The sequence below is a fragment of the Dromiciops gliroides genome, chromosome 3 (assembly GCF_019393635.1).
Source record: "Dromiciops gliroides isolate mDroGli1 chromosome 3, mDroGli1.pri, whole genome shotgun sequence".
Classification (NCBI taxonomy): domain Eukaryota; kingdom Metazoa; phylum Chordata; class Mammalia; order Microbiotheria; family Microbiotheriidae; genus Dromiciops; species Dromiciops gliroides.
This window is the reverse complement of record NC_057863.1, coordinates 469,734,229-469,878,407: the sequence shown is the minus strand read 5'-3', so window position 1 is coordinate 469,878,407 and position 144,179 is coordinate 469,734,229.

Sequence of the window (144,179 nt, the reverse complement as noted above, 5' to 3'; positions counted from 1 at the left end):
TTTTCTATCATGAAATTCATTCTCTACTTTAGTAGCATCAGAAACTAGTAGCTGGCTAGATATGATGACCTGGTAAGTCTTTGAAATCACTTATTTCTGTAAATTATAAATGAGGTGTAATATGTGAAAGGGGTACCAATATGGTTAGGTTGTTACCAAGGAGGGAGGCTCAAAGGAGTGATACTAACAATGTCTTCTAAAGCCATTCTTTTTTGGCACCTATGTCCCTATGAATCCAGTGTGCCATCTGGCAAGTGGGCATGGTGCCACCTTAGCAGATGGGGCTGAGTGTAGGCAGCTATGAGACCATGTATGATTATCAACTGTGTTGCTGAGACAGGATTTCCAGCCAGGAATATTAAACCAAACTCTTCATCCTCAGTTCTTGGTTCTGTGGTTAAGGGTAGATGACATTTGTCCCTTTGAGTAAGGTCTCCATGGGACTGATCCCCCCAAACCAGCACAGTCAAACTTAGAATATTTATTCTGAGTAAGAAAATGGGCAAAGAACAGTGAGCTTCTCCCCCCACTCCCCTTCCTTGCCTTATCTTCAGGTTAAGAGAGTGACAGAAAAATGCTATCTGTTGGAGAATGAGCCTGTGCCAAATTCTGCAAGTGAGAAATTCAGCTAACTGAATTTCATTTTTTCTTTGTTAATCCTCTTCTGTAAAAGCAATCTACAACTTAATTTCCACCCACTGGGTTTTATTTTTTTTAACTATTGATGTAAACATATGTGGAAATTATTTGGCCTTGATTTGGAAATGAAGCATAGACAACCAGATTTTTCCTTTTGTGCTGCAGGCATTTCATGGAGTAGGAAAAAAAACACAAGAAGTGAGAACAATCAATCATCAATCAACAAGTATTTATTGAACAGTTACTGCTGCATGTGCAAGACACTGTGCTAACTGGGTGCTGAGCACACAAAGATGAAATACTACATAGTCTCTACATTCAGGGACCTTAAAGTGCAAAAATAAACCTGGCACAAAGGAGGATGAATTAGAAGCAAAGGAGGGACCCAGAAAAAGTACTCTAGGAAAATGTGAGGAGAAAGCATATGTTGTCAACTGAGGGATCAAGAAAAATTATTGATCATAGCGCCTGAGCTGAGCCTCAAAAGAAGAGAAAGATTTAAATGGGCATTATTGTTGTCATTGTTCAGCATTTTTTAGTTGTGGTTGACTCTTTCTGACCCTAATTGGAGGGTTCTTGGCAGAGATTCAGGAGTGATTTGCCATTTCTTCTCCAGCTCATTTTATAGATGAGGAAACTGAGGCAAATAGGGTTGAGTGACTTGCCTAGGGTCACACAGCTAGTAAGTGTCTAAGGTCAGATTTTAACTTAAGAAGATGAGTCTTCCTGACTCCAGGACTGGCACTCTATCTACATTACTACCTAGATGCCCCTTAAATAGGCATAGATGAGATAATATATTGTTAGTATCGCAGAGGCTAGAGAGTTGCAAGACCAGATCAAATAACATCTAGATGTCCAATTTGATTGGATCATTGTGCATATGAAAGGGAGAAATATTAAAAAAGACTTGTAAAGGGAGGTTAGAAACTGATTATAGAGGGCCTTAAATGTCAGGCTCAAGCATTTGTATTTCGTCCTGGAGGCAATGTAAGGGTAGTTATGTGGCACAGTAGGTAGAGTGCTAGCCCTGGAGTCAGGAACACATGAGTTAAAAATCCAGCTTCTGACACTTACTAGCTATGGGACCCTGGGAGAGTCATTTAACCTCTGTTTTCTTTACTTTCCTCATTTGTAAAATGGGAATAATAGGACCTACCTCCCAGAATTATTGTGAAGATCAAATGAGATAATAATTGTAAAATTCTTAGCACAGTGTCTGACACATAGTAAGCCCTACATAAATGTTAGCTATTATTAATAGGAAGTTACTCAGGTGACAGGGTCAATATGTGCATTAGAAACATCTCTTTGGCAGATGTTTTGTTTGTTTTTGGCAATCATGTAAAACATTTTCATATTAGTTATTTTGTACAAGACCAAAATAAAAAGAAGAATGAAAGAAAGTAAAAAATAACACTTCAGTCCATATTCAAACTAGATCAATTCTTTCTCTGGAGGTAGACAGTATGCTTCATCATTAGTCCTTTGGGATTTTTCTTGTATCACTATATTGCTGAGAATAGCTAAGTCATTCAGAGTTCTTCATTGAACAATATTGCTGTTACTGTGTATAAGATTTATCTGGTTCTAGTCACTTAACTTTGTATCAGTTCATGCAAGTCTTTCTAGGTTTTTCTGAAATCATCCTGTTTGTCATTTCTTATAGCACAATAATATTCCATTGCAATCATAGACCACAGCTTATTTAGCCATTCCCCCAACTGATTGGCATCCTCTTGACTTCCAATTCTTAGCTGCCACAAAAAGAGCTGCTATAAATATTTTTGTACATATAAGTCCTTTCCCCCTTTTTTGGGATATCTTTAGGCTATAGACCTAGTAGTGTCATTGTTGGATCAAAGGGTATGTACGGTTTTATAGCCCTTTGGACATAGTTGGACATATTATTGCTCCTGGAGAGCAATAATACAGTAACAGTGTATTAGTGTCCCAGTTTCCCCACATTCCCTCCAACATCCATCACTTTCCTTTTCTGTCATGTTAGCTAATTTGATAGGTGTGAGTAAGGTGTTCACTCAGAGTTATTTTAATTTGCATTTCTCTAATCAATAGTGATTTAGAACATTTTTATATGACTATAGGTAGCTTTTATTTGTCTGAAAACTGCTTATTTATATATTTTGACCACTTTTCAATTGAGGAATGACTTGTGTTTTTATAAATTAGACTCATCTCTATATAGATTTGGGAAATGAGGCCTTTATCACAGATACTTGTTGCATAAAATTCCTCCCAGTTTTGTTTTCCTTATAATTTTGGTTGCATTGGTTTTGTTTGTGAAAAAACTTTTAAATTTTATATAATAAAAAGTATCTAGTTTACATTTTGTAATGCTCTCTATCTCTTGTTTTGTCATAAATTCTTTCCTTCTCCATAGATCTGATAGATAAACTATCCCATGCTCCTCTAATTTGTTTATGGTATCACCCTTTATGTGTAAATCATGCATCCATTTTAACCACATCTTGGTATATGGTTTGAGATGCTGGTCTATACCTAATCTCTGTCATACTGTTTTGCAGTTTTCTAGCAGTTTTTGTTAAATAATGAGTTTTTGTTCCAAAAGCTTGGATCTTTGGGCTTATCATATACCAGATTACTATTGTAATTTACTATACTTTGTGCCTAATCTATTCCACTAATCTACCATTCTGTTTCTTAACCAATTCGTTTTGATAATTACCAGATTGTTTTGGCAATTATTGCTTTATAGTTTGAGATCTGGTATAGCTAGATCACCTTTCTTCATATTTTTCTTCATTTATTCCATAGATATTCTTCACATTTTGTTCTTCCAGATGAGTTTTATAATTATTTGTTTCTAGCTCTATAAAATAATTTTTGATAGTTTGGTATGGAACTGAATAGATGGATTAATTTAAGTAGAATTATAATTTGATTATATTGGTTCTGCCTACCCATGAGCAATTAATATTTTTCCAATTATTTAGATCTGCTTTTATTTGTGAGTAAAGTGTTTTCTAGTTTTGTTCATATAGTTCCTGGGTTTGTCTTGGCTGGCAGGTGTTTGAAAGAGATCCTGGAGAGGAATAAGAATTGGGGCTGGTAAAATGATTGGGGACCATTGTAATAATCCAAGTGAGAAGGGATTAGCATTTAAGGGTAGGAATACTCTAAATGGAAAGGAAGGGATGTGTTTGGGGAATATTACAGGTTTAGGATCAACAGGACTTGGCAACTGGATGTGGAAGGTGAGAAAGAATCAACAATGATCCTAAGATTTTGACTCCTGGAGGAATGGAAGGACAATTATATCATCAATAGAAAAAAAAGGACCTGGAAAATGGGGCAGCTTTAGAAGATGACAAGATGATGGGTTCCATTGTTGCCTGTGTTGAGTTGAGATGTGACCAGTAAACTTTTATGAATGCCTGAATGGAGCTCAGAGGAGAGATTGAGACTGGATATACAGATTTCAACAGCATTTGCACAGAGTGATAATTGATGCCAGGGGAGTAGATGAGATGAGTGAGAGAAAGAATTCAGAGAGGGAAAAGAAGGGGGATAGGGTAAGAGCTTTGGGGGACATTTATACTTAGGAGGTGGGGGGAGAAAAATCAACAAAAGAGACCTAGAAAGAATGGTTAGATGGGGGAATCACAAACAAGTGTTGTCATGGAAATTAAGGGGGGAAAAGGTATCAAGAAGGAGGAGATCATTAGCTGAAAGTACAAGAAGAAAAAGGAATAAGAAAATACCAGTGGATTTAGCATTTGAAGGGTCATTTGAAATCTTAGAGGAAACAGTTCCTGTAGAGTGTTAAGGGCAGAAGGCAGATTTCAAGGCACTGAGCAGTGTTCAAGAAGTGGAGACAAGTAAATACTAATTTTTCTGAAGGTATGTAAATAGCTACTTGCTTTCAGATAGTGCTTCCAGTTTTAGAAAGCATGTTCCTTACCATAATTCTTTGTGATGATGATGATGATTATCCTCATTTTATACCTATAGAAAGTGTGTCTCAGAGGGCTTGATGGTCATTCAGCTATTAAGTGTTAGAATCAGAATTCAAAGTATGTGACACAATGTAGTATATCTCGATACAATGCCATACAACATAATGCAATGTAATCTAATGTAATATTACATGACATGATATGTTATGGTATTATATGTATGATAAAACATAATTAAATTAAGATTGAGGTTTTTCCTTTCTATTTCCTCATTCAGGGACTAGTCCCTGTAGATCAGTCAGTCAGTCTCTGAAGGACATTGCTGATAGATGAGATTGCCCAAATCCTCTAGGTATATGGTCTATGATCTTGGCTGGAATGCCACCAAACTGAACACAAACAGAATCTAATCTAGGTGAATTTTTGCCTCTAGGAAGTAAGTCTGTGTCCTTGCAGCTCCTCTGTTAGAATCTAGAGGAAACCAGCTTATCAAGGAGAAAACCAGCCAGCCTGGCCTGGATAGAGATGGATTCCTTTGTCTAGATTGCTGGAGGTGGCTGAGTCCCATGATCAAACCATGTTCTCAGAAGAAGGAGCTGAAGACTTTTAGTCCACCTCCTCATTTGAAAGTCTACTACTTTATTAATTGTTCACCAGTAAGGGTTTTCACCTGTCAGGGGTACCTCCTTCTCCAAAGGTTTCAGGGATCTTCCTGGTTTTGTCTTTGGTTACCAAAAGAAACCACTGACCACCAATGTATTGATTATTTGCTAGCCTAATTAATAAATTGATTATTCATTACCCAGAAGCTGTCTCTCAGGCTTTTCATTCATCTCATGTGTTAGCATGTTGCTCACTTGAACACTTATGGAAGACAAATTAAAGCAATAATTTTGGCATTCAAAACCCAGCAGATCATTGATCTGGCTTTAGGTGGAGATCAAGGAGAAGTAGGAAGGCTTTTAAAAACATCCTCAAAAGTGTTGTGGTAGGATTTCTCTAAACACCCCACTATTTTTCTACTTTGAGAAGAACAGTTCCAACTTGGCTGACCACACACCTGAGTTAACACAGAGATCATAATGTAGAGGATTAAGTCCTTCTGGAAAACATGAACCATAGAAGTAGCAATTCTGGGACAAAATTCTACTGTAGATCAAAAGAGGACAAAGAGAAATAAGGCCTAGCCAAACTATAAAAGATCAGCTCATATATAAAAGGACAGGATCTATGCCAGAGTAGGAAGAATGGTAAATATAGAGTCAAAATATATGGGTTAAAAACCTGCTTACTGCTTGTGCACATGCATAAATAAGCCTGTTTGTGGCATCAGTTTCTTCAACAGCAAAAATGAAAGGGTTCTGCTACAAGGCTTTTGAGATCATGCCCTCTTTAACTCTACGATTCTATGATCTGGCTGAAGCCCCCATAATATTCAAACAGATGATACCTTGATTCTGTGGCTACAGGGAAAAAAAAGTAAGTAGAGACCTTGTGATTTATCAAATAGGCAGTTAAAAGAGAATTGTGAATGAGGGGCCTTATATCTGATGGAGAATGTTCCAAAGTCAGATGACTGGGAAGAATATTAAAAAACCATAAAAATATACTGCCATGGGGAACTTAGGGTTTCAATGATATCTATGAGCTCTGTCTCTGTCTCTTTCTCTCACTGAGATTTTAATATATTCCACAAGAAGAATCCAAGGTTAATTTTACTACTTTATCCAATCTTCTTGGAAACTTTGTTTTTCTTTTAAACATAAAAACAATAGCCTCCACTTGTCCGCAATTTCAATCTTTCTCTGTGTGTACCTCCTCCCCCTCAGAAACTTAGACCCCCCATCCATCTTCCTCTTCTGCCTGATTATGGTATATGAGTTCCTATGAAAAGTTATTAAAACTAAGTTTCTTATGCAAATTAGTTTTGATTGAGCTAATTCCCATTTTGATTAACAGTGATTTGCATTTTCATCTTTGAGCTAAAATTTCCTCCAAGTGATCAATGTATATGTTAATTTTGTATACTAAATAAATTTACATTATTATTATTATTATTATTATTATTATTATTGCAATGTACCACCTGTAAGAATATGAACTATTGGGTACACTTTGCTGGCACACACTATTTTCAAAGTTAAAAAGACTCTCAGCTCACAATTCTCTTGGAAGATTTACCCCAGAAACATTTCTCTTTCCCTTACCCTGACAGAAGCCTTTCCTAACAAAAATATAGTTATAGTTTGTCAAGCAAAACAGACCAACACATTGTCTGTGTCTAGGGTCAGCATTTCTTGTACTTCAGTTCTGATCCATCATCCTATGCCAAGAAGTGAGAGAGATAGATATTAAAAAAAAAGAGTGGGGCATTAAAAATACATGGAATAAAACAGATGGAGGAAAACAGTAATTTCATTACTTTTTGCTAGATTACATAGTGTACATAAATAGTACAAGAGGAAGATCTGGAAGCTCCAGAGAAGTGAGGTGTGAGCAAGAATGCTAAAGTGAGGACATGAAGAGCTCTGGTGTTCCACAGGGGTGAACTTGGAACACTACTAAAATGGAGAAGAGGGGCAGCTAGGTGGCACAGTAGATAGAGCACTGGCCCTGGATTCAAGAGGACCTGAGTTCAAATCTGGCCTCAGATACTTAACACTTACTAGCTGTGTGACCCTGGGAAAGTCACTTAACCCCAATTGCCTCACAAAAAAAAAAAGGAGAAGAGAAGAAGGGGCTGCCATTTGTCCCTACTATAGGCTCAAAACCCAAGGCTTCAAGGCAAAGGGAAACAAGGAGCAAAAGATATTGTAACATTGTGAGATCAAAGATGAAAGCAATCCAGACACAATAATCCAGGGCTATCATCCATTATATTGTTGAGAAAGAACCCAGGGAATTCCATATTCTCATCTTTTGCCTCTTCTCTCCACCTCCTCATTGTCTCTCTAGTGAGAGATGATCTGGTTCTATCAATTATTGTTCATTTAAAATCTATTTTCTTTTTTTTGTTGCTTTTAAGAAACTGGTTTTCTCTTAGACCAGTGGTATCAAACTCAAATAGAAACAGGGCTACCATAAATAAAGATGTCTGCAGCAACATATTGGATTAAAAAGCACACATTAGCAATATCTATATCCTGTTGTATTTTTATTTATTTTGTTAAAAATGTCATAATTACTTTTTAAATTGGTTCTGCCACACTCAGGGGTGTTGCAAGTTGTAATCTGAGACCACATTGTCAATATTACTTTAGTATATATATATGTGTGTGTGTGTGTGTGTGTGTGTGTGTGTGTATGTATCTTTGGGAAACAAATGTATGTTTAGGTACCCAGGGCCAAAGATAAATAAATTTTCATAATTCTTGGAAATATTCCTAGCATAAGGACTCAGTGCTAGAATTTAATAATTATTTTATTAATTCCTATTCTGTAGCTTCTCCAAAGCAAAAAGAACATATTAATATCTATACCACTAGGGCTGAGACATTCTTTGGGAAGAGAAGGGCTGTGAGCAGGCTGGAGTTCACTTTTCTCAACAGGTAACATCCCTCCCATCATTTCTTTGGGGGAAGTTTGAAAGAAAGCCATCTTAAGGGGAAGGCTGAGAGTGTTACCTAAAGAGAAAGTCATGCCTAAGGGAGGAACAGGGAAGGAGTGGCACTGCCCATATGAGAATGAGGTCTAGTACAAGAAGTAGCCAATTCTCCTCTTCAGCTCAATACTTTCTACTGCCAACAACTGTTAGACTGATAAGAATCATACAGGACTGGGAAGGCAAGTATGATTGGATCCAATTCAGTGTGGTACAGATAAACATATAGACACCAACTACTCCGTGGTACATCATTGTGGGGAAAAAAAGAAAGATGCTCCTTAGCAGTTTCCTTTTAAAATATAATAGAAAAATATACCTTTTTTTCCTTTTTTTTTTTAAAGTGGGACAATTGGGTTTAAGTGACTTGCCCAAGGTCATACAGCTAATAAGTGTTAAGTGTCTGAGGCCGGATTTGAACTCAGGTACTCCTGACTCTAGGGCCAGTGCTCTATCCACTGTGCCACCTAGCTGCCCCGAAAAATATACTTTTGCCTTAAGGAAAGAAGACATTTTCTGAGTTACTTGAAATTCTAAATAAAATGAAGAGTGCAGCGTCCATTGATAATGCAGAAGGCAAAGATCGAAAGATACATGAAAGTACAAGCAACTTTCCTTCAAGAAAAAAGAAATCAAGCAATAGGACAGCTAGAGAGGATAAATTGAACATATCTTGTACATGCACATCATAATTTTTCCTAGAGATGCCACCATTACTTAGGATAGTATATATTTGTAATTTCTTTTTGCAAAAAATAAAAAGTTAAATAGTTTTTTGAGAAGTAATTAATCTTCCTTATCATCATTTCTAATTTAACCCCAAATAGTGAATAATTTGAAAAAAATAGCATATAATTAAAAAAAACATCCTGATTTAATTGACTTTTATTTGCTGTATACATTTGTTTCCTCTTTGTAAGGGTACTATGGATGTGTCTTAGTCTAAATCTCATTCATAGAATCATAGAAGCAGAAGGCTAGCTAGTTCAAACCTTTCATTTCATAGATGGGGAAGTGAGGCCCTCAATAGTAAAGGAGAAGAGCAATTATATTCTCAAGGTCATTCAGCTATTAAGAGAAGCTTTCAGTCCATGTCTTCTAAATCCAAAGCCAGTGTTCTTTCCAATGTATCACAATGTTATTCCTCAGGATCCTCCTAGAAAAACTAACTGGGGAGGGGCAGCTGGGTGGCTCAGAGGATAAAGCACCAGCCCTGGATTCAGGAGTACCTGAGTTCAAATCTGGCCTCAGACCCTTGACACTTAATAGCTGTGTGACCCTGGGCAAGTCACTTAACCCCCATTGCCCTGCCCCCCTCCCAAATCCTGTCTCCTACCCCACCACCTCAAACTTATCTTTCCAGGATAATTTCTTACTAATATTCTCCAAGTATCCTAAATGAAACTACTTTCTATACTATCTGCAGTTTCTTGCCTCTGTGTCTTTGTTTGTTTGTTTTAATATTGTAGGGCAAAAAAAAAAAATATTGTAGGGCAATGAGGGTTAAGTGACTTGCCCGGGGTCACACAGTTTCAAGTGTCTGAGGCTGGATTTGAACTCAGTTCCTCCTGAATCCAGGGCCAGTGCTTTATTCACTGTATCACCTAGCTGCCCCCCCCCGCCCCGTGTTTTTCTTACTGACCACTATGCCTAGAATGCCATCTATTACTTTCTTTGTTTGTTGGTTTCCTCAGCATCCTTTACAAAAAACTCAAATGTTATCCTCCTTCATAAAGATTTCCATGAGGTCCTGAAATTTCTCTTCTTTGACATTACAAAATATTTTTAGTAAAAGAGTAATGTACTTCATCTATTTTTGTAATTGCATCAGCATGTGTAGCTCCCAAGATTAGAAACCTCCTCCCTTTCTCTCCCTTACCCCACCCCAAACTGCCTACCCATCCCCTCCCCACTCCTCTCAAACTTTAAATTTTAGAGAGTTGTGTGGAGGCAATGGGAAGTTAAATGACTTGCCCAGAGTCACATAACCAGTATGTTCCAGGGTCAAGACATGGTCACGAATCTTCCTAACAAAGTCAGCTTTCCATCTACTTCCCATACAGCCCTTAATCTGTGTTTGATTCTAAATTCCATGAAATGAGGGACTGAACATTTTCTAATTTTTTTGTGTCTAACTAAGCATTTAGCCCAGAGTAATTTGTACATAGTGGGCTACTTAATAAATGTTTAACTTAAATTGAAAGAAAAGTGTTGAAGGAATTGATGAAAGATCTATCCCTTCTTGTGGTTCAGCGTCAGATGTCTTGGTTAGCTCGGTTAGTTCTGGAATGGTGTGATCCTGTGGCTGAAAAGCTCACGTATTGATTCTAAACACGGAATCCTTCATCACTTGATTACTAGTGACTACACGTGGGAGTAGGAACATCGGAAGCAAATCATAATAAGCAGTTATCATTTACCAAACCAATATGAATGCCACTCTGTTCTGTATTCCACTCCACAGTGATTCAAGAGGAGTGATATGATTATGAGGCACTGTCTCAATTAGAACATGAAAAATTGAAACAATGAAGTGTTGATTTGATAGCTCAGAAAGCTGTTCTCTCCAGATAACCTTTAATCTTTGCTACCCACCTGTCTCGGTGGCTTGTCGTTGTCTTCTTAGGATATTCTTTATAAATATTAGACCACATGCCAAGTAGCAAAATTTTCTCTGGAGAGCTTGAGGGTACAACAAGGTTACAGCTTACTTTCAAAGCAAAAGAACTTCTAAGGCAGATTGGAAGGATATGAAAAAATCCTTAGATCAGAGTTAAGAAATATGCCTTACAAACCCCATAAGAATTTTTTTTTAAATCAGAACATAGTATTTAACTTAGAAATAGTCATGGCAGAGTACGTTCATAAAGAGACTATTAAGATTTTATGCAACAGTGAATGTTGAGCCAAAGAAATAATAACTCTATCATCCAAATAAAATACTCACAGATGCTACCCTTGCACTGCCTTCAAAGTCATGTCCTGCAGTTTCATTAGGAAAATGGGAGCAGCTTCATCTGTATGATAGACTGAAGTTTCAGATCTAAAAAATGAGAGTTACCTCAATCATGTGATTGTAATGGACTATAAAATAAGTACTTAATGAGCTCAACAGGCTGCAAATACAAAGCACAAGCTCATCTTTCTTTTTCTGTTCATCCATAAAGAGGAAGAATCTGAAGACTGAGTCAGCTACACATTTCAGCAATTTAGGTTCTGAATGGTTTTAATCCAATATGTAAATTTTCAGAATCATCTTTTACTCTGCTTGCCTCCTGGGTCTCTGATTCTTCCAAAAGTACAAAGAGTTATAAAGGAAAGACTCAGAATTTCCGAGGACAATTTTTATCCAGGTCTAGTCTTTCTCCTGAGCATCAGTCTAGTCTGGTATCACCAACTGTATAGTCCAACTGCATGTCCAAATAAAGTTCAATCTTAACAAGTATCAAATAGAAGTTATTATCTTTCCCCACCAAGCCCACCTCTCTTCGGAAGTTCCCTGTTTCTTTCTAGGGCACCATCATCCTTCTAATCACACAGAATCTTAACCTTAGAATCAATCTCAACTCTTCTCTCTATTTACCAAGTTCCATTGATTCTAACCCTAATGCATCTCTTGGTTCTGTTCTGTTCTCTCCACTCACATGGCCACCACCCTAGCTCAGGTCTTTATCATCTCTCAAATGAACTTTTGCAATAGCCTTCTCATTGTTCTCCTTGCCTCAAGTTTCTTCTCTTTCCAATTCATTTTCCATATAGTGGACCAATTGATATTCCTAAAGCACATGTCACTTCCCTGTTCCAAAAGGTCAACTGGCTCCTTGTTTCCCCTAGGGAAAAAAATAACAAAAGCTTAGTTTTGTCATCTCATCCTTCATAATCTAGGTCCCACTTAATTATATTTCTGGTGAAACCAGCTTAGTTGCTATTGCTCTAGAGGGCATTCTATTTCTTCTCTCTTGCCTTTTCCCAGGAGTCTCTTCATTTCTTGAATGTACTACCATCAGTTTAAAACAATGCTCCCAAATTACTAGGTTATGCATACCCTTTGACTCAGCTACATCATAACCAGACCTCTACCCTAAAGAGATCAAAGAAAGAGGGAAGGGACCTATATGGAGAAACATATTTATAACAGCTCTATTCATAGTAGCCCTGAACTGGAAACAATTCTATTGGGAATGTCTAAACAAATTATATTTTATGAATTAATAGAATATGATTGTGCCATAATAAATGATTAAATAGGCAGTTTCAAAGGAAACCAGGAACATCTCTATGAAGTGTGAATACCTCTATTATAACTCATATGACAACAGTATTATAAAGAAAAACAACTTTGAAAAAGAAGAATTTTGATCAAAACAATAACAAACTATTAGTCTAGATGACTGATGATGAAACATGCCATCTACCTCCTGCCAGAGTGGTGATAGACTTAAAACGAAGAATTAAACATGAATATTTTGTATATTACTGGTGTAAGAATTTGTTTTGATGGACTATATTTATCTGTTATGAGGACTTTTTTCTTTTCTTTTTTCAATTGTGGGTGGTAGTAGGAAGAAGAGATAATGATGTTTATAAAAATAAATAAGTAATTGAATGATGAATTTAAAAAAAGGAAGGAAAGGTATGAAAAATAAGAGGAAGAAAAAGGGAAGGAAAAGGGAAGGGGTGGAAGAAAAAGGAGGGGAGGCTAGGGGAGGAAAGGCAAGGCAAGGTGAGGTGAGGTGAGGCATTTCTAGCTTCTTTGCAAACTCAACTTAAGTGTCACTTTGTATATAAGACCTTTCCTAAAGGCCCTAGATGCTAGGAACCCCAGAAAAATATGTATATGTATATGTATATGTATATGTATATGTATATGTATATGTATATGTATATGTATATGTATATGTATATGTATATGTATATGTATATGTATATGTATATGTATGTGTATGTGTATGTGTATGTGTATGTGTATGTGTATATGTATATGTATATGTATGTGTGTATATATACACATATATACCCATATATATGTATGTATATACACATATACTTCCTATTTTCTTATATTTCCATGTTTTTTCTTCTAAAGAAGTAAGCTCCTTGAAGGAAAGAAGATTTAAGTTTTTGTCGTTGTATCAGTAGTGCTTAGAACCTTTTTTTCCACCATAACATTTCGTTTCTGTCCTTCTTGCCTTTGCACTGGTCTTTAAGATGTAACTTAGGTATTATCTTCTACATGAAGTCTTTCTTGATCCTCCAAGGCTTTTATTACCATTGGCCCAAAATTAAATATCCTATATTTAACTACTTTGCATATATTTGTTTTTATTAATTTTTAATTTGTGCTTTATTTATTTTATATGTACTATTGGTCTCCCCCATTAGAATCTGAGTTTATTGGGAGTACCTGTTATATTCTTTGTACTCCTATTTCAAGTACCTTACACAGTGCCTGCCACAAAGTAGACACAATAAATAAAAAGCTTGTTGATTGATTCATTAATGTATGCGTAGACATATTTGTGATCTTATCAGTATACACACATATAGATATGTTTCAGGAGATATGTTTTGAGTTATGGTCTATCAAAATCAATTAAGTAGTATATTAGGAGTATTTGGGGGGGGAAAGATTTCTTATTGGTTAGATATTCCACATTATCCCAAATTCTTCTTACTAGATTGACTTTGGGATCCAAGCCAAGTTCCAATTAGTTATCCTTTGTTGATCCCTAATGATATGTCTTCTGATGAGAATTAATGGACATGGTTCTAAAATAGTGGACATATCCTCAGTTAGTCTCATTTTGGGAGTGGAAAAAGGGCCCATTTAGACTTTCCATTTAGAATCTCCAAGATTTGAGTCCATCATCTCAGCAGGGTATAAATAATAAACTCTGATAGAGTTTGTCATGTGACTTTATGCAAAAATAACTCCATTTGCATTTGAAAAGCAATTAGCTGTATAAATGTCCAAACGGCAGGATAACTGCTTATTTAAACCTCAAGTTACCACAGATATTTCAGTGATTGATTTGTACCAATGTGAATAGAAATACAGAATTAAAAAAAAAAACCTGGAATAGACTTTTAAAAGATATCTTCTTTATAGGGAGAAATAGTCAGCAAATAAACTAACATTCATTTTAACTTTATGGTCAATAAGAATAAATATTTTTTTGTGGGAGAAAAAGAATTACATTTTAAATTCTTTTTAGGGAAAATTATGAAGACAATTAAAATGTAAGGCAAATGAAATGGTCAAAGATATTGTTGTTTCTAATTAGAATATACTTGAGACAATTTGCCTAACTTTTAAGCAACAGTTTATAAATAAGTTACAACAGAATATGCCCTATAATCAACTCACCATGATCAATCTTTAATTGATGTGAAAGAAGTCATGTGACAAATTTAGATGTCTGTATATAGTTAGACCATTGACTAGGCAATAAGGTCAAAATTATTACCAAATACAAGAAAGATAAAGATAAGATACTTTATGAAATTAGAATACTTCCAGCTGTATCTATTTAAATTAGCTATTAAAGTGGGCTAAGAATAACAGTAAAGACTGTGATTCTGATTATCACCATTTCTTACATAAATTTAACTGTTGAAAAGCAATCATCACATTGAAGAGGCCAAAAGAGCCCAGAAACCACCTAAGGCAGAAAACACTTGCTCTCTTTTGCCAACTACAGAGATGGCAGCCAAAGACAACACTGGTTTAGAGTCCAAGCCAACTTGCAAATATCATGAAAGGAGTTGAGAACAGATGATGAGCAATATCACTTAACAAAATGGTGAAAAGTTACAGTAAGGAAAATGAGTATGAATAATGAAGCCCAACTAAAGTAAATCATTCCAAGGTCATTGAAAATGATGCCAAAATTAGGACAACAAATTGACAGAAAGTGGAATAGACTTCTCAGTGTTCCTATAACTATTTATTACTCTCATTGATCACATTTGGGTATGTTATATGAAGATGTAGAAATGGCATGAAAGAAGATGAAGTCAGGAAGAATAGCTGGACCACACCAGCACAGATGAAATGTACATTAGAAGAGAGACAATTTTGAAGGAAATTAGAGAGTGGTCTATGTATCTCTCCTTAGGAATTCTTGAGTAAAATATATTAAGGGATTAGGCAGTCCATAGGTGATTTCCATGCCATATCACATCTTCTAGACACTGAAATGTGTCTGTAAAGAGTAAATAGAATATAATTTTGTACTATGTTCATTTATTATAAAAACATCTTTTAATGAGTAGTACACAGTTTAATCTTAAAGGCTCCTCTACATCAAGGATTCCCTCATGCAAAAATTAAAATGATAAAGATTCCTTGATAAATGAAACTATATATATATTCATATATTAATCTTCTCATGATAAACACCAAATAAAGCATAAAATAGAGAGGAGATGTACATGCTAAATGCGTTTAACATCCTTACGGATGATATCCGTTGCAAAATCTAAATGTAAAGGAAGCTTTCAGAAAAACCTGGGATGACCTACATGAACTGGTACAAAGTGAAATGAGCAGAACCAGGATCAATTGTGAATGATTCTCAACAATTCAATGATCCAAACCTATTCCAAAGGGCTCATGATTAAAATGCTATCCACGTCTAAAGAAAGAAATAATGATGTCTGAACGCAGATTGAAGCAGACTTCCTTTACTTTATTATTTTTGAGTTATTTTTCGTTTGTGTTTTCTTTTGCAACATGGATAATATGGAAGTGTTTTGCATGATTACACATGTATAATATACATCAAATTAGTTGCCTTCTGAAAAATGGGGAAGGAGAGAGCGGGAGGGAGAGAATTTGGAACTCAAAATTTAAAAAAGAATGCTAAAAACTTTTGTTTACATGTAATTGAGGAAAAATCAAATGTTAAAAAGAAATCTAAATTGAAAAGGGGTTCCAAATAAATGGCCAAATTTTTCAGATACTCTTGACTGCAGATAATATGCTAGAGAATCTCCTCACCAAAGTCCATGGTCATTTAAAAGAGGTTAGCCTAGCAATCCACATAGGGATTTCAAAATACAAAAGGTTATGTCCAACAAGTAAATGAAGAATGCCTGTGTTTGGTGTTAAAATATGGAACAGAACATACAATGTAACAGTCCAATAGTAAATACACTGTTGTAAATAGTAAACATACTACCAGTGAACAATAAACTGCACAAATACTGCATTGACATCAACACAATGTAAAAAGATTAAGGAGAATGCCTCTTAGGTCACGGGAGAGCAAACATATTCTCTCCTCCCTCCAAGTTATTAAATTATTAAACTGGAATGAGGTCACCTCTCAATGGTCCAAGAAGCATTATTTTTCAGTATTGTAAAAAAAATCATTGTCTAATTTTCTCATATACCTGAAAAAATCTAAAAAGTATATTACTTTTTAAAATACAAAAAGGATTTTTGTCAGTTGTTTTTATTTGTCTTATACCATTATGAAAATTATGTACTAGAGTTATGAAAAGTAAGGATTTACTTTTTATCTTATAAAAATAAGTAAATTGAGTCTCATTTGGGTTTTAAATTATTATTTCCATCACATACATATAGGTTTAAAGAACATCCAAACTAAACCAGAAGATAATAAAGTTTGTTGTTGTTCAGTTATTTTCAACTTTGTGTGATACTTCATGACCCCATTTGGGGTTTTCTTGGCAAGAATAATGGAATGTTTTACCATTTCCTTCACCAACTCATTTTACAGATGAGGAAAATAAGGCAAAGAGGGTTGTGATTTACCTACAGTCACACAGCTAGTAAGTATCCTGAACTTAGGAAGATGAATCTTCCTGACTCTAAGCTCGGTGCTCTATTCACTGTTCCCCCTAGATTTTAAAATACTCCTTTGTTATCTGTGCTCTCATCAATTTGGTTATTTCCCTCCAATGATTGAGATCACAATAGATCCATGCTTGCCACCTTGGGCAGCACTTCGCCATATATGCCCTTAAATTCACCAAATGGGGATTTTCCCAGCATGTTGGGGACCTTCTTTCATTTCTTTTGTCATTGTAAGGATAGCAAAAGGTCACAATCCATGTATTCTTGTGCCACATTATAAGCTCATCTTCCCTTCTTATTATATATTTACCTGATGACATCCTATCCTTTGAAGCTCTGGATTGGTTCTATGGTGGTCCCTGCTTATACCTACTATATACTCTTCTCCATTTCCCTCTACGCTATATTTGTTTTCAATTTTTGGTGGGGTGGAGAAATATTGTGTTTCAAGTCTCACAACTATACAACAAAACCAATAGAATATCCTTATTAATTTATAGGCTGTTTCCAGGTTTCTTGTCATCTTAACAACTAGTTCATTCCTTTTTATGGATTTATCTGATCTTCCAAATATGATATATCATTTTTCATATTTGCAGAGTATACAAGAGTCAGCGTGGCCTGATGCATAGAGTGTTGGGTTTAGGGTCAGAAAAAACTGGAGTCAAAGCCTGCTTCAAATACTTACTACCTGTGCAACTTGTGGGTAAGTCATATCTTCCCTTGGTCTCAATTTTTGTCGTTTGTCCTTCATTTGGGAAGAGGACAATAACGTCAGGGTGATGTCAAGACTTGAAGTGAATTGAATTTAAGTGAAAGAGGGTTGTGCAAAGTCACCAACCTCACTCTCTCCTCCAGAGCCATCTGGGTTCAGTGGCAAGATATATTATCAGGACAACTGGAGATGGTCCTACATGTTTAAGGCAACGGGGGTTATGTGACTTGCTCAGTGTCACACAGCTAGTAAGTATCTGAGGTGAGATTTGAGCTCAGGTCCTCCCTACTTCAGGGCCAGTGCTCCATCCACTGTGCCACCTAGCTACCCCTTTTAGTGTTTTGCCTTTGAAAGGAAGGAGGGGGCAGCTAGATGGAACAGTGGATAAAGCATTGGCCCTGGATTCAGGAGGATCCAAGTTCAAATATGGCTTTAGACACGTGACACTTATTAGCTGTATGACCTTGGGCAAGTCACTTAACCCTCATTGCCCTGCAAAAAACAAAACAAAAAAACCCACCCAAACCTATAAAATGAAGGAGCTGGATTGCATGGTCTTTAAGATCCTTCCTGGCTCTAAATGTGTGCTTCTGTGATATTTGGCTTTAGAATCAGGGAGACCTTCAAGTCCTACCACATATTCACTGTGTGACCCTAGAAAGGTCAAGAGGTCATTATGAAATGGGTGGATCAGGGAAGACTATATGCATAGAAGGTGGTTTTTGAGTTTTGCTTCAAAGTACAATCATTCTACTAGCAAAAAGCGATGTGATAATTCAGGCAAAGGGAACAATGGAAGTAACTACCCAGACATAGACTTTTTTTTTTAAAACATTTATTTATTTTTTATTTTTTGTGAGGCAATTGGGGTTAAGTGACTTGCTCAGGGTCACACAGCTAGGAAGTGTTAAGTGTCTGAGGCCAGATTTGAACTCAGGTTCTCCTGACTCCAGGGCTGGTGCTCTATCCACTGCGTCACCTAGCTGCCCCCCCCTTTTTAAACATTTATTTATTTTTTATTTTTTCAGACATAGACTTTTAAAAGAGAAAAGGACTTGTTCTGAGGACAGAGAGTAATCTACTTTTGCTCATCTGTGTAGTACACACACATGGGAAGAATATGAGATAAAGCTGGGCAGATAGGCTGGCACCAGATTGGAGAAGGTGTTAAAGGTTGACTGAATGAGTTTGACCAGTAGGCTACAATCACTAGGAAAAATAATGTCATACTAACTGTAAAGTTCCTTCAATGACACTAAGCTTCCCATAAAGGCAAGGCCCATATTTTTAAATACCAAAATCCTCTCTCATTTAGCAGAAGTGAACTATAAAATAACATCAGTCTCCAAAGAATTAATGATGCTTATCACACAGGGGCCAATGGAGTGAAGCACATGGTGGGCGTGAGCAGGCTACAGCATATCAGGAATAAAAGATGGCAAATGGACAGCCATTCTGACTCACTGACATCCCAAGAAAGTGAATAGAAAATGAGGAAGGTCTCCAGCATGGTGGACACATGCTTTAGGTAAATTTATAGCAAAACATGGACAAGAATCCCACAGGATAGGTGGTCATGGATGGATTGAAGGTCACATCTTTAGAGGAAACTCCCACATCAACAAAGTTTCAAATCCATGTGAGTACTGAGTTTCTGTCTCTTAGGAAAATCTCTACATCATGTTGGCTCCCTTTTACCATCAGTGTGATCCTTCTGGGACCTCCATTTTGGGGACAGGCCCAAGCTAGTCATGTTTCATCCCTATCTCAGCTGTGTTTCTGACTATCTGGGCTCTGCCACCATGATTCTTCACCTGTAATATTAGGGAGTTGGATTAGACAGTCTCTAAGGTCTATTTCAACTCTGAATTTGTGCTTCCATGATAGCTATCCTTCCTATGCCATGTACTGACTATGTGACAGTAGACAAGTCAAGAGATTATTATGAATTGGTTGGGTCAGGGAAGACTACATATGGAAGATGCCTCGAATACTCCCTAAGTATGAAAAAATGCTGTCATATTTGGAAGATTAGAGGAATATTTAGAAAGGAATATCTTGGTTGTTAAAGTAACTAGAGATTTAGAAACCTTGAAATGGCCTCCAAATTAATAAAGATATCTATTGGTCTTATTTAGTTGTGAGACATGAAACACAATACCCCCTGCCCCCTAGCCTCCAACTAAAACTGAAAAAGTATAGATGGCAATGGAGAAGAGTATGATGGTTGTGAGTAGACCCTAAAATATAATCAGAGAAGATTTTCAAAGGGTAGGATGTCATGATGGAACTATATGATAAGAAGTAAAGATGAGTCTTTGACTGTAAAATGGGAACTTCCACCCTGCCTCCTCCCCTTTCTCCCACTGATGAGTTCCTCCTTGGGTCTCTATTTCAGACTGTCCCAGTTTGGCCATGCTTCATTCCCTTCCTTCCTGTGTTTCTGACTCTCTGGACTTTGCCACCATGCCCCCTTCTTGGGTATCTTCTCTCCCTCCACCACAATTTCAGTGTTCTTTCATGTGTTGTCTTTCTCCATTAGAGTAAACATTCTCTGAGGACAGGGGCTTTCTTTTGTGCTTGTATTTGTATCTCTAGTGCTTCACACAGTGTTTGGCACAGTGTAAAAATTTAACAAATCCTCATTGCCTGGCTGTCTGAAGGTTTCAGAGTCACAGCTTTAGATGTTCACTTGAGAAGAGTCTCTTTACACTTCTTTGCAATTAGGAAAAAGAATGTCATACTAACTTTAGAGTTCCTTCAATGACCCCAAGCTTCTCATAAAGACAAGGCCCATATTTTAAAATACCAATCCTCTCTCATTTAGTAGAAGCTAAATATAAAATAACATCAGTCTCCAAAGAATTAATGATGTATATCACTGGGGAAAAGAACATTTAATTACAGCCATTTAGTGGAGTAAAAGAGTAGACAGATTACTGATGTATGGAAAGAACTGGTTGGTGTGAAGTGAGGCTTGTATCAGAGGATGCTAGAGCATGATCCAAGACTCAGTAGGTGTGGTGGGTTGTGTATTTCAGTGTGAGATCAAATGTGGAGGGTGAGAGGGACTGGAGAATATGGCAGAAGCATGATCGTGGCAGTTTTGTGTATCTTCCCCTGTAGAGCCTTTTCAGTATGTGGGGGTGTTTGTCTCAATCAGGCTTTATATTTTGGTTACTGCAACTCTCCCTCCCCCACAGAATATATTAGTGTGGAATAAGCAATGATGAAAGCTGTAAAGTCAGATTCTGTCTCAGCCAGCTTATCCCAGTTATACCAAACAGCTGAGACTTTTACTGGGTTCAGTTCCCAATGGAGAATGCCTAGGGCAACACCAGGCAACCTAACAGTGATGTTTGAAGAATGTAGTTTTGCTGGATTAGAATTTGCAATTACTAACAGAACTGATGACTTGCAAATACAGTTATGAGGAGAAAGTCAAGGAGAAGTATTTCAGGTAGAGGGAAGGCCCTGGGCCTTATGAACAATCCCTGACAGTAATCAAGAATTGACTGTATTTTAATGGATGATTTGGTGCCGAGGGGCACAGAGCAGTCAAGCAAACAACCCTGCCTTCTTGAGAGATGACTGCATTCAGGACATAGAAGGCAAGAAGTTCTAAGGAAAATTCATAAAATTGTAGGTTGCAGAAGATCAAATCAGCACCTATGCCCCTTGGGTTCAGACTTGTAGACTCATGCCAGGGACATTTAAATGAGGAAAAAGTGGAGCTTAGCTAACTCCACAGAGAATCCTTGGGTCCAATAATTACAGACTCAGGAGGATAAAGGTCTTAAAAATAGCTTGACAAAAACCATTTATACTTTCCCACAGCAATATGGGGTGAGGAGGTAGTGTAGTATCTTAGGAAGAATGCTGAATGTGAAGTCTGCAAAATTGCATTTGAAAACCAGATCTATCCTTTGTTACCTGTGTGGCAGGGTGAGTCATTTCAACTTTGGGTGCTTTAATTTCCTTATTTCCTTAAGATAAGAAGGTTGGAGTAGATGACCTATCTCTAAGGTCCTTTCTAAGTCTAAAGCTATGATGCTATGGTCTCATCACTAACAATTTTAGTAAAATTGGTTAAATATTATTTTCATGAGGGCTATTCCCAGATTCCTTGTTTGTCTTTCTCTAGCATTCTCATGCCTGAAGGTGAAACCAGTGATGTGGAGTTAGAAATTGAACTATGGACCTGGAGCCAGTCTCTGACACTAACTATAAAACCTAGGCCAAGTCACTTAATCTCTCTGAGTCTCAGTTTCCTCATCTGTAAAATGAGGTAATCCATTTAATGATGCAATAGTATGTAGATATACTAGTAGACTATACATATAGTATAGTATAGTATATAGTATTCTATAATATACTATAGATATGCTATATAGATAGTATATAGATATAGATGTGATAGTAATATTAATAAATCAGCTAATAAATTAGCTTCTTTCCTAATAGTCTAAAGCCCCACAGACTTTTTGTGTTAATTTCATACTGCCAAATTGGTAGGGACAGGATGAATATGTTTTGTTATTGGGAGATGATGGGGAATTATTTCTAGATGATAGAATTAGACTAAAAATGGTTATAACAAATCATATACTATTAGAGCAGCAAGAGACATTGGAAGACATTGAATCTAACACCCTCATTTCATAGTTAAAGAAATTGAGCTTCAGAGAAAGGAAACAACTTGGACTAGGTCCACAAGAAGGTAATGACAGTGTTACAATTAGAGTTCAAGTCTCCTAACTTTGAGTTCAGCATTCTTTCCATCACTGGTTTAGGCGGTAGGCTAGGTGGTACAGTTGATAAAGTGCTGGGCATGGAATGTGGAAGACCTGAGTTCAAATCTGACCCTAGACGCTTATTGGTTATGTGACTCTAGGCAAGTCACTTAATTTCTGTCTACCTCAGTTTCCTTAACTGTGAATTGAGGAATACTAGCAGCTCTTACCTTGTAGGGTTGTTGTGAGGATCAAATGAGATAATATTTGTAAAAAGCACTTAGTATAATGCTTGGCACATGGTAGCTGCTACATAAATACTTATTCCCTTCCTTTCTCCTCCCCTTTCCAGATATGGCAAAAATATGCTGATCTCCTAACAGTATGACTTCATCCAGTGTCACATATTGCCCTTGAGAATCAGCAAAGACACAATCAATCTCCTGTGTAGTTGTTAGGTGAAGACTACTTTTGTTACCATGCCCATTAAGAGAGAACACACTGTCCTCTATCCCTGTCTGAGATGACAACACATGTTAGCCAACTTCAAAGGATAAGGGTGACTTCATAGTCTACAGATAGTGGGAAGGGGATGATTGGGTCAGAGTCTGGTGGTAGAAAGAACCACTCAACAATCCAGGTGCTTTAGTTAGTGAGGCATTTGCACTAATAAGTAGCAAAAATGATAAAGGAATTTAACCCAGAGGTATTATATTTTAATTCAACAAACTATAAAGAAATTGGTATCTTATATTTGTTACACCCTTTAGTCAATTTTGTGATTGTAAAGCTGTGGTCTGCTGAAGAATATCATTTGTGAAAGCCTCTCTACTCTCATACCTTCCTCAAGGATGTGTACAACTATTATATTAATGGAAAGATAGAAAAAGTTGACATACAGATCTATAATTACTAATATTTTCTCAGTTGACTTTTTTTTTTGGTCATCATAATTCCTGAGATTTATCCCAAGTTTTAGGGATCCTCCTTTCTTTCATATACTTGAGAACTGACTCTTCAGCTCTCATGATTGTGACACCAACAGAGTCGACCCTCTCTGTGCTGTTTGGACTAGTGTCTTTTCCTCTTTCTGCTTCCTTTAGTACCATTTCTTCTTCTTTGCACAAAACTCCAACTTGAGGCCTTATGCCAACAAGGTCCCTCACAGACACATGTCAAAATTATACAAGATTCGGGGCAGCTAGGTGGCGCAGTGGATAGAGCATCAGCCCTGGAGTCAGGAGTACCTGAGTTCAAATCCAGCCTCAGACACTTAACACTTACTAGCTGTGTGACCCTGGGCAAGTCACTTAAGCCCAATTGCCTCCCTAAAAAAAAAAAAAATTATACAAGATTCTTTGAGAGATAAAACAACAGAGATAACTTTGAGAATCCTTTAAGTATTAATATCAAATGATCTATAAAACACAAAGACAAATGCTTTCCAAAGGTGTTTATCAAAGTAGAGATTGACCACCACAGAATCCAAGTGGAAGAAGTATTTTCTATCAGTGATGAGGCCCTCAAAATGACCTTAATGGGTGACATTGTGTTGATCGTATCAAATCGTGGAATACTACAGTATCCTAAATAAGACACACAATCATTCAGTAGTCCAGCGTAGTTATACATAATGGAAAACCTAAGTGCCCATTTTCTTACTATGATGACCTGTTGGTTGGACAACCAATAGACTTGGTCAATCACTGTCTATATCTATGTTGATGTCTATGCTTATATTTATATTTTTATCTCAACTATCTAACCAGCTAGTTACCCACCTATCTCTCTTAGACTTGTTACATGGACATTAGGTTCGGCTCAGAATTGAACATGAGGATATAAACCCAATCTTTGCATTTAATAAATTGCTAAGTGTTTTAAATGACCCCAAGTTTCACTTCATATGAAATGTCATCTTTTTTTAACAGTTAAAAAAATAGCTCTGCTGATGATTTCATATAGCTGTGAGTCATGAAATGCTCCAGTCTCAGAAGAATTAAAGTTATCAGTTACCTAAAGGATAATGAAGATAGGTGCCACAAAGAAATAAGAAGTGATATCAAGGATGCAATCACAATAGCCTTTTAATTAATCTCCCTGTCTCGCATCTCCTCCCATTCCAAATGGCATTCCACTCAGCTGCCAAAGTGATTTTTCTAAAGTGTAGGTCTAATCCCCAAAAGAGGAAAAGACCTATTTTTACAAAAATATTTCTAATAGCTCTTTTTGTGGTGGCTAAGAATTGGAAATCAAAGGAATGCCCATCAACTGGGGCATGGCTAAACAAGCCATGGTATATGATTGTGATGGAATTTTATTGTGCTATAAGAAAGGACAAGCAAGATGCTTTCAGAAAGGCCTGGAAAGACTTTTATGAACTGATGTATAGTAAAGTGAGCAGAACCAGAAGAACATTGTGTACAGTGAGAGCAATATTGTTTAATGAAGAACTGTGAATGACAACTATTCTCAGCAATGCAATGATCCAAGACAATCCCAAAGGACTAATGATGAAGCATACCATCGACCTCAAAAGAGAGAACTGGTATTGATTGAACAAATATGAAAGAATGCTATTTTTCACTTTATTTCTTTCATTTTTTCTTTTATTTGAGTTTTCTTATATAAAATGACTAATAAGGCAATGTTTTACATAATTGCACATGTATAACCTCTATCTGATTGCTTACCACCTCAGGGAGGGGGAAGGAAAGGAAGGAAAGGAAGGAAAGGAGACATAGAATTTGGCACTCAAAACTTTAAATAAAAATGTTCATTAAAAAACAAACAAAAGAAAATAAAGTTTATGTCTAACCCCCTTCCCCCTCCCCCCAACCAATTCAGGAAACTCCAAGGGTTCCCTATTACCTCCAAGGTCAAATAAAACTTAGCCTTAACCTTACCATTGAATCTTTTTATACTTTTTCCCTTCCACATTCTCTATAAATCAGGCACACCAGTCTACTTGCTGTACCTCACACTGGGCCTCCAGTTCTTGTTTCCATGTTTTTGAATAGTCTGTCTGCTATGTTTGGAATGCTCTACTTCTTCATTTCCACTTAATTTCTCTGACTTCCCTCAAGAATTAGCCCAAATTCCATCTTCTGCAAAAGACCTTTCTTAGTTTCTCCCTTCACCCCTTTAGTGAGGTGGAGATCATAATTGGCAGGGTGAGTGGGGGACTTTGCAGCTTATTATTTAAAGTTACCTGGTGATTTTACCCCAATTTTCCTGCATAGTATTTTTCTCATGGTGAAATAGTGATTTGTACTGAATAATTTGGGGTTTCTTTTCCTCGGCTCTCAAACCAAATTATTTCTATCTCTTCTAATTGGAATCACTTTCTACCTACTTCATGGAGCTGTTGTGAGGAAAACTTTTTGAAAAATGTTGTTGAGTCATTTTTCTGTAATGTCTGATTCTTTGTGATGCCATTTGGGGTTTTCTTGACAAAGATACTGTAGTGGTTTGTCATTTCCTTATCTAACTCACTTTATAGATGAGGAAACTGAGGCAAACAGGGTTAAGTGACTTGCCCAGAGTCACAAAAGTAAGTGCCTGAAGCTAAATTTGAACATATGAAAATGAGTCTTCCTGACTTCAGGCTTGGCACTCTATCTTCAACATCACCAATTGCCCAGAAAAGTATACAAGGTGTAAATGAGTTGTCATTATTATTTTATAATTGTTATTTGTGTTCTTCTACTAGATTTTAAACTTCTGAAAGGCAGAATTTCTTTATTACTTATTTTCCTTTTTCCTCCAGAATCTAGCCTAATGTTTCATCCCTACTGGATAGTTTCTTATAGCTACTACTATACGTTTGTTGGAGTAAAAATAATCCCAATTACAATTGCCCCAATTGTTATTGTTTTATAAGAAAGCACTCATAAATATCCAGAGTAATGTCTCCAGAATAGACCATTGGCTGCAGGTGTATGTTACCTCTATTACCTTGGGTTTCTTCTATCTCAATTATTGTCAACGTGTGTATGTGTGTGTGTGTGTGTGTGTGTGTGTGTGTGTAATTTAAAAAAAAAATTAGATCTGTGATTCATCGTAGTAGGAAACCGGCAGTGAGGAAAGTTTAGCTATCAACATAGACCTGTTCCTGTTCTTCAAGTTCTAGTTTTAGAGAACTTCCTTCCTGGGGGCACTTAGATTAAGCCCATTGGCTTTGCCCAGCAGCCCACAACCAGTATGTGTCCAAGGTGGCACTTAAGCCCAGAACTTTATAACTCTGAGGTAAACTATCCATTCATTATAGTATGGCTGCCTCTCAATATATGGTCAACCCAATTATCGGGGTAGGGAGAAATGATTTAAAATGCCATTAATCAAGGAATCAGTTTTAGAGGATAGTTTTTGTTCCTTCTTCAAAACATGACTATCTTAGTCTCATGCTTTAAGCCCAAGAAGGATGTTAGATTATAAAGTCCAATAAGCCTTCCCACTACCTTCCTGATAGAGGTTTATCTGGGTTCCTAATCAATTCAGAACACTGACCAAACGCTGCTTGAGCTCTTCAAACCTGCACGTTCTTAGCTCTACCTAGAAGAGGATGGTGATTAACTAGAGGGCCCATAACTTTCCTCGGCCTAGGAGCAAAGTGTTTTGTTTTAAAAGTCTTTTTTGAATTTTTCCCTACTGTCCCTTCTGAGTTAAACTAAAATCTGATTTGTTATCAATAAAACACTTATTCGTAAATAACAAAAACTTTTCTTTGGACCTATGATTTATGTCATCAATGTAGAGAACTTCCACTGTACAAACTCCTCCCACTGATGCAAAGTAAGAACTCGACCTATAACACTATCTAAGAGAGTTTCTTAGGCTATTAAAGGGTTAAGTGAATTGCCCAGTTATGGACCTGAACTCCAGATTTAGAAAGCTGAGCTCTGAGCTTTCTGTCCTAACTCCAACCTGTGCTCTGACCATTAGGCCATGATACCTCTCCTCAAAAGAACAAGGTCTGTAGTGAATAGGACAACTATGGAGAGGAGGCAAAATGTAACCGATATATTAACCGGGCATCTGCCGCATTTGCTTACTTTTGCACAAAACTGTTCTTCCACAAAATTGGCGTTGTCAGTCTTTAGCTTGAAATGTTTTGGGCAAAAGGATTGATTTGGATTCTCTCCCACATACCAATAAATCTCTTGATCTCAAGAAAACATTTCCTGATATTCAGGAACTTTTCCATTGTTCCAAGCAACTTTCCCTGGGGGATACTTAAGGCTTTTCCTAGACCTCTTGACGCCCACATAACCTTCAAATACTTGCTAAGTGTTAGTAGGCCAGAAGCCAGTTTTATTTATTTTGTGGTTGGGTTGAACATTCACCATTATTTCAATGACCATTTTCTTTTTTAAAAATTTTAAGGGTGAACAGTCTGCTCAGCTTTTTCTCTGCATTGCATCAAGAAGTCATGCGAATTGAATCACATGCTATTGTCTCATGGCTAAGGGCATTTACCAAGCATAATCCAACATACAAGTGTCTTTGCCAGTTGGGCTAAGGATGGGTGGGAAAAGTTGACTAACTGCTACCGTAAGTTCTAAGTGTTCAGGAACATGCTGGGGCCTGAGAGGCTGTTCTGCTATGGGAATTCCCTTTCTCCCATTAACTCACATTATTGTTGTTGGCAGAGTAAGGCATTTCTGAAGCTTGATAACTATGGGAGATTATAGGTCAAAATATAAGGGTGAGAGGATGGAATATGAGGCATTTGATCTGGGGCCCAGCTTTAGGGCAACCTCAGTTTAAAAGACCAACCCTAGAGATGCTGAACTCCCAAACATCAGTACCAAGGTCAGTCTAGCATTATGCAGAGCACACCCCAGTTAGAACAACATCCCCAAACATGGCCCAGAACTGGCCAGGCATCTGGAAGTGAGGGTACAGGATATAATGGGAATGACCTTTTCCCTTGTTGCATAATAGCCCAAGTTTATCCACCCCAAGTAGATAGCCAAGAGATACCTTTGAATTTTGGCAAAGGTAGAGGGCATTCAATGACATGTAGAGTTTCTTTTTTAGGAATTAATGGAAGCTTTTAGGTAAGGGAGTATGTGGTTTTGTGTCCTAACTCTCCCTTTCCCCTACTGCATACATAGCCAATCAGTTTCAAATCTTGCCATTTCTACCTCTGCAACACCACCCACATCCAAAGATGTGCTGGAGTCAACTCAAATTGACAGAGCCAATTTTTGACTTTTCAGTGTGAACATTTATACCTCAGAAATTGGCAATTCAGGGCTTAATTTATTGTTTTGTCGATTGTCTAGGCTTAGCAAAATTGTTGGAGAATATTTTAATGATGTAGATTAAACTTTAAAGTGTCAAATATATTTTTCTTCATTTTGTATTTATTATGTATGTATGTATGCATATAGACACACACATAGAATTATAGAAAACAAATATATTTACATATACACATACACAAATATACACAGATATATACATATATACATACATATACACACTATATATACACATATATACATATACATACATATGTATATATATATAATTTCTAAGTATTTATGTGCTAAATCCACCCCATAATAGAAGCACCTAGAGGAGAGAAATATTTTCATTTGTGCTTTTGTATCCCTAGCTCATAGCACAAAGTCTGACAAGTGATAGATGCTTGGTAAATACTTGCTGATTGATTGGTATCTGATTAGGGCTGGACCTTTGGCCCAGTCCGTACAGCTAACTTGGTAGATTTGATTTTATATAAGAGAATGCCCATCCCTTGAGAAGGATCACATCTAGTTCCATTCAGGGTAAGGTCTCACCTTACTTAGACATGTGTGGTCACTCTCAGCCCCTACTAGGCCCATGTAAGTCCCATTCCAGGACTTCTTACTTTCCTTTTGTACCTGACCCTCACCAATCTGTAAATTGCCTCACTGCTTATCCCATCATAACTGGATAAAACTTAATGTGCTGCAGGTGCAAAAACATTTGTTATGGGCTGAACTTTCTATCAAATTTATCAAAAAAAGTTTTTACCAAAAGAGAGAAAAAGAAAGAAAGAAAAAAGGAAAAGAAAATAAACAAAGGAACACCCATCTAAAGCTTCTCAAAGAAGAATCCAGGAAAAGTGATGGCCCAAGTATGGGGATTTTAAATTTCCATAAGGACATTGATGACTCTTGTTTAAAAAATTATTATTATCTTTCAAATACCAAGAACAAATCACCAAGATTTAGAATGGGGTGGAACCTTAGAGATCAGCTAGTCTAACTCCATTTTACAGATGAGAAAAATGAGGCTATAGGGGTTAAAGGACTAGTCCAACATCATATGATTAGTCAATATCAGAGCCAGGATTTGAAACCAGATCTTCTGACACCAACTCTAGGTTGCTTTCCACTAGACTGCCTTGTTCAATTCAATAAGCAGTTATTGAGTGATTTCTATGAACGGGTACTACAAGGAATATAAACATGGAGAGGCTCAGGCCATAGCCAAGGAAGGAAGACGTGTATACAAGTAAAGATAACATAGAGAAGAAAGTGAAAAGAGTTATAAGAGAATGAAGTTCTGTGTGAGCATTAAGAAAATGATTTTATGAAGGTGTCACTGGAGTTTAGCTTTAAAAGATGAAAAAAAAACCACATTTATATAGGTAGAAATGAATTGAAGGGACATTCTAAATGGAAAGAATGCTATGACCAAAGATACAGAAGTAGAAAAGAAGGTTCACAACATACTCAAAAAATGACAACTAGAATGTTTAGCAGGAGTGTAAGATTCATAAAGACACGACTAGATAGGTAGACTGGACCTAGATCAGGCAGGACCTTTAATGTCAGACCAAGGAGTATTTATTTTCTTTTCTCAAAAATTTTGTTGGCAAAGTTAATGTTTGTTAATGTTCCAAAACTTAGGATGGGCTCTTTCCTTTATTCTTTCCTGCACAAGTATTTTGTCTCTTTAGTACTATTCCACAAGGACAAAGAATTTGAGGAGAAGCCTGCAGCCTCTGAGTAGCAGAAGTTTAGAAGATCTGGTCATTGGAGCTGTAGACTTCTGCCTTTATGGAGGTCACCATTCTTTGGGCCCAAGCTGAGTTTTTATCAGCACTGATGAAGCATGTAGATCCTAGGGGGAGAAACACTGCAGGCTACACACTCAACATTTGTTCTCATTCTGCCATATTCTGCATGCATCTTTGAAACATACTATCCTCATTTCTATCAGGCTCAAATCCCTGCAAGCATTAGGAATTAAGTCCTCAGCAGGAATTCTACAGATCGTTTTCACAATAAAACCCACAACTCACCCTCACTCAGTCTTTGAGGTTTGCTAGGTCTTTGGCTTACAAAGTAGGAAGGTAGTATGGTTGTCCCCATTTTAAAGATCATGGAATCATAGAAATGAGAAGCTGTGTACAAAGCACTTTGCAAACTTCAATGTGGGAGATAAATGCCACTTATTATGCCTTGGTTGTAGATCTAGAAGGAGTATGGATGTCAGAAATTATGTCGATAATCCAACATTCTCATTTTACAGTTGGAGAAACAGAGGTCCAATGAATATGTCACTTGTCCAAGATTACATAAATAATAAGAGTCAGAATTTGAACATAGGTCATTTGACTCCAAATTGAGGATTTTTTTGATTGTGGTAGAGGGATTAGATTTATTTATCTTGGCTCTAAAGGGCACAACTGGGAGCCATGACTGAATTTGGTGCAAGGAAAAACTTCCTAACAATTAATTATCTAAAAGGGGAATGGCCTACTTCAGGAATGCCTCCCCTCACTTGTAGTCTTTGAGGAAATGCTGAATGAGTTCAACCCCCTCACTTTACATATGAGGTAACTGAGGCCAAGGGAAGTAAAACAAATTGACTAAGGTCAGCTTTCCTTTTATGACTCATGGAAGCTTTCAGAAAAGGGAGTGTGTTGTCATGTTTCCCTCCCCTCTTAATCCCTGGCCCTCATATCTAATAAGTTTCCAGATCTTCCAGATCTCACCATTTATCTTCCACATCCAATCCCTTCTCTGTACTCACTTAGCCACCACCGTAGATGAAGTCCTCATGACCTCTTTCCTGTAGTATTGTAGGTGCCTTCTGATCAGTGCCCCTGCCTCATGTTTGGATATGGAGAAAGAGAGAGAGAGAGAGAGAGAGAGAGAGAGAGAGAGAGAGAGAGAGAGAGAGAGAGAGAGAGAGAGAGAGAGAGAGACACTCCTTTCTTTCCCCTTCCCAGTTCAAATCAAGGCACCCACACTGAGAGTGTGATCTTCAGTCTCTGGACACAACAGGAAAGAGCATACAGGAAAGAAAGAGAGTCTGTCCCCATCTAGGCAATTTTAATGATGTAGTATGTGTAGTAGGTGATCTGGATGTGCTCTGAGACCCTATCACACATAGCCTCCTGACTCCATGTCCAGTGTCCATTCCACAGAATACTTCCCATGGGGCAAGTTTTTTTAAAAAAAGGCATTTCCCTTGCTCCATGATCCATGCATTATAGGTAAATCTCCACAAGCCTTGGGTTAGGCTTCATATTTGAACTCTCTGATGTGAAATGTCTGCTTTCCATCAGAGGGTGGATGTGTTTTTTCTCTTTCTTGCCAGTATGAGTTTGCTCAGGCTAATGAATTACATTTGTCTAAAAGAAATCCCACATGTTCTGTGTGTTTTGTTTGGAGTTCTGGGTCCTTGGAGCTCTTTCCTCTCTAAAGGACACCACTCAATATGTATACCTTGTTTGGACCATGGGAAAAGGAACTCAGTGCAAAGAGAAGACTTGTCCAAGGCATCAAGTATAAATCAAGATTCCTTTCCACTAGCATTTCAAAACAACATTCATTCTGGGTGTCAAGGCAAATGAAAGATGTTACCACAGAGATAGAATTTAAATGTTTCATTTGCAAAATCAGAAGGATTTTAAAAGTAAGGCTAAACTCTGAAACTGGATTGTTGATGGATTGCATTCAAAAGCAATTCTTTTCAAGAAAAGAGGTTTCCTCCCATTTTCAAGGGTGTCTTCCTATCCCACCTCTATTTCCTGACTTTCCCTGAAAGGCCTCTTCCCCTAATTAACTTTTAAATACTAATCCTTTCAATATTGGAAGGAGAGGCAGTGTGGAGGAGTAGATAGATGGCCAGCCATAGAGTAGGGAAGATTGGGATTGGTCATGTACTTGGTGTGTGACCATGGGACCCTCTTAGCATCCTGAAGCAACTCTTTGTGATTATAAGGGGCCAATAAGTCACTGATCTGATTGGGTGGAGTAAGTTTTCACTTAAGGAGATTCCCACTCTGAAATCCTAGTTCTTTCCCTCTACCTGTCCCCACTTAAAAAAAAAAAGAAGTTAATAAACTCTTTATCTTTCTAATATATATTTAAATTATATAATAATATGACATAAATACTTATCATATAGCATATAGTTATATATGTGTGTGTGCATAAAATAGGGCCTCAGAGCATGTCCAGATCACCTAACATGGTGCTATCTTGTTTCTTTGCATTCTCCTGCCACATGACCACACCCTTAGTGTGGGTGCCTTGATTTGAACTGGTAAGGGGAAAGAAAGGCGACATTTCCTTCCTCTCTCTTCCTTCCTCCTCTCTCCATGATCCCCCGTTTTTATCCCATGACTCTCAGAAATAGGTTAAGAGTATGTCTTGGTCTGTTTCTTGTATCTTCCTCAATTTCTAATTTAGGCAGCAATACTGATTGGACCCAGGAGCTAGAGCTGTAGTGACCTTGGAGCCAAACTTCAGGTGGGATGTTGCAGCCTGCCAGCCCAGCAGAGAAGTCCTGAGAATCCAGGGTGCCTAGGACTGGACCCCAAAATGAGTTTTCGACTTAGAACTTGGAACTGTGTTATATAGAAACTGAGCTAAGATAAGAACCTAGTTCTTTCCTCATTCTAGACAGGAGGATAATATGGAGGAGAGATTAAGACCCATTCATCTGGAGGAATAAGTTTCTACATTTGTGATTATACCTTTCAAATAAATACTTCCTTATCAAAGCTAATCTGAGTGTTAAGTGGCTGAGTGGAACTGGGGTACCAGAGACCAATCCTACAGTTGAGGGAATGTCATTGGTGGAGTCATTGACAGAGAGCCTAGACCCTCCAAAATCCCCTTAAGTTGCCAGAGAACCCTGGAGGAAGAGTGAAAACTGACATTAATGGACCTTCAGGCAGTGGAGACAGAATGGTCAGTGTTGCATATATATCAGATTGGACTTGTAGTTTTGTAGGTGTAGGGAACTCAATATGGAAACTCACTACTGGGGCAGATCAGTAGCTAAAAGTTGCTAAAATTGCATATAAAAATTTCTTGCTCAGTAGATGCTAGGCCCTATGCTAATTGCTGGGGGTACAAAAAAGGCAAAAACACAGTTCTTGCCTTCAAGGAGCCCCCATTTTAAGGGGTGGAGAAGGGTAAGACAACCTGTAAATAACTAGTTACATACAAGATATAGAGTAGATTGGAAAGTAATCTGAGAGGGGAAAGTACAAGAGGGTGGTGGGGTAGGAAAGGCCTTCGGCAGAAGGTAGAATTTGAGCTGATACTTGAAGCAAACCTGGGAAATCAAGAAGTGGAGGCAAGGGGACAGAGCATTCCAGACATGAGGATAGCCAGTCCATAGGCTGTAAGAAGGGATGGGGTGCCCTGGGTGATGAATAGGAAGTATAACAGTGTAGCTGGAGTGTAGAGCATTTGAAAGAGAATGAAGTGTAAGAAGAAGGGCTCAAGTTATGAAGGAAGAGCTTTAATGGACAAACAGAGAAGTTTCTATTTCATAATGGAGGTAATTAATAGGGACAATTGGAACTCACTGAACAGGAAGAAAGACATTGCACTTTAGATAAACATTGGCCAATGAGTGTGGAATGAATTAGAGTAGAGGGAGACTTGAAGCAGTGAGGCCTGTTAAAAGGCAATATAGTCCAGGCATGTGTGACATGATAATTGGCTGAACTAGGGTGGAAGCTATGTGAGGAGAGAAAGGAACATGTAAGAAAAATATTGGGGGCAGCTGGATGGCACAGTGGATAAAGCACCGGCCCTGGATGCAGGAGGACCTGAGTTCAAATCCGACCTCAGACCCTTGACACTTTCTAGCTGTGTGACCCTGGGCAAGTCACTTAACCCTCATTGCCCCACCAAAAAAAAAATATTGAGAAGGCAAAATAATAACATTTAGCGACAGATTAGATATGTAGGGTGAGTGAGGTAAGAAGTTGAGGAAGACATGGAGGTTGTGAGCCTGGCTGGATGATGGTATCCTTGACAGTAATGGGGAAGATTGGAAAAGGGGGAAAAGATAATGTGCTCTGTTTTAGATGTTGAGTTTGAGATTCCTATATAGTACATTGATTTTAAGCTGTACAAAAGGCTGATGGTGAAGCTTGACTCAGGAAACATAGATCTGGTTGTCATATGCCTGGAGATAATAACTGAACCCATAGGAGCTGATGAGATTAAACAAGAGGTAACAGAATGAAAAGAAAAGACCCAGGAGAGAGCACTGGGGTCCACAATTAGCATGTGTGATATGGAAGAAGAACCATCAAAAGGGTCTGAGGAGTGGTTGGTGAGCCAAGGAGTGAGGGAACAAGCACTGATTAAGTATCAATACATGTCCAACACTATTTGATCTTGACAACAATCCTAGGAAAGAGGTGCTATTATTATCCACATTTTAAAGTTGAGGAAACTGAGGCAGTCAAAGATCAAATGACTTTCCCAGAATCACACAGCTATGAAGTGTCTGAGGCCAGATCTGAACTCAGGTTTTCTTGACTCCAGGTTCAGTGCCCTATGGACTGTGCCTCCCAGCTGCCTCCAGCCAGAAGACTTCAATGTCCAAAAAATTGAAAGAGGTGAGACTATCCAGGAGGTGATCAATGGTGTCAAATGCTGCAGAGAGGTCAAGAAGGAAATACCTGTTATTCTTCAGAAGAGGGACCTGAAATTTAGACCATGCTGTCCCTCTCTATACTGATAAAGAGAGAGATAGAGAGATACACACAAATTATAGTTAAGAGCTGTTAGTTTCATCCCTTGACTTTGTCTTTTAACTTAAAATCCTATTCCAGGCACACTTCTGTGCTAAACCTTTCCTTGTGCCTCTAAAACTTGCCACACATTTTTCAAATTCATCGTGCCTTCAACCATATGTAGCTTTCTGGAGTTATACATGATTAAGGGAAGCTGACCTTAAACCCACTGCATTATGTCACATGACCACTCAAGAATCAGCCATGTAGGCAGCCTTCCAGTAGCTGGGATTAACTTTTGCATTGGAAGCTCAAGTTTCAAAGGTATAGGTCATGGGCGTGCCCACAAAACCGCTTGGGTTCTCATGCTCACAGAAACCTGGGCCTGCCTGAGCTCACAACTCTTATAATGATGAAAATGCCACACATACCTGGACTTGTCAAATTTTTTCTTGCTTTGGCCTATGCAATTACCACACATGACTGGCCAAACCCATTGCTCCAGGCAGACTTATCCAGTCTCTTTAACCTATATAGGCCACATGCATTGAAACAACTACATATTTGCTTACTTTGTTCCCCCATCTAGAATCCTTATCCCTTTCTATTCAAATCTCACCTATTCCAGGAAGTCTTCCATGATCATTCCAGTATACAATTATCTCTTACTGTAGTTATTTGGTTTTTTTGTTTGGTTTTTTTCAGGGTGATGAGAGTTAAGTGACTTGCCCAGGGTCACACAGCTAGTGTCAAGTGTCTGAGTCTGGATTTGAACTCAGGTCCTCCTGAATCCAGGGCACTGTGCCACCTAGCTGCCCCCTTGTATTTATTTTTAATTTGGATTTTATGGCATCTCTTGTATTCTTTTAAACGTTATATGTTAATATACTTGCTATGTGAAAAAAGTTATTTTTCATTCTTTGTTCTCGAAGAGGTATCAAGAGGGTGATGTCTTGACTTGAGAATGAATTGGATTTAAGTGAGACAAAGCTGTGCAGTCATCAGCCTCACTTTTTCCTCCAGAATCATTGGAGTCCAGTGGCAAAAAAAAGTCGAGATGACTGGGGATGGTCCAGGATGAAGTGGGTTACCTTGGCCTTTGTGGAGGATCTGTGGAAGAAACCTGGAAAAGAACTGCACAGACTGTGAAATGCCAGCAGGTTGTGAGCTGAGTTGCCAAGGAATACCCACGGCAATGAAATCATAAGGCTGTTCTAGTATTGAAGAATATATACTGGTTCTCAACTAATCATGAGTCTGATCTCCTCAGCTGGATGGTAATAATAATAATTCATCTTTATAAAGCACTTTGCTTGCAGTAATTCATTTGATCTTTACAACAAGCCTGCCATGTTATCAGGCTGAGTATCATTGTTCTCATTCTATAGATTAGGAAACTAAAGTTCAGAGAGATTAAATAATTTATCCACAAGCACATGGCTAATCAGTTCCACAGTTGGGACTGGAACCCAAGTTTTCTAACTCCAAATCGAAAACTACTTCCATGACACTGAAGGCTTCCTATGGAGGTTTTTGGAGGTGATTGGATTTATATCACAATAGTAAATGATGTGTACTGAATTAATACACTCTCATTCCAGCTTGTTTCCATGTTGTCCTTCCATTACACTGTGAGCCCCTGGAGGGCAGAGACTGTCTTTTGTCTTTCTTTGTATCTCTAGTACTTAGCATAGTGCTTATCACAGACCGAGCCTAACTCAGTTAATTCTATCAGTGTCTTTCCAGAGCCCCCTTGCTTTTCCAAAACTAATTGACACTTTAATTATAAAATGGCCAGAAGATAGACTTTGATTGCCAAATATTCCACAATATTCATGATTTAGATAGATATGACTCCCTCTTGTATTTTTTTTCCTGTAAAACCCGACTGTCTTTTATAAAGTAAGAATTCTTCATCTCTGCTTTTTTAGAAATGGGGTGAGGGAGGGGAAGATGCAAGGGACAGGGAAGGGAAAGAGTGGGAATCAGTTCTCTGATTTCATTGATATTGGGGAGCTCTCAGTGTGTAAGTTCCCTCCACTGATGCTAATCACCAACTGGTCTGTAATGTATAGTCTTATAATTGCTTGGGATGTCAGGACACAAAATGACCTGCTCATGGTCACACAGACAGTATGCATGAGAAGCAGAACAACTTAGCCCTCAATGTATTATGCCATGCTGCCTTTAGTATTTTGGTCCAGGTATCTTCATATTCTTGAATTAAAACAAAACAAAGCTTCTCAGATTATTAGTTTGTTATCTTTTCACAATCAATCAAGCAAGCAATAAACATTTATTAAGTACCTACTATGTGTGCGGAACTGTACTAAGTGCTGGGGATACAAAAAGAGGCAAAAAAGTTAGTTCCTGCCCTCAAGGAGCTTAGAATCTAAATGAAGTTGTACCCAAATAACATTTTCTTTTAGTATGGATGTATGAGCCTAACTGCACATGTTTTGTACAAATAGTCTCTTATACTTTAATACATTTTGGGGGGTATTTTTTCTATCCCTAAACCACAAAACAATAGCTAACAATAGCTAACATTTATAGAATGCTTTATGGTTTGCAAATTGTTTTACAAATATCATTTAATTTTATCCTCAGAGCATCCCTGGAGAGTGGATGCTATTATTATACCCATTAAACAGATGAAGCAACTGAATTTGAGAGAGGGTTTGTTTTTTTTTTTTTTTTTTTTTTTTTTGTGAATTGCCTAGGGTTGTGAAACTAGTAACTATCTAAGGCAGGAGTCAAACCCTATAACTCAACTCCTAGTCTTTTACTCTGTCCACTGCACCACCTAGATTCAATCTTACCTTTGTTCTTTTCCCTTGTTTGTTTACTTTTGTTTTTCTTGATAATTTCCTTCACAGAAATCCAGGTTTCTTTGCCTTAGTCTTTCCTTTTCTTTTTCTAGGTCTGGATGGAGAAGAAAATGCTTTCTGTGGTCTCTGTGATTGTCCCATTAATTTTCCTTGGCCCAAGTTTCTACTACCATACTTTCATCAGCGGTATTAGCTTGAACCCCCTCTTTTTCTTCAGCTAGCATATTTTTACCAATCACTTTTCTTCACTAGCTACCTTTGTTTCTACTGTCTCTACTATGCTTCATTCTTCCCCCTTTCACCTTATTGTGGCATCCTGGTGACATGGAAAATAGCAAGCTGGACTTGGTGGTAGGAAGACCTGAGTTCAAATTCAGCCTCAGACACTTACTGGCTATGTGACTCTGGGCAAGTCACTTAATCTCTGTCTCTCTAAATTTCCTTATTGGAACTCACAAAGTTGTTATAAGAATCAACCGAGAGAGCAAACCATAATATATCACATTAATCCTAAATATCACCTTTATTTCTATTTTCATCTTTAATGGGCAAACTTCTTTCCTGGCATCCAAGAAGCCTTGTTTGCCTTTCTGCTTCCTTCACAACCCTGGGCATAAGTTCTTCTATTTACCATCTGCTATCACTGATCCAAGTGTGGACATTTGGGAGAAAGACTTGCAGCCTTGCCTAACAGGTTATGCAAGTTATAATTCCTGTCTATGTGTGGTTAGGATCCTATTCTCCACCCTTGGAGCACTTTCCCAGGGAGTAATCCATATTAAAATGATATTTAGATCTCCATTTATGACAGGCATATGGCTGGCCAATCTGCAGTCGCCTCTCTTTGCTCTCCCTGAAAAAGATTCTGAACAGATGGTTTATTCCAGCATCCCTTGCCATAGTCCTGACTCTCATTTGTATTCCCCTGATGATAGCCCAGATCTGTCTTGTTTTGTTCTGTTAATTTAAAATGTGGCACTATCTTTATAGCCATTCAATTATATTGTCTCAAGGAAGCATTTCATTTTTACATAATCTCATGTATGCAAAAAAGTTTTTCTCCTTGACCTGCTTCTTGTTTGTATCTCTGTGTGTGTGTGTGTGTGTGTGTGTGTGTGTGTGTGCACCTATGGTTTTCTATAGAGTTAGTCCAGGATATTAATTTCTTTCTCTTGACATTTCAAAGTTGCTTGGCTTCTAAAGTTTACCTCATATTCTTTTCATTTCAGGTACATGAATCATTGCAAGCATATTGCTTTGAGTCATCCCCAGTGAGGTCATAAATGAAGCCTTGCAATATAATCCCCATGTGGGCATTTGCTTATTTTATAAGCCTTTGAATTTTAGCCTCATGACAAACTCCTCTTCTAACAGATCCATGCCAGGCCCTTTGGCCTTTGCTTATCTTTCTTTTTATATGCTGTTTCAGGATGTCCTCTAGGCAAAAATGTTAGGTAGGAACAGTTGTTCAGGGGGGCCTTAGTCCAACTCTTACACCCACCCACATCTTTGTGTCTCTGCTCTTCTTTTTTAGCAATGTCCCTGTCTCCTCTCTTTCTTTCCTCCTTCCCCTCTAACAGACATTCACCAATGTGTTAGCTAGCTCTTACAATTGTAGGACAATCACCTTCAGTCCTCCTTAGTTTCCATACTACTCTGCAATTTGACTATCAGTCTGTTCCTTTTCACATATTTTTCTTTGCTCCCCAACCCCAAATATTTCTTTCCATGCTATATTGGACTCTTACAGTTTTTCTCTCCAGGGGATAAAGCCATCTTGAATTTTACCCATGTTTTCCTTACAACAAGAAGAGAAATAGTGTGGCAGAATAAATAAAGCCCTGGACTTGGAGTCAGAAAGGCCCTCATTCAAGCATCATCTCTGATATTCATTAGTTATGTGTAATAGTAATAACAACAATAATAGTTAGAATTTATATAGTATTGTAAGATTTGAAGAGCACTTTACAAATATCATATCATCCTCATATTAACTGTAGGAAGAGGGTGCTATTATTATTTTGTTTTTGTTTTTGCGAGGCAATGAGGGTTAAGTGACTTGCCCAGGGTCACACAGCTAGTCAGTGTCAAGTGTCTGAGGCCGGATTTGAACTCAGGTCCTCCTGAATCCAGGGCTAGTGCTTTATCCACTGCACCACCTAGTTGCCCTGAGGGTGCTATTATTATGACCATTTTGAGGAAACTCAGTGAGAAAGCAGTGATAAGCAAAGACTTGAACTCAGGCTTACCTGACTCTAGGGACATCTTTCTAACCACTGCACAAACAATTTTTATTTTTGTGGGGCAATGAGGGTTAAGTGACTTGCCCAATGTTACACAGCTAGTAAGTGTCTTAAAATCTAAATTGTGGTAGCCTTAAATTAGAAGCTTTAGCACCAGTCCTTGGGCATTAAACATTTATTAAAGCATACAGATATTCCCATGGAGTTCAGAAAGTTAAGAAAAAAGCCTATTTAGCCTAGAGTTCCAGCCTGGTCTGGTTCTTCCTCAAGTCCTCTGTCACAAGCCTGCTTCAATCATGAACTCTCTCCAGCAAACTGATTGTGGAAGCTTTTTATAGGTCTGGAACAGAGGCGGTCCTTACACATTGCTTCAAGCTGATTGGTTGGCATCATCCAAATCCATTGGTTCTGAAGGTGTTCTCAAGGTGTGATTATAATCCAGTTAACTTGAAGTAGGCCAATCAGCAGTTAATCACTCTCACTTGATTCAATCAGTTTAGATTAATCTCCAGGTGGGTCTTTGAGTATCTGCTAAATCTCATTATTTCATCACATGTCTGAGGGCAGATTTGAACTCAGGACCTCCTGAATCCAGGGTTCGTGCTTTATCCACTGCACCACCTAGGTGCCCCCTACAAACAACTTTTTAACAATATCAATCAATCAAAAGGTATTTACTAAAAGTCTACTATATACACCACTTGCTAGACAATGGTGATACAAATTGGATAAATGAAACAATCTCTATTGCTTAGGATATTTTATTATAATGGAGATACTACTTGTTATCTCCCCCTATAGAATATAAACTCCTTGAGGGCAGGTACTCCTCTTTCATATAGTAAGTGCTTAATAATAGACAAGACACTTAACCTCTTTGAATCTCAAGCAGCTCTCTAAGACTCTAAGGTTTAGACAGTTTGAGGTCTGCGTTGGTATAAAGAGCTGAAGATAAAGTCACAATTTTTGTTTGTTTTTTAGTTCACATCAATATAGCACTATAAGCTTTACCCATCCCTTTGCATACATTTTCTCATTTTATCCTCCTAGTAGCCTGTGTGCTGGGTGCCGTCATTATCACCTCCTTTTTACAGATGAAGAAACTGAGGCTGAGAGAGATTAGGTGATTTTCCTAGAGTCACACAATTTCTAGGTCTTAGAAATGAGGTTTGAACACAGGTTTTCCTGGTTTGCAATCTAGCCCTATATTTAGGACACATTGCTGATGATATACTGGAATAGTCTTTATAAGTCCCTCGTACTATAAAAAAAATGAAGGCAAGGTTGTCCCCAATTCACATAGAGAAAATTGTTGACTACAGCTATTGGTTATATATCAAACTCTTCTGTGGTGTTTCCTTGATGTAATTGACTTCACTTTATACAATTTTTATTTATAGGCATCAAGAATCATTCACAAACCTATTTTAAATTTAATAGCTTTGTGGAATTAATGAGTTAGTTTCCAGTTTAATAGCCAATATACTAAATGAGAAGGCAAACATTATCATTCTTTTACAGACAGAATCTACACATCACATCTGTTGGTATCTCTGAGTAAATTGAACTAAGTATTTTGGGTTCTTATGTCAATGTAACTTTTTACATTAATGGACAATTTTTCATTCACTCTTTTTCCCTTTGGGTGACCTTGGAGAACATTGTACTTCATTCCATAACTACAAAATCTTTTGCAAGAGGATTGGAGATGTACCTTGGGGACAGATTTAGCTTTGGTATCCATATTATGACATTGACCTTTGTGGGTAAGGGTAATCTCCCTCCTCCCATCCCAAATTAGAAAATTAAGGAAGTATTTTATAACACTTTGATAAATAGTCTACATTAATCATGGGTCTTTGTGTGTGTATGTGTGTTTATAGGTATTTGTGTAGATGCTCTTGGCCCATTTATTTTTTTTTAATTTTTGTTTTTTAGTGAGGCAATTGGGGTTAAGTGACTTGCCCAGGGTCACACAGCTAGTAAGTGTTAAGTGTCTGAGGCCGGATTTGAACTCAGGTACTCCTGACTCCAGGGCCGGTGCTCTATCCACTGCACCACCTAGCTGCCCCGGCCCATTTATTTTTGAGTTTCTGATAACCTACAAGAATAAAAATGTGCATTTTAAAAGATATACATTACAGAGACTCAATGGATGCTTTTTTCAGGTTCTAAGTGCAACTAACAAAGCTTTAAACTTGAAAATAAAAATTGTCTTCCTACATACTTATTGTCTTGGACTATAATAGTTATGTAACATTTTCTTGCTGTATCAGGTATAGTTTTGTGAAAAGCTACTTTGAGTGAAGACAAGGTTCCTAATATACCTAAATCCTTCTTCAAATACAATCAAGTTGCCTGATATGGGAGCATTTATCCAAGGAAAAACCTAGGCTCTCCGAATGAGACTTGAAAACAAAATGTTCCCCTCCTCCATTAGAGGGTTATCTCTCTATATTCTGAGAACCAAACTTATCCTTTAATCATCAAGAACATATTAAGTTCTTACATTGTACCCGGAAGCATGCTAAGTGATGGGGATAAAAAGATAAAAATTTGAAATATTTCCTGCCCTCAAGGAGTTTACACTCTAATGGAAGACACAACATGTATATGTGTGTATGTATACATAACATACAAAATGAGTAGAAGATGGTTATGGAAGAGAGGGTACTGCTAGTAGCCAGAGGGATCAGAAAAGAGAAGGTAGCATGTGAAGGGAATCTTAAAGGAAATCAGGAATTCCAATGTTGACTGGCTGATGAGGAGGTAAGGAGGAAGTCCATTCCAGCCATGGACGACAGCCATTGTGAAGGGACTGATGTGGGAGATGGAGCATCAGGTGTGCAAAGCATCAAATGGTATAGTGTAGCTGAATCTCAGAGTGAGAAAAAGGGAGCATGATGCCTTATCCACCCTTCCACGGATGAGTAGAGATAAATCCCTTCACTGGCTCAAAACACAGTACATCTGGGTCTACTCATCTGGGTGATATTTATCCACATATTTTCTTAAACCTAGTGAGTATTGAATAATAATTTATTGAAATGAAATTAACTCAATTAATATAGCCACATTAATATAATATGTTATGTAATAATGTTATCAAGTCAATAGTATCATTATCACAATTTCTATTTTATAGATGGGGAAACTGAGTCTCAATAACATTAAGGGATGTGCCCACAGAAACAAAATTTCTGTCAGATTCAAGATTTGAACCTAAACCTTCTCACGTCAAGTCCCATCTACATTACACTACCTTCTCTGTCTGAAAGGGGAACTACATGGACAACAAATAATTTGTTCTTGGATTTTTGTAGGTTTCTTAACCTATTTGTTTTCTTATTCATTTTAGGTTGGATGGAGGTCAGCTATTAATGGAGACTGACAATTATTTCTCTGGGAAACTCCTTTGATCTCTTTCCCCAGGATAGTACATTAAATGTACTGATATATTTTCCTTTGACATTATAGATGTTTCCTACCAATTAAATAAACCTCCCACTCTAGACCACCATCCCCCCAAACAAAGTTTGTTTTATTATTATTATCAAAAACAAGTTGTCAATTGTTAATAGAAATAAAGGAGGCATTCTTTACATTTCATGTTATGGTACTAATATTTACCATCATACTTAACTGTAAAGAATTAATTGTTATTTGAGGTTTTTATGCTTCAGCGCACACTGGCCTGGGGCTCCCCAAACTGCACGGTGCTCCACCCACTGGTTGTAGCAGTTGCCAGCTAGAATGCTCAATTCTCCTCCCCCAATCCCAGAAAAACCCCACACAGCCCTAGCCAATGGGATGGCCACTCTGACAGTCACATGACTGCCCTCACAAGGCTTCCAATCATTATAATTTTGCCAGGCTCATGTAGGCGGTGAGTGGTGAGGTGCCAGCGCCATGGCAACAGCTACAACTGGTGGAGCACCTTGTGGATTGCGGAGCTCCAGGCCAGTGTGCGCTGAGGCATAAAAACCTCAAATAACAATTAATTCTTTACATTACCTAAGTTGTATTATTCTTAATATTGATTTTTTTCCCACTATAGTCAGTGTGTATGTTCTTTTGGCTCCTGTTCTTGACCTTGCATTACTTTCCCTGTTTCCCCAAATTCCTAATATCCATTACTCATTAAAGAGCAGTAAAATTCCATTACATTCATATGCCCCGAGTTCTTTGGTCATTCTCTAATTATAGGTCATACATTTTGGTTTTTGTGGAGTATTTTTGCTTTTTCTTCTGATCAACAATATTGCTCTGAACATTTTTGTACATAAAGGTCTTTTCCTGCAGTCTGTAACCTACTTGTGTATAATCCTAGTGATGGATGCCAGTGTCAAAGGGTATGAACAGTTTTGCAACTTTTCTTGCATAATCCCAAATTGTTTTTGAGAATATTTGAACCAGTTCATAGTTCCTGAGTTTTCTCCATCTTTGAACATCTTTGCTAATAGAACTTTAAAGCTTTTTCTTCACTTAAAAGCAATGAAATGAAAATAAGAAGAAAAGATGCTTTTAAGTGAAGAAAAAGCTTTAAAGTTCTATTTAATCAAGATTTTCTATTTTGACTTTTCTGATTTCTTCTATCTCTTGTCTAGTGACAAATTCACTAGACTAGAGCATGGTTTGTGCCTTCCAGGATTGAGTCCTGTCCTAGAAGAAGGTAGTATATGGTTTCCCAGAGTGGTAGGGAAGATACAGTTCCAGAGATTGGCTACACTGGCTTTAGGGGTGGTGAGTGACTATGTTAGGGTAGAGGGTAGGACTGGCATACAAGATTCAGGATATAGAGTGACTGGAGTCCCTCATTTTCAGAGTCTCTACCACTTTTCAGAGATTCTCCATGTGATCTATTTGTCTACTCTGTTGTTTGTCTTCATTATCTCTGCTTTAAAAGCCCTGATTTCAGACTTAATTTTCAATTTGACATCTTCTTTTCATCATTGTATTTCTTTAGTAGCTTCCTTGACTTTCTGCCAATTGTTCTACATCCACTGGGGAATCCAGAGAATCTTCTTTTTCATTGGGGAACTTTTTGGTGGTTGTTCACTTTTCTCAAGAGTATAATATTTATTTTTTTATAGCTTTGGAGGGGAGAATTCTCACTAATTTTTCCTTTCATCTTCATGAGTCTTTGTGTTGTTTCATCTCTTCTTGCAGTTACATTTTATACCCTATCTTTCTCTCTCCTGACTTTTTTGTCCTTCAACTTAAAAAAAAAATTCCCATTAACTTGTTTCTGGCGTCCCTCCTCACTGCTTGACCCCCTCCCCCCCTTTTTTCCTAATTCTGTGGCTTGCATCTTTTATTATGTATCAAATCCTGAGGAAGAGCATCTGTGACTTTCTCAGTTAGGGGGGATATCAGTGTCTGGCTGGGTCCCTTTCTAGAGTAAACTCTCTTTACTGGGGAAAGAACTAACTACAACTATGCTTCTATTCCTCTTTCCCTTGGGCCAAGAAATCCCAGCTATGTTGCTGCTGCTTCCTCTCCCCCCACCCCCAAATACACTGATTCTTGTATGCGCTTTCCTTTTGGGTGGCTGAGCAGGATCTACGTTTTCCACTTCTTGTATGCTGTGGAGCTTCAGTGGGAGTCACTGTTGTGGGGGGACTAAATCAGTTCTACTCTATTCAAACCCTGGAACAGAAACCTAGGAAGTTGCTAGTGTCTATATTGGACCAGGATTAGGTAGACTGAGTGTGAATTTTTAGGATTTTAGCCCTCTCATGTTATTCCATGATATATATTTATTCACCTTGTCTGTTACTTTTGTATTTTTATCTTGTTGATTCTTATTGAGTCATTTTCACTTATTACAAATGATGTAAGAATTATGTGACTCATGGAAGTATCTCCCTTTTCACAGTCAATGCAGAAGGAAAATGAAGATGAACAATGTTAATTAATGCCCAGTTTACATTTTCTTCATTTTATGGTTAATTATGGTTAATGGATCAAAGTAAGGGCCACTTTTAAATAGTCTGGCCCTTGGAAAGCATAGAGCATTTGCCAGAACCCTACTTGAAGACTTGCTAGCATGGTAGAACTTGCCAGACCATGGACCTCATTGGCATACCCTTTGAGAACACTGTGTGACTTCCTTAATATGATGAGGCTTTGGAGTAGAACTTCGTAAAGGATGATTACTATATTAAAGTGAAAAATCAAGACCCTCAAAATAGCAATATATGTAACAATGAGGGCTCACTCAACAGTGGGAGTCCTTAAAGACAGATGACAGGACAAACCTACAGGGGCAGAGTAGATTATTGAGAGAATTAGGAACAAGCCCCTCCAGATGGCAATTTGGAATCAGAAAAATTCAATAACATTCAGAAAGTAAATTTCCTGGCAGACAGGTGAAAAGCATCATTGGGAAAATTTGACACCAACAAATGTATGGAAGCATGACATCAGGCTGGGGGACCTAGATACAGAGACCAAGATTACAGGTTAGAACCCTATCTCCCATCTGTAGAGTGATTTCATGCTACTTGACATCCCTTCGATCTCCAAATCTTATAAGGATGATAGTAGTGATATATTAATTGACTGTGATGACAATCATTGAACATGAAAAACTCTAAGGATGAAGAAGAGGCCAGACATATTCCTAGAGTATATAAAAAATTGGAAAAGGAACTTAGACAAAGACTCAAGAAAAAAGGACTAAAAGGACTAAAACATAATACCCATTGGTGGAACTAGAGTTTATGGAGGAGCTTGGTCACATTTAAAAGGGAAGAGCACATCTACCGTAAATAAGACACATCTCAGAAGAATAAGCAAAAAGGCTTACTTGGACCTGGACTTCGAAGCTGCTGGCCTAGGGTTCAGTTTCCCCATACTTGGGAAATGTTTGGTTTTAGGTTCAGTTAAGCAATCTCAGATTTAAAGGTCATAGGGTTATCAGAATAGGGAGGAAAGCAACTCATTATACTACATTTCATTCTGATTTCTCTTTAAACTGATATATGCACATAGCTTAACAAAATTCAAATGTATCTTATGTCAGTATTTCCCCCCTTACCCTATGTATAAGCAATAGCTTAAAAACATCAAACCCTTGTTAAAATGATGCAACTCCCAGACATAATCAAGTGGGACCAGCATATTTTTACAGAGTATAATTTAAGTTTTCTCACCTCTCCAGTTAGAATAATTCCGGTTTGATAATTAGAAAAGTTGTGAGTATTCCCCATCTATACTTCACACTTGAATCTGACTTGAATCTGACTGAGTTCAGTAGAGGAAGAATCTGCCCACTCTGACTGTTTTTGCATCTCTGTTGCTTTCTAACTTGGGTCCATTTTACTACAGTGTGTGGTTTCAGCCAACTCCAACTCTCAGATAAAGCTCATCCTTAGGCAGGAGAAATTTGAGGATTCTTAAACCTGGCGCTGTTCCTCAGTCTCCCAACTCTGCATTTGTACTATCTCCTATGTCTTCAATGCTTTCTCCTCATCTCTACTTTGTGGTTTCTTTCAAGATTCAGCTCAAATTCCACCTTCTTCAAGAGATCTTTCCAGGTTCATAACCCACTTCCTTCTGCTCTGGGATTATTTCACATTTATACTCTCTCTTATTCTCTCTCTCTCAATTTATACTAGATGTATATATATATATATATACACATCCTCCCTATTCTGATAACCCTATATATATTATATGTATATAATATTATATTTATATATATTTATAATATATACAATTTATACTATGTGTGTATATATAGTATAAATGTGTTTATATATAATATTATATTATATACACATACACATACACAAAAATGTGAATATACATATACACACATACATACACCCATAGGTGTATATACATGCATACACATACACATATGCATATATGTTTATGCACACATATTTGTGCATGCATGTATGTATGGTTTCCATTTCCTTCTTCAGCTCATTTTACAGCTGAAGAAACTGAAGCAAACAGGGTTAAGTGATTTGTCCAGGGTTATATAGCTAGTAAATGTCTGAGGCCAGATTTGAACTCAAGAATATGGTTCTTCCTGACTTCAGACCCAGTACCCTATCTACTGTGCTACCTAGCTGCCCATCTTATATGTCAGGGTATGCTAATAAACATTTAACAACCAACTTTTCAGTGGGAAAACTATATATACAGCACATATTTTCTCCATCACTTTATTAAGTTTAGGCAAACAACAAAACAGTAAATCAAGCCCTGCTTTATTGCATTTGTTTATTTTAAAGTGTAAATGATCCCACTGAAAATTTAACAACCAGCTCCCGTTCAAGCTGACTCCAGCAGTCCATTGCTTAGATTTATATGGTTATTCAAATGTTGTCTCTCCATTACATTTCTAACTCTTTGAGGTAAGAGATCATGTCTTACCCTTTTCTTTGACCCATAGTAAATCCTTAATGAATGCTTGTGGTTTGGCTGATAGTGCCTCAACAGTTTAATGGGCAAACAACTCACCAAAAAAAGTTGATAAGAAGAGATCCACAAAAGACTATACCACAAAAGGGGAATTTTAGATATTATTACTTGAAAGCATTTGTATTTTTCTTCTTTTGTCTGAATTTAGGACTAGGAAGATCTTCAGATTCTAAGTCTGATCACTCTTCCATCTCCTCAGCCCTTTTCCTGTCTTCCTCATTGGATGGTCAGCTCTTCCCTTCAACTAGGCTAAATCATTTGTTTTATTTGTATTACAAGAGAACACCTAACATCACATTCTGCATAGAGAACATATTCAATAATATTGTAGACCAATAGGCTTTTCTCACTTTGGTACATTTTCTATGATCAAGAAAATGAGAGTGATGTAGAAACAACATAACATTTGGAGTCAGAAAACTTGCATCTAAACCTAGATAGATTAGGTAGAACTAGAGGTCAAAATTTTAAATTCCAAAATGGAGTTGAACATAAATTTAATATTATATACAAAACATCAGTACTAATATAATTTGGAACATTTTAGTGGACAAAATGCAGTTTCTGTGTCCTCTTCAGTGTCTACAATAATTTTTACACCTTGTCTGCATATTTAAAGGAAGTCTACAATGCTAAGTACTGTATCTCAGAGAATCTTAAGAAGCTAGAGTTGGGAATCATCTCATTTTACAGGTGAGAAAACTGAGTTCCAGAGAGGCAAAATAGATTGTCCAAAATTTTAAAAGTAATTAGTGGTAGATTGAGCACTGGAATCTGGATTTTTTAAAATTTACATATGATAGAAATTGATGACAGTCTTCCAAAACACATGAGACCTTAATAGACCTTTCCCTCCCTCTCTCCCTAAACCTTCCCATGCCCAAGCATTGACTGGGGCTTAGAAGTTTACAGTTATCTAAAATCTCCATTTTAAAATACTAAGTAAAATCACTTGTGTTATAACGAACCATTGGTAGACTTCATATTTCTTCATCCCTATGGTGGGTCACTAACTTTTCCAGCAAAGCATTTTGGAAATGTAGAAAGCAGCTGAGTTAAGACAAATCTGTAACTGATGCTACCAATATAATACAATGCTAGATGTGAAAGAAAAAATGATCTATTTCTCACATTTATTTCAGCCTGTGTAAGTTATTACTCTGATGCTTTCATACATAGCAGACTCAAGACCAGGCTTTTACTGCAAAAATTCAGGAGCTTTTGAATGGTAGCAGGGAATGAAAGGGACTGTTTGTGACCATGTTCTGTAGTCACTGTCCCAACACCAAGCAAATCTAAGGAGGGCATTTGTGTAATTCAGTTCTGCAAGTCAGGGCCTTCATGGTTTTTACATACCTGGAAATTCAATTTTACTTCTAAAATTCAAAGTTTCTTAAAAATGAAGATAAACTGCTCTTTTCTGAACCCAGAATTCTGAACTTAACCTATCTGCAATTACTATGGCATTTCCCAGTTCTATAATCTACATAAACTCATTAGTTTATTTAGACTGAGAATTCTTCTTTGAATAGACACAATGCAAGTTGCTTGACAATACAGACTACACCTGTTTCTCTGTCTCTCTCTTTCTGTCTTTTTTGTCCCCCTTTCTTTCCCCCTCAACAAGTTAGTATAGTCTTGGGTGAAAAGCAGCAGCTCCAACTCCCTTAATGCCATTTGCTACTTGACTTGTTTTTCCCCTCTTTTTTAATTAAAGGAAGGAAATGTTTAGCTCTTCACTTACACAGGAATTAGGCCATTAGCTACATAATGATGTCTTGAGAATGTGGTGGGGAATTGCTAAGGTTGTTAACCAATTCTCTGATTCCTTTTGGAAATCTACCTTAGGCACTAATAATTTGTGAGTGGTCTTTGAGAACTCAAAACACAATTAATTGGACTCATCAAATAAACCCTTGTGTCTGTGTTTACCTGACCTTCTGTTTGGTTCTTGTAGAAGGGAAATTGAGTTGGGGAGGGTAGAGGATAGTTAAATATTATTGGTGGATATACTTCCTAGGGTCATAATGGTCTTTTCTAATAATAATAGCTACCATTCATAAGTGTCTATTATGTGCCAGGAACTCTGCTAAGTGATTTGTGAATATTATCTCAACTGATCCTACAGCATCCCTGTGATGGAGGTACTATTATTACCCCCATTTCACAGTTGAGGAAACTGAGGAAAACAGGTGAAATTACTTGTCCAAGGTCAACATGGGATTTGAATTCAGGCCTTCCTGACTGCAGGCCTGATGCTCTTTCTGCTGAACCACCTAGCTGTCTCTCTATTATTGGAGGAAAGACTTTATCATTAATAATTTGAGGAAGAAGCATGATGTCATTATCCTTTGAAGACATGCTTCTTTCTGTGACTAATGAATGCCCTGCTTTTGACCACTTAAAAAACCCTCTCTTTACAACCAAGGCCCTATTGGACATTTGGGTTTGGAATTCAAGATAAGGGGAAAGGGAGGAGTGGAGAATTCTGGGAGGTGCATCAAGTAAGACATTAATAAGTGCTTATCGATCAAAGAGGAGGGAAGCATACTAATACCAGCAAAATAATCATGTTTCAGCAGCTTTGAAGAAAATCCTCTGTTCTTTTCGAAGGACCAAATAATTTCCCATCTTCCTCGTGTTCTCATTTAATGCCTTATTCTGACTATCTCAGCTCTACTCTAGTCTAATACTTTGTATTTATTGTGGCAAGTCTCTAGCTGCTCTTAAAATGTGCTACAGGCGCCATATTTCAACCCTGTGATTGATTCTCCATGGAATAATAACTGACATGATTATTTCTGATTCACAATTTTATCTATTTTAAGGGATTTCCACTTGAGTTCTCATATCATGCTGATAGGATGAATAGCATTCATCAAATAGCTTCCAAATAAGTCTCTTTAGATTTTGAGTTAAATGTTTGTATCATATATTTTCTTATTCTGTAATTATAGAATCATTGAATTTATAGGGAAATCAAAAGGTCATCTGTCCCAGGCCTATCTCTCTAAGCAATGTTACCTTTAAACCACTGAAGACAGTTGCTACTTTATTATTAAATATGTCCAAGAATATATCCAAATATATCCTTATTATTAAGTAAAATACATTATTAAACATATCCAAAGAGTATTGTACAAACTTCCTCAAGGGTATATGTAACACCCAGCATTCCTTATTTCTTATTAGTTTTTTGTCACGTTGGACCTGAATTTGTCCTATCTGTACTCATCATAGGCTTGATCGACATTCTCCCTATATTAACAGTCCTCCTATGTTTGAAGCCTGTGATATCAGCCTTCAGGCTAAATGACTCTTTTGGTGTCATAAGTAACTTTTAAGTCCTATCTCCTTTGGAAATGTTAAACAGGTGAAACTACTAACAAAGTTATTATTTTAAAGTCCTGACTCTAAAACATACTCCATGGGGGACCACGAGTGATCTCTTAACCTCAGTTTACCCATCTGCAATAGGAAGGAGTTGAACTAAGTGGCCTCTTAGGTCCACTCCAACTCCATATGTGTGATGTAATGATTCTAGACTCATTAGTCTGGGTAAGAGAAGAGAGTAGCAATAAAGTGATACATTATAGATCTAGATCATAGGGTCTAATCATAGTCTGGATCACAGAGTGAGCAAACAGGCTGATGTTTCGGTTTCCCTAGGTTATGCTGATATGCCAGGAATTGGTGCTTCCCATCTTTTCCTTCCATGGTACAGTTTTAAGTTTCAGTAGCATATTTGAAGTCCTATTGGTGGATATTTCCTTCCTGAATAACTAACCTTTGTATATAGGTGTATATTGGCAGGTTGAAAAGGTCAGTGGGGGTGAGTAGGGAGTAAGCACTTTAAAAATATAGCCAACCTTCCATTGACTAGGACCTAATCACCTGAAACATACATCAATCTCAGAGAAAGAGGATTCTATGCTTTGGTACTTGTATAATTATTTCTCATCAGATACTATCAAGGAAGAGCACAGGTAGGTGGGACAATGGATAGAATGCTAGGCCTGGAGTCGATAAGACCTGAGTTCCAATATAGCCTCAAATACTTACTAGATGTGTGACCCTGGGCAAGTCACTTAACCCTGTTTGCCCCAGTTTCTTAATTTATAAAGTGAACTGGAGAAGAAAATGTCAAACTACGCCAATATCTATGCCAAGAATACTCCAAATGAGGATGTGAAGGGTCTGACATGATTGAAACAACTGAATAACAAAAATAACAACCACAACCTGAAATCCTCATAGGGCTATCTTTGGTGTTCCTTTCCACCTGTATGTCTAAGGATTATGTATCAGGGGAAGGGTCAATGAACACAATACCTACAAGTATACATAAAATACTCAGCTGATATAATTTCTTACTTGGAAGAAAATGAGGAGCCTACTTCCTGGAAACCAATTACACCATGTCTACCCACACTCCAAAGTAAATGCTGGGTGTTACATATACCCTTGAGGAAGTTTGTACAATACTCTTTGGATATGTTTAATAATGTATTTTACTTAATAATAAGGATATATTTGGATATATTCTTGGACATATTTAATAATAAAGTAGCAACTGTCTTCAGTGGTTTAAAGGTAACCAACTACTTGGTTAATGGCAAATTCTTTAATTGGTTGTATTTATATAACTTGAACTAGAGGTACCTTTAAAAAGTTTTGAATTCCCTCTTGATTGCACCTCCCTCTTTGATTTCTTCCCTGAATATTGTTGTTCAGTCATGCCTGACTCTGTGACCCTGTGGTGTCCATGATATTTTCTTGGCAAAGGTACTAGATTGGTTTGCCATTTCTTTCTTTTTCTTTCTTCCTTTCTTTCCTTCTTTCTTTCTTTCTTTCCTTCTTTCTTTCTTTCTTTCTTTCTTTCTTTCTTTCTTTCTTTCTTTCTTTCTTTCTTTCTTTCTTTCTCTTTATTTTTTCTTTCTTTCTTTCTTTTTTTTTTTTTTTGCAGGGCAATGTGGGTTAAGTGAATTGCCTAAGATCACACAGCTAGTAAGTGTGAAGTGTCTGAGACCGGATTTGAACTCAGGTCCTCTTGAATCCAGGGCTAGTCCTTTGTCGACTGTGCCACCTGGCTGCCCTGCAATTTCTTTCTTTAATGGCAAAAGTTAACTGATTTGTCCAAGGTCACATAGCTAGGAAGTTTCTAAGTCTGGATTTGAATTCAGATCTTCCTGACTCCAAGCTTGGTGCTATATCCACTGTACCACCTAGCTACCCTCTTCCCTGATAGTATCTGGTGAGAAATAATGATGTAAGTGGAGAAGTGTTGAACTCTGAGGTTGATGTGTGTTCCTATCAACTCATACCTTTTCTTTTTTAACCTATCTTAACAGTTATTCTTTTGTTTAGATGAAAGAAGTAGAAGCTATGACTTTAAGAGTTTCAGAAGACTAGAAGAGCAAACCATCCCGGAATGCAGGGTTACAGGAGTAAGGTCCATGACAGATTTTACAGCCAGACTGGCATAATTTATGGAGTAACTTTTGGGACACATCCCAGTTTTAGCTGAGACAAGGATTCATCCCTGTATTTATTTTGTGATGTTGCCTCATTTGGATGTGAACTTGGTTGGGCCAATGCTATGAAGAAACTGTTGTAAGTTGGACCCTACTGTCCCCAGAGGCTGAGGAGGGAAGAGTGTTTTCTTAGGGAAAAATATTTGTTCTTCTTTCTATGTCTTTCAAGTAAATATTCATCATTTACTATGTGCCATGCACTGTGCTTCAACCAATGATATTAATCTAATCTACCCTTTAGGCTTCCCTGAGAGGTGATATAGGTGGCACTTGCTATAACTACATACTTGCCACAACAACCTAATAACAGATTTATTTAAAATAAAACACATAAATTCTCAAACCCCAAGAAATGAAAAACTCTATAATCAAAACATTCAGAGTATGTTCATTTATTTACTGTTCATTCATCCATTTCACTTGGTAGACATTGATAAAATGCTTAATAGACATAAGGTATTATGCTAGCCTCTGGAAATACAGAAACTAAAATATCACCTAGTTCTGTCTTTCAAATAGCTCATATTAGGGAAGTCAGGTGGGATAGAATAACAATATGAATTCAAATAGGGTTGTATGATAGAAACAGATGAGGTCAAAGAAGAGATACAGACAAAATATTTTAGGAAAGTTTGAAGAGGAAAAGAATGATTTTAGGTGATGTCTAGAGCCAGAGATACTGAAATTCTTCATGGAGAAGGTAGGACCTATTTTGGGGACAGTGCAAATTCAGCACAATCTTCTAATATTTCTGTTGCCATGTTTCTATGATAATGGAGGCTCAGATGGATGACTTTAAAACCGAAACCAGAAGACCTTTAGTCTTCAAAGAATGTCTTGATTGTATTCACTAAATCATATTCACTAAGCCAGGGTAGCAGTATCATTTATTTGAGGAATATTGTAAACTAAGATTTGAAAGGAAAAGGGCTTTTGGTTTAGCTCTCAGTTAATATGAAAATTCCATTAATCTGATTCCCACCTCATTCCCAGTTTCTCAATTTTTCTGGTGAATCAAGGTTTTACTATAGATGTTTGATTCTGTTAGATGAAGCAAGAGAAAACCCAGAAAATGGGTGCTAGGTAGTCAGGGCTATTGGGAAAGCTTTACTTATGGTAATATGCCACTGAAATCTTTACCAGGCATTGCCTTTCCTGACCCTCATACTAGGTGACACCATATTCTAATTTTCCCTGAGGGATACTAGATTGTCCAACACCCTTGCCTGGTTGACCTTAATCTTGCCCAGATCTTGTAGCTCCTAAGACAGGTGGGATAATTAATGCTATGGGAAATCAGTAATATTTCTACTGAATGAGCATAAACATGATGTAGCACAGCTGGTTCAGTAATTGTGATACACTGGGAAATTGCTACTTCTAATATGTTTCCAAGCCGATTTCTACCCAGAGGAACAGAACAGGCCATTTAGAATGGTCTGGCAATAACATTTACCACATGAAAATATCAAGTGACTTGAGAATTGGGGACCTTTCTCTCACACATGGATGGACTCAAGAATGTTTTGTTTATGTGTTAATGTGAGCTTTGTTTTTATATTTAATCTTTGATTTTTTTTTAATGTGTGAGTTTTCAGGAATTCTCCAGACCCTATATTGTCTTTTTTATCAGAGTGCAAAGATGCTTTAAATGAGTGAGATCCAATGTGAATGAAAGAGGACAATGGCAATCCTTTACTGTCTTTACTTAGCATCTCATCCCTAAGGAAACCTACAGGATATGAGAGAAAAATCATTGACCTCATGGGTCAATGGATTTAAGACCTGGCTCTTCTCCTTAAAAGCTGGGCTATCATGGGGAAATTATTTAATCTTTTTGTGCTTCAGTTTTTTCATATGTAAATGACCATAAGATCATGGAACTAGAATTGGAAGGAATCTTACACGTGATATAATATAACCTCTTTGTTTTCTTTGGGGAAACTGAGGCACGGGGATCAAGTAATTTGTCTATAATTACAGAGATAAGAAGGAGAAGAACTGGTGTTTGAACCTAGATATGGGTAGGAACCCTGACTCCAATTCCCTCCAATTCCTACTAAAGTACAATGTCTCATCAGTACCTTCTCGGACTGCTTTTCTTTGTACTTTGGGACAGGAGGTTTCATGTCTTCTTCAACAGGGAAGGCTGAATAAGTTGTGGCATATGATCATGATGGAATACTACTGTTCTATAAGAAATGGTGAGCCTGATGATTTTAGAAAAACTTGGACAGACTTGCACAAAATAACGAAGAGTGAAATGAGGAGCGCCAAGAAAATGTTGTATACAGTAACAGCAATATTTTTTTGAGAACAACTTTGAGTGACTAAGTCCTTTTGATTATCATAAATATCCAAACTGGGGATGGCTAGGTGGTACAGTGGATAAAGTACCGGCCCTGGATTCAGGAGGACCTGAGTTCAAATCCGGCCTCAGACACTTGACAGCTACTAGCTGTGAGACCCTGGGCAAGTCACTTAACCCCCATTGCCCTGCAAAAAAAAAAAATCAAAACTAACTGCAAAGGACCTATGAAAAGATACAATCTGCCTCAAGAGAAAAAACAAAGAACCAATAAATAGAAGTAGGTTTAAAATAGTGTGTGTGTGTGTGTGTGTGTGTGTGTGTGTGTGTATATATATATATATATATATATATATATATATATATATATATATATATATATATATATATATATATATATATACCATTTCTCTAGGGTGGGAGGGAAAGGAGGGGAAAAAAGAGTTACATGATAACTTTATAGTTAAAATAATTAGAAAGCTATACATAATAGATTTGCAGTTTCATATGCAATCATTTTTTTCTATTCTACTATGTTATGGAAATGCTTGTTTCTTTTCTTAATTTCAGAAGAAAATAAATAGAATTAAAAAAAACAGAGAGGGCTGAAATAATAATACTTGCTCATTGACAAGATTTTTTAATAGTATCAGTTTCAAAATGTGAAAGCATTTTAAAAATAGTATAGTGTCAGTTATTATTGACATTATTATTCATGATAATATGTGTAAGGGGCTAAAATTCTAGCTGAACTGTCTAAAATATCTAATGAGTGGTCGCCAATAAATTATAAACTTTAGCAAGAGTTAGACTTAATCATTTATTAAAGAGAATAAGAATTTGGTAAAGAAAGAGAGAAAGGCCTAGATTAATTTATCTATTAAAGGGAGAGAGCATTCTTATCTCCACTCTCCACCAGCATCCTGACGAAAGAGAGCGAGAGAGCCAGTCTCGCCCCCTCTTCCTCCCACAAGCAAACATCGCTTCCTGAGGCCAAAGAAAAGCTGCATGCCCTTTGCCCTCAGAGGCCTTCTCCTCATGGCTGAGCTTTCCTACAGTAAGTCTCCAGCAGGTGGCATCATTCCAATCATTACATATGAGAGGCAATAGGATACCATGGATAGTTGAATGAATCTCAGAGTTAGAAGACTCAAGATCAAGTTCTTATTCTGATGTTTACTGCCTCTGTGATAATTAACCTCTCAAAGTCTAAGATTATAAATTACAGATAAATTGTTGGTTTGCTTTGGTCATAGGGACCTTCTTTTTTTTTGTTTTGTTTTGTTTTGTTTGTTTTTGGTGAGGCAATTGGGGTTAAGTGACTTGCCCAGGGTCACACAGCTAGTAAGTGTTAAGTGTCTGAGGCCGGATTTGAACTCAGGTCCTCCTGAATCCAGGGCCAGTGCTCTATCCACTGTGCCACCACCTAGCTGCCCCATAGGGACCTTCTTAACAGGAGTTTTCTACACCAATGAAATCATAAGTCCAGATTAAACAATAATAAGAAAGATGATGATGATGATGATGGCTAGCATTTATGTAGCTCTATAAGTTTTGATCATTTGATGTTCATGACTATTATTTAGATGCTATTATTATCCTCATTTTCCAGATGAGAACACATCAAGTGACATGACCAACAAAATACAATTAGCAAATATTTGAGGCAACAATTGATTTCCAGTCTTCCTGACTCCAGGCCTATCCATTGTGCCATATCACTGCCTCAAAGAAAGTTAATAATACCTGAGTAGTACCTTGAGATTTTACAAAGCCTGCACTATGTCACTATTATTATTCATCTCCTTCTTGTATTTTTCAGTAAATTTCAGGCAGAAATGTTTCTGTGACAAATCACTTTAAAAATATTTCATGTACTATTGATTTAGATGGATAAAATATCTTTTAAAAATTTGATAAAAGTATGAAGATATGAGTTCATCTTCTAGGGGCTTGCTGAGGTCATCTTTGGGACAATTCCAGTAGCAGCAAGAACAATAGGGATGCCATGAACACAAAAGTAACTGGCAAATTGAAGAAACACTATTTGGCGGAAGGAAGATGTGATTTTTGTAAAACAGTAATGCTCTAGTTACGGCATATTCCATGAAATAACTTGCAGGCATGAAACAATGCATGAAGCAAAAAAGAAAATTAATTTGACTAAAGTGAAGTGAAGGGAATAGGAATCTAGACTATGTGTCTCTAGAAGGTAGACCAAGGATAAAATGGTCAAAAGTTAGAGGAAAGTATATTTTGGCTCAAGATAAGGAAGAACCTGCTAATAATTAGAACCATCCAAAAATAGAATGTCCTGCCTTATAAAGAAATTAGTTGCCTATCATTGAAAGTATTAAATTCAAACAGTGGTTAGATGTGCATATTTCAGGGGTGTTGTAGAAAGAATTCCTGTTCTGGAGTAGGAAATTGAGCTAGAGGATCTATCTATGATTTCCCTTCCAGTCCTGAGATTATATGTTATTAGAGAGAGACATTGTTGTTGAGTCATTTCAGTCATGTCTGACTCTTCTTGACCCCATTTGGGGTTTTCTTGGGAAAGATACTGTAGTGGTTTGCCATTTCCTTCTCCAGCTCATTTTACAGATGAGGAAATTGAGGCAAAAAAGATTAAGTGACTTACCTAGGATCATATATCTTGTAGGTGTCTGAAGCTGGATTTGACCTCAGGGAGATGAGTCTTCCTGATTCCAGACCAGCACTCTATCCTCTGCACCACCTAGCTGCCTAGAAAGAAATAAGAGGTACTCAAAATCTTGACTGTATTCAGAAAATGATGGCATCCAATTTTGAGTTTTCAATAAAATAAGTGGCATGGTCCTGAGGAGAGAGAAGCTGAGGACTGAATTTAATGGTAGTAGTGGAGGCAGATGTCTGCCTTTCAAAATATTTTCCTCTTTCCCGCAAAACTGCAGAAACAATAACATGAGGAAGCCTATCCTTTTACAAAGAAAAGCACGTCAACTCCCCTAAAACTTAATGCAAAGGGTAAGGTGCCCACTCCCTATGTAACTATACTGCATTCATTCTGAAAGAGAATTGTTCTGTCAAGATTGAAGAAGTTGTATTGGAATTTTTACATTTGCCTTTGCCATGATTTGTTAATTTAGATTTCTTAACTTTATTTCCCTAAAAGCCCACCTCTTCCAGGCAACTTTCTGAGTTCCCCAATTAATTCCCATACTTTTTCACTTCTGCTTTGTTTGCATATGGGACTTTAGGGATAAATATGTTTCCAGAAATCATAAAGCTCTCAAAACCAGTTGTGAACTTCCTAGGAAATGAATATAAGCATTTTCAGGACAAATACTGCTTCTTTATTGTCTTTGTATATGTCTGAGCATCTAGCACAATGCTCTGCACATTATTCTTATATCAATGGCAGCTGAGTGATCTAGTGGATAGAGTGTTCAGCTTGGAATCAAGAAGAGCTGAATTCAAATCCTGCCTTATTAGCTGTATAACTTTGGGCGAGTCACTTAATCTCAGTTTCCACATCTGTGAAAGGATGATGAGAAAAGCACCTGTTTCACAGGCCTGTTGTGAAAAATGAAAAGCATTTGCATAGCATGTGTATAGTCTTAAAGTCTCAAGTCTTAAAGTGCTATATAAATGTTAGCAACTATTGATTAATAAATTCTTGCAGATTCATTGAAAAGTTCCATTAATTTCAAATTGATTGAAGGTTTTGTGACAGTGCATTTGGGTACTAACATATGCTGTGTGAATGTGTTGTAGCTGTTGAGAATTTTATTCAGGCAGTAGGGTTTTACCCATCCAAATGAATTTCCATTTTCAGCCCTCTCCCTCCCCTACCACCATGCACACACACATTCAGAAAATCATTACAGCTAGGCAAAAAGCACAAAGCCTTTCCCTAAGGAGGCTGCTGTTATCTTTATGGAGCAAAAGTAAAAACAGGACTTCCCCCTCTCTTTTTGCTCCCTCTTTCTCTTTAGGATAATGGACACTCAGGAATGACTCCTCAGATCAAAGGGAGGAAGCTGGTACATTCAGCTGAGTTGCTCTTGCCTAGGCTCAGATACAAACATGCAGCAAGAGAAGACTGCACAAGTGCAAATACTGGCAGCCTTATTAGACTGGAGATTTCCATCACCAAATAGGAAGCCATCTAGTGGGTTTTAGGTTCTTAGCCTCTCCTGAGAATGTGTTGTTGGTCTTTGACTAACATAGCCTCAACCTTGAATCTCAGAAGGGCTCCCCAAATCTCGGAGCATTCCAATAATAGAAATGTTGATTCCCCAGGTAGCTGTTCTGACACTGATGTCTTTGGATAGTATGGTTCCTATTTTCACAGCTGTGTTTGAGAAAAGAAAAATCCTCTAATGGGATTGTACAATTTATAATTTTAAAAATGTAGATTAAATCAAAATGAAAAGAAGAAGAAAAGAAGCAGAATAGATATGTACATAAGCACATCACAGCCTCTTTGTTTATAATTGAGATTCACACTCAGGTTTTCACCGGCTCAGAGACTGCACATAATGAAGCTTGCCCTGAGACTTCACTCATGCAGTGCTAAAAGATGACATTTCCTAGTTGCATATCTTTTTATCAGCAAAGGAAGAAGATGAGCAACCCAGGAGGTTGGCAAATGGATGTACCCTTGGGAGTCCTTTGGGAGAATCCATTCCAGGAAATTATCATGCATCTATCTCTTCTAGTACCAGCATTTAATGGGGCAGATTTTATGGATTGCTGCCATCAGAATGCAGCCTGCCAGCAAGATCATCAAAGCTAATCTTAAGTAAAGAGCTGTGGCAAACAAAAGAGAGAATATGGCTTCCTTAGTCATTTTCATCCCTGTTTTTATGTGTTTCTAGCTCCTTACACACACACACACACACACACACACACACACACACACACACACACACACACACACACACACACACACAGGTATACACCTTCAGATGTTAAAGGATCCCAGTGGTACAAAGAGCAACACATTCTCCAGGATTGGATCCAGTTTCCTTTCTGTTTGACAATCTCCCCATCCAGGGGTTGGGAGGGTCCACTAGTTAGGATATAACACATTTTTAATGTGTACATAAGGGCTGAACCTTGAGAATGTCACTTAGTAGCATGAGTATCCTTGTTGTGGAATAAAGAGGACTGTTAGGGCATTTGTCCTGCTACTTTTTAAACTCTGAATTGCTCTTCTTTAATTTCCAAGTGAATGTTTCTGGTATTTATATTTCATAATTTCTAGTGCCATTTGGACTAAACATAGCCCTATTTGTCTCAAATTAAAAACTACAACATCAAATGGATCACCTTTTCTTCAAGTGACCCATTTCAACATTATATATGTATAAATGTAGACATGTGTTTATATGTATACATGAATGTACACACATGCATGTTTACATGCACATGTATACATGTATTGTGTATACACACATGTATGCATGTATTATGTATTTGTTTATATATGTGCATGTGTTTGTATGTATGTGTATATCTGTGTATTATGTGTGTATATGTATATATGTTACCAGATTATTAACTTGAAATATTTGAACCCTTTTGCAAAGATGAATTTTACCATGAATTTTATCAAATTTATTTGTATTTGCACTAAATGCTGCCATATTGAGGGTGACTTTGATTTGGACAAAGCAGTTTTGGAGAAAATTAAACCTCAATTTAGTTTTGATCTACATTCCTAATTTCATGAAGGTTCATCACAGAATACATCAGCATTAGAAATAGAAACATCCATAGGTGAAAACAAAGTGGAAAACCTGTTTCTGCCTTGTAAAAGTTTCAGCAGAAGCTCTTAGGAAAGATGGGAACATGCAACAGATATATTTAGAAATTTCACACCTGCCTGGTATATTTTACCATGCACTTAAATGAAGATAGAAGCACCAGGATCATGGAAATACCAATTTGTTTCAATAGTTCCACCTGAGTTTCTGTTAATTTAGACAAGGGAAGAGCATAGAAATATATCTCCAGAACTAGAAAGGGGCTGACTCCCTCATTTTCATTGCCCTCTCTATTTTTTTTTAGTGAGGCAATTGGGGTTAAGTGACTTGCCCAGGGTCACACAGCCAGTAAGTGTTAAGTGTCTGAGGCTGGATTTGAACTCAGGTACTCCTGACTCCAGGGCCGGTGCTCTATCCACTGCACCATCTAGCTGCCCCTCCCTCTATTTTTTTATTCAATTGGATTTGCTTTATTGTGTCTTTGTTTCTCATAAAGTCACCAGCTTCCATTTGTTCAATCCTAATTCTTAGCAATTATTTTCTTCAGAGTTTTTCTATCTCCTTTCCTGACTTTTCAAGCTGTTGACTTTTTTCTCATGACTCTCCTGCCTCACTCTTATTTCTCTTTCCATTCTTTCCTCCCTCTCTCTAAATCTTCCTTCTAACTCTCCTACTTTCTCTTCAAAGTCCATTTTGAGAGCTTCCAAGGTCTGAGACCAATTCATATTTTTCTTGGAAGCTTTGGTTGTTGCGGCTTTGACTTTGTTATTATCTTCTTCTAACGGTGTATTCTGGTCTATCTTTCCCCCAAAGAAGCTCTCTATAATCTGCTGTTTTCTTTGCCTACTCATCTCAAGCCAGAAGTAGATGTCTGATTGAAATCTGATTCTCTATGGTCTGAAGCTTGGCGTGCTTGTACCCCTCCCCCACTGGGCCACTACAACTTTATTCAGCCCACTGGTTCAGAACCAGGGCGCTTCACCTCAACCCCAGCAGAGACTACAGCCACTTCACCCCGGCCAACTGCTGAACCTCCTCACTGGTCTGCGAGCTGAGCCATAGAAGAGGCCACTGATGCTGAAGATTAGGAGGCTCTGTTCCTGGGTGGGTCTGAGCCTGGGTGCTGAGCTTCTCTTTCAGCCGAATCAGCGGGTGATCTCAATTGCCTTTTTTTTTTTTGGCTTGGAAATAGACTCACTGTTCTTTTGTGAGTTAGGCTGTTGTTTTTTTTAATGGCATTATTTGGGAGTGAGTGGACCAGGTTATTGGGAGCTTGAGGAAGTCACAGCCTCTCCTCCACCATCTTCTCCCTCATTTACAGATAAGGAAACTAAAACTAAGATAGATTAATGTGACTTGCCCCAGGTCACACAGGAAGCAAATGTCAGAACTATGAGTTCTCTTAGTGCAAAGCAAAAGCCTCCCTGCATTGTACTAAGTAACTTTTTATAGAAGAAAAAGGTTGTCATTAAAAAAAAACAAAAGTACTGGATTTAGAGTCAGAAAACCTGTGTTCAATTTCTGGCTGTGCTACTTGTAACCTGTGAGATCCTGGACAAATCTCTTCATGTTGTTGGGCTTCAGTTTCCTCATTTGTAAAATGAAAATTTGAACTAGATGAGCTCTAGGAACCATTCTAATGTCAAAAGTATGATTCTATGAATTATGATATTGTCGAGGATCACTAATCCTGTTAATAGAATACTGAAATTATCATTTAGGTTCAGTCAGATATTATTTTGTTTAGTTGAAAATGCAGTATTATTTCTTTAGTATGTCTTTTGCATTGTTCATTTCACTTCTGAATTCCACCAAGATTAAACTAATTCAGAAGTCATTCAGTTATTTTTCCTGAGTCTTTCCCTTGTATTGTTGAGAATAGTTAAGTCATTCACAGCTCTTCATCAAACAATATTGTTGTCACTGTGCACTGTTCTCATGGTTCTGCTCACTTTACTATACATCAGTTCATATAAGTCTTTCCAGGCCTTTCTGAAATCATCCTACTTGTCATTTCTTATAGCACAATAATACTATTGTATTACAATCATATACCACACAATCCATCACAATCATATACCACAGATTGTTTACTCATGCTCTAATTTATGGGCATCCCTTTGATTTCCAATACTTAGCCATCACAAAAAGAGCAGCTATAAATATTTTTGTACAAATAAATCTTTTTGTCTTTTTTGGGATGCCTTTGGCATATAAACCTAGCAGTGGTATTGCTGGATGAAAGGGCATGCATAGTTTTGTAGCCCTTTGGGCATAGTTCCAAATTGATCTCCAGAATGGTTGGATCTATTCACAACTCTACCAACAGTGGATGAGCATCCCAGTTTTTCCACATCCCTTCCAAAATACAATATTTTCCTTTTTTGTTATGTATTGTTTAAAATTATTTGTTACTACTATATTTTGTAAATTAATTGCTATTGCTATTAATATATTAATGGTTATTACACCAGTTTTGGCAGTCAGCATTTATTATTAATTAATATCAAGAAAGTATTGTCCATATGTCTCCCTAACTTCTCATGGTCTCAGGACTTCATATCTATATTGTCCTAAGAGTGCACACAGAGGGGTGAGAGAGGGCAGAGAATGACCTGGCTTGGCCAAGGGTTTTATCCTCTTTAGACAGAGGCAGGTAACATTATACAGTGATCAAAGCTATTTGGTTAGCATCATTCAGTTCCATTGGTTGACATGACTTGAGGGTGGTTTAAATTAAAATGAACTCTACATAAGGGAAGAGACTCTTGCTGAAGGAAAGGCCGAGTCCAGTATCTAGGTGTGTTTTGATCCCATCAGTTCACTCTGAGTTAGACAAAAGAATGAATCTCCATTTCTTTTGTTCCCTTGGGTTTATCCCAGACAAGATTTGCTGAAGTTCCTCAAGAACTGGACTTTCTGGAGGGGAGAAGAGGGAGGGCTGAAATTGATCTCTTGGTCCCCCCACAAAATTAATTATTGTGAGAAACCCCATTTAAAAATTTCTGGGACCCAGTGTTGGAGAAGTATCAAAGGTCTTTATTTACATTCTCACGATTATGGGCCAGCTCCCTAATGGAAATGGTAGCAAAATGTGGGCCCCTGAGCTTTTTTATCCTTTAACATGTCTGGCCCCTCCCTTCTTCCCCAGTTACAATCTGGCTGCCAAGACAATGGCACCAAAAACTAGCCAATCAGAATGAAGTGTAGCCAATGGGGAGCAGTGACACAGAGACAGCCCTCTAACCTCCCCCCCCCCCTCCAACGTGACCAGCCTTGAGTCTCACTCATCATGTGATTTGGTTTGCTGGTGAGTGGGAGGGGAGGCAGCCCTTTCTTAGACTGGGAGGAGCCAGCCCCCATTTGTGAACATTAGCATTTTCAACTTTTGAGGGGGAGCCCACATTTTCCCACAATAATTAATAATTATTTTCTCACAGTTATATTTTAAGCAAATCATTTTATTCTTGGTAATAGAATATTTGTGGGAAATAAACATAGAACAGAATCCAAAAATCTAAATGTCATCTAATAAGGAGAAAGTGCAATGGAACTATTATTTCTCTATCCCTAAAAAATATACTATTTTCAGGATACTATTTTTATATACTTATATACTTAATTTTTAAATATTTTTTAAAATAAGCATCATTGCCAGAGATAGAGAGGCAATAATTCCATTGTACTTTGTCCTTATTGGATGACTTTTATAGTTTTGAATTCTGTTGTATGCTCATTTTAAGAAGGACATTGCTAAGGAGGATGGTGTACAATGGAAGACATCCTGATTGATGATGCATCTAGAGGACAAATCATATGAGTACCATTTGGAGGAAATGAACATGATTAGCCTAGAGCAGGGAAGACTCAGGGGAAAATGATAGGTATCTTCAAGTATTTCGTAGGCTGTTCTATGGCAGAAGGATTAGACTTATTCTGCTTGTCTCCTGAGCTAGATCTAAGAGAAGAACTTGCAAAGAGAAAAATTTAGGCTTGACGTTAGGAAAAACAAAACAGAAGAAAAGAAAACAGAATGAAATAATTTCCCATCTATTGGAACTGATATCAGGTGGAATAACCTGACTCAAGAAGTGGTGGTTGGGTTCCCCCCAGGGGCATGCTGGTAAATGTTTACCAGAGGGAAGGAAAGGAATGGACAAAGGACACACTTTTAATTTACATTATTTACATTAAATTTACATTATTAGCATTTTTCTCTATTACTTTCTTTCCTTTCCTTTCCTTTTTCTTTCTTTCTTTCTTTCTTTCTTTCTTTCTTTCTTTCTTTCTTTCTTTCTTTCTTTCTTTCTTTCTTTCTTTCTTTCTTTCTTTCTTTCTTTCCTTCTTTTTTGCAGGGCAATGAGGATTAAGTGATTTGTCCAGGGTCACACAGCTAGTAAGTGTCTGAGGCTGGATTTGAACTCAGGTCCTCCTGACTCCAGGGCCAGTGCTCTATCCACTGTGTCACCTACCTGTCCCCTATTACTTTCTTAAGTATAGAAAGTAAACAAAACAATAAATAAACCCCTGATTTGTAGCTGTCACTGAATTCTAATATGTAAATATTAATATTGAAAATTTAGCAATCCACTCTGGGGAGCCAGTTTTACTTGGCTTCAGTACAACTCACATTTCTCGTTGTTGTGGTATTGAAGTAGAGGTTGGATGACAACTTGTCAGGGTATGTTATAGTGGGGATTCCTTTCAAGTATAGATCGAATGAGATGAACAACAGAGTCCTTTCCCACTCTTAAATGCCATTATGCTGTGATTCATTTTTCTCATCTTGGATGGTCTCCAGGTTTGGTTAAGGTTTAGGGTTAGTGGTTTCAGATGTGAGAATGATGGAATAGGGTTGACAGAATTGGGAGCAGGGGTGGCATCTCAAAAGATGGGTCTCTATGTGTTCTAGCCGTTAGCCCAGTCATCTTTCTTCTTGCACTGAAAATTATTTTAACACCTCCCACTCCACTAAGATAATCCATTTCTTGATGAGATGTATCAGATAACTGATACTGAAAATTTGAGGCTACACTAGAAACTTTCCCCTCCATATGATTTGGAAGTTGGAAGCTTGGTGTCTTGGTTTTCTTAGCTGAAGCCTATGCTTTGTCTGGAACTTGAAAGAAGCTAAGGCAAAGGGGATGCTTTATCATGATAATGGATTCCATAGATCAGATGATTCCCCTCCCTTGGGAGAGTTCACTTGCAAAGACCTAACTAAAAGTGAATGGAGTTGTAACTTCAGATTGGAATTTTGGGGTTATTGCTTGCAATGTAGATGTTAACTGATACTGTAAAATTCGTTTATGGACACTTTGCCTACAAGAAATTTTGGCTTTTGAAATTCACTTTTTACTTTTCTCCTCTGAACCATCACTTAAGAAAAACACATTGGAGCAATAGATATATAAAAGATACTGTGAAGTACTCTGCTTAGTTTATTCAAGTTCCCTTTCCCTTACTTGTAATAATAATAAAAACCCTAAAAATATAATATGCATATTATATATGTATCACTCTAATTGTTAACATAATTGATTTAATTGATATTGATGCTACTTCTCTACCGCATCAATTTTCCTTTTATTAATTTACATTTTATTATAGTACATTATTATATGTATATATGTATGTTGCATATATGCATGATTTTTGACATATAGTAGATGCAAAAGAAATACTTTTTGATTCATTCATCCACACATTCAATTCCCATTTCTCATAGTCTTTTAAAAAGTATATATGATGGCTATTAAAATCATATATCATAATTTCCATCAAAGAATGCATTTAGTGACCACACATTAGCAAACATATCATGTTAGAAGTGGAAACAAAGTAGATAGTCATTGAATGAGGAATGGCAAAACAATTTATAGTATAGGATGTAATAGAATAGTCAAACAATAGAGAAGAGGAAGAATTTAGATATCAGATCTATGAACAGGGAATAGTTCATGATCAAAGGAGAGCATAATAGAAGTTAAAATAGATAATTTGATTATATGAAATATCAAAAATGATTTTGCACAAACGAATCCAATATATAGTTATTATTGGAAGAGAAAGTGTTAACTGGTTCTCAGCTAACTGGTTTTCAGATTACAGTATAATGTTACAGGCCACATGGGCACCTAGATAGAAAGAACTGGGTGACTTTGAGTAGGGCCTTATACCCGACCTTAGGCTCCCCTAACCGGATGAAGGAGTCCAGTTCCATGTGAATTAAGGGCTTACAGGGTGAGGGAGGGAAATAGGCTCTGGAGTGTGAACTACAATCTTTACTGGCAGCTGTTTCCTTAGTAATGTCTGTTTTCTTTTACTACTGACCCGAGGGTAGAGCTCAGGAGGGTAGAGAGGTGGGAGGCCACGCCAACCTCAAAGGTGTGTGCTGGAGAGCCACATTCCAGGCCTCTCAAGAGTCTCCAGAGGGTGATTTCTAGAAAGCCCTGCATAGCCTCTATGTGACTATCAGGAATGTTTCTCTCCATTAGCAAACTCGGAGGCAGACTCAGCTTTCTTGCTCTGAGCAGCTTTTGTGAAAACACCACGTTTGGGTAAGGGACTAGTACCACATGTGGAGGTGCCCAGTCTTCAACTAGATTGTCCCCATATGCATACATATATTTTTATGTTCTACATAACTATTTCGAGACTCCCCATGGTATAATATTCTTACATATGGTCTTATATTTAGGTATGTCTCCTCTGTTTTCTTCTCTTCATTTCTCCTCTCCAGAGCCATATTTATGAATTTCTCCACCTAGGATATAAAGCCAATGGTGGGAGCAATGCAGAGAAGTGTTGGTACATCCAGACTGGGAGTGCAGATGGCTCAGCCTCCAGAGATTTTCAGTCCTTGCCCTTGAGGTGGTTAAGGATAAAGGAGAGCAGAACCACAGCATGGCTCAAGGATAACAGAATATAGTAACTGAACCCTGGGAGTAGCAAACCAGATGTGGGTGCAAGGGCAAGTGTTGGATGACACAGGACTTCAAAGTGGAGGGTGGGCGAAAGCAAGTGAAGTGATGATAGTAACAGGTAGGAGGGAGAAAGTACCTTTCCCTTGGTGGATACATTTTTTTTTTTGGTGGGGCAATAAGGATTAAGTGACTTGCCCAGGGTCACATAGCTAGTTAGTGTCAAGTGTTTGAGGCCGGATTTGAACTCAGGTCCTCCTGAATCCAGGGCTGGTGTTTTGTCCACTGTTCCACCTAGCTGCCCCTGCCTGGATACATTTTGAGATACCATTGTATCCTAGATACAAGCCAAAAGAGGTTATTCCTCCTCATTTTTCAGTTGAAGACACTGAGTCCCAGGAATTTTAAATGACCAACCTAGTTCACACAAATAGTAAGTACCAGATATGGGATTTGTGGGGTGTGTGTGTGTTTTGTTTTGTTTTGTGGGGCAATGAGGGTTAAGTGACTTGCTCAGGGTCACACAGCTAGTACGTGTCAAGTGTCTGAGGCCACATTTGAACTCAGGTCCTCCTGAATCCAGGGCCGGTGCTCTATCCATTGTGCTACCTAGCTGCCCCCAGACATGGGATTTGAACCCAGGGCCTCTGATTCCAAAGCAAGGGATTTTTTTTTCAATGATCCATAGTTATAGTTGGATATTTTTCCTTATAAAATATAAGTTCCTTGAAAGTAAGTACCATTTCATTTTTGCCTTTGCATCTCATGCACCTAGATCGTCACATAGTAGGTACCTGCTTATGATTCTTTGAGTGATTGATGTCAGCACCCTGAACAGAGGCATATTTGCTTAGTCCTCCATATGGTTCCTCACTTCACCTCTAACCTCTCCTTCTGGAATTAAAAAAAAAATCATTTTCCTTGGCTGAAGAAACAGCATAGTTTGAAGGGCTCATCTGCTCTTGGCTGGACTCTAATTGATGGGAGCAGTAAAACAAGCTAGAAAATTGGCCAGAAAGAATAAGAGTCCTTTGGGATTCTGATTCATAACACAGTATCACTGTGTGGCACATTTGGCCTCTAGGTATATTCTTTCCTATGTCTCTTTGGCTTGGTTCAGGATCTTATTTATTGTAGGGTAGACAAGAGACATTCAGATCATCAAATATCAATGATACACTTTTTTCTTTCTCTCCCATTTTGAAGGCACTCAGCACACAGGGTGGGGACAGGATCCAAAAAAGGGTAAGCTGGGAGGCAGATAATGTCAGTTAGAAATGGGATTTGGTTTATGTGAGACTAAACGCTCAATCTAATCATCATCTGCAAAATCATCCTGTGATGGGGACAGGATCAGAGATTAATATGACCATATGCTCCTTTCTCTTTGCATTCCTATTAGGAGCCTATTGTTATGAGCCTGGGCAAAGGTTGTTAGGATTTTCATCCAATATCAGCTGCAAAGCAATTTCTACTCATTCCAGGCATGTCTGCGTAACAGAAGAAGGCTGCTGTTTAGAGTCCAAAATACATCTAGGGATCTAACCTGAGTGTTTACTTGGAATTTTTTGCTGACATTGCTAAAAGTACAAGGATTTAATCAATCACGCTTATCTAATTCTTACCCGGAATCACCCATGATCCCTTTCCCCCCCACCCCCAGGCCACATAAATGACAGACACTTTGAATATTCCTTTTAATTTTTGACATTTGAGAAATTGGCTTTTGATTTTAGGCAAAGTTATTTGATTTCTCTGAGTCTGCTCTAATGTCCCTAAAATCTTAAGGTTATCCCATGAGAGGGTAAGAGGTCATAGTAGAGATGATAATGCCCTATCTGTCTCACCTTTACTACAATTGGAGAGTAGCATGGATAGCTTTGTCTCATTCAATAGGCTTCATATAAATTGGAAATAACAATGTAAAAACCCTGAACTAAATTAAAGGCTGTGAAATTATAATGCCCCAAAGGAGAGAGAACCTTTTGCCTTCTGCCCCTCTCCTTTGCAGAGACCATGAGTGTACAACATGACATTTACTGTTGGACTTAGATTATGTGTGGGCAAGTTTTGCTGAATTATTTCTATTTTCTCTTTTAAGTTTTTTTTTTTAAGTTTTTGTCATGAGAGTTGGTTCTCTGGGAGGGGATGTAGAGAAGAACATACTGGAAAATAAAGGTGATTTAAAAAATAAAAGATATTTATACAATTAAGTTCTATTCTCCATTTATATCACCCTAATTCTTTCTTTTTTTTTTTTGGCAAGGCAATTGGGGTTAAGTGACTTGCCCAGGGTCACACAGCTAGTAAGTGTCAAGTGTCTGAGGTTGGATTTGAACTCAGGTCCTCCTGAATCTAGGGCCGGTGCTTTATCCACTGTGCCACCTAGCCACCCCCTCCATTGTACTTTAAATGTTATGGCCAAATCACTAACAAAAAAAGCCCCATAGCACTTTTTTGACTAATCTAGATGGATTTGTTTTCAGTTCACTGCAAATTTCCTGATCTATATAAAAACCAAATGGTTAGAAATTTTAGAGTTGATGGGTGGGGGAAGGGGTGGAGGAAGGTGAAAGAATTTGAAACTGAAAATATAATGTTTTAATTATTAAAAAAAGAAATACTTGCGTTTGAGGATAATTGAATGAATCTCATAAAATATGTCTGCTCCCTAGCCTTACTGGCAACGCTTTAGAGTAGATTAATCTTTATTAAGTCAGACATAATATTTATTAAAACCAATAATTTGACTCAGTTAATTTAACACACAAGAAGAAAACTTGGTGATGATGAGGAACCTTTGTTGGTTAATTATCTTCAATAACAATAAATATGTGTAAGACACTGTTTTGTGTACTGTGGAGGGGATGCAAAGAGCTAGATGATAAAACTCCTGACTCCTAGGGGCTTCAAGTCCAGCTGAAGAGATAGGTCATGACCTAAATTGTTGTTGTTATAGTTTGTCCTTCTTTCTTGAAGACGAACAATGATATCAGGAGGGCTGTGCAAAGTCATCTTCCTCACTTTTTCTCCAGAGTCATCTGAGTCCAGTGGAGAGACACCAGTCGGGATGACTGGAGATGGCCCCCGATGCAGTGGGAGACGTTGGCCTTTTTTAAGCCACACCCCATTCAGCAACTAAAGGTTAGGTAAGAATTGAGACAAAGGATGGCCTAGTCTGGGATATCAGTCTGGGAGGGGAAGACGCTCAGAGCTTCATCAATATGAAATAATGAAAGTAGTATGTGGTTGAATGTAATTGCCAAAAGAATGGTACTTTTTGTGATAACGGAATTTTTAAAAACCTTTAAAAAATCACTGAAGTGGCATAGGATTCAAGAAAGCTTTAGTGTTCTCCACTGAAATCAGTATAAAGATGTTTCACTTGGCATTATGCTCGCTCGAGCTCTCTCTCTCTCTCTGAAGCCAATTTCTTTTCTTCCCCCTCCTACCTTCTAGCCCTAATTGATATAATGGACAAAGGCATTAGATCTGCTTTTGCTAAATCACTTTCCCTTATCTTATTTTTTATGATCATTTCCTGTGTATATTGCTGCTCTTTATGGTTTCCAGATTCTTCAAAGCATAGCTCTTCAGAGGGATAATGTGCACCATGTGTGAGGAGTGGTGAATGGGACCACACTGGCATGTTATCTTGCTGCGGTACCTAATTCCTTTTATCTCTCTGTCAGAGGTTATGTCGAGTAATGTCTGCTCTTTCCTGAGATTCTAGATGCACGGGATTGTAAGTAATTCCCCTCTCACAATCACTCTTCAAATTTTAACTAGGTGTTCCTTTATGTTGGTTTGAGAAGTGACAAAGTCCAATTCCGACATGGAGTCCAATTTCAACATGTCTATGAGGAAGAATGAATCAAGGAGTCACTTACAATGGGGTTTCATTATTGAGTTTGAAATACTGTGAATGTATAGACCATCAGAGGGACACTAATGATTTTTAGATTACAGGCATTATAGCTTTCTTCCATTGATGCGTGAGGTTTTATTATTAGTGTCAATGATTGACTGCATTTAAAGTTTTTATTCCTTTAGTAAAATTGTATCCACGTACAAGAAACCAATTTGTGGGAAAAATTGATATGGATTTATTTGGTTGCATGTCTTCCTCAGTCTTTTGTTAATCTGATCCCTCAACCTGATGTTCAGTACTGAGGTGATGGTTAAGTTAAGGTGATTTAAAAAAAAGTTATATGAGCTGTAACCTCACACATGTATGCATATATTTATATGTGTGCATATATGTACACATGTGTGTATATATACATATATACACATATTTTGAAAATTTATCCAAGTCAAAATCTATTTAAAAAAATTTATGTGGAGATATTGGTGAATTTGGTAGCAGAGTACTCCCTCTACCAATAGATCATAAACCATGTGATTTAATGGCAAATTCTATGAAGTTGCTGGAGCCACACAGAAATTAAACAAGCTGATGATAGCTCATATTGATAGAGGGTTTAAATCCCTTGTTTTATCACTTTATATCATTATCATATAATCCTCTGAAAACATGTCCAATATACCAGAGGAAACAAGGAAGTGTCAGAGGCAGAATTTGAACCCAGATCTTCCTGAATCTAAGCCCCACTATGTCAGACTGTTCTATAGAGTATTTATTTATTTTTAAATTATTTACCAAATCATTAATTAGAAATGACATAATTAGAAACAAAGTGATTTTAGAATCATTACCCACTGCTTTCAGTCATTTTTGGTTCCATCATAGATCGTAAGCAGATCTAAATTTTTAATGCCTTTCAACTGGAGACTGACTCATTGTACTCAGAATGTAGTCCCTGGACACGGTATCTGTCTCAAGGGAAATATTCCCTTTGGATCAATAATCAAATGGACCAAAGTACTGTGATTCAACAAAGTGAAAGACTTTGAAGCAACCAAAGAATATTTCATTTACCTCAGTGTTTGAAATGATTTTTTGTTTCAAAATCCCTAGTTTCCTGAACCTTCACAGCAGCCCATTGAGTCTGGAAGTGACTGAAAGAATAAAAACTATAAAATATTCACCATTAAAATCCAATTTGGACATTCGACCTTACAGAGATTTTAGCTGTGCCTGCTTCTGAGACATTCCTGTTCTGCAGGGATATTGTCCTATAGCCCTTATACGATTATAATTTATTGAAAGTATTACAAAACTCTTAATTTAAAGGAAGGGAATGAAACTCCACATCATTTTATGATAACCCTACATCACTCATTCTCAATTTAAGGTCATGATCCATAATTAGAATTACCAGAAGACTATAAAAATGTCCTGAAGGAGTCTTAGAAAAAGAAAACTTCCCCCCTCCCTGAGAAGAAACAAAAATGGAAAAAGAGGTAGGAAGCTTTCCTCGGTGAGAAGGACATGACTGGTAAGAAAGGCTCAGAGCACATAGCAGTACTGTCAAATATAATTCTTAGCTGCTATACCTCCTTCCACCAGCAAATTACCTCACCTTACCTCCTACCTGCCAGTTACAAAGGGCACTGGATACAGTGATGGGCCTAAATCCAGGAAGATTACTCTTCCTGCATTCAAATCGGGCCTCAGGCACTAGCTGTGTGACCCTGGGCAAGTCACTTAACCTTGTCTGCCTCAGTTTCCTTATCTATAAAATGAGCTGGAGGAGGAAATGGCAAATCACTCCAGTATCTTTGCCAAGAAAATCCTAAATGTGGTCATGAAGAGGCAGACATGACTGAAATGCCTGAGCAACAACAACCCCCCCCCCCATCAAATTTCCAATGCAGTAGCCAATCACCCGTATCCCTAAGGCATCAGTTTCCACTGCTATCTCCTATGGTCTCAGGAAACAGTAGCAGACGAAAAATGCAAAAAAATAAAATAAAATAAAAAGTGATTAGAAATATGGTAAACTTGTGGCTTAAAGGTTAAAAGGCTATTTTTTTGTTTTCTGATAATTAGAAAAGCTGCCAATCTGCATCCTTGAAAAGAATTTTCACACTGCGACCTCCTCATACTGATACAGTCACTGGTTTTTATTATGTATACATGCATGTATGTGTGTATATAATATACACAATGTATACAACATATATGTATATATGTATGTGGGGGCAGTAAAGGGTGTGTGTGTGTGTGTGTGTGTGTATACCCACACAGATAATCTATACCTTATATGTGCACACAGATACATTCATTCAAAAATGCATATGGACATATAGGTATAGATTTATAAATGCACATATAAACATAGGCATCTATACACATATAAACATGCATTTTCCTAATTGTGAACATCATCATTCAAATAAAATGTGTAGCACCTATTTTATTTAAGTCACAGGTCTATGAAATCTTACCAAAGTTCAGTTTATGGTACAAATAAAAAAATATTAGGAAAAACAAGCTGAGTATTTTTGAATGATTTTCAGTCTGAGTCCTTTGTCTCTCATTCCTGTAGCTTTTTTTGCTTGAAGTGAGCTGAGGTAGTATGTAGGAAGGTGGTAGGGGCATGAAATGACCTCTGGAGAAGCTAAGAGGTTGTGGGTGAGATTTTAATACCAATTTTATTGTTGGCAATATATTTCTAGCCACTTTAACCTAATGTGGAATTGGTGTTCCTTTGCTCAGAAATATTTTGATGTATCTTTGCCATGCCATCTAAGGAACAGATGTAAGGAAAAGTCTGGGTCACTGTTTAATGTTGATGAGGCCCAGATGAATCTCCTAAGGGATATAACAGAAGGTCACGCATACGTTCAATCAAGAAAGGTTTGTTATTATATGTGAGCAAATCTGTTAACATTATATGTTATTTTGACTTTTCCTCATACAAGAGATTTTGCAGGACTCCCTGAAGAATTGCTATTACACTCAATTTTGTGATTGAATTTTACTGTTTATACAATGTACTTTGTTTCACATGTATTGAATATATTACATTTGGTGTTCGGAATAGAGAGATACTTAGTAATACAATCCATAAGATGTTTGCATACCTTGATTATATAGAAAAAAGAATGTGACTGACAGTCAGGATTTATATATTTCTTTTAATTTCTCAGAGTTGAGGCTGAATTCACAAGGCTGGGTCTTCAGACTCTCTTTGTGTATTGGATTTATTAGTCAGGATTGTAGAAAAGAGAGAGAAAAAATAATACTAGATATAATTGTGATTACCTTTAGCAAGGAGATATAGGAAAAGCATGAATAATTGAATTCTGCAGATAATCCCCCTAACTCATTTAAGTTAACCCAGCCAAACCTTCATTTAACAGAATTTCCTTAAATGAAATTGTTTGGTATGAATTTCATTTTCCATTTTACTTGCTTCTCTTCTTGATGACCATTGAAATAATCAAGCAGCAGAAAGGAGGAAAAGAAATAGACCAACATAATCCTCAATTAGATAATCAGACATAGAATATTTTTGAGTTGACTATGCTTTTGGCCAGACTCATGCTATAGATATAGATACACACACACACACACACACACACACACACACAGAGGAAGAGAGGATATAGATTGTGGAAATATTGTCATTGCTACTAAGGCTATAATGATAGATTGATAGATTGGTTTTATAAGAATTAGCATATCTAGCATTTAGTAGTAAATACAAGGAACAGTAAAGCTGAATTTAGGCTTAGACTGAAAGGTGGCATCATATTTTTATCACTATCACAATCTTGGCACTGTTCTTCCCACTCCCTCCTGAACATAGCCTGGAATGGGAACAGAATGGCTGCTCTAGCTGGGGGCATAGGCCTGAGTGAGGAGGTACCTATGCAGAATTTCCAGAATGATCATGAAATAGACTAGTGTTGATCACCAGGAATATGGAGTATTGAATTGGTGTCCAAAGGTGGAAACTGGATCTTGGACTAGAAAGTAATATCATTTTCCAAGATAAAAAACAGAGTCCAAGAAGATTGGAAGTCTTGGTTATGGCTACATAGTCTGAACAGTAAGTTTATTTGGTGCGTTTATCTGGAACATAGATAAGTATGATTTCCTCCTTCCCACCCTTCCTTCTTCCCTTCACCCCTTCCTCCGTCTCTCTCTCCCTTCTTTCCTTCCTTTCTTCCCTTCCTCCCTTCCCTCCTCCCTTCCCCTCCCTTCCTTTCTCTTTATGTCTCTCTCTTCCTTCCTTCCTTCCTTCCTTCCTTCCTTCCTTCCTTCCTTCCTTCCTTCCTTCCTTCCTTCCTTCCTTCCTTCCTTCTTTCCTTCCTTCCTTCTTTCCTTCCTTCCCCCTCCTTTCATCTTTCCTCCTGACTTCCTTAGTCTGTCCTTCCTTCCTTCCTTCCTTCTTTTCTTCCTTCTTTCCTTCCTCCTTTTCATTCTTCTTTCCTTCCTTTATTTCTTCTTTTTTCCTTTTACAAAAATAGAATTCAATTATATCAGCTAAATTTATACATTAAACACTATTAACAAAGGCTTTGTTCCAAAGGTTCTACATAAACAGGACAATAACATTTCAAAGAAAACAAGCACCCAATGTTTTACTTTAACCCAATATTTATAAATTATTCCAAATCTTTAGTTTTATTAAAATAATTTGATTAGAAGGTTCCTTTCGGACTCATCTTATTCCTTTTAACTTAGAGCCCATCCCCCCCCCCCAAGAATACCTTTTTGGAGTATTCAGAGCTACATGAAATGGGTGCTTCTGTCCCTTCTGGCCTTCAAAGCCTTTGCTGCTAGTTTTCTTCAACACTGTACTGGAGCTAACTGAATCAGCTTGCGAGATGATTGTTTAATTTTCAGTGTGAACATTTACACCTTGAAATGAACTCAATTAAATCAGTTAAATTTATACATAAAACATGATTAACAAAGACTGCATTCAAATGGTTATATATACACTGGACAACAGCATTTCAAAGAAAACAAACACGTTAGAATAAATTATAAACTTTTACCTTAACTCTTAATGTTAATCAACATATTTGAATCTACTCATATTTTAATAATCTGATTAGAATGTTCCAATGGCAAGTACCAGAATTCAGGGCTTGATTTATTATTTTGTTGTTTGCCTAGACTTAAGAAAGTGAAGGATAAAATATGAATAAGGCAGATTAAACATTTCTCTCAGAGATCTGGTCCTTAAACATTCATTAGCACACCACTGGCTTTAATCATTTACCCATAGTTTTCCTTCTGCAATGATAGTATGTTCCTCTGAATGGTCCCAACTAATTAGATGAAAATATTTTTGACTCCTGTCTTATTAATTTCCAAACCTATATTAGATATTGAGAGAGGTCAGAATAGTAAATTTGTAGAATTTTAAGTTGGATTGGAACTTCAACTTAATAGTTCAACCCCCTTATTTAACCAAAAAAAGAAACAGGCTGCATGGAGCTTAAAATGAGTTTTCTAAGACCAAACAACAAGCTAAAGGCAGAGATTCTTGAAGTCAGGGACTATTATTTTTCATCTTTGTATCACCAATACCTAATAATATTCTGAATTTAGTAGGTGCTTAATAAATACAAGGCATCTCAAATGTCTTAGTCCATTTCACAACTATAAGAGCTTAAAATTACACTAAGACTTTTAGGACACCTTATATACATACATGCATACATACACACATATATAATTATATATAATATATAAATGTAATATACAATTAAATTAACAATCATTTCATGATAGAAAGTCAATCTGTCAATCAAACATTTATTAAGCACCTATTATGTGTCAGGCACTGTGCTAAGTGCTGGAGATACAAAAAGAAGCAAAAGAGAGACTCTGCCCTCAAGGAGCTTACAGTCTAATAGAGGAGACAATATGCAAACTATATACAGAATAACAAGTAAATAATTAACAGAGAGAAGCTACTAGAATTAAGAGGGGTTGAGGAAAGCATCCTGTAAAAGAAGGGATTTAAGTTGGGACTTAAATGAACTTATGGAAATCAGTAGGCCTAGCAAAGGAGGGAGGACATTCCAGGGAGGGATGGCCAGAGAGATTGCCCAGGGATGAAAGATGGAGTGTCTTGTTTGTGGAAAAGCCATAAGGCCAGTGTCACTGAATTGAAGAGTATATGTTAGGGAGTAAGGTGTAAAAAGACTGGTAAAGTAGGATGGTACTAGTTTATGAAGGAGTTTGAATGCCAAAGTATTTTGTATTTACTCCTGGCAGCAAAAAGAAGCCACTTGAGTTTATCAAGTAATGGGGTGACATGATTGTACCTGCACTTTAGGAAAATCCCTTTGGTGGCCGAATGGAGAATGGATTGGAGTCAGGAGAGACTTGAGATATGCTGGCCCACTAGTAGGCTATTGCAATAGTCCAGGCATGAGGCAATGAGGGCCTGCACCGGAGTGGTGGCAGTGTCAGAGAAGAGAAGAGGAATATTCAGGAGGTGTTACAAAGGGGAAATCAATAGACTTTGGCAACAGATTGGATGGAGGTGGTGAAAGATAGTAAAGAATCCAGGATGACCCCTAGGTTGTGAGACTGAGGGACTGGGAAGATGGTGTTTCCCCTCTATAGTAACAGAGAAGGTAAGGAGTGGGGTTAGGGGAAAGATAATCAGTTATACTGAACATCTAGTTAGAGATGTATAAAAGGCAGTTGAAGATGTGAGACTGAAGGTCAGCAGAAAGGTTGGGGAAGGAAAAGGTAGATTTGAGAATAATCAGCATACAGATGGTAATTAAATCCATGGGACTGATGAGAAGAGCAAGTGAAGTAGTATAGAAGGAGAAGGAAAGAGGACCCAGGACAAAACCCTGAGAGATACCTTTGGTTAGAGAGCATCATCTGGAAGATGATTCAGCAAAAAAGACAGAAGGAATGGTCACAGAGGTAGAAGGAGAATCAAGAGAGTGTAGAGTCCCAAAAGCCTAGAGAGAAAAGAGTGTCAAGGAGGAAAGAGTGATCAACAGACCAAAGGCTGCAGAGAGGTCAAGGAGACTGAGGACTGAGAAAAAGCCATTGGATTTGGCAACTAAGAGATCATTAGTGACTTTGGAGAGAGTGCTTTTGATGGAATGATCAAGTTGGAAGCCAGATTATAAGAGGTTAAGAAGAGAGTTGGGGTGGAGGAGAAGTAAAGGTACCTATTGTAGATAGACTTTTCGAGGATTTTAGCTAATAGGCCAGAAGATATATAGGGATAGAAGGATCAAGTGAGGGTTTTATATTTTCCAAGATGGAGGAGAGAAGGCCATGTTTGTAGAGAGTAGAGAATAAGCCAGTAGATGTGGAGAGAAATATTGAACAATGTTTGATAAGTGGGGCAGGAAAGAAATACAGGGTATGAATGGGGTCAGAGGATGGTGCAGTAGAGTGATGAACTTGGAGTCTCAGGATTTCAGTTTAAATTCCAACTCTACCACTTATTACCCATGTAAATTTGGACATGTCCTTTAAACCTCTCAGGATCTCAGTTTCCTCAATTTTAAATGAAGGTGTTAGACTAGATAACATCTCAGGAACTTCCAAGCTCCAAATCTATGCTTCTATGAAACAAAATATGTAGATGAGTCAACAATTTCCCAAAAGATGGTGAAGGTTTTTGAGCTCCTCCATTGTATAAGGAGCAGCCATGGTAATAGGCCCAGAGTAGGAGGTTGGTTTGATTAAAATCATAGAAGATTTTTGCCAGGCGTCTTTAAGAGGTGGATATGACAAGGGAATTGGTAAGGTGGTGCCTGTAAATTACCATGATCTAAATGGGTGGGTTGGCTATTGGTAAAGAGAGAAAGTGGTGGCTTTGGCAGTTTCAAAGGGAAAAAAATAGAAAGATATGAAGCAAAGGAGTGTTAAACCATAAATTACTCTGAGGTTCCTTACTCTAAAACCCTCAATACCAAAAAAATGTTGCTGCTTCTTAACCAACTCAAAATGCTTCATTAAAAACTGGAATAACACCAGTTCCCAGGCTCCGAAAACCCCATGTTGTTCTAAGTGCTTCAGTTTTTAGTCTCTTTAAGGATTTCAGACATTCTCAAACCATTCCAGAGTCTTAGAATTGACATCTTTTGAGATGGTTTACTTGCCTTCACTCCCTTTTTAATTTATTTGTGTTATTTCTGTTGGATTTTCCTCTTCTCCTGGCAAATACTACAATTTCCTCTAGCTATACAATCATATCATTTTCCTGAATATTATTTTCATGTGAACAAAATTAATGAGTCATGTGCTGTTCTGCTTAGCCCCATCCAAGATCAGAGGGAGGCAAGATCCTACTGTACCCTTGTGCTGAGGATATTCCAAGAAGTAGATTAATACTTCTCAATCCAAAGATCCTGGAAGTAATAATAACTTAAATATTATACACACACACAAACGCATGCAAACACACACATATCTCACACTATAAACTGTTTTAAGGGTTTTGTATACATTGTCCATTTCAAGCCTTTCCAAAACCACTGGTGGTAGGTATTCCAAGTTTCATTATACTCATTTTATAGATAATTAAATAGAGGCTCTCTGTTAAGTAACTTATCCATGTTGACAGAACTAATAAATACCAGAGGCAGAATTTGAACCCACTGCTTCCTAAATCCAATTATATGTTATACTATCTCACCTAAGATCCCAGTCTGGGAGGGGCCAAGAGCAATGCCTTGGTTATGCAGAGTCAGGAATAAATAACCACTGCTATGTGGTACTGGGTAGAGGATTTGTTTCAGAAACAGATATGGGGAAGAGAGAAAATACATGTTTGTCAATTGATTATATATATTTTAATATATATAATATATAACATATATATAAAATTTAAAGTGATCTATCATTACTACAATTGATAATGTTTGAGAAATGGCTTAAAAGATGTGGTCTGGGGTCAGCTAGAACAGTCTGATAAAAGAGGCTTGAGTTTCACAAAGAATTTTGCACAGTTTGCAGCACTCATTGTCATAGAAGTGCCATATTGTTTGATGTCTTCATATATGGGTCCCAGCCCCATCATATGCAGATGTACAATTTCTCACCTGGTCTTACAGAATTACATTTATGAAAAATTAATGATGGGGCAGCTAGGTGACTCAGTGTATAAAGCACTGGCCCTGGATTCAGGAGAACCTGAGTTCAAATCCGGCCTCAGACACTTGACATTTACTAGCTGTGTGACCCTGGGCAAGTCACTTAACCCTCATTGCCACCCCCCCCAATGATGTTTTCCCCCCCTAGTCCCTTATTTTTATTCTGAAATTAACATACACTAAATAAAATGAAATATTCTAGTAACAAAGTAGAAGAGAAAACTAGTATTCCACTTGAAACTGAATAAGCATAATATACAACCTAATTTTCCTTTTAAATACATAATAAACTCAGCATGTAACTTTCAAAGCTGTCCTTGCTTATGTTTCTGTACTTCTTTCTTTTCTATTTAAAATGCTTTGAAATAAATTCAGCCTGTAACTTTCAAAGATGTCCTGCTTATCTATTTCTGTGCTTCTTTCTCTTATTTTAAAAATGTTTTTAATAAACTCAGCATGTAGCTTTCAAAACTGTCCTGCTTATCTGTTTCTGTATTTCTTTCTTTGCTATTTAAATTTTTAATAAACTCAGCATGTAACTTTCAAAGCTGTCCTACTTATCTGTTTCTGAACTTCTTTTCTATTTAAAATATATATTTTTAAAATAAACAGCATGTAACTTTCAAAGCTGTCCTGCTTATCTATTTCTGTACTTCTTTCTCTTCTTAAAATGTTTTGATGATTGTCTTTTCTTTTTTTTTTTTCTTTCTGGCAACCACATCGCTGCCAATTTTCTCCTTTCCACTTCCTCTTCTAACAATTTTAATAAAAGGAAATAATAAGAAAACCCTTGTAATAACTATGAATAATCAATCAAAAGAAATCCCCAAGTTGTCAGTGTCCCAAAATATGGTTCATTCTGCACCTTAAAACTCCATTAACTATTTTTCAGGAGGAGAGTAGCATGCTTTAAAATTGATCCTTTAGAATCATGGTTGGCAACTGCAATGATCAGAGTTCTTGAGTCTTTCTTTGTTTCTTTCTTTTTTACAATTGTATTGTAATTACATAAGTTGTTCTTCATATTTTACTCATTTCAGAGCCAAGAATACAAAATGAAGAGAGCATCTTTGTTGAACTCTCCCAAGATAGCTTTCTCAAAAAACTTTAAAAAACATGTTATACCAATTTTTGAGTGGGATAACCAACAAAAAGCCATAGTGAATCATCTTTTTTCAGCCCAGAGAAGCTTTAGGAAGACAGAAAAAGTGGGCTATAGACCCTGAGGTGGGGGTTGGCCAGGAGCACAGTGGCAGAAGGGCACTAACTGTGGGCCTTGGAGGTGATAGTGGCAGTAGCAAATGTGTTCGCACCTGGGAGACAGTAAGGGGACTAAACACCCAGTGAAAAAAAGATTTTAAATAACTTCTTTACTATTACTAAATGTAAGATCAGGCGTGATTTTGTAGCTATGTTATCTGTTACCCAATTTCAAATAATAGTCCCTGGGCAGAAAGGAGCAGTTGCAATCAATAAGAAGAAGGGGCTTTACCTTTGTAAAGAACAGAATACAGACCAGGAGGGAATTGACCAGACATCTACCCAGATCACACAAGTTTGGAAACACCAAAAGCTTATAGGCACCCATTGAGTTGTAAAAAGAGTAGAAACTCAGGGCAGACACCTTCCCCTTCCCCAGAGGTGAGCAGAGCTCAATTCTTTTTTTTTTTTTTTTTTGGTGGGACTATGGGGGTTAAGTGACTTGCCCAGGGTCACACAGCTAGTAAGTGTCAAGTGTCTGAGGCCAGATTTTTATTTTATATTATTTTATTTATTTATTATTTTTTTAGTGAGGCAATTGGGGTTAAGTGACTTGCCCAGGGTCACACAGCTAGTAAGTGTTAATTGTCTGAGGCCGGATTTGAACTCAGGTACTCCTGACTCCAGGGCTGGTGCTTTATCCACTGCACCATCTAGCTGCCCCCAGAGCTCAATTATAACACAAAGCCTAAAGTCAAGGAATAGGATAAAAATGAGCAAAACACAAACAAACAAACAAACAAAAAACATAAAAAAGGTGTTCTGGTGATGGGGCAGCTCAAGATATAAAGTCAGAAGAAGATAATAACTTGGAAACATCTACAAGCAAAGTCTCAAAGAAAAATGCAGATTGGACACAATTCCAACAAAAATTCAAAGAAGAGATAAAGAAATAAAAAAAATGGAGTAAAAATATTTTAAAATCAAATAAAAGTGATAGAGTAAAAATGAGAAAATAAATAAGAGCAATTGAAAGAAATTATGAAAAGAGAATTAACATTTTGGTAAAGGGGGCATGAAATAAAATAGTGAAGAAAATAATTCCTTAAAAATCAGCAATGGCCAAATGCTAAGAGGTATAAAACCTCACTGAAGTAGATAACACCTTGATAATTAGAATTGGTTAAGTGGAAGCTCTTGATTCAATGAAACATCAAAAAACAAAAAATGCAGAGTAAAAAGACTTAAAAAAAGAAGAAAATATGAAATATTTTATTGGAAAAACAACTGACCTGAAAAATAGAATAAGAAGAGAAACTTTAAGAATGATTGGATTACTTGAAAACCATGATAAGAAAGAGTTTAGTCATCATATTTTTTTTTTTGTGAGGCAATTGGGGTTAAGTGACTTGCCCAGGGTCACACAGCTAGTGAATGTTAGGTGTCTGAGGCTGGATTTGAACTCAGGTCCTCCTGACTCCAGGGCCGGTGCTCTATCCACTGCGCCACCTAGCTGCCCCTAGTCATCATATTTCAAGAACTTAGAAAGGAAAATTTTCCTACCATCTTAGAACCAGGGGGTAAAGTGGAAAGTGAAAGAATCTACTGATCATGTGGAAATAATCCACTTCCTGAAAACAATCCCCAAATGAAAACTCCTAGGAATATTATAGCCAAATTTCAGAGCTCCCAGGTTAAGGAAGAAATACTGAAAGCAACCAGAAAAAAATAATTTAAATATCATGGAGACACAGTAAGGCCCACACAAGATTTAGCAACTACAGATATAAAGAAGCAGTGACCTTAGAACATGATATTCTAGAAGGCAAAGAAACTAGAATTATAATCAAGAATAATTTACCCTGGGGCAGCTAGGTGGCACAGTGGATAAAGTACTGGCCCTGGATTCAGGAGAACCTGAGTTCAAATCCAGCCTCAGACACTTGACACTCACTAGTTGGGCAAGTCACTTAACCCTCATTCCCCCCCCCCCAAAGAATAATTTACCCAACAAAACTAAATGTCCTATAGTGCGGAAAGATGGATATTTAATGAAATAGAGAACTTTCAAGCATTTCTAATGAAAAGATCAGAGCAGACAAATTTGGCATTCAAACGTAAGACTCAAGAGATGCATAAAAAGGCAAATATGCATGGAGATCATGAAAAACTTAAACTGTTTATATTTATATATGAGAAAATTATATATGTAATGCTTAAGAACTTGATCACTAGAGGAGTTAAAAGGAACCTACTTAGAGTGGGACTCAATAGTTTCTAAGGTTCCTTAGAGCTTCAGGTCTATGATTTTAAGATCTGTCTTATTTCAATGTTGTTAAAATAAAACATAGGGCAATTAGGAAGGTCATATACTGAAACTGAAATTTAAATACTTTGGCCACATAATAAGATGTGACTCATTGGAAAAGACCCTGATGTTGGGAAAGATTGAAGGCAAAAGGAAAAGGGGATGGCAGAAGGTGAGATGGAAATAACAACTTAGACTTCAAAAGATAGTGGAAGATAGAAGGGTCTGGTGTGCTATGTGGTTTATGGGGTCGTGAAGAATCAGTTATAACTGAACAACTGAACAACAATGAGGCATAGTGTTTTACATATAGTAGATACTAAAATAACCTTTTAAAAAACTAAATTGAAATTACTGTTATTTTCCCAGTTTACAGATGAAGAAACCAAGGCTCAGCGAAGTTAAATGACTTGCCTAAGATTGCACACATAATCACTTGTAGACCTAAGAATCTCCCTGATGAGAAACCACTTTGGGCAAACATTCATATCCCTGTTCTGTGCTTTGCTTGATATTCATAGTCAGAGGATTATTAATTTGTTTTTGCTGATGTGTCTGCTAAATAATCTTCTAGGATCTTAACCTACGAATGAGAAAACACCTTGATGGAGACTTTAAGACTACATTTTGCTGCATTGAGTCAAATGCTCTCTTCACCCCAAACTCTGAGTACTTTGGGTTATTCTATTCTCTGAAAGACTAAGTTGAATCTGTGATTGTAAAAGATGGGGGTCTTCTGTAGAATACAGGCTATTCATTAGATAAAGATCAGACCTGTGATTTCATGGGTGTAGGGATCTCTCATTGAGAAACATCCTCTTCCAACTTAACTTTTGTATAATGTAAAAGTCACAAAATGCTGTTGAGGGCACTGAAAGTTTAAGTGACTTACCCACAGTCACACACATTATATATCAGACATTGGAATTAAACCCAGAATTTCTAGGTCTAAGGTTCAGTCTTTATGAACTAAGCTATGCTTCTTCTTATTACATATTTAATAAATATTTGTTTAATGAACATTATCTCTTAATAGTTACTAGTATGAATGTCTTGGTCATGGACTGAAAGCTGGTGAATCCACATCAGATCTCATGATTTCTTAGCTAGAAAATAAGAGCAGTGCAATATTTAAAGTTTACTAAAAATCAGAAGTGGAAAAATAATTCAAAAATACAGTAAATGAGAATTGATTTAGTTGATTTAGACATCTACTATTTCCCAAAATTCATGTGTTAAACAGTGGGGCAGCTAGGTAGCACAGTGGATAGAGCACTGGCCCTGAAGTTGAGAGGACTTGAATTCAAATCTCACCTCAGACACTTATTAGCTCTGTGACCTTAGGGGAATCACTTAACCCCAATTGCCTTAAACATCTGGGGCCATCTCCACTCATCCTGATATATATCTTACCACTGTATCCAGATGGCTCTGGAGGAGAGAGTGAGGCTGGTGGTCTTGCACAGCCCTCCCTCACTTAAATCCAATTTACTGCAAGTCATGATATCACCCTGATATCATGGTCCTCTTTGAGAATAGACAAACAACAACAACGTCAGACAGTGGTCTTAGCTGAAAATATTCTATTGTTCATTATATATTTTGGGTTTTTTTTTTTTTGTGAGGCAATTGGGGTTAAGTGACTTGCCCAGAGTCACACACCTAGTAAGTGTCAAGTGTCTGAGACTGGATTTGAACTCAGTTCCTCCTGAATCCATGTTCATTATATTTGGAATCTTCCTTCCAGAATCTGTGATTTCCTACAAAGATTTCTTTCAGGTCTGTGAAACAAAAGGACTGACATTTTTAGTCCCATCTCTTTTACTCTGACTCAATTCACTAATGCATCTCCCACCAAATATAAATTGTGTCATCTATTGATTTAACTCATTCACAACGCCTTTTATTCAACAATAAAACTCTCCATTTTATAAAATGGGGCTTTCAGCATATATTTACATAATAGGATTTGGTTATAGATGGGTTTTGGGGGGTATATGCTGTCTCAAGGCATAAGTATGATTATGAGCAAGCACCAAGAGTTCTCATGTACAAAAAGTCAAGAAAAGGGTAACTTGAACACAGAACAGGATGATATCTAGGAATACAACCACCCTGGTCATATAAATAATGAAGTGAAAGAGATAGCATAGAAATCAGGTCAGCCCAATTTAAAGTTCAGAGGTCTCATGTGGGGACTATTAGAGGGGAAATATATTGATATTAGAATGAACACTTTTCTAGTCTTATATGGACTACAGAACTAGAGAACCCAGTTCTGTAGCCCATATAAATAAAACAAAATTAGAACCTAAGTTCCTTGCCAATAGGGATTCTTTCATTCTTTGTATTTATATCCTCAGTGTCTAGAACATTACCTGGCATACAGTAGGCATGTAATAAATGTTTGTTGACTGATTGAATGCCTAAAAATCTATCTTATTTATGTAATTGGATATATCTACATAGATGTAGATATAGGGTGGGCGTATACATATATGTAAGGACATATTCTTTTTTTTTTTGTAAGGACATATTCTTGAGATCTAACTTGAATTTTATCACAATTCTCCAACTTTGTCAATGAAAAACATTGACATTTTTCTCATCAAAATATTTTATTTGTTGTGCAAGCCTTAAAAAATAATATATATAGGATGTTGTTAATCCCAGGAACAGTTTTGAAATATACCAGTGAATCTTTTCTTCCTTAGAATAATATTTTATTTCTTCTCAGTTACATATAAAAAAAATTTTTATCATTCATTTAAAAAATTTTGAGTTCCAAACTTTCTCCCGCCTCTCTACTCTTTTTTCTCCCCTCCTTGACACAGTAAGCAATTTGATATAGATGATGCATGTGCAATCATGCATAACATATGCCAATATTAGTCTTGTTATTTTTAATATATTATTTTCCCAATCACATTTAAAACCATTTTTTTTAACATTTGTTTTATAATATTTTGAGTTCCAAATTCTCTCCCTCATTCCCTCTTCTACCCCCTCATTGAGAAGGCAAACAATGTCATAAAGGTTATACATAAGCTATCATGCAAAACATATTTCAATATTAGTTTTATTGTGAAAGAAAACAAAGACTAAAAAAAAACAAAGAAAAAAATTTTAAAGAATGCTTCAATATTCCTTCAGACTCCACCAGTTGTTTCTCTGGAGATCAATAACATTTTATCTTGGATCATTGTAGCTAAGTTATTTGTAGTTGATCATTGTACAATATTATTGTTACAATGTACAAGGTTCATACTGGTTCTGCTTACTTCACTTTGCATCAGTTTATGTAAGTCGTTCCAGGGTTTTCTAAAAGCATCTTGCTCATCATTTCTTATAGCATACTAATATTCCATTATAATTATATTCCATAACCTGTTTAGCCATTTCCTAATTGATAGACATCCCCTCAATTTCCAATTCTCTGCTATCACAAAAAGAGCTGCTATAAAAATGTTTGTACAAATATGTCCCTTCACCTTTTCTTTGATCTTTTTGGGTTATAGGCCTAGTAATAATATTGCTGGGTCAAAGCATAGACATGGTTTTATAGCTCTTTGGGCATGGTTGCAAATTGCTTTCCAAAATGGTTGGATCAGTTCATAGCTCCACCAATAGTGCATTAGTGTTCCAATTTTTGACATTCTCTCCAACATTTATCATTTTCCTTTACTGTCATATTAGCCAATCTGATAGCTATGAAGTGGTACCTCTTCTTTTAATCTGCATTTCTTTAATTAGATTTAGGGCATTTTGATATGACCATAGATAGCTTTATTTTTTTTTCTGAAAAATGCCTGTTCATATCCCTCGACTACTGATCAGGTGGGAAATGTCTTTCATTAGTATACATTTAACTTAGTTCTCAGTATATTTGAGAAATGAAGCCTTTATCAGAGATACTTGCTGTCAAGTTTGTTTTCCAGCTTTCTGCCTTCCTTCTAATCTTGTTTGCATTAGTTTTATTTGTGCAAAACCTTTTAAATTTAATATGATCAAAATTTTCTGTTGTACATTTCATAATGCTCTGTCTCTTGTTTAGTCATACATTCGTCCCTTTTCCACACATCTGAGAGGTAAACTATTTCTTGCTCTCCTAATTTGGTTATGGTATCCACCCTTTATGTCTAAATCATATTATCCATTTTGACTTTTTCTTGATATACTGTGTAAAATGTTGGTCTGTACTTAGTTTCTGCCATATTCTTTTCTAGTTGTCCTAGCAGTTTTTGTCAAAGAGTGAATTCTTGTCCCGAAATCTTGAGTCTTTGGGTTTACTAGATTACTATGGTAATTTACTACTATCTATTGTGTACCTAATCTATTCTACTGATCTACCACTCTATTTCTTAGCCCAGTACCAGATTGTTTTGAATGATTGCTGCTTTATAATATAGTTTGAGGGGACAGCTAGGTGGCGCAGTGGGAATAAAGCACCGCCCTGGATTCAGGGAGGACCTGAGTTCAAATCTGGCCTCAGACACTTGACACTTACTGGCTGTGTGACCCTGGGCAAGTCACTTAATCCCCATTGCCCCGTAAAAAAAAAAATAATATAGTTTGAGATCAGCTGTCAGAAATAGAGGGAAGGAGGAGATATCTGTGAAATAAAATATAGGTGTTAGGGGAGGGAAGTGAATGAGTGGAATTTGCATTTCTAAAAGAACTGTGACATCATTTTCTCTTCCCTCTTGTCCATCTTCTTCCAAGCATTGATATGTGCTATTAGAGAAGTCCCTGTGTAATTCTCATTGCTGTAGAAATGTTTGTTCAAAGCTACTCTTGTTTTTATGAAAGAAAGGTCTGAATCTGAGATTGAGAAGCTGGGATGTCTTAGAGTATCATAGCCCTACCCAGATTCTCACTGAGGGTACAGGTGGAACACTAAAGAGGGTAAAAAGGGAAAAAATATAAAAGAATAGCATCACATTCCAGATGGAAAAGGGAAAAATAAGCATATAAACCAAAACAGGAATTGGGACTCTCTCATTCTGTCATCTTTACTTCTTTCCTGTGTGAAGAAGGAGAGGTTAATCCTGAATAGATTTAGTCTGGGGAAACCATAAAACATCAGTGACAAGCACAGTTATTATTTTCTGTCTTCTGACAAAGAATGAGACCTCAGTGTGGTGGAATTAAAATATACAATCTCATATGGGAAAGTATTCTCTGTAATCCATATTTGATTATAGAGAAAGAAAGAAAGAAATTAAAAAAGGAAAGAAAGAAAGAAAGCAGGAAGAAAGGAAGGAAGGGATAAAGAAAGATTCCATTATGTGCATGTTAAAGATAGGTGTAGCTAATCCAAGGGTGATGACCAAATGCCAAGTGTATTAAATTCATAATATTGTGTTACTCTGCCATCTCAATCATTATTTTTAAATTGCCATATTTCCTTTCAGCGGACAGAGCCTAAATGTATGTGTATTTTTGTGTAAAGGGGGATTGGCATCATTATTTATTCATGAGTTTTAAAAGGATCATTATTTTTGACAGACAGCACCTGTCAAAAGATTTATGCATAAAAGCTCATGTTTCCCCATAATAATCATCAATCAATAAAATTTCAAAAACTGGTATTTAAAATTCAGTGTTAACAGAGATGCACTTTTTTTGTTCTAATTAAAAACATGTTTTCATTTGGAAAATAAACTGCAACTCTGATTTAATTATGAATCATTAAAAATATCACTATTATGCATATGCATTGAGTCAGGGTTTTAGTTTAAGAGTACACCTTAAAACATTTTCATGTCTTACTTTCTCTCAATGAAGTACATTCCTTTTCTAAAGACTCTGAAGGGTGAGGAGGCATGGCAAGATACCCTTAAAGCTGCTTATAAATGGCTGCAATTTTTTTTAAGGGGAGGTGGTGGGAGTGAGAGGAAGATGTGTGGCTTTGCTTCTAGTCTCCTTTTCAAAGGAGTTAGAGTGGAATTTGCCAAGTCTCTCAATAGCAATGAAAATCACACATGAATTCCAGTGAGTGGAATGGTGGATTGGACACCCAAAGCCCATTCAGAAGGTGGCAAGAGATCATGTACAGATCAACACATATAATCACAAATTGACAAACCTGCAACTGAACTTGATGACAAGTGTGATGGAAGGCAGTTTCCAAATCTCCAAGACTTACTAAAATGGCAAGGAGTTAATGGCAAGTTTAAAAGGCCTGGTGCTCAAAGAAAAGGAATTCTTCCTAGCTATGCTGTCTTGACCCCCTGAGGAAATAGCTGTAATGGCTTTGAAGAATCTTGAGACCAGTTGCCACTAAAGCATTTCCAGAGATGTTTCATTAACGTTTCTTTCAGAAGGTTACTTTTTTCCCCCTCCAGGACAAAGTGAACTGATAACAAGGTTGATTATTTTTAATATTTTCTAAAATGCTGCTATGAATGCAAAATTGATTTCCCTAATTATCTACCTTTTTTGCCTGTTTCTGTTAGGCAAAGCCCATTTTCAGACACAGATCCAAAAAGCATAAACTATAATTTGAATATGTTTGATTCTTCTCAGGTATGGAAATACCCAGAGTTATTAGTCTATTACAGTTTAGGATTTTCAAAGTTCTAACTCAATCAAGTACAACAATAGCTGTGGAAATTCCCTCTTTGTAGACAGCTAGAGGATCAATGCAGAAGTGTACATTTAACCTTTGTCTGGGAGTTATGCAAATTATATTCTTAGGCCTCATTCATGATCAGGCAGCTAAATAGTTGGGCTAATGAAAAAAATACCAGGGTTTTTGTTAAGAGGGTGAGGGAGGGGAGAGGGCATGGTAATAGGAAAGAACAAAACGGGGAGACATTAACCTAAAAAGCATATTGGTTTCTGAAGAGGAAGAATAAAGACATTACTTGTAAAAAAAACCACATTGGATAACATATAAAGATTCAATGCTTATAACAGATATGAACACAGTAAACTATGATAGAAGCAATATTGTTAAGCTGAATAGTAAGGCATAAGGAGAAAACTCCCTGTGTATATTCACCAAAATAAAGACCACAGAGAGTAGTTACAGAATAGGAAGAAAATTATCAGTGGAGAAGTCTGAAAATTCACAAGAGACAAAAATCTAAGAAAAAATCCAGTAATAAAAACCCTGACCTCAAATGCCCACACAAATAGTTAGGTGGCACAGTGGATAGAACTCTAGGCCTGAGGTCAGACACATCTTCCAGAGTTCAAATCTGGCCTCAGACACTCACTATCTATATGACTCTGGGTGAGTCACTTGCCCCTATTTGCCTCAGTTTCCTCATGTGTAAAATGAGCTGGAGAAAGACATGGCAAACCACTCCAGTATGTTTGCCAAGAAAACCCCAAATGGGGTCACAGGGAGTCAAACATTACTGAAAATAACTGAATAGCAACAACAAAATAGATAAGTAACAAAGTGAATGCCTCTTTAGCCTAATGCAAGAGGAAAATTTAGACTCATGTGTACCAGCGATTTGATCAGATGAAAAGGGTAATTGGGATATGGCTCAGAAATACCTTATTCAAAAGGAATAGGAGAGGTACAGAAGCAGGGAGGGGGAGAAGAGGGAAAGCATGAAAAAGGAAGGATTAAGATAAAGATATAAAAAATACACAGGTCAGAAGAGGATAACAGTTGAGGGCACTTGGGTATAGATCAAAACACGGAATGAAAGAAACCAAGAAGCAGCAGCTTCCATGGCATATTCTACAGACAATTTGAGCAGAAGAAAGAAAGATATGAGTAGTCTGGGAAATAGAACCTAAACTTAACTTGGTGGTATGATACAATGGTGGTAAGAATAGGGATTGGATCTATGAATTCATTGGTTTTTGTTGTTGTTGTTGTTGTTTTTGTGGGGGCAATGAGGGTTAAGTGACTTGCCCAGGGTCACACAGCTAGTAAGTGTCAAGTGTCTGAGGCCAGATTTGAACTCATGTCCTCCTGAATCCAGGGCCAGTGCTTTATCCACTGTGCCACCTAGCTGGACCTGTGAATTCATTGTTAAAGAAAACTCCCTCAAACAATGCATGTCCATAACTTCTAAGTAACTTAGAATCTACAATGTTCTTATGTTGTCTTGATCATAATTTCATTATCCAAAAGGTGGGAAGAATCAAATGGAGGACTTTTATTTTGAATTTGATATTTAGTAAGAAAGAAGGAATTTGCTTCTGGAATACAAATTATGGGTATCTGGGGGCAAGTGACAACCTCAACCACAGGGCTGTTGATAGAGAAAGGGAGAACAACTGGGCATAATCTAACATGTATTTGAGATGTTTGGAGAGAAATTTTAAAAGGGTTCAGGGAAAATATAGGTAGGCTCCTGGGTCTAAAATTAGACAGAGAAAATCAGCTCAGGAAAGATGGGAATTTCTCAAGAATAAAATTCTGATAATACAAAGGGAATTCATTCTGATGTAGAGGTCGAGGAAGAGTTTTTTCAAACTACTGATGTGGATACATAGAGAAGCTAGTCAGTCATTTTAGATTTCTTTTCTTTTTTTCCCCAGGGCAATGAAGGTTAAAGGACATACCCAGGGACACACAGCTAGTAAGTGTCAAGTGTCTGAGGCTGGATTTGAACTCAGGTCCTCCTGAATCCAGGACCGGTTATTTATCCACTGTGTCACCTAGCTGCCCCCTGCCAATTTAGATTTCTTAAAGAACATACACAGAAAACCAAATCTACCATGTTGGAATGAGGGGACTGATTGGATTCACAGTCCTCAGACACTTCTCCCTTCCAGGCAAAAAGCCAGACAAACAAAAAACAAGAAAAATAGAAACAAGCAAGATAAGAGAATACATAGACAAGAAAATGAAAACCAACCAAAATTTAAAATGAGCAAAGCAAATATCACTGATGATATAATTTTTAAAAAATATACTGTAGAAAAACTTAATCTTTCAAAGAACCAAAAGCAACAGTGATTGGGCAGGGGTCTGGGTAGGGGGAAACGACTAGGGAAGATACTCTGAGAAGCAGCTAGGTAAATCAAGTGGTTAGACCACTAACATACCACCCTCCACATATTCTATGATCTAGCCATACTGAATTAGTTGCTGTTTTTTCAAATACAAAGTACTCTATCTCTTAACTCCATGCCTTTATACTGGTTCCCTCATTTCAGTATTGTAGCTCCTCCTCACTTTACCTTTTTAGAAATCTTAGTTTCACCTCTCAACTCATAAGTTGTTTTCCATGAGAAACCTTTTCTGATCCCCTTATGTTCATTTTGTATTCACTTGTGCATGTCATCTCTCATATGAATGCAATCTCCATGAGGGCAAGAATAGTTTTATTTTATCACTGTATCTCAAGTGCTTAGTGTAGTGCCTAGTATACAGCAGATACATAATAGTTGCTCATAAAAACAATTTGAAAATTGAATAACAAAAGCTACATGATTATTTCAAAAAATGCATAAAACTGACAAGATATAGCATTTCTTTATGTTAGAAAGCATGGACATAAAAGATTCCTTCTTTAATAGAAACAAAATGTATATCTAAGTTCAAGAGCTTCATTATTTATAAATTAAAAAAACAAACACTAGAAAGTTTCCTAGTACAAACGGGGTAAATTATGAGTGACTCCCTCAACCTAATAATTGACATGTTCAGAAGTACTTTCCATAGCAATAAAACAAGAAAATAATACTAAAAGTATAAACATCAGCAAATAGTAGATATCTTTTATAATATGATTATATATTTAGAAAACCCAATACAACTAGTACCTTTGGCATTTCAAAAAGCAATTAAGATGATTAATAGCTTTGGCAAAGCAGTAGGATTTGTTGAAAATAATTCCATGAAATCATTAGACTTTCTGTTGTTTCTGTTACTGTTAACACAAATCAGTAAGAAATGATGAGAGAAATTCCATTTAAAATAATCACAAAATATAAACTACATTTAATAGCTAACCTACCAAGGCATAGGCAAGATTTATATAAATATAATTGAAAAACACATTTACTGTTCATCTTTGGGTGGTATCAGTATAACAAAAACGATGATATCTAAATGAATTTAGAGATTCAGTGCTTTACAAGATTCCTAAGGGCATATTTTATGGAACTACACTTAAAAATAACAAAATTCATTTGCAAGAATAAAAAAGGTATAAAATCTAAAAGGAAATAATGAAAAAACAATAAATTGAGTGCATAGCATTGCCAATTATTATTATAAAATCATAATCATAAAATTATTTGTATTGGTTAAAAATTAAATATATATATATACACATATATATCAGTAGAACAGACACACTAAGAAAGAAGTAGAAACCACCATATATAATAATCCAGTGTTGTTTTTTTAGAACCCCAAAACATAAACAAATAGGGAAAAACTTCCTTTTTGACAAGAACTGGGAAAAACAGAAGGAAGTTTAGTAGAAATTAGTTTGGCAACATCTTAAACCATCTAGCTCAATAAACTGAAAACAAATACTCAACCTGAAAAGAAATGATTTCTTCATTAAAAAAAAAAAGCAGAATTGGAAAGCAATATATTTTATTGTTAAGGTTAGGACCAAATTATTAAACAAAGGATAGAGATAATAATAAAAATAAATAATTTCAATACATGATATTAAAAATACAGCATAAGCAAAATCAGTTAATATAGAATAAGAGAGAATGTTATGTTGAAAATAATATTTGAATCAAATATCCCTGGTATAATTATGTTATTCAAATAGGAGGGAATGTACACAAAAAGACAAGACCAGTTTTAATTTTCCAAAACAGAAATGGTCAGACATATAAATGGCTTTCAGAACAATTTTAAAGGGGCAGCTAGGTGGCACAGTGGATAAAGCACTGGCTCTGGATTCAAGAGAACCTGAGTTCAAATCTGGTATCAAATAATTGACACTCACTAGCTATGTGACCCTAGGCTGGTCAGTTAACCCTTATTGCCCTGCAAAATAAAAAAGTTATTAATGACAATTTGAAAACATGATCCTTATCATAAAAAATGCAAATGAAAATAATTTCAATTTAAAAGTCAAATGTGATTAATATAATCCTAAAGTTTAATCTTATGTCCTACAAAATATCAAAGATAAAAATGAGAACAATCAATTTTAGAGATGTGCAGTGGGAAGACAAGCTGTTGGATGGACATGTGATTCAGTCCAACCATTCTGAGTGTCAGTTTGGAATTATGCAAGAAAAGTGATTAAATTGCCTATACCCTTTGTGCTACTACTGGACACATACCCCAAGGAAGTCAAAGACAGAAACAAAAATCCAATATACTGCATAACTGTTTTTGTAGCACTCTATATGATAACAATGTATTTGAAACACAATGGGTATCCATTTATTTAGGAAAGACTTAAAAAATAACAACTTGTGTTATAGGCGATTTATAGACCCCCAGTCCTCCCATACATTTATCTGGTACAGATACTAAAGAAGTCAATAAACTGAGGACACAATTAAATAAGGAGAAGAGAATAAGCTGGATTGTTTTTGAGAAACTGAACAACACTCTTTATTATCCAAAACTTTCCCCTGAAACAGAGGCTCATCTTTCAAAATTACCAATATTTTAACATTGATGCTTTATAGCTGTGACATATCACAGTTTCAGAAAAAAAATAAAAATTGTGGTTCTGCCAAAGGGCAATGGAGCAATATATTGCATCTGTGAATAGGTTACAGTATATTGTCAGTGAAGGAATTGTGTACCGAATGAGACATAATGACAGGAACTGACAACTAGTTAGTACAGTGTCCCTAAGAGCTGTCCCTAGTGTCAGGAAGACTTGAATTCTAATCTGACCTCCTTCAGTCACTTACTAGCTGGGCAAGTCACAACCTCAGTAAACCTCAGCTTCTTCAACTAGAATGGGGAAAATGACACACTTAACTTCCAGATTGTTATGAGGATAAAATGAGATCATATCTGTAAAGCGGTTTGTAAATCTTGAAGCACTATAAAAATGAGGTGTGCCCATAACAATGAGATCAAAGAATCAATGAAATAATTAAGTATTCAGAGAAAAGGCAACTGGAACAATGGAAAGAGAATCCTGTGTAGAGTGAAAGGATTTAAATTTGTTATTTTGCCTGTGTGACCTTGGACCTCAGTTTCCCAAATTGTATATTGAGGGCCTTGAAATAGATGATCTCTAAGAGCCAGATTTAAATCCTATGATCCTCATCTCAAAAGAAGATTGTTTCTTTCCAACTTTATCAAGCCTGACTACTTTATTGCTGAGGCCTATCATTCTGTCACTTACACAGGCAATTCACAAAAATTGGAAAAATACTGCTTTTTTTCTCTTATCTTTCTGCCCTTTTGCAGATTCATAAATTTAATCAGTCAAGGTCTCTTCCAATCACTCTGGGCAGATGCCTTTGGTACTGAAGTAGACAGAGGATTATACCTTGTACAGTTCCTGAGACCTGTTGTGGAAGACATGCATTATTGAGGCTTAAGGTGACACAGACAGTGATACCCCAGAGATAGGCTCCCTGTGGGAATCTGAAAAGATAAAAATGAAGGGGAAGCCTGTGCTACCTAAATCTTCTGAAGTATTTACTAAGTCTCCATATGGTTCAGCTGTGAGCTTTTCGGTGTGCTGTTCTGATAGTATGAAATTCACTTTTCCCCACAGAATTGCCCAGTGAGGTTGACTTTGTATCTACATCTTGCTCTTTGGAAAATTTTCTTCATCCTGCTCTACTAGAAACAGGGATATGTTTTATAGAAGTGAATTAAAGCAGCTTTGCATTTTGTCAGTCACCATTTAAAGGCAATTCAATTCAATTCAAGAAAAAAGTATTGAGCAACCAATAGGTATAACTCGGTGTACCATTGTAGAAGTCGTTTTGGTCCTATAGTCAGAAACACCCAGGTTCAAGCCTTGTCACTGAAGCTTATTCCCTGTTTGACCCTGAGAAGGATCTTTAATCTCTCAGTGTCCCAGGAGATTCTCTGAGCCTATAGGTTACAAAGAACTAACCGACCATCATGGTGCAGTTCCTATATTGTTCATAGGATCTTAGATTTGGAGATGGAAGAAACCTTTATGTGGAATGTGTTCTAACCCCTCATTTTATGGGTGAGGAAATTGAGGCATAGTTAAGTGATCTGTCAGGGTAATACATATAGTGTGTGAGGCATGATTTGAACACATCTTTTTGACAACAAGCCCAGTGTCCTATCCACTACATTCCTTTTCTATTTGTATCCCTTATATTGTGCTTTGTACTGAAAAAGCTTCATTCATTCATTCATGCTTTTTTCATATAACTGTCATTTTCTAATGACTCCCCTTGTAGCTACTTCCTGACTTAAGCAGATCCTTCTCTTAATACAAAGAACTGTAGCCAAGCAAAGCAAATCAGCATATTGACCATGCCTAACAATGTACACCTCATCTAGTAGCACAAGCTACCCTCCCCATTGTCCCTTCCATATACACACCTCTGCCATGAGGTAGGAAACTGCTTCACTTTAACAATTGTTACAATTTCTAAGTGACAATTACTCACTGTACTCATCATAATCTTTAATTCTTTAAATGTTACTTTCATTTGTATCATTGTGTCCACCTTGTAAATTTTTTTTGGTCTTGTTTGTTTTGCCTCTCCTCAGTTCATGCAAGTTTCTTTGAATTCTTCATGTGTATTTATTATGGAACAAAGATATCCCATTGGAGAAGTGATGCTATATGATTAATAGAAGGCTGATCTCAGAGCCAGGAAGACCAGGGTCAAATCTTGCTTCTTATACATATCGACTTACATGATTCTTGGCAAGTCACTTAACTTTTCAGAGCTCAAGCTAAATCTCTAATACAATTAGTTGCAAATAATGTATCAACTTGAATTAGTAGAGGGAGTTTCTTCTCACAGGGAGGTATTCATACAAATGAAGTCAATGTTCTGATTTCCTTTCCCTAATAACACAGTACATTCTGATATAATTTCTTCAGTGATTTCTCCAATATTGGGCTACCCACTTATCTAACATATTTTGTGAGGATAGTTTCCACATACATAGTTCCGTGTGCCATAGGTCTCACAGACTCTCCTCCCTTTAAATGTGCAAAAAATACAAGGACAGCAGAAACTTTTGTTCGTGGGCTATGTCGAGGATTAGCAATACTTCATACACTATACTTAAAAGGTGCCACAAAGATAAGTATTTTGATCAATTTCAGGCAATCAGGAAATGTTTAAATTATTTGCAGGTAATTTTTCAAGACCAGCATCCCAAATGTCTCAAGATCTTTTTAGAAATCTGTTCCTGGACAAAGGAATATGTGTATTCTGAATTCTGCATAGAATTGATTTCCCCCCAAAAGTTCTTTATACAATTAATGAAAGGAAGACTCAAAGGATATAGAGCTAAAATGTGCCTTAGAGATACATGAGTCCACTTAACTTATTTCAAAGATAGGGAAGATGAGGTCCAGAGAAATACAGTGGCTTGACCATGGTCACAATTGATCAACAACAAACATTTATCAAATGCTTACTATGTGACAGGCACTGGAAGAGAACCATGATTTGAAGCCAGTTTTTCTGACTCCATACTCAGTGCTCTGTCTCCCATACCATATTGCCTCCACTCAGAAGCAATTGCCAATAATAATTTAGTAAAACAAATATGATAAGGTCTTAGAGTTTTACTAGAAGTCCAGAACAACATACATATAATAAGAAATAGTTCATTTTCTTGTGATAACTTTAAAAAAAGTAGTACTTTTCTAGTTATGGTGACTTGCCCAGGGTCTTTGTTGAGTGTATGATGTGGGATTTGAAGCTAGATCTTTCTGATTCCATTCTTTAAAAAAAAAAAACTATATCACTATAATTTTACATCTTAAATTCTTGCTAAGAGTGTTTGTATTGAATCATCATTTTCCTGACCAGCATATTACTTACCAGGGAACCAAGCATATGCCATGTTACAGGTCACCAGTATCCTCATGTACAAAGGATAGCTTAGTTTTATACATTTTACTTTTGATTTATCCAAATTCCTGGGTGGCTTGGTCTTTAATAATGAAGAAACTCATGAAGACTCTACTAAAATAACAGATTTCTGAAAGCCTAGCAACTGTCCTTAAAAATTGCTAAAGAAATACATCTGCTTCACATCTTTTTCATACAATTACAGTAACTTAAAGGAGATCAGAACCCAGTATCCACAAAAGACATGTCATGTATCACAAAAAGTCTCTGCCTAAGGAAAAGAAATTTCACTGACAAAATTAAGAGCAATGTATAAAATGTACATGGTATTTTAAATAATAATGCTAATGATAATATAATACTACTAATATAAGACAACTGGTAATTGGTTCCACTGATGATAATATATGCATCCATTATCTTTCATTATCCTAAGTGCATAACATAACAGATTGGAAGTGCAGAACCAATGACCAGAAAAAAATGTCTTTGTAACCCTGAACCCTGGCTTTTCATTTACATCATGAAGCTTTCAATCCCGGAACAATGTCAATCCATGCAGCTCCCCGATCAGACAAAGGCAGCAAAAACCCCCCTCGGTCCTGTGAATTCTAAGTCATCAATAGACCCAACAACCAAGCATTTATGCTTAATGGCTTGATATATTACAGAGGAATATGCAGTCACAAATTTCAAAGACACAAAAGAATGAGAGTTTCCTCCATCAGCACATATGAAATCCACAAGACAAGTCAAAGGGGGGCAGGTTTCCTCTTTCCACATCCCTGCTTAAATTTGAAACCTTAACCTTACTTTGTCCTTAATGTAGAAATTTACTCTTGATCACAATTCTCTTCCTTCTATTCAAAGTAGCCATTCACTTGTGGGAATTAGAATGATTTCTAAATAATAACTCATTTCTGTAGCACTTGAAGGTTCAAAAAGTGCTTTGAACACTACAACCCTGTAGGGTAGATATAAATAATATCATCAGTGAAAAGGCTGAAGATTAGACTTTAGAAACTAGCCTCAAATCCAAGCCTTAGCTCATTGCCTCTTTCCACTAGGCCAATAAGTCATTTAACTGGGCACCCAAGCATTCACAAAATAATATTTGGAAAAAAAAGTTGGTGAATAAAGGCTATTGGACAAGAGTGTATGATTGTATAATTATGCAGCCACATAGCTGTGATCTATACCTTCACAGCCTGCCATCAGCCATGACCACTATTGGGTAACTTTTCCATCTTTGGCTCTCTTTTTCAGCTTGTGCAGTTTCAGGCTCTGACAGGCTTTTTTTCATGGATGACCCTAAGGACACTGACTTTTGGATACAATATGTAGAAAGTCTTTATGGTCCAAACATGCTATAATGGATCTGAGTAGCCAGTCCTTCTCAACTCACAGTTAGCTCAAGGCAGTTCAAAATGATCAAATATTGCAACAACATCGGTAAATGCCAAAAATTATAATTAGGAATACAAAGATATAGTGGCTAATACAAGGGCTCTAATTTCCCTTTGCCCCATAGATCATTCCTGTTGATACGTGTCATGTTGCAATGTTATAAATGCTTTTTGGAAGCCACTCTCTATCTTCTCCAAAATTACATGTTTTTTGATAACAGCTCTCCAGTCATGATATCATTTTAGCTTCATTTGGAATGTGTCCTTGGAGATAAGGGCTTCATTGTGGTTTTGCTTTAAAACATAGTACAATGTCTACCCATTTTGATTTAAAACATAGTACAATGTCTACCCATAATTACTCTGTTAATTAGCTTATAAGACAAAGAGCTACAATATCTCATAATTGGCACCTCTTAGAAATAGCAGCAGTTAGTAACATTCTATGCCTATGCTATGTTTTGAATATGAAGACAATATAAAGTTTTGGGCTTTTGTGTGATAAAGTTCACTACTCTACTGGAAGGAGTCAGTTTCATTGGTGTGGTGGATGGGAGTTTCTCTTCATTTTTGGAGAGAGTCTTCAGTAATTGACTCTTTGATTGTGAACGTAGCCATACTTTTCTACACTGGATTTTGGACAATAGATTTATAGCTAAGCAGATAGGTGGTGTATTGGGTAGAGTAATGGGCTTGGAATGGGGAATAATTTAGTCACTGAATACTTATTAAGTTCCTACTATGTATCAAGCACTGGGGATCAAAAAAGAGGCAAAAAATTCCCTGCTCTCAAGGAGCTCACAGTCTAATGAAAACAACTATGTGCAAACAAGCCATACGTGGCATCAATTGGAAATAAATCAACAGGTGAAAGGTGCTAGAATTGAGGGGTGTAAGGAAACACTTCTTGAAAAAGGTGGGATTTAAGCTGGGACTTGAAGGAAACCACAGAAGTAAGTCAAGAAGCAGAGATGAGGAGCGAAAGCATTCCAGACATGGGGAGCAGGCAGTGAAAATACCTAGAGTTGAGAAATAGAGGGTCTTGTTCAGGAAATAGCCAAGAGGCCAATGTCTTGCATAGTACTTTGGGAACAATGTAAGGTATATGAAGACTAGAAGGAGGGGCAGGTAGGTTGAGAAGGGTTGTGAATGACGACCAAGTTTCAACTCCTGATATAGATACAAACTGGCTCTGGGAAAGTCACTTAACTGGTTAGCCCCAGTTTCCCCATTTGTTAAACGGAACTAATAATAGAACCTCTCCTCATAGAGTTGTGAGAATCAACTGAAATAACATGTAAAGTTATTTTTTCAAACCATAATTCCTTGTATAAACACTGATTGTTACAATTATTATCACAGTCCATTGCTGGGGAATCCTCAATTGGATTTGTAGAACGTGTCAGTGCTAAAGCTTAACTGACAGAGTTGTCAAGAACCTAGAGTCACCTCTGTGACATCATGAGAGAGGCACTTAAATAGCACTTCAGTGGAAAAGAAGATCAACTTTTCTCTTTTTTTCCTTCTTTTTTCTCATTCTCTTTCTCTTTCAGGGAGCTTGGTGTAAATGAATCGATTGGTCTGGACTTAGGAAGAACTGAGTTCACAGCTTTAGACACTTCCTAGCCTTGTGACCCTGGGCAAGTCACTTACCTTCTCCCTCATTTCCTCAACTGTAAACTAGAGATAATAATAGCACTTACCTCACAGGATTTTTGTGAGCACCAAATAATATAATATTGGTAAAGTATTTATTCTAGTGTCTGGTACATAGGAGGAACTATATAAATGCTTTCCCCCTTATCTCTCTTTCACTCTCATTTAAAGCATTTCCATAGCTATCTAGTACCACAATTCAAAGATTTATTTAAAGGTACATATTTCATTGTTGGGGCAGCTGGGTGGCACAGTGGATAGAGCACTGGCCTTGAAGTTGGGAGGATCTGAGTTCAAATCTCACCTCAGACATTTACTAGCTGTCTGACCCTGGGCAAATTACTTAACCTCCATTGCCTCTAACATCCCAAGCCATTTCCAGTTGTCACTGGACCCAGATGACTTTGGAGGAGAAAGTGAGTTTGGTGACCTTGCACAGCCCTCCCTCACTGAAATCCAATTCAGTGCAAGTCATGACATCACTCCAAAGTCATGGTCCTCTTTGAGAATGAAGGACAAACAACAACAACAATTCCATTACTATGGAAAATCTGGTTTAGATAGACTATATTTTAAAGTTTTAAGTGTTTATTGATTTTTTGTTTTTGTTTTTAATATGAAAGGAGGGAACAAGGGAGAGAGAGAGAGAAAGGGTGCCATTTAAATCACTTTTTCTAACATAATTCCAAATTACTTTCCAGAATGGTTAAACTAATTTACATCTCCACTCTCATTCTTTAAAAATATGCCAGTCTTTCTCACAATCCCTTTAATAGTGACTATTCCCACCTTTTGTCACCTTTGTCAAGTCCACAAGTCCAATTTTCTGGGTGTGGTGGTACCTCACAGTTATTTCTGTTTGCATTTCTCATATTTTTGATTTGGGATTAAATAACCATCAAGTTTTTAATTGTTTGGAAGTCTTTTGAGAACCATTTGTTCACATCTTTTGATGATTATCTGTTTGGGGATGGTTCGAACGTATATATCTCTGTAAGTTCCCTAAATATATTGGCTATCAAATCAATTATAATAAATATTATAGAGGTGGTGTACCATAACACATATGCCCTAGTCTTGAAGTTAGGAAAACCTGAGTTCAAGTCCTATTTTTCATATATACTAGTTGTGTGACCATGGGCCCTTTACTTAACTGCTTTGTGCTCTAATACTTTAAGTTAAATTTGTCATCTCCATTGGGGGAGAGAAATTTTCCAGACCACAATGATTATGGTTCTATGTGTATACATGCATGTATGTATGCCCCTGTGCACCAAAAAGCTAAAAAAAAGTGCACCAAAAGGTATCATTAATTCAAATAATGAATTGCTTGAAGTGGTTGAAATTTTTTTTAATCTTCACAACTCAAACACATGGTTCCAGCATAATGGAAATATATAATAAAAATCCAAATAATGCGACCACTTCATGGGATTCATTATTGACACTAATCAAGATCTAGTGGTAAAGGAAACTAATCTTTACATTATGTACCACTCTACCAAAAGAGGCATCAAACATCTCAGTTCTACCTCTTCCTCCCCCCCTCCCCTTCTATCTGCCTTTTGAAAGAGAAAGCAAACATATCTAGAAGCATTTGGGTCTTTTTTTTCTTATTACAAGACAAGAAATTTCACAAATTAATCCAAGCTCAAATGATGGCTTGTACTTGGTTAATGATTATTTGGATTGGTTTCTTCATGAATGAAGTTCATGGATTTGTTAAGCCACTTTGCACTGTTTTCTTCAGCTTGTTGCTTTTTTGAGAGAATAACTTTATAACCTTTGGGCCCAGCTTAAAACGCCCTGTCTTTGTTGTCTTAGAGCAAACACATTACCTAGGATAACTCCACACCTGGTTTTTGTTATTGTTTTTGCTTACATAGTGGCATAACATTTAATGGAGGGAAGTGTTGATGGATGATTCTATGATGTTAATCTGATTTTATGTTTCACTTAACCTAATTTCCTTGTAATGGAGGTGGTCTCAGCAGTTTATCTTTACCAATAATTGGATTTAATGTAAATAACTTACATTTTGCACTTTTTTCCTTCTTCCAACACTGATTTAGAGATCATTATGTGACTAAAGTCTTCTATATAAAGCATTCTCCACTTCTCAGTATGTGTTTTTAATTGATTTTTACAATCTTCCTATTATCTTTTCCAGGACCTACTTCCCATTTTTGGAACCTTTAAGGATCCACAATTCCAAGTATTGGTCCTATATACCCTATTTTACATTCTGTTGTTAGCTAGTAACAGTAGATAAGGTGGAAAGAAACATGTAAACTTCTAACAAGCATATGCCAAGTTGCATGCTGTTCTTACTTGGCATGCTAGCAATGGGAAGGAGGACAATAGTGACTACTTGATAATCCTTTGATATGAGATAAGAAGAGGGATAGGTGAGTGTTGGGGGGGGGTATGTATTTGAAGGGCCCAAAGAACTACATTTCTCAATGGAATTTCAGATTGGATCAGGAAATATTTGGGGGGAGGGACTCATCAGTGTTGTTTAAATCCTGACACATGAATGGCCACCTGTTTACAAGGACTTCCCTCCCAAAGTGTTTAGTGACAGTATAGCGATGAGACCATAGCTTCTACTTATATAGGAACTTTTGCAAGGATTATGGAATTCTTGCTTAAAGGTATGAGATTATAATAATGAAAAAAATAGGGAGATATAGAGGTTAACCTATTTAGAATACACAATTAACTCAAAGCATGAACATTCCTTTCCATTGGAAAATATATCCTTTGTTTGGAGATATTTATTTCAATTAGCTTGCTTCAATACTTAGCAAGAAAAATGTATTATAATGAAAGGTGACCTTAGGCAGAAAGAAATGATCAGAAATGTTCATTGAAGCTATGAATAAAATAATACTTTCAAAATAATGCTTTCTGTTTTTCATGGGCCAGATATGAAACTGTGAAAATTGAAACTCTTCAACTGAGCCTTCGTTCCACTTCAAACACACTCATGACAGCAGTTAAAAGACTTTTCCAAACTCAAATTAATATTTTCCAGACTAGCTTTGAGAACGGTAGTTTGGATGCCTAAAACTCTATCAATCAAATCAATAACAGTTATCATCCTATCAGAAAATCAATGGGGGATGGTGAAGGGGAGGGACAAGAGTAACTCAGACTCCTGTGTTATTTGACTTGGCCATCAAAAGCTTCATAGAAGCAGGGCTCTTTTCCTCAGTCAACAACAATTCTACTAGGCAACTTCTTTGCAGAACATTAAAACTTTTCAAGGAGAACATTGTATACAGTAACAGAAACATTGATAGATTGTCAACTATGATAGACTTAGCTCTTCTCAGCAATACAATGATCCAAGACAATTCCAAGACTTAACATGGAAAACGATCTTCACATCCAGAAAAAGAACTATGGAGTCCAAATATAGATTGAAGCATACTATTTTCACTTTTTTTGTTGTTGCTTTTTTCTTTTTTTTTTCTTGTGGTTTTCCCCTTTTGTTCTGATTCTTCTTTTACAACATGACTAATGTGGAAATATGTTTAACATGATTGTACACATACAGCTTATGTCATATTGCTTACTTTATTAGGGACTGAGGAGAAAAGGGAGGAAGGAAGAAAATTTTAGAACTCAAAATTTTACAAAAATGAATATTGAAAATTTTCTTTACATTTAATTGGGAAAATAAAATAAAATACCATTAAGAGGAAAAAACCCTTCAAAGAACAATTTCTGTGAGAAAATAATTATTAGTAATGGATTTATTGGGAGACCCAGACTCAATCCTTCTCTCTCCCTCCCCCCCTCCCCCCCTCCCCTGTCCCCCCCCCCCCAACCAATCCACAAAGTCCAGTTCTCCTTGAGAAACTTCATCAAATCTCATCTGGGACAAACCCATGGAAACAAACGGAATGGAGACTGATTATTTTATCTAGATCAGTGAAGGATTGATGGCATTAAGCCATACCTAGAAAATGAACTTTGCCTTAAGCAATTTGAGTGAGGGTCTTTTGAATTCTTTTCCCTGATGTCATCTCTAGAATTCATTTTAATGTAGATCACCTTCAAGTCATATCAACCAATTTGATGATGCTAACCAATTAGCTTTGATCACAGTATAATGCCCTGCCTCTATCAAAAGAGGATTAAAAACCCTTGGAAGACTCCATAAGGAGTCTTGTGGGGCTTCTGGGTCTATGGAGTCTTCCAGGCCTTTTGGATCTTTTAGGTCTTTTGAGCTCTTTTGGGTCTCCTTGAGACCACATGATGTCTCTATGAAGAGAGATAACATGAGACTTTGGAGACTTTTCTTCTGCTCAGGCTAACTGGCATGCTAAAGCTCTCTCCCAGCTTTCTCTACCATGCAGTCTGAGACCATGAGAAGTTAGGGAGACAAGTAGTCAATCCTTTACTGGTATAATACTAAAAAATTAATAATATGCTTACCCAACACTTGTATATGTAGAAATAGCAATTAATTTTCAAAAATATTTCTTTCTTCTTAGCATAAGGGGTGTGTGTGTGTGTGTGTGTGTGTGTGTGTGCACCCTAGGTTATGAAGGGTTTTGAATGCCAAACAAAGGATTTTGTATTTGATTGTAGAGGTGATATGGAACTGATGTAGGAGAAAAACCTAAGACCCAAGTTCTAATTCAGATATGAGCTCTAAGAGGAAGTCAGACCCCAGTTAATCGATAATTTATAAGACTGGATGCTAGATTATCATACCCACAGTGATCACAGTACCCATAATAGGACCATAAAGGGTCAGGTCATATAACAATAAGACACAAGACAGGGTATAGAAATTCTAATGAAAAATGTGAAACTAACCATGGGAAACAGAAAGAGACATGCGCAGAAAAGGCCAAATTTGTCCCCAGATTCACCCCAAAACACACCTCCACAGAAAAAGGTACCCGCCTTGGGAGTTGGCTTAAGACCTTAGGAATTCCAAATTAGGATAAGTCCTCCCCTGTACTTCCCCAAGGTGGTGAATATTATAATGAGTAGGAAAGGCCCTCCCTTGTACCTCCTCAAGGTGGAGATTATTATAATGAGACTGATAATCAATTTATCCATACTATAAATATGACTGTCTTTTCTTTCACTATTTGAGAGATACCTTTCCACTATTCTGGTTCTCTCCCTGTGGTCACCCACAGTATTGCAATAAAACTTGGGATACTGAGTCACTGAGTCTTGTAATTCCTTTTTTTTTGTTGTTTGTTTGTTTGTTTTTTAGTGAGGCAGTTGGGGTTAAGCGACTTGCCCAGGGTCACACAGCTAGTAGGTGTTAAGTGTCTGAGGCCGGATTTGAACTCAGGTACTCCTGACTCCAGGGCGGTGCTCTATCCACTGCGCCATCTAGCTGCCCCGAGTCTTGTAATTCTTTTGGGATGACTCATGATCAATTTGACCCCAAATTCCATCCCACATCAGAACCACCAGAGAAATTTGAGTAGGACCTATACTTAGACATGATTGGAAGTGAGCTTTAGGAAAATCACTTCACTGGCTGAATGGAGGAGGGATTGGAGTGGGCTGGGGAAGACTCGAGGGCAAGCAGACCCACCAGCAGGTTAGTGTAACAGTCCAAGCATAAGAGGATGAGGGCCCACCCCAGGGTGGTAGCAGTATCAGAGGACAGAAGAGGGAGTATTTGAGAGATGTTACAATGGTAAAAACAACAGGGCTTGGTAACATATCAGCTATCGGTGTGAGAGATAGTGAAGATTTGAAAATGACATCTAGGTTTCAAGATAATGGACATAATACTTAGACTACCTTTTTTTTTTTAACAAGGTGGTTATCTAGAAAGCACTTTATAGGTCATGTAGCTTTATTAAAAAATGACAATTATTAATAGTCTATTTTTTCTCTACTTCCAAAACCATAGGATCATCACAGATTTAGAATTTGAAAGAACCTAGAAGGTCATCTAGTCTAATTCCCTCATTTTATCAATGAAGAAATTAAGTCTTATAGAAGGTGAGTGAATTTCTAGAGATTACACAGGAGTGTAAGGAGGAAGACTTTATGGGGGGCAGCTAGGTGGCACAGTGGATAAAGCACCAGCCCTGGATTCAGGAGGACCTGAGTTCAAATCTGGCCTCAGACACTTGACATTTACTAGCTGTGTGACCCTGGGCAAGTCACTTAACCCTCATTGCCCTGTGAAGAAGAAGAAGAAGAAGAAGAAGAAGAGTTTACTCAGATTTTATAATTCCAGATCCTATAACTCAGATCTGAAAAATCAGATTTTAGAACTCCAAGTTCAGCAATTCAAGATGAACATCCTTTCTACTGCCTCCTTCTCAGGGTGAATGGTCACTCCAGTCATTATAATAAATAAAATTACTAAGTAACCAACTTTCAACCCTTAGATATCTGTGGTCATTCATGATTATTCATTGTCCAAAATCTGTCACTATCATTACATTTAGGGACCTTCGAACACAGATGTACACATCTGCAATAGAGAGGGGAAAGATTTCTAATTAAGAGAAGAACTTGCCTTTTGAATATAGAATCTCAAAGACTGGCTCTGTGAAGTTTCTGGAAAGAGTTTTAGTATTTCCTTTTTTCTTTCTTTCCTTCTTCCTTCCTTCCTTCCTTCCTTCCTTCCTTCCTTCCTTCCTTCCTTCCTTCCTTCCTTCCTTCCTTCCTTCCTTCCTTCCTTCCTTCCCTTCCTCCCTCCCTCCTTTCTTTCTTTCTTTCTTTCTTTCTTTCTTTCTTTCTTTCTTTCTTTCTTTCTTTCTTTCTTTCTTTCTTTCTTTCTTTCTTTCTTTCTTTCTTTCTTTCTTTCAGATGAAACTACTACTTAAACTTCCTCAGTCTTAAAAGTAGTACAAAGGCTGGGCTCCTGTGAGCCAGGTCTCTTGGCCTTCAAGAGTAGTCCATAATCTTATTTTCTCTGTAGACTTTAAATGTGATGGTCAAAATAACTAGTTGACGTGTGCTCAAAATAGCACTAAATGTATATGTAATAGGTATTTCTCTCCTGAATAAAGTAGGCTGCCCTTCATAAATAAGGCATTATTCTTTGGTTTCTGTGTATACATGCCACACTGACTCTACCTCAGACATTTTAGGATAATAACCTCTATTCCTCAGACCTCATCTCACATGAGAATTGGCCTCTTGCAAGCCCTTTGATCATTTCTCTCCTCTGCCCTCTACGGGGTGCTCTGGCTAAAAGGGTTTCTTCACAAAGGAATTACCATCCCCTCACCCTTTCCTTCTCTGCTTCATGTCAAGCCTCTTTTCATTATTCAAACACTGGTATTTGTAGCTAGAGAAAGACATCCTGTGGCTGGCAGGCAGGCTAAAGAAAATAGGAAAGGCAGGTTCATGCAGGAGACTTTCTCTCTCCATCAAGTGCAAGTGTCTTGGGTAATGGGGTTCTATTATCTAGGAGGTGAAGACTTGAAAAAAAAGCCACTTACGATGGCTGCAGATTCCAAAAGTGAACTCCTGTTTCAAGACAACTTGTCTGGGTCTGCCAAAGAGCTCTGGTGAGGCCACTTGCTGAAAGGATCCTTTCAAGTCTCAGGGGTGTGTAAGGGAGTGAGTGATGATCTAGGTCCCATTTGACCGGACCTTCAACTCAAACCAAAGGCAGAGGATCTTTTGAATATTTTTATGTATCCCAGAGTACCTTTCCAGCACATACATCCTAAATGTTTTGTAAGAAACAACAGCAAAATGAAAATATCTGCTCCTAAGGTAGACAAAAAGAGAACTGCATGAGGGTCTGACAGTAGGAACTGTGAAATATATTGTACTTGTTTAATAGCATGGCATGAGAGATGGTATGACTACACTGGAAATTGACAAGATGGAACTCAGAATGGATTTGCAGGTTTCTTTCAATATTTAATATGAAATAAACGGTTTTGAACTTAACATGATAGACCTGAAAATCATAAACTACCTACATAACATTGTCCCAGAGATGATAAAATTTTGATAACGTCATTAATGCATTATAAGTAAAGTCAACCATGTTATATAACTTCTCTATAATGTTATTAGAGTGATTGTGTGGAGCACAAATCAGATGATTTGAGAAAGACAACCACACCTAATTCTTTATGTCTAAGGAATTTCCTAGAGGTGGGAGCAGTCAGATTCCCATTTGTGTACCATTATGATAACCTATAAAGTACATTACAAGTTGGTCTAGGCATACTGTCATTAATTCACATAATGACAAAAGGATTTATTTTGGGTGGATGAGAACTTCATTATAACAGAGTTGTGCAGGGTGATTTGATAGTAGGAAGCCTAACACCTGTTTGGATTCATGCATTGTGTTTGCCCTTTAGCCTGCAGGCAGTATGTCATAGAAAGGAAAACCCTTATAGGAAAGAAAATGAATAGTATATATCAAAAATGAGATAAACTGGAGACCTCATCTATTGCAGAAATAGGCATCCTCAGGGGCAGTGGGACATATATCATAAGGGAGAAAATGGTCACATTACCTTCTACCAGCAAAATGATATCATACCTTGTCATGAGGCCAAGATGTGTTGAGGGCAGTCTCTAAAGACTGGAGAGTGATTGTCAAATTTCAAATTTTCAGTGTGAGCATTTATACCTTAGAAACAGGCAAACACTACAATTCACTGATTGCTAATTATCTCTTCTTTAGATTTGAGAAAGTAGTGGAGAAAATGTTAGAAATACAGATTGTCCCCACAAAAAAAGAAAAGAAAAAAAAAGAAATACAGATTGAACTTAAAAGTGCATTATATATTTTTAGAGATTCAGTTGTTAAACGTCTACTTGTACACCCCTGAAGAAAAAGTTCAGTACTCCTACCATGTGAAACCAGAGAAAATTTGACAGAGGGTATGGGAATCCCATCAATGGCCCCAGGAAGGTGGTAGATAAGTTACTCCTTATATGGTCTCCAACAGGATGATAATGAGAGCCTGCATGTGTGTGTACAATTGTACAGCAATTCTATATAATTTGAAAGTAGGGGAAGATCCCTCCAGGTTGAAGTGACAGGGAAAGACATATAAAAAAAGGTTTGGGTACTGTTGTTGCTGCTGTCATTGTTACTGTCCTATGTTTGTTTTGTTATCCTAGTGTCTCAAAAGGTGATAAAGCATTGCCTTAAGAAGTTCCCAAATTGCTGAGACAACAAGGAAAATGGGGCTGATTACTGTCACATTCAAAATATATCCATCCCTTTCCTTAGGGCTCTTTTTGCTGAATAGTGTTTATTATCTTAGGCATACACATACACATGCACAAAGATAAGTAAGCAGCTATATAGGTATATATGTGTGTATATATAATGCTAATATCTCTGTAATCTGTCCCCAGCTATCATTTCTATATTTCTATTTATCTGTCTATCTATCTTGAATCCATTCACTTTGTCCAATAAAAAGCTATTCTCCTCACAGTAGAGTAGCCTGGTAGGCAGCTTGTCTTACTAGGATACCTTGTCCAAGGACAGTGAGCTATTTATCTATTTTATTTACATATACATATATATATGGGGGGGTATGTGTATGTATATGTGTGTGTGTATATATACATACATACACATACACACATGTGTGTATATATGTCTATACATACATGCATATATGTGTATGTGTATATATATATATGTCTGTCTGTCTAGCTTTTTCTAATGATTAATCTGATATTTAGAGGATCAGAATGTCATAAGAATGGACAATTGTCCCAGTGGAATGTACTTTGTACCAGTTGTGACCTTATTGATTGCTGCTGAATCTCAGACTTAAGCAGCAGTACCACAAGCTAGTATGCTCTAGTTGCTAACTTAATTATAACCTGTTTTGTCAATGTTCAACTATGGAAGGACATAGAATCTCCTTGAATTTTCTGTAACATAGAGGGATTGTAATCTGTATTGCTGGAGGGATTACCTACATAAATGACATAACCAATCCCTGAAATAGCTAAATAGTGAATGCTGTGAACAATCCAATCATCTTCATGAGTTTTTTGTGCTACGTCCAAACTGCTTCATCTGGTTTGTATTGATTTAGACTTTACTTTTTTACTATTCTGAAGTTTTTTTTGTTACAATTCAAAAAGGCCAACTTATAATAAACTTTAATAAATCAATCAATGATGGCTATTAGAAAGAACTAAAGAAATGAATAGTGGGTAGTGTTATTAAAGATAATCTGCCCTACTTTCTTGGGTAAAATCAAACTAAGGCTTATAATAAATACTGGCCTGTGAGCCATGTGATGAAGTGAATTGGGATGTCAAGTGAATTGTCCAAGCTTGTACTTAGAAAAGCTAGCAATAGCATTAGGATCCCATAGCTTATTCATTAAACCTGACAACAAGTTAAAAAAAAATTCACAGTCTCTATTGCTGGATTTTGTGTAATTTGTAATAAGAGCTAACATTTGTAGAGTACTTTAAGGTTTGCAAAGTGCTTTACAACTATTATCCCATTTCATCCTCACAACAACCCTGGGAGGTATTATTCCCATTTTACAGATGAGGAAACTGAGGCAAACAGAAGGTAAGTGACAGCTAATAAATGTTGCCCTCATGTCTTCCTGACTCTAGGTTCAATGTTTTAGCCACTATGCCACCTAGCTGCTTCAGTGTCTATTTTATTGAAATAAGAATTTTAATAAATCTCTATTCCTTTTTTTTCTGAAAATTTTTTGAACTATTTCCTTTTTGTGTGTGTATGGGTATGTGTGCATGTGTGTGCATGTGAGAGAGAGAGAGAGATAGTAGGTGGCAAAAGAGAGACAGACAAAAATAGAGGGATAGGGAGAGACAGACAAAAACAGACATAGAGAGATAGAAACAGACAAGAGCTATAGGAAATAAGAAATCAATCCTTGTTATTATATAACATCAGTCTCTTGAATATTACACCTCATCTGGGATTCTATGCCCATGAGAATGACTTTAATAGACTTGAAATATTAGGCTTATACATTATAGCCCCATCAAATGCTGGTTGTATGTGTTTTAAATTCCATATGTCCTTTTAAATTACTTACTTATTTAGCTGTACAGTGTCCATTTTCCAGTGTGTTTCTTAAATATTAAAAAAAATAATTTTAGAGATATATTCACCAGAACTGTAGCATTTAAGTACATTATAACAAATGCTTTATATAGAACATCTATGGTCTATACAGCCAAAAGTGAAATGAAAGTGTGGGAATTATTGAACAACTAAATCAAAGAAGACAACCATGTGGAATGATTTAATCCAATATATCCACTCTGGGAACTGAAAAATCTGATATGATTATCTATTTGGACTAAATGAATTTGATCACTGACACCCTCCTCCATTTTGGGCTGAATAGATACAGTCTCTAGGAAAGAAACTAAATCACAAATAAATGATCAGAAATTATTTGGTTCTTTGGTAGAAATATAATTTCATGATTATGGGCATTTTTTACAACGTTTGCCACATGCCCTCTATACCTACCCATCCTGGGTCATTATCAAACATGTTTTTCTCAAGATTCTTCTTATAGGTTCTATTTATCTTGCTAAAGAACTTTCACTCATTATTTTAATATGTTAGTGTTAAAAGTACAGCATTCTTGTAGCATGAATAATTTATGTCTGGCCACATGTGTCCATAGTCATGTCTGTTAAGTCATTTCTCATTCAAAAGTCATCACTGATAACATGCCACATCTTATTTATAGTCAGTATGTATCTTTTGAGTTATTTGAGAATTTAATTCTTTTTTTTATGAGATATTTTATTTTTTCCGTTACATGTAAAGATAGTTCTCAACTTTTGTTTATACATGCTTTACAATTTCAGACTTTTCTCCCTCCCTCCCCTCCCTCCCCCCTCCCCTAGACAGCAGGTAATCTGATATAGGTTATATCTATATATCTCTATACATATACATATAGATATATATATATATACACACACATATATATACACATAATAACATTAATCCTATTTCTGCATTAATCCTGTTACAAGAGAAAGAATCAGAGCAGTGATGCAAAACCTCAAAATAGAAAAAAACCCAACAGCACCCAAAACAAAAGAAATAATATGGTTCAATCAGCATCTATACTCCACAGTTCTTTCTTTCTTTTTTTTTCTTGGATTTGGAGATCCTCTTCTATCATGAGTTACCTGGAACTCTTCTGTACCATTGCATTGGTGAGAAGAATCTAGTCCATCACAGTAGGTCAACACTCAATGTTGATGATGCTGTGTACAATGTTCTTCTGGTTCTGCTCATCTCACTCATCATCAGCTCACGTAAGACCCTCCAGGTTTCTCTGAACTCTTCCTGCTCATCATTTCTTACAGCACAATAGTATTCCATTGTATTCATATACCACAACTTGTCCAGCCATTCCCCAATTGATGGGCACCCCCTCAACTTCCAATTCCTTGCTACCACGTAAAGAGCAGCTATAAATATTTTTGTACATGTGGGTCCCTTTCCCCCTTCCATGATTTCTTTGGGCAAAAGACCTAAAAGTGGGATTGCTGGGTCAAAGGGTATGCACAGCTTTATCGCCCTTTGGGCATAATTCCAAATTGCTCTCCAGAATGGTTGGATCAGCTCACAGCTCCACCAACAATGCATTAGTGTTCCAATTTTCCCACAGCCTCTCCAACATTTATTATCTTCCTTTTTTGTCATTTTAGCCAATCTGATAGGTGTCAGGTGGTACCTCAGAGTTGTTTTAATTTGCATCTCTCTAATCATTAGAGATTTAGAGCATTTTTTCATATGGGAATAGATAGCTTTGGTTTCTTCCTCAGAAAACTGCCTGTTCATATCCTTTGACCATTTCTCAATTGGGAAATGACTTGGATTCTTATAAATTTGATTTAATTCCCTATATATTTTAGAGATGAGGCCTTTATCAGAAGCACTGGCCTCAAAAATTGTTTCCCAGCTTTCTGCCTCCCTTCCAATTTTGGATGCATTGCTTCTGTTTGTACAAAAATTTTTTAATTTAATATAATCAAAATCATCCACTTTGCATTTTATAATATACTCTATCTCATGTTTGGTCAAAAACTGTTCTCCTTTCCAAAGATCTGATAGGTACACTATTCCTTTCTCTCCTAATTTACCTATGGTATCACCTCTTATGTCTAAATCATGTATCCATTTTGACCTTATTTTAGTATAAGGTGTAAGATGTTGGTCTAAGCCTAATTTCTGCCATACTATCTTCCAGTTTTCCCAGCAGTTTTTGTCAAATACTGAGTTCCTATCCCAGAAGCTGGAGTCTTTGGGTTTATCAAAAACTACATTACTAGTGTCATTTACTACTGCATTTCCTGAGCCTAGCCTATTCCATTGATCTACCACTCTATTTTTTAGGCAGTACCAGATAGTTTTGATGACTGCCGCTTTATAGTAAAGCTCCAGGTTTGGTACCGCTAACCCACCTTCCTGTGAATTTTTTTCCATTATTTCCCTGGATATTCTTGATTTTTTGTTTTTCCAGATGAATTTTGTTATTATTTTTTCTAGCTGTATAAAATAATTTTTAGGTAGCCTGATTGGTATGGCACTGAATAAGTAAATTAATTTAGGCAGTATTGTCATTTTTACTATATTAGCTCTGCCTATCCATGAGCAATTGATATCTTTCCAATTATTTAGATCTGATTTGATTTGTGTGAAGAGTGTTTGGTAGTTGTGTTCATAGACTTCCTGGGTTTGTCTTGGCAAGTAGACTCCCAAGTATTTTATATTACCTACCGTTACTTTAAATGGAATTTCTCTTTCTATCTCTTGCTGCTGGACTTTGTTGGTCATGTATAGAAATGCTGATGATTTATGTGGATTTATTTTATATCCTGCTACTTTGCTAAAGTTGTTAATTGTTTCAAGTAATTTTTGACTTGATTCTCGAGGATTCCTTAAGTATACCATCATATCATCTGCAAAGAGTGATAGTTTTGTTTCCTCCTTGTCTATTCTAATTCCTTTAATTCCTTTCTCTTCTCTGATTGCTAAAGCTAACATTTCTAGAACAATATTAAATAATAGGGGTGATAATGGACATCCCTGTTTCACCCCTGATCTTATTGGGAAGGCTTCTAATTTATCTCCATTGCATATAATACTTGCTGATGGCTTTAGGTAGATACTGTTTATTATTCTAAGGAAAGCTCCCCCTATTCCTAAACTCTCTAGTGTTTTTATTAGGAATGGGTGCTGTACTTTGTCAAAAGCTTTCTCTGCATCTATTGAGATAATCATATGATTTTGGTTGGTTTTCTTATTGATGTGGTTGATTATGTTAATAGTTTTCCTAATGTTGAACCAGCCCTGCATTCCTGGTATAAATCCCACCTGGTCATAGTGTATTATCCTGGTGATCACTTGCTGTAATCTCCTTGCTAATATCTTATTTAAGATTTTAGCATCAATATTCATTAGGGAAATTGGTCTATAATTTTCTTTCTCTGTTTTTGCTTTGCCTGGTTTTGGTATCACCACCATATTTGTGTCATAAAACGAATTTGGTAGAACTCCTTCTTCACCTATTTTTCCAAATAATTTGTATAATATTGGAATTAATTGTTCTTTAAATGTTTGGTAAAATTCACCCGTAAACCCATCTGGCCCTGGGGATTTTTTCTTAGGGAGTTCATTAATAGCTTGTTCAATTTCTTTTTCTAATATGGGTTTATTTAAGGATTTTATTTCCTCTTCAGTTAACCTGGGCAGTTTGTATCTTTGTAAATATTCATCCATTTCATTTAGATTGTCAAATTTATTGGCATACAGTTGGGTAAAATATTTCCTAATTATTGCTTTAATTTCCACTTCATTGGTGGTAACATCACCCTTTTCATTTTTGATACTGGTAATTTGGTTTTCTTCTTTCTTTTTTTTAAACAAATTAACCAATATTTTATCTATTTTATTGGTTTTTTCATAAAACCAGCTCTTAGTTTTATTGATTAATTCTATAGTTTTTTTGCTTTCAATCTTATTGATTTCTCCTTTAATTTTCAGGATCTCTAATTTAGTGTCTAATTGGGGATTTCTAATTTGTTCTTTTTCTAGCTTTTTAAGTTGCATGCCCAATTCATTAATCTCCTCTTTCTCTTTCTTATTCATGTAAGCATTTAGAGCTATAAATTTTCCCCTAAGCACTGCTTTGGCTGCATCCCATAGATTTTGGTATGTTGTCTCATTATTGTCATTCTCTTGGATAAAGTTATTGATTGTTTCTATGATTTCTTGTTTGGCCCATTCATTCTTTAGAATGAAATTATTTAGTTTCCAATTGATTTTCATTCTACTTTTCCCTGGCTCTTTCTTACATGTAATTTTTATTGCATCATGATCTGAGAAGGATGCATTTACTATTTCTGCCTTTCTACATTTGACTATGATGTTTTTGTGCCCTAATACATGGTCAATTTTTGAAAATGTGCCATGTACTGCTGAGAAAAAGGTATATTCCTTTCTATCCCCATTCAATTTTCTCCAGACATCTATCATGTCTAACTTTTCTAGTAATCTATTCACCTCTTTCACTTCTTTCTTATTTATTTTTTGGCTAGATTTATCTAATTCTGAGAGGGGGAGATTCAGATCCCCCACTAGTATAGTATTACTGTCTAATTCCTCTTGTAACTCATTTAACTTCTCCTCTAAGAACTTGGATGCTATACCACTTGGCGCATACATATTTAATATTGATATTACTTCATTATCTATAGTACCTTTAAGTAAGATGTAATTTCCTTCCTTATCTCTTTTAATGAGATCTATTTTTGCCTGCACTTTGTCTGAGATAAGGATTGCTACCCCTGCCTTTTTTACTTTAGCTGAGGCATAATATATTCTGCTCCAGCCTTTTACCTTTACTCTGTGTGTATCTCTCTGCTTCAAATGTGTTTCTTGTAAACAGCATATTGTAGGGTTCTGGTTTTTAATCCACTCTGCAATTCGCTTCTGTTTTATAGCAGAGTTCATCCCATTCACATTCATAGTTATTATTACTGACTGTCTATTCCCCTCCATTCTATTTACCCCCTTTGTACTTTTCCCCCCTTCTTTCACCCTATTCCTCCTCACCGACGTTTTACTTCTTACCCCTGCCTCCCCCAATCTGCCCTCCCTTTTTATCACCCCCCTCTCTTTTCTTTACCCTTTTCTCCCTTGCTTTTGTCCTCCCTTCTATCAGTCCCCCCCTTTCCCTTCCCCTTTTGTTTCCCTAAAGAATGAGTTGTTTCTTTATCCCAATGAACGTATATGTTATTCCCTCTTTGAGTCAAATCTAATGAGAATAGGGTTGAAACCATGTTCCCCCCTCCTTTCTTTCCCTCTATTATAATAGGTTTTTTTCCACCTCTTCATATGATATAATTCATCCCATTCCACCTCCCCTTTCCTCTCCTCCCCATAGACTCCCTTTTTATCCCCTTAATTCTTTTGTATCATCACATCAAAGACAATTTATATTTATACCCTCTATATAAAGTCCTTCTCTCTGCCCAAATACATTTACAGTTCTTAAGAGTTATGAGTATTATCTTCCTGTGTAGGGATATAAACAGTTTAACCTAATAGGGTAACTTTTTTTTTCCCCCTCTGTTTACCTTTTTAAACTTCTCTTGAGTCTTGTATGTTGAGATCAAATTTTCTATTCAGTTCTGGTCTTTTCACCAGGAAAGATTGAAAGTGCCCAATGTCATTAAATGTCCATCTTTTCCCCTGAAAGAAAATGCACATTTTTGCTGGGTAATAGATTCTCGGCTGCAATCCAATCTCCTTTGCCTTCCGGAATATCATATTCCAAGCCTTGCGGTCCTTTAATGTTGAAGCTGCCAGGTCCTGAGCAATCCTGACTGTGGCTCCATGATATTTAAATTGCTTCTTTCTGGCTGCTTGGAGTATTTTCTCCTTCACCTGATAATTCTGGAATTTGGCTACAATATTCCTTGGAGTTTTCCTTTTGGGGTCTCTTTCAGGAGGTGATCGATGGATTCTTTCAATGATGATTTTATCCTCTGATTCTATGATATCAGGGCAGTTCTCCTTAATAATTTTCTGGAATATGGTATCTAGATTCTTTTTCTGGTCATGGCTTTCAGGCAGTCCAATGATTCTCAAATTGTCTCTCCTCGATCTGTTTTCCAGATCAGTTGTCTTTCCAATGAGGTATTTCACATTTTCTTCTATTTTTTCATTTTTTTTATTCTGCTTGACTGATTCTTGGTGTCTCGTGGATTCCTTATCTTCCAACTGTCCCACTTTAATTTTTAAGGCATTGTTTTCTTCAGTGAGATTATGCACCTTTTTTTCCATTTGGCTAAGTGAATTTTTTAAGGTACTGTTTTTTTCAGTGAGATTATGCACCTTTTTTTCCATTTGGCTAAGTGAATTTTTTAAGGTATTGTTTTCTTCAGTGAGATTATGCAGCTTTTTTTCCATTTGGCCAAATGAATTTTTTAAGGCTTTGTTTTCTTCAGCTTCCTTTTCCAAGCTGCTGATTCTTTTTTCATAGTTTTTTTGTTTTGCTTTCATTTCTCTCCCCATTTTTTCTTCTACCTCTTGCAATTGATTTTTAAAATCCTTTTTGAGCTCTTCCAGGAAGGCTTTTTGTTCTTGCGACCAATTCACCTTCCCTTGTGAGGCTTCAGATGTAGACAATTTGAGGCTATTGTCCTCATCTGAGTTTGTGTTGGCTTCTTCCCTATTGATACAGAAGCTCTCAATGGAGAGGGTTCTTTTTTGCTTCTTACTCATTATTGCAGCTTATTTATTTATTCTTTAAGTTGAGGTCTGCTCTGGGGGCACCAGGGTCCCTGTTTTGGGCTTCTTGTGCAGGTGTATAGGTGCTGTGTGACCGGGCTTTTACTCTGAGGTCTTTATGGTGTGTGGAGATGCCCCGCCCTGCACTTCCTGTATGATTGTGCTCAGCCAGCCAGGCGCCAGACCCCGGCGTCTGATCCCGCTGTTCGTGGCCCTCTCGGCCGGTGCATGTAGGTTTTTCCACTGTCCTTCTTGGCCACCAGATTTTTGAACCAGGTCCCGGGAGCCTCAGTTGTTCGACTGTGGCCCGCAGCTCCTGCTGACTTGCCCCGACCCCCTCGGCGCTGGGTTGCTGCCCTGCACTGGGCCTCCCTTTTGCCCGAGTCAGACCGACCTTTTCCTGAAGTCTTCTAAATTATCTCTGGTTGGAGGACTGTGTCTCTCTGTCTCTTTGCAGGTTCTGTAGTTTCAGAATCCGTCCAGAGGCTTGATTTAATGTTCGTTTTGAGGGAACAGAAGGAGAGCTCAGGCAGCTTGCTGCTTCCTCTCCGCCATCTTGGCTCCGCCCCCCGAGAATTTAATTCTTTAGAAGGTGTGGTCTTCCATGATTTATGGTCATGTCATATCAGTAGGACATTATTGGTATTTTAAAGATGAACTTTGTGAAATAACAATTTGAGATCAGTTAAAACTTTGGGCAGTTTCCCACATATTATCTTGCTTAGTATCTCTCTTGAGTATTAACCATATACCAGATGTGTACCAGTACATACTTGGTACAAAAACAGAGCCCAATATTAGGACCTAGAATTTGTTAAGTACCTACTATATGCCAAGTATTGTATTAAGTACTGAAACAAAAAAGAAAGGCAAAAGCCATTCCCTTTTTTTCAGAAGTTCAAAGTCCAACTCATTATTTGACAAAAACTGCTGGGAAAACTGGAAGATAGTATGGCAGAAACCAGACATAGACCAACATCTTACACCTTATACTAAAATAAGGTCAATAGGGGTAAATGATTTAGACATAAAAGGTGACACCATTGGTAAATTAGGAGAGGAAGGAATAATTTACCTCTCAGCTTTATGGAAAAGAGAAGAGTTTATGACCAAACAAGAGACAGAGAATATTATGAAATATAAGAATGACTTTGATTACATTAAATTAAAACGTTTTCGTACAAACAGAAGCCATGCATCCAAAATTAGAAGGGGGTCAGAAAGCTGGGAAATAATTTTTATAGCCAGTATTTCTGATAAAGGCCTCATTTCTAAAATATATAGGTAATTAAATCAAATTTATAAGAATCCAAGTCATTCCCCAATTGAGAAATGGTCAAAGGATATGAACAGGCGGTTTTCTGATGAAGAAATCAAAACTATCTGTTGCCATAGGAAAACGTTCTAAATCACTGTTGATTAGAGAAATGCAAATTAAAACAACTCTGAGGTACCACCTAACACCTATCAGATGGGCTAATATGACAAAAAGGAAAATAATAAATATTGGAAAAGCTGTGGAAAAATTGGAACACTAATGCATGGAGCTGTGAACTGATCCAACCATTCTGGAGAGCAATTTAGAACTATGCCCAAAGGGCTATAAAGCGGTGCATACTCTTTGACCCAGTAATACAACTATTAGGTCTTTTTCCCAAAGTGATCCTAAAAAAGGGAAAAGGACACACATGTACAAAAATATTTCTAGCTGGTTTTTTTGGTGGCAAGGATTTGGAAATTGAGGAAATACCCATCAATTGGGGAATGGTCGAACAAGTTGTGGTATATAAATGTAATGGAATACTATTGTGCTGTAAGAAACGATGAACAAGTGAATTTCAGAGAAACCTGGAAGGACTTGCATGAACTGATGATGAATGAGATGAGCAGAACCAGGAGAACTTTGTACACAATATCAACAACATTGTGTGTTGATCAACTATGATAGACTTGACTCTTCTCAGCAATACAATGGTCCAAGATTGTTCCAAAGGACTCATGATGGAAAATGCTCTCCAAATCCAGAAAAAAAGAACTGTGAAATCTAGATGCAGATTGAACCATACTATTTCTATTTTTTTGAGGTTTTTCCTTTACACAGTCCAGTGGGGGAGAGAATATTCAACAAGCCTAAATACAAACAATATGTATATGGGTTAAATTGGGAATAATCTAAAAGGGAAGGCAATAAGATTACATTGGAAAAGACTGGAGAAGATAGGAAATTATTAGAGTTGAAGGAAACCAAGGAAGCTAGGAGGTATCAATGAGAAGGGAGAAAGTCCCAAGAATGGTGGGTGTGTGTGTGGGGCAGTGAGTGAAAATGATCAGAGACAGAAGATAGGATATCACCTTTAAATAATAGTAAGTAGGCCACTGGCACTGCATCAGAGTGTATGGAGGATAGTATGGTATAAAAAAGACTGGAAAGAGAGGAAGTGGGAGTTTCTGAAGGGCATTGAAAGCCAAACAGATTTTTTAAAAAATTTTTAATATTTGAGATATTGGTGAGTCACTGGAACTTACTGATGAGGGAACAGTATGTTCTAATTTGCTTTAGGAATATTAAGTTGAAAGTTGAATGAAGGACAGGCTGGACTGGGGAGAGGGTGGTAGAAGCAGAGCCTAGAAAGGGTGACGAGAGACAAGGAGTAATCCGACTCTACTAATCCAACGTGAGGGGAGTAATAGAAAATGTAACTGGTGCTGGAAAGAATAACTAGTGAAGCTGTGTCATCAGTAGGGAGCTAGGTTTCAGCAAGTACAAAAAGATGGAGGGAGAGAGAAAGGAAAAAGATTAAGATGCCATCCAATGTCTTGCCTATGTGTGGCATTCCAGAAAGCACAGGGGTGTTGGGTAGCTTTAGACAGGGAGGATGGAGGTAGAGTTTATATGGAGTATTGCCCTGATGTTGCTGAAATTATAAACTTTTTTTTTGCAAGATATGTTAATAATTTGAGAAAAAAGTTTTTTTCTTAAATACTCATATTAAAATCTTGTTGAATCTTGGAACCTGATCAGTACAATATTCATGCAACATGATTAAGAAAAGTGAGATAATAACTGAAACTGATTTTGTCTTTTTAGAAAAATGATGTCTAAATCCAAGTGTGAGGTAGTTTGTTGCTAGCTAGCTGGATAACTAACTAACTAACTAACTAACTAACTAACTAACTAACTAACTAACTATATATATATATGAATATAGTTAGATAAAAGGAATTTAATGTCATTGCCCCTTGGATTTAACATCTGTTCCTGTGCTTTTTCCTTTCCTATTCATTTACATATGAAAGAGAAATAGAATTTTCTCCTAGAAAAAACTTAGGGATCATTGACCTAGAGAGATCTTGGCAGTTTTTTTGAAAGATATTTCTCTAAAATAATGCTGAATACAGTTTAGTAGTTGGATACTATAAAGTGATCCACAAGGATTTTCTAACCATAAATCAGGTGATGTTTCTAACCTTGACTTCAGTCAGGAGGAGGAAGAAGTTAAAAATAGATGGAAGACTGAAAGCATTATTTATCAGTACCTCTTCTGGATTACAGGGAAAAGAATTTCTTTTTGAAGAGGAACCATTCATTAGGAAATATCATTGAGGAGTCTCAATCAGGGCACTAACTAGAAGCATCTTTCTTTACTCAGAGCTTAGAAATGAATCAGGTAACACTCCTCCAAAGGGAGATTTTTTTGATCCAAACTCCTTGCCCCCTATGAATCATACAACCATAGGAATATAGAGGTACAGCTGGAAGGGACCTTAGAAATGGCTTATTCCAACCCCTCTCTTCATTATTTTATTGAGAGTTCCCTACAGAGTTTAAATGATTTGCCTAAGGTCACACAAGTAGTCAGATCCCAGACCTTGGAATTGAGCTCAGGTATTTTGACTTCAAATACAGTATTCTTTTTGTATGAACCTTTGCTTTCAAGGAACCTTTCATAACCTATCAAGAATACAGAATAATCTTTCTCCCCATGGAGAACTGAGTTAAGTTGTAAAGAATTCAGATTCCATTTTAAGTATATGCTGTAGTTTTGCACAAGGATTTACTATGGACCACACAAAAGGAAACCTTTGAGTTCCTGACCCTCAATCTAAGAAATTCCATGTGAAAGGGAAGGTGAAGCAATATAAACCTACATTTCTGCAAAATTAGATGGGCTTAATTGACCTACATAATCAATTCAAGGCTTATCATGAATAGTAAAAACCATCTATCTTAGATGTATTTGGGACTGCTTAAATCTGAGTTGTTTAACCTTTGTATTCTCTACCCTACCATTCTATTTCTTCATTGCTCCCTCCTTTACAAATATTATGGTTTGATTTTCACCTTCTTAAGTATTATTACAACTCATCCACCCAGTATATTAGGTTTTGAGTACTATGGTGGTAAGGGTCCAAAATGTGGTAGTTCTGATCATTCCTTAGATCACAACAAAAATCAATCATTCAACAAAAGTTTATTAAGTATGTGCCAGACATTGAAGTAAGCTCTAGGGATACAAAGGGAAATTAAAAACAGTCACTACTCTTACATTTTAATGGGGGAGAAACATACACATAAATTGACGCATACAAGATAAATATTGAAATATAACCTTAGAGATGGGGGCATTAGCAGCTGAGCAGATTAATTCATTTCATGTCTGTTTGCTGTTTTATTTTGCCTTTTAAGTTTCTCTTATAGATGCTCTTGCAGTAAGTTGAGGCGATGATGCTTATAGTCTTCTGCATTTCTTTTTTATAATGCTTGTTCATAATTTTTGAAAAAATTAGGAATATTAATTGTTTACTAACAGAGGTAATTTTTAGACTCTGGGCATTTTCCCTGTTTTGCATCAGTTAAACTTCTCTAGGAAAAAGTGGTAGCATCTCTGTTTCTGCTATTATATATTCCCTATTTTACAATGCAGAAGCTTATTAAATAAGTTAAATTGACATAATGATTATATGAAATGTCTTCTGCTCACCTTTAGCTTTGTAGTTTGATGTTTATTTTGCTCTTTGTTCTAATCAGGCAGTGATTTTGACTATTTATAGAGATAAGTGCTACATTTTTAATCAGTTACTTTTTCCCCTGTCAACCTCTCCATAGTCTTTGGCAATGCTGATTACTCTTTCCTCCATGATAGTCTCTTCCCTCTGTTTTCAGGGCACTACTCTCTTCTGTTTTTCCTCCTACATATATGAATAATCCTTCTCTGTCTTTTTGGCCAGATTCTCATTCAGATCTCTAACCATACATGTCGCATGGGGTTCAATCCTGACTTCTCTTTGACAATGTATTTATACATTAATTTTCTAGTGTTGAATTTAACCTCAGAGGTAAGGTGGGCTAAAACCTTGTGATGGTGGAGTATGTTTTCATGACACCAAAAATCTGAATGAAAATTGAGAATATCAGTCAGTGCTTGACATTTTTCCAGTGTATAGGTAAAAACATCCTTTTCTGTTTAACTTGATTTTTCAGTCTTGCTCTGAGAGAGCTTAAAGACTAGGTCTATTTAGTGTTCTGTTTCCCATCTCCTTCTTAGTCATACACTCAACTCTTATAAAACACTGCCCTCAGCATCTCGGCATGGGTGACATATTAGAGGGGAAAGAGTGTTATAATAAGTTCCTTCTGCAATTTTCATCAAAAAACCCCCTTGGGCAGCCAGACCATAGCAGACTGGCTTTAAAGAGAATTTCTGCACTTTAGCAGTTCACATTATAGTGAATTCTGTTTTGATCTAGGGAGTTCTAAGTGATCTTAGAATTCATTGGCCAGTCCACTAGCAAAGCTGTCAATAGCAGCCAATGTTCAGATGAACTGGTTTGGCTTTTGCTTTGAACTAGAAGCAAGAGCATTATTGTGAGGTGGGGGAGAAGAAGAAAATGGCATGGAGGATTTGTGGTGATTTGAGAACTGAGGTTTGCCATTTACACATGGAATGTGTTAACTCATTGTCATTATTCAAATTAGTAAAAAACAAATTACTTTTACAAAGCCAGATGACTGTCCACATTACTGGTTGGTTGAATAAATTTTTCTTCCTTTCATCAGGTCTTTTGGCAGCAAATAAACGCAACCTTTGGCTATTGCTTTGCACAGAAATCTATTCAAAATTTTGACTGATTTGATCTCTGATAAGCTAGTTATTTCATTATTCAAAACAGTGAAACATTGTTTATTTTCCTTTCACTTAGACAAGGAAAGTTTATGAAGATCAGGCAACTATTTTTGTGGAGGTAAAGCCTACCTGTCATTCATTTGTGAAGAAGGGAAATGTTGTTTTAAAGGCCCAATTTTCTTCCCAAAAGTTTTTTTTTTCCAAAAGTTTTTTAAAGGTAAACACAAATAGTTTCTGAAACAACCTTTTTAGTAGCAATAGAAGATTAGATTTTACCAAGCATTTCCACAATAATTATATAGAAAATATAATATGCAGCATTGTTGTTCTTGTTGTTCAGTAGTTTCAGTCATATCTGATTTTTTGTGACTCCATTTGGGGTTTTCTTGGCAAAGATATTGGAATAGTTTGCCATTCCCTTCTCCAACTAATTTTACAGATGAGGAAACTGAGGCAGACTGGGTTAAGTGACTTATCCAGGGTCACATGCTTAATAAGTATCTGAAGCCAGATGTGAACTCAGGAAGATGAGTCTTCCTGATTTCAGGCCTGGCACTCTATCCACTGTGCCACCTAGCTTCTTCAATAATATATAGTAAATAGTAAGTAAATATTTATTAAGCACCTACTATGTTCCAGGTACTGTGCTTAAGTACTAGGGACACTAATAATCATAATAATAATAATGAAAACACAAGAAAGATAGTCCTTGCCCTCAAAGAGAGCACACCATAATAAGAGAAGGCAGAATACAAAAAGCTAAAAAGGGGAGGAAGAAGGAGAAAATACCCAACTTGGAAAATATAAACATATGTGTGCATTTAATGGTCATGACATTTCTTCCTTTGGAAGAAGGTATAAAGAATTCATATCTAAAGTATCAGGCATGTGTTAAAGTGTCACTGTAAATGCAATCTTTCTTAAAGGGACATCATTTTTTTTAAAGAAATTAACATAAGACATGAAGTGAACATTCCCCTCAAAAAGGAATTCATCTCCAGCTGCTTGTAGCAGAATTTTAAAATGTTCCGGTTTGGGACTTATAAAAATTATTTCTAATTTATTTGCAGAGGTCATTTGTAGGAAAACAGTGCATAACAAAAACACAGTTATGTCCAGTTTAATCCTCCCCTAGATAAAAGAGAAGAGTTTAAAGAGGTAGAAAGTGGAATGAGAAATAGAGAAAAATATATTTTTTAAAATGGAACATGAATGAAGCTTTAAAACTTCTCTTGTTCTTATTCGTAAAATTCTGGTTTGGGAATATTCCCAAAGAATAAACACACTGGATGAAACTAAAAAGCATTATGCAATTCAATATGCCCCAAGAGCCTCTCTTCTAACAACTTTGAGATGTTAAAACAATTGGGACTGTACTCTGATCTTTTAGACCTCACTCTTGCTTAGAAAAAAAAAATTCTCCGGAGTTATTCAGGCTCCCACTTTTGTTGGAAATCAACAAGCTCAGTTAGATACTGCCTCCTTTTATGTGCCTCAATAACAGGAGAGGGCAAAGAAATCCACAAAATGTCAATCCCTTAAATAGTTTTCAAATTACAGGCAATGCTTAAGAAATGTTTGATGAATTAATTTTTCAAATTTATTATTTTTTACACATTCTTTTCTTTTTAAATTTTGAGTTCCAAATTCTCTCCTTCCCCTTCCTACTGCTAAGGCAATCAAAATAATATCAATTATACATAAGAAACCTTTTAAAACATATTTCTGTATTAATCATCACAAAAAATAAAGCAAAAAGAAAATAAAGAAAGCAAGAATATTGTACACTTCAATTTACACATAGAGTTTATCAGCTTTCTCTCTGGAGGTGGATAGCATTTTTTTCACCTTGAGTCCCTTGTAATTCTCTTGGATTATTATACTGATCAGAGTAGTCAAGTCTTTCACAGTTGATAATCATTATAGCATTGCTATTACTGAGCTTAATGATCTCCCAGTTCTGCTCACTTCACTTTGCATTAGTTCATATAAGTCTTGTCATATGTTCCCCCTCTGAAACCATCCCTTTCATTATTTCCTATAGAAAAATAATATTCCTTCATAATCATATACTACAACTTGTTCAGCCATTCCCAATTGATGAGCATGCCCATAATTTCCAATTCTTTACCACCCCAAAAGGGCATGCTATAAACATTTTTGTACATATAGTTATTTTTTTTTCATTTTCTTTGCTCTCTTTGGGATACAGACCTAGTAGTGGCATTGCTGCGTTAATGAGTATGCAGTTTTATATCCCCTTGGGCACAGTTCCACATTGTTCAACAGAGTGGTTGGACCAGTTCTGCCTCAATAATGATAAAGTTCTTAGGAGTTACAAATATTATCTTCCTATATAGGAAGATAAATTGTTTAACTATTGAATTCTTTATGAGTACTTTTTCATATTTACCTTTTTATGTTTCCCTTGAGTCTTCTATTTGAATGTCAATTTTTTTTTTATTCAGCTTTGGTCTTCTCATCAGGAATTCCTGGGATTTCTCTATTTCATTAAATATTCATTTTTCCTCCAAAGGATTAGAATTAGTTTTGCTGGGTAGGTTTTCATGGTTGCAATCCTAGCTTTTTTGTTCTCTGGAATATAATATTCCAAGACCTCTGCTCCATTAACATGAAAGCTGCCAAATCTTGTATGATCCTATGTCTCTACAATAATTGAATTATTTCTTTCTAGTTGCTTGCTATATTTTCTCCTTGACCTGGGCGATCTAAAATTTAGTTGGAGAGTTTTCATTTTGGAATCTCTTTCAGGAGATAATCAGTGAACTCTTTCAATTTCTATTTGACTTTCTAGATCTAAGAAATTGGGGTGGGGGCAGCTAGGTGGCGCAGTGGATAGAGCACTGGCCCTGGATTCAGGAGTTCCTGAGTTCAAATCCGGCCTCAGACACTTGACACTTACTAGCTGTGTGACCCTGGGCAAGTCACTTAATCCCCATTGCCCCGCAAAAAAAAAAAAAAAAAAAAAGAAAAGAAATTGGGGTGGCTTTCCTTTATAATTTCTTGAAATAAGATGTGTGGCTCTTTTTTATTTTTTATTTTTTTTTTATTGTGGCTTTCAGGTAGTCCAATAATTCTTAAATTGTCTCTGATATATTTTCCAGGTCAAATTTTTTTGATGAGATATTTCACATGTTCTTCTATTTTTCTACTTTTTAAAAAACATTGTTTTAGTATTCTTGATTTCTCAAGTCATTAGCTTTCACTAGCCCAAGTCCAATTTGTAAGGAATTATTTTCTTCACTGAGCTTTGATGGCTCTTTTCCCATTTAGCCAATTCTGATCCATAAGGAGTTCTTTTCTCAGGGAATTCTTGTACCTTTTTTACCATGTGGACATTCTTTTTTTAAGTATTATTTTCTTCAGTATTTTTATGCTCCTTTTACTAACTTTTCATATTCTTTTCATAATTTTTTGCATTTCCCTCTTTTTTCCCATCTTATTTCTTTCTTCAACTCTTCCAAAAATTATTTTTGGGTTTGGATACAATTAGCATCTTTCTTTGAGAATTTGGTTGTAGTGTTTTGACATTGTTGTCTTCTCCTGAGTTTATGACTTGGTATTCCCAGACATGGTAGTAATATTTTATGGTCAAATTATTTTTGTCTATTTGCTCATTTTTCCAGCCTATTCCTTGACTTGGGACTTTATGTTAAAGTTAGCCCCTGCTAATCCCAGAGCAGGGAGGCATTCTGTCAAGCTTCAGGCCTTTTCATGCTGTCATTTTCAGAGTTAGTTCTGAAGGTCTGCAAGTTTTTGGTGTAGGTGTGGTCACTACTCTCCTGGTCTGTGCTCTGGTCTTTACCCAGGAAGAATGGTCAGGGAGGATTAGCACCTCTGGCATGAGGGTTTATCAAGCCCTTTTTGGGCTGTTCATCAACCTTTGGTGTCCATTTTCACCCAACTCTGACTTGTGGCTTCAAGAACCTTTAATATGCCCAGAAGCCACTCTCCAGCAAAACCAGGTCAGCAGATGGGCTAAATCAGGTTGAGGGTAACTAACAAACCTTGAACCCATTGGTGAGTTAGAAGGATGTGAAGCATCAAGGTATGTGAAGACTTCTCCTAAGGAATGAGTGGATGAGAACATTTTGTTCTAATGGTCATGAAGATGGCTTAAGCAAGCATTGTATTGTGCTTGGAGATTGGTCATACATCAAAGATGCCAACATCATCCATACATCATTAGTCATTCTGACTTTTATCTTTCTACTGGACTTTGAGCACCCAGGCCAGCACGCGGTTGGACTGAACGGCTGGCATGGGCGGAGGGGTAAGTGCAGGGGTACCAGTGGATTGAGGGGAAGGATTCGACTGTCCCACCCCAGCGGGCAACCAGGAAGAAATCCTGAGAGGCGGGAGACCCAGGTGGGGGAGGGGAGCAGGGGAGCAGGGGAGCAGTCTCATCGGAAGCTGAGAACCACACCACAGAAAGCTTTGCTGGTTGGTTTCTTAGTAAATAGGCCTGAGGTTATCTCCGGACCTGAGAACAGGCCAGGTGAGATTAAAGCCTGCCCCCCCCCCAACCCCAAAACACCTGGGACCCTGTGAAGCTGAGAACAGGAGTGGAGCCGAGAAGCAGCGGGCCCCCCCCCCCCCCTCCAGTGGAGAGTTTAAAATCAAATGAAAGCGAGGCCAGGCAGGCTGAGAAGAAGCCCAATCATCCCCCAAACCACACTATAGCTTGAACAGTGTGACTGGAAACAGCACCACACTTAAAGAAGGAGTTAAAAGCCAAGAAATAGTAAGCCAGGATGAGCAGGCAGAGAAAGCAGAAGACCATCAAAAACTTCTTTGGGGGTAAGGTAGACCACAATACAACCTCAGAAGAAGAAGATAATAACAGGGTCAAAGCTCCAACATCCAAAGCTTCCAAGAAAAATATGAACTGGTCTCAGGCCATAGAAGCTCTCAAAAGGGACTTTGAAGAGAAAGTAGGAGAAATAGAAAGAAGATGTAGAGAAAAGGAGGAAAGAATGGAAAGGGAAATGGGAGTGATGCAGGAGAGTCATGAGAAAAAAGCCAACAGTTTGAAAAGCCAAATGGAAAAGGAGATTAAAAAACTGTCTGATAAAAATAACGACCTAACAATTAGGATTGAACAAATGGAAAAAAAAAAAAAAAAGACATGATCCCAAAATATCATTGGATTCTCTTGGGGGAAATCTTTACAGAAAGTTTCTCTAATAAAGACTTCTTTTCTTAAATATATAAGGAACAGAGCCGAATTCATAAAAAAAATAAGAGCCATTCCCCAATTGATATATAGTTAAATGATATGAACGAGAAGTTTTCAGAAGAAATCGAAGCTATCAATAGTCACATGAAAAAATGCTTGAAATCACTATTGATTAGAGAAATACAAATTAATCACCTCACACCTATAAGATTGGCTAATTTAACAGAAAAATGAAAATTACAAAAGCAAAATGACAAAAGGAAGGGATATCGAAAAAGAGAGACACTAACGTATTATTGGTGGAATTGTAAACTGATCCAACTATTTGGGAGAATAATTTGAAATTCTGCCCAAAGGGCTATATATAACACTGTGTATACCCTCTGATCCAGTAATACCATTACTGGGTCTGTACACCAAAGGGTTCAAATAAAAAGGAAAAGGAACTATTTGTAAAAAAAAAAAAAAAAGCCATTTATAGCACCTCCTTTTGTGGTGGTGAACAAATAGAAATTGATGAGCTGCCCATCAAGTGGATAATGGCTGAACAAGTTGTAGTATATGATTGTGATATCATACTACTGTGCTGAAAGAAATGACAAGTAATATGGATTCAGAAAAACCTGAGAAATTTAAGTGATGAAAAATGAGAAGAGCAGAATGGCGGGAATATTTTACACAGTAAGAGCAGGATTCTAAGGATGATCGACTGTGAAAGTCTTAGGTACTCTGATCAAGACCATGATGCAAGACAATTGCAAAGGACCCATGATGAAAAATGCACTTTACCTTCTGAAAGAGAACTGATGAACACCAAATGAAGATTGAAGCATATGTTTTTACTTTCTTTATTGTTCTTTGTGTGTATGTGTGTGTTTTTTCTTTTGCAGCATGGCTTATATGGAACTATGTTTTACATGACTTCACATTTATTTGTTTAGTCATTGACTCTTTGTAACTCTGTTAGGATTTTCTTTGCAAAGATACTGGAGTGGTTTGCCATTTCCTTCTCCAGCTCATTTCATAGATGAGGAAACTGAGGTAAACAGGGTTAAGTGATTTGCCTAGGGTCACATAGCTGGTGTCTGAGGCAGGACTTAAACTCAGGCCTTCCTGATTCTAGGCACAGTGCAACTGTACCACTTCATAAATTATTTGTTTTCTCAAGGAGTATGGGAGGGGAAGGAGGGAAGGAGAGAATTTGTAACTAAAAATTAAAAATAATAAATGTGACATTTAAAAATTGGGATCATTTAACCCTCATTGCCCTGGAAAAAATTGAGAAATATTTAATGAAATAAATAAAAGTATATTAGAAAAAGAGAAAATGTCAATTGTAAATATTTAGTGTCATAACTTACTCGCTGTTTTAAAATAATAGCTTCTTCAAAGGATATAAGTAAACAATTCTGAAAAGTAGAATTGCAAACAATTAATAACATGAAAGAGAATGCTGCAAATCACTAATAGCAAGAGAAAGGAAATCAAAGAAACCCTGAGGTTTTCCCTCCAATCCAGTAAATTAGCATAATTGATTAAATTGATGAAAGATGGAAATAGTCCATATTGGAGGCTTTGTTAAAAGATAAATACTGTGGGGCAGCTAGGTGGCACAGTGGATAAAGCACTGGCCCTGGATTCAGGAGGACCTGAGTTCAAATCCAGCCTCAGACACTTGACACTCACTAGCTGTGTGACCTTGGACAAGTCACTTAACCCTCATTGCCTGGTGGGGGGGGGGAGAGAAACATTGATGGAGATGTGTACTAACCATTTGGGAGCAACTTGGAATTTTGTAAATAAAATAGCTAAAATGTCTATACTCCTTGTCCCAGATATTTTCCTGCTAGTAATATAACCCAAACAGGTCATTAACAAGAAGAAAGGCTGCATATATACCAAAATATTTGTAGGGGGAAACTAGGTGGTGCAGTGGATAAAGCACTGGCCTTGGATTCAGGAGGACCTGAGTTCAAATCTAGCCTCAGACACTTGACACTTAACTAGCTGTGTGACCCTGGGCAAGTCATTTAACCCTCATTGCCCTGCCAAAAAAAATATTTGTAGTAGCACCTTTTTGGAAACAAAACACTAGAAATATAATGGATGCCCATCAATTGGGGAATGGCTAGTAAATTGTGATATATGAATGTAATGGCATATACTTTGATATAAATATGCTCAATATGAAGAGACATAGAAACACACATGAAAAGATTCACAATGACTTTAGTGATTTAAATGGAAAGAATAATAACCAGAAAATATTTGAAAATAAATGTTACAAAATTACAAAGAAAGAGCTTGGCCCCCAAGAAGAGATATTAGCATATATCTCCAACCCATTCCTTTGTGACTATGGGGGTTTCATGTGTGTGAAATATTTCATATGATGTCATGCTTTTTGATGCATTGACTAGTTTTTCTCATTGTTTTTCTTTTTCTTAAATTTTCTTTTTTTTTTTAAATAAAGGACGGCTCTTGGGAGGAGAGGAGTTTAGCGTAAAATATAAGTAATATAAAATAAAAGATATAAATAATATCAAGAACTCAGTCTGAGAATCTTTTTTGCATTTGGACACTGACCTACTCTACTGGTTCCCTATTATCTCTAGAATAAAATCTCAACTCTACTGTGAATCATTTAAAGTCTTTATAACTTGAGCTCAGTCTATGTTGACTTATCACCCTATTACTCATTTACTTTATATACCAGAAAAACTGGCCTTCTCTCTGTGAGTGAACCCCTGCCTCTTGTCTCAGTACCATTGCACAAGCTATCCACCACATCTGGAAAGTCCTTATTGCTCCCTTCTATTACTTATAATCTTTAGTTTCATTTAAGACTCACTTAAGTGCCACCTACTACAATAAGCCCTTTAATGATCTTTGTCATTATCTTATTATTACTCTTCTATGACTTGAAATGACTTTTATTCCTTGTATATTCCATGTTTACCTGTGTATATCATTTCCCCTTAATAAAGTGTAAGCTCATGGATGGTAGGATCTATTTTGTTCATTCCATATTCCTGATAGTCTACTCCAAGGTCTCTGGTTCTACTGTGTAGTGATATGACACCCAGTGTTTTAACCCTGAAGTCTCCTGGAAATGGAGTCTTTTGGGGGTTCCAAGGGACTTTGTCAACTGGAGTCCAGGGACTACAGAATGATCATGACTCTGCTATCACCCTGCTGGCTCACTCATCTCTAAGTCTCTGTCCTTTATCCTTCAATACTACATATATAGTCTTGCATCTACTATCAGCCCCAGGATTCATTATCTCTATCAAATCCCTTTATGAACTTCTGCATTGTATGAAACAAAAAGGATGATCAAGATGTCAGAGACCCAGCAAAGTAGAATGTCCCTCATATATCCATAATATGTGTAAGATGGTATTCCCTTCATAATCTAGCAGATGATATGTATGCGTGACTATGATGGGATATAATATGGTCAGCCTTCTAGGGATATCTTTCTGAACTTCAAACAATAGACACACCCAGTTCACATGATACCCCCAAACATTTCTGCATTAGGAGGACCTACCAGAGTTTGAGCTCTGCTTGTTGAATCCGGTTCTGGCATCCCTTTAAGAACCCTGTATCACTACCATACTACTATGAATGAGGCTTTAGAAAAGGACTTTAGTTAGATGTTTCTGATTGTTAGTATTATGACTTGCAATAAAAATAATCTATGAGTGTCCTGGTAGAATACTTCATTGTGACATTGAATGGCTCTTGAGGTTTTTGAAGGCTAGTCTATCATGGTACAGGCTCTGGAAGGTTCTACCAAGCAGAATGAATTACAAACATGAGCCCTGCAAGGGACTATACATTGTATTTGAGCATCCTCCAAATAAAATTTAGAAAGGGTTATGTCATCCAAGGCTTGGAAAATGACGTTTTGGAAGTAAATTGGCCTGATAGAAAAGCTGTGTTGTTCTCAATTTTTGACAATTTTATTTAAAAATTTGAATTCCAGAATTGGAGGTGGATAGTATGTTTCATCATCAGTCCTTTGGGATTGTCTGGGATCATTGTATTGCTAAGAATAGCTAAGTCATTCACAGTTCTTCATTGAACAATATTGTTATTACTGTGTACAAGGTTCTTCTGGTTCAGTTTACTTCACTATACATCATTTTTCAGGATTTCTAATTTCGTGTTTAATTAGGGATTTAAAATTTGTTCTTTTTCTAGTTTTTTTAGTTGCATGTCCAACTCATCGATCTGCTTTTTCTCTATTTTATTGATGTAAGCAATTAGAGATATAAATTTTCCCTTAAGTACTGATTTGGCAACATCCCATAAATTTTGGTATATTGTCTCATCTTTATTATTGTCTTTATTGAAATTATTGATTATTTCTTTGTTTTGTTCTTTGACCCAATAGTGTTTTAGGATGAGATTATTTAATTTCCAATTAATTTTAAATCTCTCTTCCCATTGTTCATTATTGAATGCAATTTTAATTGTAGTAAGAATGGATTTACTATTTCTGCTTTTCTGCATTTGGTTGTGAGCTTTTTGTGTCCTGGTACATGGTCAGTTTTTGCTCAGATGCATTGTACTGCTGAGAAAAAATATATATTCTTTTCTATTCCTATTCAATTTTCTCTGGAGATTTATAATATCTAACTTTTCTAGAATTTTATTCACCTCCTTAAGTTCTTTCTTATTTATTTTTAGATAGACTTAGTTCTGAGAGGGGAAAGTTGAGGTACCCCGTTAGTATAGTTTAATTATCTTTTGAAAAGCTGATTTTAAATTAAGAGGTTAGGTAGTGACTACATGATAATGACTAAAAAAGAGGCAGATAGGTGGTACAATACAAAGAGGTCTGGTCTTGGATTCGGGAAGACCTGAGTTCAAATTCTACTTCAGACATTTGAATAGATGATTGATCCAAGACAAGTCACCTAACTTTTCTCAAACTCAGTGTCCTAATAAGTAAAGTGATAGAGTTGTACTCAGTATCCCATAAGGTCCATTCTAATAGAAAATCTTTGATTCTAGGATCCTGTGAAAGACTTTTAGATGTGGAGCAAAGTGAAGCATTAAGCAGGCCAAGAGGCCTTATATATGGAAGTATCTGGTTGGGCACAAATAGTTTATATGAACATTTAGAGTGGAGATGTTTCCATATTTGTACATCTCACATTTTCTTTGTAATACTGCAATTCTGCTCATGGAACACAGTACCTTCTTTAATGTGGGCACAAGATGCTGGACATTCCTGCACCAGTATATCTGTGTCTGACAATCAATACCAAAGTTCTTCGAAGAGACCTCAAGACTGTCCTTGTATTACTTCTTCTGAACTCCATGTGAAAGCATGCCTTCTGTGAATTCTCTGTAAAATAGGTTTTTAAGCAAACACGTTTGTCATTTGAACAACATGGCCAGCCCATTGGAGTGGCACTCTCTGCAGTAGAGTTTGAATGCTTGGCAATTTAGTTCAAGAAAGGTACCTAGAGGGCAGCTAGGTGGCGCAGTGGATAAAACACTAGCCTCGGATTCAGGAGGACCTGAGTTCAAATCCAGCCTCAGACACTTGACACTAGCTGTGTGACCCTGGGCAAGTCACTTAACCCTCGTAGCCCCGCAAAAAACAAAAACCAAACAAAAAACCAAACAAACAAAAAAAAGAAAGGTATCTTAGCTCAGTGTTTGGTACCTTATTCTGCCAGGTGATCTTCAGAATCTTGCTAATATAATTCAAATGGAAGTAGTTCAATTTTTTGGCATGGAACTGGTAGACTGCCCAGGTTTCACAGGCATGCAACAATGAGGTCAGCACAACCTTCAGCTTAGTAGGCAGCCTAATACCTCATTTCTCCCATATTTTCCTTCAGAGCCTTCCAAATACTGAGCTATCTCTGTCAATGAATGCATCAACCTCATCATCTATACATCCCTGGAAAGTAAACTGCCAAGGTAGGTGAACTTTGTTTTTAATGTAGTTAAGCAATGTCTTCTTAGAGATAGATGAACTATCCTCCTGGCAAAACCCAGGGAGTTGTTTTTCATGTAGTAGCTTCTGAATTCCCCCATCACTTTCACTAAACCAATCCTGATATTTGTGGGTGTTATGGCCCATGTGAGTAACTGTGAAGCTGTACACCATACCTCTGAAAACTGCCCACTCCTTTTCTGCTCCTCTTTTGCAACTGTATGTTGGCTCAGCTTTTGCCTCTAAGTCAGCAACAAACTGTTCACTCAGAGAGAAGCACTCTAATGTGTTGATTTTGAATCTTTTGATAGTCATCATGCCTTTTGGTCATAGCTTTTATTGAATGAGAATGTTTAGTTCAGAGAGGATAAGTCTATGATGATTCTAGCCCTCTGCACCACCACACAATGCCTTCATCATTCTCACATCTTATCTGTCTCTTCTCCTTACAATGATATGGTCTATTAAGTGCCAGTGTTTACTTCAAGGGTGCATCCACAACATTTTATTGCATTTAGGTAAATGGAAAAAAGTGTTGGTGATGAGGTCAGGAGATGTATAAGTCTTCCATAATAAGCCACTATTGCTATTGCTATTTCCAGCTCCATTATTCCCAAGGTTTTCTTTCCATGTCTGATAGTTGGTGCCTACCCTGGTGTTAAAGTCACCCAGAATTATAAGACTGTTCTCTTTTGGCACATTGATGATGATACTCTCCGGGTCTTCATAAAATTTTCTTTGACCTCATCAGAATTCATCATGGTGGGAGCATACACACTGGTGATGGTGGTGTGGCACTTTCCTACAACTTGCAATCACATTGTCATGAGCCGGTCGCACATTCCTTTTGGTAGGCATACAAGCTTGTTCATTAGATTACATTTTATTTCTAAACCTACACCTGCTTCACAGTGATTTCCATAAATTTGGTCACTCCACAAAAACGTGTATGTAGCTCAGACTTTGGTAAACTGGCTTTCATTTGCCAGTCTTGTTTCACTCAGGGCTGCTATTTGGATGTAATGCCTGATGAGTTCTCTCACAACAAGAATTGTTCATCTTTCAAGTCTATTGAATTTTATGTTGTCCATAAGTGTGTATACATGCCGTGTGCTGATGGTGAGTGGAATCATTTTAATAGAAGTTTTTGTACATTTTTTATGTAGCATTTGCTCCTAGAATGCAAGAAGTCCCCAAAGTTTTAGTGCAGCTTTAAGCTTTAGTAGTTTAGAAAATGCTGCTATCATCTTGGCCACAGGGCCACGCTTTATAAAGCTCTAATAGCTTAAAGCTGCAGAAAGACTTTGGGAATATCTTCTTTCTGAACCCATCCCTTTGGCCAAGATAATAGCTGAATTTTCTTTGATATTGTTCTGTTTCTACATTCCTTATACCTTCTCCACCACAGAGCAAAACTATGTCCAGAGAATGAGTTTTGTCTTGGATAGCTAAGGTTCCTGAAGAACTGAGGACTTGTCCTGCCACTTAACATATTTTTAAAAATCAATTTGGATATAATACTTCCTGAAATATTACATACTCCATTGCAATTTGGATAAAATAAATAAATTTTTTCTGACAAATCAGGATCACTATTATGAATATTAATTTTATATAGAGTACAAGGTACATTGATACATCATATACTGCTATATATTAGAGCAATGCCCTCTGGACCTATTGATGTATATATATGTATACATACTTGTCTATACATAAGGCTATTTACCTATACCTTAAGAGGCCTCAAGTCTCACTTTTAAAGGTCTCATATTTTCTGTTTTTATTTTTCTCCAATTATCAAATATGTATTTTTCTCCCTCCATCCTATTGCTATTTATTGAAAAAAAGAAAGAAAAATAAAATCATTTAGTGATATAAAAAGAAACAATATAAACCAAGTGATATAAATCAAGCAAAGGAAATTCCCCCCTCACCCCCACCCCACTGGCCACTTCCAAAAATTCTATTTTTTTTTTTAAATATAATTCCTCAGAATCCTTGCTTGTCAAGAGGTAGCATATTGTTGTAGTTTGCATGCTAGATTAGGGTCAGGAGACTTTCATTCTATTTCCATCTCATACATTTATTAGTTGTGTGATCATGATAGATCACAAGCTCTCAGAGGCAATGAATTCCACTTCAGGGTTGTTGTAGGGATAATGTTTGACGCAATTTAAAATGCCAACCTGCCCACCTGCCTATCTATCTATCTATCTATCTATCTATCTATCTATCTATCTATCTATCTATCTATCTACTATCTATCTATCTTTCCATCTAATTTATTTAGATATCTTTCCATCTAATCTATCAATAATTTATCTTTCCACACCTCTATTTATTTATCATGTATTTGTCTCTTATTGCCCATTGTTAATCCTCATTGATGTCAGTGTGCTTGTTTCCAGTGCACTTCTCTTCAGATTTGATGCTATAAAATACTTCAATTAAAAAATCATAAATTTTTTAGAATTATATGTAAAACATTATTAAGTGGTTTCTGAGTGAAAAGTTAACGAATTCCCCTACAAGTGCCTGAATATCATCTATTTTGGCTACTCAGGTAGGTAGGTGGCTTTTCCACTGACTTATTGGTTATTCAGTGCTCCAATATTCTAGATAGTTGAGGCTTTGAGGAGTCTAAACTTTGAATAAGTAATTGCTACCATGCTTCTTCATTAGTTTGTTTATTACTTCTTTAATCTAGGCTTTTGCAATAGGAATGAAGTGAATAGGATAATCTTGTACTTATTATATACCAGTAAAGCTTAGTTGTACAAGTCTAGCAGTGACTCACCATACAACTAGATCATTTTCCTGAGCCAAATAGCACAAACCCTACTGAGATATATAATTATTTGGATTCAGGAGTTAGTGTTGAGACCCCAACAATTGTTTTATTGGTTGAGGGGAAGTTTAAAAAAAGGAGCTTAAAGACATAAATAATAATGTAAAAGTACTGAGGACAGGCACTAGGCCCCTAAAAATGGTGTCATCTGAGTATGCAGAGGGGCAGGGAAACTTGAAAATGGGATTCTTAAACCAATATCTGCTTCCTCTAAACTTTTATCAAATTGCAATAAGAAAAGAAAAACAAACACCCAATGACTTCAAAGAGTTTTCATCTTTGGTGCAGCCCCATAATCTTTCAAATTAAGCAAAGATTAAAATGCAAATATTGATTCTGGGTTTGGGGGGTCTTCTCAATGTTTAGGAAACAGTCTGCACATTTGATTTCCTTTTCACTTTGACAGTACATTGTTGTCAGCTTTCCTTTTATTTGCACATCTGGAATAACTAAAACAGACAGCCAGGAAGAGCTGTCAGTGATATTTTGTTTTCTTCAGGACAAGGCAGAACTTTAACCACATCCCAGCCCCTACCCCCAGCTCCACCAAAGGGAAATCATGTAGGAAAGTGAGGACCAAATAAAAATTCAGGTGGTAGAACTCCTAGAAATTAGACTCGATATAGAATCAGTCTCTCTCTCTCTCTCTCTCTCTCTCTCTCTCTCTCTCTCTCTCTCTCTCTCTCTCTCTCTCTCTCTCCTCTGTATGTATGTGTGTGTGTGTGTGTGTGTGTGTGTATACATTTTTCTGTGTTTCTTTATTTATGGGACAGAGTAGGGGAAGGTCTTCATCACAACACCTTTCCCAAACTTTCCTGTGTTCCCTTCAGCTATCTACCCTACACACTGATTCACCACCCCACAAAGAGCTTAATATGCCAACACACTTCATGGAACAGGGGAGAATATGACGTTCTCTCACCAAGGATTTAGCCCAAAGCCAGATGTAGCATACATTTGTAAGTAAAAAGTGAAAAAAGTTATACTATTATTCAGTAGAAGGACCTTAGTCTTCCCAAAAGAACTCTTGAAAAAGTTGGTAGTTTCTTTACAAGTTTTCTGGATTTGAAATGATTTATTATTTGTCCAACATCTGGGAATCTCCTTTTACAGGGGAGCTGTGGCACACATGAATATAGTTTCTGGATTAAAAGGATGAAATAAATTATTGGGGGGCATCTAGGCAGCACAGTGGATAAAGTACTGGCCCTGGATTCAGGAGGACCTGAGTTCAAATCTGGCCTCAGACACTTGACACTTACTAGTTGTGTGACCCTGGGCAAGTCACTTAACCCTCATTGCCCCACAAAAAAATTAAAATTAAAAAAATAAATTGTCAAAGGAGAATTTTCTGTTTGTCTTTTTTAAGATGATATTTGGTCCTAAAATACATTTTCAAAAGATATTTTGTTTATATAACAATTTTGTTTAATAACAATTTAATCCTTTATCTTATTCAAAAGAATATCACCAGGGATGATATGTATAGAAATTAAGGCAACATTTATCTTTATTTCACACCAATGCAAAGTGCAGCTAGAAAGTAATGTGACTGGTTTTTAAAAAGGAATTTATCAGACATTTGACATCTAGAAGAATGTGTCCTCTGCAAAGTAGTCTCCTTTAGAGACTGAATATTCCCTCCTTTCAATAACACTACCTTTGCTCAGAATGCTTGGCTACACCTCTCTGGGAGTTACTTTCAGAACCCATGGGTATTCTTTCAAATATACTCAATGGTAAAACTTTGTCCTAGAGGGCAGATTTCAGTTTTTCAGAAGCAGCTAAAAGTAATTTTGAGTCAATATATGGTAGAACAATTAAGTGATAAAAGTGGTCAGTGCTATTAAAATTTTTTTTAAACCATGTTGTGAAGTAACAAGGTAGATTTTCTTGTGTAAAATTCTAAAGACCATCCCCAAAGAGTAGGCTCAGGAGTGTTTTAGGTAGTAATGGCATACTTAGGATATGTGCTCATCCTCACCCATTGACCACCTTGAAGAACAGCACTCATTGAAGTAGAGACTTTCTTTTTAATTTTTTATATCAGTTTCACTGAAGAAAAAATCCTTTCCTTATTTTATCATTTATTCATTTGGTTCTACCTTGTAATATGTGTAAAATTTTGTTAGGAAATAAATGAATAGAACCTTGGGCCTGGAGTCTGAGTTCAAATACAGCTTCAGACACTTTTTTCTTGTGTGACTGTGGGCAAATCACTTAGCCTTTGTTTGCCTCAGTTTCCTCATATGTAAGATATGGATAATGATAGCAC